General features: G+C 44.0%; 3 protein-coding genes, 7 long non-coding RNA genes and 1 pseudogene across 21 annotated transcripts; 4 read left to right on the top strand and 7 right to left on the bottom strand.

Annotated features, from left to right (window-relative positions):
- Window positions 1-14,275: 14,275 nt before the first annotated feature.
- Window positions 14,276-15,324, top strand: LOC130377018 (craniofacial development protein 2-like; annotated as a pseudogene).
- A 5,606-nt stretch (window positions 15,325-20,930) lies between these two features.
- LOC130377481 (uncharacterized) lies at window positions 20,931-23,060 on the top strand. The gene is made up of 3 exons (XR_008894198.1): window positions 20,931-21,243; window positions 21,581-21,747; window positions 22,798-23,060. It is a non-coding gene; the product is annotated as an uncharacterized LOC130377481 (long non-coding RNA).
- Window positions 23,061-34,221: 11,161 nt separating this feature from the next.
- LOC130377469 (uncharacterized) lies at window positions 34,222-35,723 on the bottom strand. The gene is made up of 3 exons (XR_008894183.1): window positions 35,338-35,723; window positions 35,154-35,232; window positions 34,222-35,002 (listed from the first exon to the last, which is right to left on the bottom strand). It is a non-coding gene; the product is annotated as an uncharacterized LOC130377469 (long non-coding RNA).
- Window positions 35,724-39,250: 3,527 nt separating this feature from the next.
- LOC130377478 (uncharacterized) lies at window positions 39,251-41,665 on the bottom strand. Of its 3 annotated transcripts, none has more exons than XR_008894193.1 (3): window positions 40,722-41,665; window positions 40,052-40,588; window positions 39,251-39,844 (listed from the first exon to the last, which is right to left on the bottom strand). It is a non-coding gene; the product is annotated as an uncharacterized LOC130377478 (long non-coding RNA). The 3 variants fall into 3 exon arrangements; XR_008894194.1 differs by having other exon boundaries at window positions 40,056-40,588; XR_008894195.1 differs by having other exon boundaries at window positions 40,060-40,588.
- A 1,965-nt stretch (window positions 41,666-43,630) lies between these two features.
- Window positions 43,631-59,457, bottom strand: LOC130377418 (NACHT, LRR and PYD domains-containing protein 3-like). The gene is made up of 13 exons (XM_056584539.1): window positions 59,420-59,457; window positions 59,232-59,345; window positions 59,040-59,154; window positions 58,778-58,847; window positions 56,825-57,053; window positions 54,640-56,470; window positions 54,245-54,418; window positions 51,782-51,955; window positions 48,481-48,654; window positions 48,029-48,202; window positions 46,058-46,231; window positions 45,834-45,880; window positions 43,631-45,330 (listed from the first exon to the last, which is right to left on the bottom strand). The coding sequence occupies exons 5-13, from the start codon at window positions 56,865-56,867 to the stop codon at window positions 44,708-44,710; spliced, it is 3,414 nt and encodes a 1,137-aa protein (XP_056440514.1). The 5' UTR covers window positions 56,868-57,053; window positions 58,778-58,847; window positions 59,040-59,154; window positions 59,232-59,345; window positions 59,420-59,457; the 3' UTR covers window positions 43,631-44,707.
- Window positions 59,458-59,461: 4 nt separating this feature from the next.
- Window positions 59,462-61,303, bottom strand: LOC130377465 (uncharacterized). Its single transcript, XR_008894179.1, has 3 exons — window positions 60,446-61,303; window positions 59,649-59,745; window positions 59,462-59,534 (listed from the first exon to the last, which is right to left on the bottom strand). It is a non-coding gene; the product is annotated as an uncharacterized LOC130377465 (long non-coding RNA).
- LOC130377471 (uncharacterized) lies at window positions 60,486-63,862 on the top strand. Its single transcript, XR_008894185.1, has 4 exons — window positions 60,486-61,064; window positions 62,932-63,098; window positions 63,386-63,465; window positions 63,649-63,862. It is a non-coding gene; the product is annotated as an uncharacterized LOC130377471 (long non-coding RNA).
- Window positions 63,863-65,133: 1,271 nt separating this feature from the next.
- Window positions 65,134-72,304, bottom strand: LOC130377464 (uncharacterized). 5 transcript variants are annotated; one of them, XR_008894178.1, is made up of 11 exons: window positions 72,220-72,292; window positions 71,392-71,438; window positions 71,221-71,249; window positions 67,920-67,997; window positions 67,580-67,681; window positions 67,088-67,254; window positions 66,874-66,954; window positions 66,710-66,788; window positions 66,525-66,603; window positions 66,083-66,203; window positions 65,134-65,897 (listed from the first exon to the last, which is right to left on the bottom strand). It is a non-coding gene; the product is annotated as an uncharacterized LOC130377464 (long non-coding RNA). The 5 variants fall into 5 exon arrangements; XR_008894176.1 differs by having other exon boundaries at window positions 65,135-65,897; window positions 67,540-67,681; window positions 67,920-71,249; window positions 72,220-72,304; XR_008894174.1 differs by having other exon boundaries at window positions 65,135-65,897; window positions 67,920-71,249; window positions 72,220-72,304.
- A 7,098-nt stretch (window positions 72,305-79,402) lies between these two features.
- LOC130377408 (NACHT, LRR and PYD domains-containing protein 12-like) lies at window positions 79,403-99,166 on the bottom strand. Of its 5 annotated transcripts, none has more exons than XM_056584523.1 (16): window positions 99,078-99,166; window positions 98,122-98,218; window positions 97,893-98,009; window positions 97,705-97,818; window positions 97,514-97,627; window positions 97,323-97,436; window positions 97,052-97,121; window positions 95,118-95,343; window positions 92,977-94,813; window positions 92,403-92,576; window positions 89,838-90,011; window positions 86,692-86,865; window positions 86,240-86,413; window positions 82,041-82,214; window positions 81,818-81,864; window positions 79,403-81,321 (listed from the first exon to the last, which is right to left on the bottom strand). In XM_056584523.1, exons 2-16 carry the CDS (start codon window positions 98,202-98,204, stop codon window positions 80,765-80,767), a joined length of 4,149 nt encoding a protein of 1,382 aa, XP_056440498.1. In that variant the 5' UTR covers window positions 98,205-98,218; window positions 99,078-99,166; the 3' UTR covers window positions 79,403-80,764. The 5 variants fall into 5 exon arrangements, with proteins under 5 accessions (XP_056440498.1, XP_056440499.1, XP_056440500.1 ...); XM_056584524.1 differs by lacking the exon at window positions 99,078-99,166 and adding an exon at window positions 98,540-99,071; XM_056584525.1 differs by lacking the exon at window positions 97,514-97,627 and having other exon boundaries at window positions 97,323-97,439.
- LOC130377407 (NACHT, LRR and PYD domains-containing protein 12-like) lies at window positions 99,103-138,945 on the bottom strand. Of its 2 annotated transcripts, XM_056584521.1 has the most exons (20): window positions 138,595-138,945; window positions 137,820-137,916; window positions 137,589-137,705; window positions 137,401-137,514; window positions 137,210-137,323; window positions 136,938-137,007; window positions 122,356-122,462; window positions 122,165-122,278; window positions 121,974-122,087; window positions 121,783-121,899; window positions 121,532-121,601; window positions 119,597-119,822; window positions 117,456-119,292; window positions 116,870-117,043; window positions 114,439-114,612; window positions 111,194-111,367; window positions 110,742-110,915; window positions 108,207-108,380; window positions 107,984-108,030; window positions 105,545-107,480 (listed from the first exon to the last, which is right to left on the bottom strand). In XM_056584521.1, exons 2-20 carry the CDS (start codon window positions 137,900-137,902, stop codon window positions 106,924-106,926), a joined length of 4,557 nt encoding a protein of 1,518 aa, XP_056440496.1. In that variant the 5' UTR covers window positions 137,903-137,916; window positions 138,595-138,945; the 3' UTR covers window positions 105,545-106,923. The 2 variants fall into 2 exon arrangements, with proteins under 2 accessions (XP_056440497.1, XP_056440496.1); XM_056584522.1 differs by lacking the exons at window positions 105,545-107,480; window positions 107,984-108,030; window positions 108,207-108,380 and adding an exon at window positions 99,103-99,235 and having other exon boundaries at window positions 138,595-138,936.
- LOC130377470 (uncharacterized) lies at window positions 138,529-143,049 on the top strand. The gene is made up of 4 exons (XR_008894184.1): window positions 138,529-139,172; window positions 142,240-142,405; window positions 142,699-142,799; window positions 142,981-143,049. It is a non-coding gene; the product is annotated as an uncharacterized LOC130377470 (long non-coding RNA).
- The last annotated feature ends 1,130 nt before the right edge of the window (window positions 143,050-144,179 follow it).

Raw genomic sequence — 144,179 nt, 5'->3', positions numbered from 1 at the left:
AAAAATAATTGATGATGATTTTTCGGGTTCAGTACCTCTTTTAGCAACAACAAATCTCGGAAGCATAGGGTACAATATAATAATTTTGCAGTACATAATATGATATTACTGCAGTTCATATTTGTATACTCTAGTCATACAGAAACCATTTGAAAATTCCACCAGAGGATAAACCTGCCTGATTACATTCACTAGCAGTCAAGCATTATTTGTAAGTCAAGCAAGTATTTGTTAAGTGACGTGTACTTTTCTGAGATAGAAGTGAAAGTGAAAGTGGTTTGGTGCAAGTGGAAGTTCGGTATATACTGTTTATCACATTGTTTACATGTAGTGACTTATGCAGTGCTATCACTATGACAATATGCTAAGGCAGCGGCTCTGCTCCTGTATTTCACGCCTGTGTGTAACTTTCCAACATTTTACACAATGACCAGAAACGCTTAGCTCTATTACTTGAAACTTTGAGGTTACACCTTTCCCCCACAGTTACATTTGCCTTTTCCAAAAAAGTGAATAAGAAGTGTTGGCTGTTCTAACATCCAACCACGGTTGTACCCTCTGACCTCCAGACACCCCGGTGGGCTGTGTGTTTGGGGGGAGCTGTGTGCTGCCTTGCCGCTTCCAGCCAAACAATGATACAACCCTCCACTGGAACAAGATTAATGGGAAGACCATTCAGGTCCACTCCTACTACGATGAACAGGACCAACTGGGACACCAGGACCCTCTCTACAAGGGAAGGACCTCGCTGTTCCATGACCAGATCTCAGGGGGCAACGCATCCCTTGGTCTGTCCAGGGTGAACCTCCAGGACCAGGGCAGGTACCTGTGTTACGCCAGCACACTACGCCAGAAGAACACCCAGGAGACCTTCGTCACCCTGACGGTGAGAGGTGAGCTCAAGTTCTATTTTTATTGGATGTCATTCAATAAATAAATATAAACGTATTGAGCAAACGTTAGCTCTTTGAGTTTGTTGTTTTAATGTGGTGCCGTATCGTCCTGATCCAGCTCCTGTTGCTAGATTGGATATTATGCTAGTGAACAACACTGTCATCTGTAAGTCTGGAGGAATCTACCCAAGACCACAGCTCACCTGGTCCGTCAGGCCTCGCCTAGCTACCGTCCTAAAGAACACAACCGAGGTCCATATCGATGACAAGGGACTCTATGACATCAGCGGCTCCTTAAGGACGGTTTACAGTGACACAGAATCGACCTACAGCTGCTCAGTCCGAAATGAACACAGTGGAAGGAAAGCAACACTGAGGTTACGCTGTAAGTCTTTGAAAATCAGATAGACAGTCAGTAGTAAAGCGTTGATTAGAACTGTTGCGATCCAATTGAGAGTCGTTTCCATTTCAGGGGAAACCACCACCTCTTAAATAGCTAACATAAGAGTACTGCTTCATATTTTTATCGAGAAAATATGTTTGTGTGCAACGTTTTCATTCATTTTCCGCTGAAAATCGGACCATTGACATCATGGGTCTGGGATATGCGTTCTCCATTGGTCAAAATAGGATAAAGGTTATCATGGTCCAAAATCTCTGCAGATTTCATAACATTCATTTCCATTCATTTTCAATTCAGCTCCAATGCAAAGTGCTCCCGGGAGTGAGGTGGTACTCCCTTGTAACGCCTCGGGGCTCGATGACATCACCTGGACCTTCAACCGCAACCAGACCATCCTCAGAAGACAAGCAGGACAAGAGGAGGTGGTGGAAACAGAGTGGCAGCAGCATGTAAGAGACCTGTCTGAATCAGGCAGCCTCCTGCTGTATGTGACCTCATCAGCCCAGAGTGAAGGGACGTACAGGTGTACTCTAAGGTACGCAGACGAAGAAGACGTAACCCACATTGAACTGAAGATACTGGAGGACCCTATTGCAGGTAGGCTCTTGGTGAAAATACAAAAGCAATCTGTGTGATGCTTAAACCATCTATGGTGTGAAAGGGACATCAGGCTTACAATACTGTGATGTCAATGTACATTGTTTTTTTTATTTTTTACAATTCTCATTACAGGCCGATTACTAAAGTCACGTTAGAAATTGGGTCGATATCATTGTTGACTATGTAGTGACTAACATTGAGCTACTTGAATGTATATTGCACCTCTTGCTGATATTTGTTATTATTAAACTAGCATTAATTATGAAAATAATTATAAAAAATCCAATTATTATTTTGGAAATTATAAGATAAATAATAATAAGAAATAATGATCTCAAGTGGGTGCTACATATTGGTGGTGGTTAGTGAGGTCCCCCCTTCACTTTAGGCGTCTTTGAGTGTTATTAATTATTATTATTCTTCATGTTTAACCTCTGTTTTCCTTGTTTTCCTTTTATTCCTAGTCTGTTTTACATAGTTTTGAATGATGACTATATGCTCTGTAAGGTGACCTTGGGTGTCTTGAAAGGCGCCTCTAAATTAAATGTATTATTATTATTATTATTATTATCTCCTCTTTCTCTGTTTCAGAGGGATCCATTAGAACTAGAGCTGTCAGTTAAACGCGTTATTAACGGCGTTAACGCAAACCAAATTTAACGGCGTTAACATTTTTATCGCGCGATTAACGTAATTGTTTTATTTAAAAAAAATAATAATAATAATAATTTTTTGGCTCAAAACAAAGAAGCAGTAGCCTGACTGCTATGTTCAAATGACATTTGTTCAAAGCAGTCGTTTAATTGCACTATAGGCTCTTTTTTTGTATCGTCCTGTTTTGATCAGTATATGCCAATGTTGTTATCAATAGAAAATCATTTGCACAAGGCAAGCCGATGCACTTCACCATGTTGATAAGAGAATTAAAATGAGAAGAATTATGGGACAAAAAAATCAAGGGATATTTAGCATAGAAAAATAATTTGCGATTAATAATAGTTAACTATGACATTAATGCGATTAATCACGATTAAATATTTTTATCGCTTGACAGCTCTAAGTAGAACACTATGGATCACATTAGGAGTCATCCTTGCAGTTATTCTTCCAGCTATCGTCATCAGCGTCATCATCTGGTAAATACTAATGTACACATTTCATTAAAGTTGATTTTGTCAAGAAAGTTGGTGAGGTTATTTCTCGGTCATTTATATTTTATGTGGGACTGATGTGTGGTTTTACAAATATGATTGAGAAGAAGCCTTTACTAATTTAACTCTTTTTAATCTTAGGAGAAAAAAACAATCCATCATATAACACCCGTCTGCATCTCAAGTGTACCAATGCTTCCCCAGAGACCATCTGGTCAGGTCCTTCTTTTGAGGGAGCACGGCTGGACAAGGCTGAGAGAGTTGTCTGTGTTAAGGGTTAAACCTCCTGACTTTATCACCTTACCCTCAGACATAGCAGGGTTTGACTCGTCATATGTTTATCTGTTTAGTCATTTAGAAGAGTTAAAGTAGGGCAGGCCTATTGAACTGCTGGCCCAAATTATTAGCAGAATGTAAACAATCAAAATACATTTCTTAGCAAGGAAGAGAGCTGTTTCAATTAAGTCCAAAAGGAAACTGTTTTATTGACCAAGCAGCTACATGTTTTTGCTGTAATAGTCTAACTTTATCTTCTCTATAACTGTCTTGGATCATCTGGCGATGTCCCCAGCTGATGGAGAAGGGACATCTGGTACCCGGTCTATACCTCTCCTCTCTACAGAGCTTGTACGTTCAGCCAATTATTGGTGGTCTCTTTGTATTTGCTAATACAATGCTTTGTCGTCATTGTGTATATATTATCTTATTATATCTTATAATATATATATATATATATATTATATATTGTTGAATGTTAGTTACATCTTGTATTAAATGAATGTATTAGGCAAATTATATAAAGTGTATTTGTACAGTGCTACTTTAAATGCAATAGAATGCCGAAGGACTTAATGCAGTGGTGTAACAATATTGTTGAACTGTATGTTTGAACACAGCCTGCAGGTCAAGCAACATCCAGCACCACATCCAGCCTTCTAGCACCCTCTAGTGAAACACAACCTGAAGGTCTAGAGACATTCATCCCTCCAGCTCCCTCTAGTGAAGCACAACCTGAAGGTCTAGAGACATCCAGCCCTCCAACCCTCTAGTGAAACTATCTCCATCAGGTGCTACTGCAGTGCTTAGGAGTTGACTGAGAGTGTTAGGGGCTTATTCTGACCTCTGAGTCCTCTGCTGGGATTAGAGTCTGCTGCTTTGTTGCCCGGTGTCTTCATCTGAGATGGACTGGGAGGATATTTTTATTCTACACCAGAGAAAGACTTTGAAAAGGTCAGACGGACAATGTCATGGGTACAACCGAGGCAACCTCAACATCACAACAACAACAAAATGGACGTCATTGGTGACACACCACAGTACACACAACCAAGAGTGCAGACACAAGAGTCTGGATTTATGGGAATGAAACGTTTTCTGACTAAATACACAACGATTTGTAGTTTGGTCAGTTGAAAAGCGGTGAGATTTTTGTCATCCTTATGATCCCACTATTTTCTTTTACATTGAGATTTGTAACAAGTCGTGAAACTTAAGTTCATCTTTAAGGCTATGATGAATTGTAACATGCATCCATTATCTTCGCGTACCGTCTGTGTCATTGTACTTCTACACAGATTTAAAAGAAAATAATCTCCAACGGAATACACCTATTGTTATTTGTTAATATTATTAATTTTATTTGTATTATGACGTTGTAATCCATCTTTTTCAAATACTTTTTGAAAAACGGTGTAATGTGTATATATGTATAGTCAGCTAAATGTAAATTATGGTTTTCCATTTTGTTTTGTTTTGTTGCAAACAGTCCTACACTTCATCTGCTGCTGTGCAGTTTAAACTATTAATGTGACGCCCAAATCAAATAAATAAATACATTAAAATAAATTCCTCTTTTTCCCTTAATTTCTCATCTCCCTGCTGTTTGCGTGTTATATTCCTCTGATGTCGTTTGTGTTTAAGTTACTTTTCCACCTGATCAATCCATCAAATCTGAATGACACATTTACATATAATAAGCCCATAAAGTGCAGAGAATTCTAATATCAGACTTAACCCAATATTATTATAAGACTAACAGATTTTACTATAATATTTTACAATAAATAATATAGTAAATGTTTCTTTACAATTAAAATTTCCCTTTACGCTCAATCAAACCTCTGAAGATCTCTGATATTATATGTTTTGAATTCAATATAACAAACCCCGAGCGCAACCACACTGCAGCAGAGGTACCAGGAGAGTAGCCTTGCTTTCCTCACAGAAACATGGCTGAATGACCTCACCCTGGATTTGCATGTGATACTGGATGGTTTTAAGTGAGAGTGGACAGGGGGCAGAATCCATCCTTTTTATCTCCCTAGAGAATTTTCACGTCATTGCCATTACCATGTACATCCCCCCCCTCTGCTGATGCTGCCTCTGCTTGCAAGCTTCTACTCACTGTTGAACCACAGTTGCAGACATCCAACTCCCAAGCGCTCCTTCTCATTTCTGGGGAGTTGAACCACGCCCCCTTGTCTTCCACTCTCCCCACATTCACCCAATATGTGATCGGTAAGACAATAGAAATTTGGATTTCTTTTACGCCATCATCAAAGATGCCTATAAATCAATAACCCTACCCCCATTGGGCCGTTCTCATCATAATCCGGTCTACTTGACACCTGGTTAAATACCCCTAGTAAATAGACAACCACCAACTAAGAAGTATACAAGGAAATGGTCTGATGAGGCAAGCATGGCTCTCAAGGACTGTTTCGACAGTACTGATGGGAAGTACTGTACAGTCCTCATGGGGAAGATGTAGATAGTATGACTACTTGTGTCACAGATTACATTAATTTCTGTGTGAATAACGCTGTACCTGTAAAGAGGGTACGATGTTTTCCAAATAATAAACCCTGGGTGACCCCTGACCTGAAAAACTTGCTGAATCCAAAAAAAAAGGGCTTTTGCATCTGGGGATAAAGAGTTGAGGAGAGTGCAAAAGGATGTGAAGAGGGACCTAAGAAGGGGACAGGACGACTACAGGAGGACATTGGAGCAGCGCCTTCAGGGTAACAATGTCAGGGAGGTCTGGAGGGGTTTGAAAACTATCTCAGGTCACAGCAAAGTAGGAGGGAGAGGACCTGAAGACGGTGGGCAAATAAGTTACATCAAATTTTTTAACCGATTTGATTCGGAGGCCCCCGCTACCACTCAAGACCCCGCCCACCAGAGCCCAGTCCCATCGGCACCACCAGTCTACGCCACCAGCCTGCCCCACTCCGGGGTTACCAGAGTGGAGTAACTCCACCCCCCCTTGTCCATCTCCAGTTCTTCACTTCACATAACCCCTCCCCCACTCACTCGGGCGTGTCTCCCCCGCCTGCGGGGGTCTCACCTCTCTCCCCAGCCCACCCAGAACTGCTGAAGATGAAGGTGAGGAAGGCTACGGGTCCTGACGGGATTAGCCCCAGACTGCCTAGGGACTGTGCTGATGACCTCTGTGGGGTCTTTCAGCACATTGTTGTTAACAACAAAAGAAAACCTTAATCTACTGGCATTTTTCTATTATATTGTATTGGTCTGTCTCGACTCGGATCGACTCAGGGTGGAAGCCCATTGCGGCTAAAACAGGTGACCAATCACCACAAGAACAGGTGTGGCAGGAATTGTATTGTTCTTTTTTCTTTTTGCCTCCCATAGCTAACATTCCTTGAATGGTTGTGCTGTACTGCAGCTGGCCGAGAGGCATTTAATAAACGTCTCTTATACGATTTGTTTGAGTACGATTTGTTTGACATAATAAATAAAATGTATATAGCGCTTAATATGGTACTCTAAGACGCTTAAACTTACATAACAGACATAGACATAACTTCATGTAAATAATAATAATGTAATTTGTAATGTAATGTAATAATGTATGGACGTAATAATGTAAAATCATTATTACGTCCACCCATTTGAATACACCTGATGGAAATGTGGCCTGACGAGATAAATCCTCCAATTTGAGAGACAACCTCTAAACAACTAGGTGTGACGTCACTGCAGTCCACCTGCACAGGTGAGGCAGGACTGGCACCGCAACATATTTCTCTCTCCTTGCCTCCTCCTCCTCCTCCTCCTCCTCCTCCCCATGAAGGGAATGCAGCTCGGGTCATATGATCGTTTCACTGACTGGATGAGCAGAGCTGCAGCCGACTGAGAGGCTCAAGAGTCAGAAAGGATCAACAAGATGAAGGTACTCAACAGAGTTCTGGTCCACACGGCCGTGTTTCTTATGCTGGAGGTCCTCGTTCAGGGAGGTAAGCTTGACTAAATGTATGAACTAATATGGAGAACGTTTCATCTCTTCTGATAATTATACAATCTAGGGGTAGAACCTAAACCCTTTCATCTTTTCCTAAAATCAATCCTGTGTTTATGCTAGTGTCTTCCAACCACTTAGTGTGTGTTCCACTCTGCTCCCGAATGCAGGTAGAGATATTTTTGTGACCTCAGTGTCTTTAGTATACTCTTCAACGTCCCGACGAAGGGACACCGGTGGTGAGGTGTGTGTGGGCGTGTGGGGCTCTGTCCGAGATGCGGTTGATGACTGCGACGAGAGAGGGTTAAACTCCTCAGACTCTTAGCAGGCTATAACGCCATGTTATGTGCCGCGTTTCATGACCAACGTCGCTCATTATAACGCTCATACACAATGAGGGTTACAATAAGGGACTATAAAGTCTTACAAAGTTCCTTTGGTCGTAACCATGGGGATGACACACCCCTCCTTTGGTTGGCTAATTGGTTGGCAGAGGCTTGCAAAACAGAGCATTTTTTCTAACAGTGATCAAATGGAATAGATTACTGTGTGGAAGATCATACACGACATATTGAGGCTTTGGAACGACAAAAAATAATTGATGATGATTTTTTGGGTTCAGTACCTCTTTTAGCAACACCAAATCTTGGAAGCATAGGGTACAATATAATAATTTTGCAGTACATTATATGATATTACTGCAGTTCATATTTTTATACTCTAGTCATACAGAAACCATTTGAAAATTCCACCAGAGGATAAACCTGCCTGATTACATTCACGAGCAGTCAAGCATTGTTTGTGAGTCAAGCAAGTATTTGTTTAGTGAGGTGTTCTGAGATAGAAGTGAAAGTGAAAGTGGTTTGGTGCGAGTGGAAGTTTGGTATATACTGTTTATCACATTGTTTAGATGTAGTGACTTATGCAGTGCTATCACTATAACAATATGCTAAGGCAGCGGCTCTGCTCCTGTATTTCACGCCCGTGTGTAACTTTCCAACATTTTACACAATCACCAGAAACGCTTAGCTCTATTACTTGAAACTTTGAGGTTACACCTTTACCTCACAGTTACATATGCCTTTTCCAAAAAAGTGAATAAGAAGTGTTGGCTGCTCTAACATCCAACCACGGCTGTACCCTCTGACCTCCAGACACCCCGGTGGGCTGTGTGTTTGGGGGGAGCTGTGTGCTGCCTTGCCGCTTCCAGCCAAACAGTGATACGATCCTCCACTGGGTCAAGAAGGATGGGGAGATCATTCAGGTCCACTCCTACTACGATGACCAGGACCAACTGGGACACCAGGACCCTCTCTACAAGGGAAGGACCTCCCTGTTCCATGACCAGATCTCAGGGGGCGACGCATCCCTTAGTCTGGCCAGGGTGAACCTCCAGGACCAGGGCAGGTACCTGTGTTACGCCAGCACTTCACAGAACAACCAGGAGACCTTCGTCACCCTGACAGTGAGAGGTGAGCTCAAGTCCTGATGTCATATCTTATTTAAAAAATATATGTATTTATAATGCAACCCACTAGTTTGAGCTCATAAATGCATTATGTTCATGTTTTAGCAAAATAAAATGTGACCTCTGCATAGGCTTTGGCCAATACCAGCTGTAAGTTGATGGAGAAAGTTGAGTTGTTACGTTTTGTCATTTTTCTACGAAAGAAATTGTGTATATGGCTATATAAGTACAGTAACAAAGGTCAATAACTCAGTCAATGGTCCACTTACAACTCACAAATTTTACTCTTCAGATGTAACCCTACAATCTGAGTCCTGAGTTTTGTTCAACAGCAAAATAAAATTGCAACGTTCCCATGTCAGTTCGGAGTGTTTTTTGGAATGTTTTCTGATGTGCGTTGCAGTGGTTTAGCCAGAAAGGTTAAAATGGACGAGCACAGAAAAATACGGGTGGACAAGCAAATTTGATGGAAGATAAAATAGGCCTAGATTAGCTGACAAATTACGCGGAAACATGGACCGCTGCATCGGCGCGTCAAATTTAACCCTTCAACGCTTTCGGTCACAGCTGACGATACTGGGTTAGGCTTAACATTTTAAACTTGCGCAAAACTGCAGGAACGTAGCTTCGGTATGTCATCAAATAGAAACTGATTGGCCATATACGACATGCCTACTGCAAAGATGAAAATAGATGAACACACACACAGAGAGACAGAGACAGAGAGAGACACAGAGACAGAGACACAGAGACAGTGACAGAGACAGAGACAGAGGGAGACTCCGCTCAATTGTATAGTGGGAGGGCTCTCACAGCAAAGTTCAGGAGGGGAGGCGGGGATGAGCTACCGGCTGGAGGCGATTGACTGATTCTGGAGCTCTCAGCGGAATAATGACTTGCGTGTCTTCTTTGGATGTTGAACGTAAACCAAGGAAAGCCATCTGATTGGAAGGGCAAGACTGAAAAGTTGACGAGCCTAGTCCCGCCCGTGGCTATGCCTCTTGTGGTTTGGTTAGCAATTATAACGAACTACGCCATTGATCTCAATGGCAATGCATATGTTGCAATGAAGTGAAATATGGTAACTATTAGTTTCTTGTTTTAATGTGGTTTCATGTCGTCGCAGCTCCTGTTGCTAGAGTGGACATTCGGCTAGTGAACAACACTGTCACCTGTCAGTCTGGGGGAATCTACCCAAGACCACAGCTCACCTGGTCCGTCAGTCCTCGCCCGGCTACTCTCCTCCAGAACACAACCGAGGTCCATGAAGACGACCAGGGACTCTGTGACATCAGTTGCTCCATAAGGACTATTAACAATGACACAGAATCGACATACAGCTGCTCAGTCCAAAATGAACACAGTGAAAGGAAAGCCACGATGAGGCAACACCGTAAGTCATTGAATATCAGCAGGGCAACAGTCAAAAAGAAAGTGTTGACTTTCAACGGTGGCAACTTAAAGGGGCCTGTCACGCTCGCTAGTGGATGATATAAGAGAGTACTGCTTCAGATGTGTGTTGTGAAAATATTTTGGACTGCAACATCTACCCCATTGCAGAATAGTCGGACCATTGACATTATTGGTCAGGAATTTGCATTCTCCATTGGTCAATTAGGGAAAATTGTGTCATGGTCCAATTTCTCTGCAGATTTGTTAACAATAACATATGTCTGTTTGTCCATTTGTGTGTCTGTCTTAATCAGCTCCAATGCAAAGTGCTCCCAGGAGTGAGGTGTTACTCCCTTGTGACGCCTCGGGGCTCGATGACATCACCTGGACCTTCAACCACAACCAGACCATCCTCAGAAGACAAGCAGGACAAGAGGTGGTGGTGGAAACAGAGTGGCAGCAGCATGTAAGAGACCTGTCTGAATCAGGCAGCCTTCTGCTGTATGTATCAACCCAGAGTGAAGGGACGTACAGGTGTACTCTCAGGTACGCAGACGAAGAAGACGTAAACCACATTGAACTGAAGATACTGGAGGACCCTGTTGAAGGTAGGCTCTTGCTAAAAATACAAAATCAATCTGTGTGATGCTAAACCATCCGTGGGGTGAAAACCTTATCAGGCTTACAATACGTCAATGATTTCAATCATCAAATGTAAAAGAAAAAAAATCTTTTACATTTTTTACTAGGCTAAAAGTCAATTTATACATTGTGTTGAAACATTGTTGACTAGGATATGAACCCGAATGTGCACCTCTTGTTAATATTTTGAACTATTTTTATAATTACTATTAATAATGAAAATAATAAATCATATTATTATTATTATTATGGAAGAAATAATCAACTTCTCTTTTTCTGTTTCAGAGAGATCCCATAGAACTCATTGGATCGCATTAGGAGTCTTCTCTACACTTATCGTCATCTGCATCATCATCTGGTAAATATTAATGTACACAATTTATTCATGGGGATTTTGTCAAGAAAATTGGTGAGGTTATTTCTGGGTCATTTATTGATGATTTGGGACTGTATGGTTTTACAAATATGATCCAGATGAAGCCATTACTAATATAACTCTTATTACTCTTAGGAGAATACAATTAAAACCAAAGAAAACAAGAAAAGGTAAGCAACAAAAGCCCTCAATCCAGTACTTCGACCATGTATTACACCCGTCTCCTGAAGTATAACAATACTTCCCCAGAGACCATCTGGTCAGGTAATCCCAGGTCCTTCTTGTGAGGGAGCACGGCTGGGCAAGACTGAGGAAGTTGTCTGTGTTAAGGGTTAAACCTCCTGACTTTATCACCGTACCCTCAGATATAGCAGGGTTTGACTTGTCATATGTGTAACGTATGTGTATGTGTTTCCCCAAGGAAATGTCTTAGTGAAGGTGGTCGAGGAGCATCTAAAAATATATATATATATAAACATGTTTTTTTATATACATTGGTAGTCAAGGCGGGGCCCTATTGTTGCTAAGGCTTTAACCATACAGTGCTGGGGGAAACACTGTGTTTATCTATTTAGTCATTTAGAAGAGTTGAAGTAGGGCAGTGCCTGTTGAACTGCTGGCCCATGGGCCACATCCAGCCCATCTATGATTTTGTTCCGGCCGGCAAATTATTACCAGACCTTAAACAATCAAAATGCATTTTTCCCAGAAAAAGCTGTTTCTTAGCAAGGATGAGCGCTGTTTCAATTTAGTCCAATAGGAAACTGTTTTATCCACCAAGAAGCTGCATGTTTTTGCTGTTAATAGTCTAACTTTATCGTCTCTATAACTGTCTTGGATCATCTGCCGATGTCCCCAGCTGATGAAGAAAGGACATCTGGTCTCCCATCTTCACCTCTCCTCTCTACGGAGCTTGTACGTTCAGCCAATTATTTGTGGTCTCTTTGTATTTGCTAATACACTGCTATGTTGTCATTGCATACAGTATATTATATATATTCTCCCCCCTTCCGTCTGGCAGAAGGTACCGGAGCATCCGTTCCGCCACAACCAGACTACAGTACAGCTTCTTCCCCCAGGCCATCCGACTCCTCAACTCCAAGGGACTGGGCCCAGTTTCCCAAAAGCATCGATAGCCTAAGTGGACCGCAGAGTGGGTCGTACGAGCATCGTACAGTTTTCACACCGTTTCCCGAAAGCATCGTTGGTAACGAACGTCTTGAAAACGCTCGTAGCTAACGAGTGCTCCAGGGTACTCGTAGGACGCTAAGAGCATCGTTAGCCTACTATAGAGTGAACTCATTATTGCATGCCGGTATCATCATTCATAAACAACATTCGGGAGTATGCAATAATACAAATTATTCTAAAGAGGTCAGAGACTCCGTGCACAGCCCCGCCTTCCCCAGTGAACCAAGAAACCCCGCATCGTGACGACCGGGGGATTTGACCCCCTCGGTTTTATTGCGTATTTCTTCAGGGAAAGTATTCGAATCCAAAGGAATAGCTTTAAAGAGACTTTATTTGTATAAAGTATTTTCGGTATGGTAAACTGATACTCTGAAGCAAAGAGAGATTGAAGATGTATTCTAAACACGTGCTGAGCGACTCCTAGCTGAACCATAGACCTAACCCCTATCCAAGAGCTACCGGGAGTTTCTGAAGACAATGTGGATCTGTAGGCTGTTATGATCTGACCAGCGCAGTCCGGAAGTAGTGGGGGGGAGCCGATGTGAGATAACCCTCGGGTTTCTCGCCTGGTCTGTGATGCTGCCTTCTGTGGCTAAAGTATTTATTACAGCCTTCAGTAAGGTCTTGCTCCCCTTGTGGCTATGTATGGTATTTACGGCTAATATGTTTGGTCCTGCATCATTGGGTCTATGTGTGGGTAGCTTAGATTCTTAAAATACGTAACAGTGGGTAGCTTAGATTCTTAAAATACGTAACAGTTTTACACAGGAAACCTGAGATAAGGTGAAATCGCCGGGCGTGCCAATAAGCTGCGACCGAACCGGCTCGGCAGTGTAGAAAGACCTATAGCCAGGGTTCGAGTTAGGTGGGAGGCAGTGGGAGCTGAGCTCCCATAGAGAGAGGTCTGGCTCCCATGAAAGCAGTAAACTCAAATATCTTTGGGGGTCTCGGAAAACAGCCACAGCTATTTTCCCTTCCACATGCAGAGTAATATTGACGTTAAGTGGGATAATAGAACGCCGGTCATTATCAGGAAAATAAGCCCAGACAGGGCGAACCGGACACCGACGCGAAACAGATGTGCCTCGACCTGAGGGGGCTTATTTTCGATTATGAGCGGCTACTTGCCAAACGAAAAAATAGCCTAACTTCGCAAGGTGTCTTTTTTCAATTTATTTGTTACCATACGTAGTGTGTTGATTAGCAGAGAAATAGTTAGCCAAAGACGTTGACGTCGCTTAGCAACCGAAGAAGCTGGCGTTGATGTGAAGGGCCCATAATAATAATAATAATAATACATTTAATTTAGAGGCGCCTTTCAAGACACCCAAGGTCACCTTACAGAGCATATAGTCATATAGCCATGCAAGTGAACGGAGCGTTCCACCACGGCCCTTGGTTTATGCACTATTGCACCTGTTTAATATTCATATTCATATTTATTATATTCATATTTCCCGCACTACTCAGACACATAGACATATTTATATTCCCGCACTACTAAATTCCACAAGTCACTGGTTTGCAGTTATATGTAGCATGTTGTTATGCACCTTATGTTCTTGGGAAACGCTATTTCATTTCACTGTATACTGTGTATATGGCTGAAATGACAATAAATTATCTTGAATCTTGAATCTTGAATTGTCTTATTTTATATTATTATATATATATAATATATATTGTTGAATGGGAAACATCCGGAAACCATCACCTTTTCGTGGTGGAGAGGTTTGTGTGCCCCTATGAACCTGAGGGCTGTGTTGTCTGGAGCCTAGTGCTCCTGGTAGGGTCTCCCAAGGCAGAGGTCTTAGGTGAGGGGTCCGACTAAGAATGGTTCATAGTACTTTAACAGCAGGTAGAGTTTAGCTGTGAGGAGTTGTGCCCCCCAGCCCTATATTATGCACATTGTAAAGTTCAACAGTCTGGAGAATCCAATCATTGCAAATCCTATACTTCCAGTGGCGGGAGTCCGCAGGGATCACGTGGCAGATGGAGGAGCTGATCCCTCCGATGGGGGGCAGTATGACGTCAGGACCCCAAACCTGAAAGGGAGGGTTCAGTCTGAACACAGTGACCCATCTAACGCACACCTGCGTTGTCGGAGACCACTTATAATGGGAAGTGAACCTTCAACGCAAACACAGCGAGAGAAGAAGCAAGGCTGGCAGAGCTAGCACACTTTGCAGAGGAAAGGGGAGCGGAAATCCTGGGAGTCCAGAAGCACAGGAGAGTACATGAACAGGACCAGATTGTGTACTGCAGAGTGGGGGGTTACTCGTTCATCACCTCATCAGCATGGCGAAACGAGGCCCAGGCTGCAAAGGGAGGTGTGGGGCTACTGCTAAGTCCTCGAGCACGGAAGGCTCTCCGTAGGGTGCACCAGCACACCGACAGGATCCTAATCGCAGACTCCGATGGCAACCCAGCTACAGCCATCATGGTAGTGTACTCACCTACCAATGTAGGGCCAATCAAGAAAGTCGAAGAGTTCTATGGGGACCATAGAACAGCAATCCGGGATGTTCTGGCTCACAACTTCCTAGCAATTCTGGGGGACCTCAACACGAGGCTCGGACCAGGGGATGCACCAATCACGTATCATGAAAGCAGTAACCGCAACGGTGAACAACTTGCTGCCCTGCTAACGGAACACGAGCTACGGGCTGTACACACCTTGTTCCGGAAGAGAATGGGCAAGAGATGGACCTTCCAGGACCGGACTTCTGGTATGCTACGTCAGCTGGACTACATACTGGTAAGGCGCAAGTGGAGGACTTCGATCCAGAACACAGAGCTGTACAGCTCGTTCGACTCCATTGGCTCAGACCACAGAGTGGTTTCCATGAGGGTGCGACTGAGCCTGAGGGTCCCCAAGCCTAGCCCAAAGATCTACCACGACTGGAAGACCTTTTCGGGAAGCCCCGACCGCCAAGCCAGATACAGTTGAAGTGAGGAACCGCTTCCAACTGCTGGATACGGCGGAAGGCCCTAGCACAGTGTATGAGCGGTTTATTGCCGCAAACGTGGAGGCAACCAGGGAGTGCGTACCGATGAAGGAGAGGATCAGAAACTCCCCAGGGTCTAGACATCCAGAGGTCATGCAGAGATCTGTGCAATGGTGCAGGAGGAGTGACAAAGCTTTGACCGTGAATGTGTATTGCTAAGATACATAACATTTTACATAATACATATTACATAATAATCCATCCATCTTCATAGAACATTTGGTTTCCAAACACACAGAACATCTCCGGTAGGCCTGCCTAGCAACGAGGTCCGGCGACCAGCCCAGGCCTTTCGACCTCGCATAGCGACCACACCTAGCAACCGACAGGCCAAAGAAAGACTCTTCAATGCCTACGAAAAGATCAGAGGGGAGGAGCTGATGGAGAAGGTACGGGGAGTGGAGGCAGCGCAGGGGGAACAACGGTATGGGGAGTCATGGAGGGTCATAAATGAGATGAGTGGGCGCAAGAGGTCGAAGGAGGGACAGGTAACAGGCTGCAGCCCAGAGGACAGAGTGACCACCTGGTTTACCCACTTCCGTGATCTCCTCGGCACCCACCCGAGAGTGGATGGAGCTGAGGAGGAAATATCGGCAGGCCTAAGAGATCTCAAAATTTACGATGGCCCCTTTACAATTAGCGAGCTTGCAGCAGTAAAATCCACCCTGAAGCAAGGGAAAAGTGCTGGGCCAGACGGCATTGCCCCAGAGGTCCTTAAAAACTGCAACCTGGACGACATCATCTTGGAGATCTGCAACCTAGCTCTGATGGAAAACATCAAGCCCGATATGTGGTCTCTTTCCAACATCATCCCCGTGCCTAAATCTGGAGATCTCTCAAAGCCTACCGAGGCATCAGTCTGACATGTATCATCGCAGAGATGTACAACCGAATGATACTGAATCATATACGGGGTGCCATCGACACTCAGCTGAGAGAGAACCAAAATGGCTTTAGAGAGGGGAGAGCTACCATATCCCAGATCCTAGCCTTAAGGAGGATCATCGAAGAGGTAAAAAAGAACAACCTGACAGCGGGCCTGTGTTTTATTGATTTCAAAAAAGCTTTTGACTCAATAAACTGAGAAGTAATGATGACAATTCTTAAGGCTTACGGTGTCGCTCCTAACCTACTTCGGGCAATAGGTACCATGTATGAGGGCACAAGAGCAAGGGTTAACCCCAGATCACAACTTTTCTGAGTGAGCGGGGAATCAGACACATACGCACAGCCTTCTACAACCCTAAGGCGAATGGGGGTGTGGAGCGCATGAATCAGACGCTGAAGAACGGCATCAGAGCTCAGATCAGAGGGATTTCAGGTCTCAGCAGCACTCCTGCGGACCCTGCTGCACTACCGGGCTACTCGACATACTACAACGGACAGCTCACCAGCACTCCTTAGGACGTGAGCCATCATTGCCCCTGGATCGCCTGCGTGTTCCGGCTCACCTGACATCACCTTTTACATAATTTTTCTTCTGTTTATTAAAAATGTAAAATCACTATAATAGCAAATGTATCCGTAACTCGTGTTATAAATACGAGTCCAAAGACAATAAAAACACAAAAGACAATAAAATGACAGAAACTGGCAGCTGTAATATTCAGAACACGGCAGTGTTCAGTGTTAATGATTACCATAAGCGTGCACGTACTGCTTACATCATTATGTTACTATCAGCGCCAACTGGATAATGATGATGTGATGTGTTGGGCGTGTGTGTTGGAATGTTGCAAGGCCATAAAGCAACAGTGCGAAGCTCCGCTTGATCATTTAGAAAACGATACTCATAAATATCACAGCAGGCATGAGGTCTAATCAGTCCAGTTAAAGATTGTCGTGTCCCGGTCCTGTCAGCAGACCAACAACAGGTACAGCTGAGAGAGGACGACACAGACAATGACAGCGCTGGGCAGTGTTGTGGTTCAGACGGTCGTGTTACTGACGGGGCTGGTCGTCGTTCAGGGAGGTAAGCTGGACCGGATCTAAACCGTCTCCGGCAAACCTAATATCAAGAGTTCTTCTTTGTTTGGTTTGTTATGCTTGATATTTGGACTAGCAGCAGAACTCTATCTATCATTTTATTCTTAGGTTTTACTTGGAATGTTGAAAATGAATAGTAATAGGTAATATAATTTTTTTTATTGTACATTGATTAAATCTGAAACCTTCACTTCCTACTAGAATTACTGGATTCTCGTATAATTTTTGACCTCATTGGAACTGTGCTTATACAGAAACCAAAGCTGTCTAAAGATTAACCCAGGTTCTAAGGTGGGTCAGGTTGTGTGAGAGAAGGCGAAATAAAAGCAGGCCAGGGAAGATAACATGTGTGCTGCTGAACAAAAAAATAATAGATTGCTGAGGTCTAAAGGTCATGTTTTATGAGTGATTCAAGATCAATTAGTAGTGATTTATTAGCCGTTATCACCATAAGAGTATTACTTATGGACCTGCTTCTAAAGTTAATGAAGAGTATGCCTCCAACACCCCCCTGTTCTCTGATCTCCGGAACCCCAAGTGGGCTGTGTGTTTGGGGGGAGCTGTGCGCTGCCTTGTAGCTCCAAGCCAAACAGTGATTTGATCCTCCACTGGATCAAGATAAGTGGGAAGAAGCTTCAGGTCCACTCCTACTTCTCTTCGTCGTGGTGGTGTAATGTATAGGAGCACTAACTACCCTGTGCAGTGCTGCTGAGCAGCAGATACTCGTCTGCCCCGTATTGAAGACTTTTTTAGAAATAATCAGGCGGATAAGTTCACTTAAAGATCTGGTCATGGGTGACCAAGTCCTAAACAGTTGCAGACCGATTGAGCAGTGTGTTTGTGTGGAAAATGTCAAAGGAATTAAAGTTCCTGCAAGCACAGTGCGGGACGTCCGAATCTGGACACTCCAGGCGGTGAGCTCCAGGCCCATCAGCCTGCTCTGGTCTGAGAAGACCACACCCACTCATTTGAATACACCTGATCGAAATGTGGCATTATGAGATAAATCCTACAATTTGATAGACAACCTCCAAACAACCAGGCATGACATCACTGCAGTCCACCTGCACAGGTGAGACAGGACTGGCACCGCAACATATTTCCCTCCCCATGAAGGGAACGCAGTTTGAGTCATATGTTCATTCCACTCTCTGGTTGAGCTGAGCTGCAGCCGACTGAGAGGCTCAAGAGTCAGAAAGGATCAACAAGATGAGAGAACTCAACAGAGTTCTGGTCCACACGGCCGTGTTTCTTATGCTGGAGGTCCTCGTTCAGGGAGGTAAGCTTAAAATCTTATCGCATCGCTAGCCAAGAAGGCTCAACAGCGCCTTTACTTTCTCAGGAAAACTGAGGAGGGCTAAAGCGCCGGCCCCCATCATGGGCACTTTTTATAGAGGCACTGTCGAGAGCATCCTAACCAGCCGCGTCACGGTGGGGTACGGGGCCTGCACCTCATCCTGCCGCAGGTCCCTCCAGCGCATCGTGAGAGCGGCCGAGGGGATCATTGGTGCCACTCTCCAAAAATAATTGAGGACGATTTTGGGTTCACTACCTCTTTTAGCAACAACAGATTACGGAAACAGGGTACAATATAATAGTTTTGCAGTAAATGATATGTTATATTACTACTAGATACTGCAGTTCATAATTTTGAGCTGTAGTCATACAGAAACGATTTGAAAATTCCAGCAGAGGATAAACCTTCCTGATTACATTCGCTGGCAGTCAAGCATTGTTTGTAAGTCAAGCAAGTAAGTCATTTGTTAATTACAGTAGGTGTACAGTTCTGAGATAGAAGTGAAAGTGGTTTGTTGCAAGTGGAAGTTTGGTATATACTGTTTATCACATTGTTTACATGTAGTGACTTATGCAGTGCTATCACTATGACAATATGCTAAGGCAGCGGCTCTGCTTGGACAGCGTGCAATCCTGTATTTCACACCCGTGGGTATCTTTCCAACATTTTACACAATCACCAGAAACGCTTAGCTCTATTGCTTGAAACTTTGAGGTTACACCTTTCCCTCACAGTTACATATGCCTTTTCCAAAAAGTGAAAAAGAACTGTGTGCTGTTCTAACATCCAACCACGGCTGTACCCTCTGATCTCCAGACACCCCGGTGGGCTGTGTGTTTGGGGGGAGCTGTGTGCTGCCTTGCCGCTTCAAGCCAAACAGTGATACGCTCCTCCACTGGAACAAGATGAATGGGAAGAACATTCAGGTCCACTCCTACTACGATGACCAGGACCAACTGGGATACCAGGACCCTCTCTACAAAGGAAGGACCGCCCTGTTCCATGACCAGATCTCAGGGGGCAACGCATCCCTTGGTCTGGCCAGGGTGAACCTCCAGGACCAGGGCAAGTACCTGTGTTACGTCAGCACTTCAAAGAACAACCAGGAGACCTTCGTCACTCTGACAGTGAATGGTGAGCTCAAGTCCTGATGTCACATCCTATTTTAAACAATTATTTTTATAATGCAACCCACTGACGGGTAGTTTGAGCCCATAAACAAATTATATTCAGGTTTTAGCAAAAGTATAATGGGACCTTTGCATGGGATTTAACCAATGTCAAAACAAGTCGATGCAGAAAGTTGTGTAGTTACGGAATTATGTAATTTTTCTATGCATCTAAAGCAAATGGGTAGTTGGCTATATATTTTCATAAAGTACAGTAACAAAGGTCAATAACTCAGTTAAGGGTCCACTTACACCTCACAAGCTTTACTTTTCAAATATTACCCTACAATCTGAGACCTGTGTTTTCTTCAACCACAGAATAAAATTGCAACGTTTCCATGTCAGTTGTGTGTGTATTTTGGTATATTTTCTGATGTAACGTTGCTGGTTTGGTGAGCAATAATGCCTTACAACTCCATTGATATCAGTAGCAATACAAATGCAGCAAACCAAATGAGGCATGGTACTTATTTGTTTTTTGTTTTAATGTGGTGCCATGTCGTTGCATATCCTGATCCAGCTGCTGTTGCTAAAGTGGACATTGGGCTAGTGAACAACACTGTCACCTGTAAGTCTGGAGGAATCTACCCAAAACCACAGCTCACCTGGTCCGTCAGTCCTCGCCCAGCCACTGTCCTCCAGAACACAACCGAGGTCCATGAAGATGACCAGGGACTCTATGAAATCAGTGGCTCCTTAAGGACTGTTAACAATGACATGCAATCGAACTACTGCTGCACAGTCCAAAATGAACACAGTGCAAGGAAAGCCACGATGAGGTTATACCGTAAGTCTTTGAGTATCATATAGACATCAGTCAGTAGTAAAGTGTTGATTAGAACAGTTTCAATCCAATTTAGAGTGGTTAAAAAATAAGGGGAAACCTTCCAACTCGCTTAAAGCTAACATAAGAGAGAACTACAAAGTCTATTCCGTTTCCGCTGAGAATTGGCAGAAAAGTTGGACCATTGACGTCATTGGTCTGGGATTTGCGTTCTCCATTGGTCAAATTAGGAACAATTTAATCATAGTCTAAAAGCTCTGCAGATTTCATAACAATATCATATGCCTGTCTGTCTGTCCCCTCGTGTGTCTATCTTCATCAGCTCGAATGCAAAGTACTCCCGGGAGTGAGGTGTTACTCCCTTGTAACGCCTCGGGGCTCGATGACATCACCTGGACCTTCAACCACCACCAGACCATCCTCAGAAGACAAGCAGGACAAGAGAAGGTGGTTGAAACAGAGTGGCAGCAGCATGTAAGAAACCTGTCTGAATCAGGCAGCCTCCTGCTGTATGTGACCTCATCAGCCCAGAGTGAAGGGACGTACAGGTGTACTCGAAGGAACGCAGACGAAGAAGACGTAGCCAACATTGAACTGAAGATACCGTACGACCCTGAGGCTCATGGTGAAAATACTAAATCAATCTGTGTGATGCTAAACCATCCGTGGTGTGAATGCGTTATTGGGCTTACAATATTTTGACGATGTCAATCATCAAATGTAAAAGAAAAAAAAAGAATTACACTTTCTTTTGGGCTGATAAATGATAAGTTGCTTTAGACATTGTGTTGAAAATATTATTGACTAGGTAATGAGCTACTTGAATGTATATTGCACCTCCTGTTAATATTTGTAATTATTATACTACTATTAAAAATGAAAATAATAATTTTAAATCTTAATATTATTATTATTGTAAGTAAATATTATTAGAATAATCAACTTTTCTTTCTCTGTTTCAGGGGGATCCAAAATAACACTATGGATCATAGTTGGAGTCTTCCTTGCAGTTATCCTTATAGCTAACATATGTTTTTTTTCAAGAAAGCTGCTGAAAAAAAACCCTTCTCCTTCTGATGGAGAAGGGACATCTGGTACCCAGTCTACACCTCTCCTCTCTACAGAGCTTGTACGTTCATCCAATTATTGGTGGTCTCTTTTTTTATTTGCTAATACACTGCTATGTCGTCATTGTGTATATATTATCTTATTATATATATATATATATTTATACAACGGGGGGCCTGAATCCAGCGATCTGATTGGTTCCTAACTGTTGTATAATGAGCGTATACATAACTGCTATGATGCCCAATCATTTTGTGAAAGTATCACTCCGCGCCTTGAAGTGGAAAGTGTAAAAGAATACAACCGTATTTTTACTAGTGTGTGTGTGTGAAGTCATTTTGCCATAATTTTAACAGTTGTCTAAAAGCAATAGCACAGTTCACTGAAGTCTAAAATCGGCGAGTGAACTGCTCCATAGGATAAATTGCCGGCGAACCGCTCTATCGGAGCCTTCTCTCGGAGGGACGCTAAAGTGTGTTGCATAGCGACCGTCGATGCATAGCGGCAGCCAGGAGGGACTACTTTTTGGTAGTCTTTAATAAAACGGCTACTTTGACTTTCTTGGTTTCTTTTTAAATGTAGTGTGTCTATGACTTTCGTTTCGCCGTAACAGTAACCGTTGTATAAAGGGGGTGAAGGGGGTCGCCGGCCCTCCGCTGCGCGTCGGGGCCGGACAACGCCCCTTAACAGTGGTATAATGAGCACATACCACAGCCTGGCGTGATCTATTGCTTAAATATATATATATATATATATATATATATATATATATTGTTGAATGTTAAAAAATTACATTTTGTGTTAGGCAAGGCAAGGCAAGGCAACTTTATTTATATAGCACTTTTCATACACAAGGCAGACTCAAAGTGCTTCACATATAAACATTGTTATACATTAAAATAAAATAATAGATAAGTAAAAGAAAACATATGCAAAGAAATGAGTAAAATAGAAAGTTAAAAAGGAAAATAAAGCTAAAGTATTTAAGATTTAGCAGAAAGCTAAAGCAAACATAAAAGTCTTGTTAAATGAATGTATTAGGCAAATTACATAAAGTGTGGACTTAATGCAGATGTTTAACAATATTGTTGAACTGTATGTTTGAATACAGCCTGCAGATCTACCAACATCCATCACTCCAGCTCCCTCCAGTGAAACACAGCCTGCAGATCTACCAACATCCATCACTCCAGCTCCCTCCAGTGAAACACAGCCTGCAGATCTACCAACATCCATCACTCCAGCTCCCTCCAGTGAAACACAGCCTGCAGATCTACCAACATCCATCACTCCAGCTCCCTCCAGTGAAACACAGCCTGCAGATCTACCAACATCCATCACTCCAGCTCCCTCCAGTGAAACACAGCCTGCAGATCTACCAACATCCATCACTCCAGCTCCCTCCAGTGAAACACAGCCTGCAGATCTACCAACATCCATCACTCCAGCTCCCTCCGGTGAAACACAGCCTGCAGATCTACCAACATCCATCATTCCAGCTCCCTCTATTGCAACACAGCCTGCAGGTCTAGAGACATCCATCCCTCCAGCTCCCTCTATTGCAACACAGCCTGCAGATCTACCAACATCCATCACTCCAGCTCCCTCCAGTGAAACACAGCCTGCAGCTCTACCAACATCCATCACTCCAGCTCCCTCCAGTGAAACACAGTCTGCAGATCTACCAACATCCATCACTCCAGCTCCCTCTATTGCAACACAGCCTGCAGATCTACCAACATCCATCACTCCAGCTACCTCCAGTGAAACACAGCCTGCAGATCTACCAACATCCATCACTCCAGCTACCTCCAGTGAAACACAGCCTGCAGATCTACCAACATCCATCACTCCAGCTCCCTCCAGTGAAACACAGTCTGCAGCTCTACCAACATCCATCACTCCAGCTCCCTCCAGTGAAACACAGTCTGCAGCAGGTGGGTGTTCATTATATGTTACAGCTGCAGTCAGGTAATTCATATTAATATATCCCAATGTTTCTAATCCCAATGGAAGGAAGAATTGTTTCATGGTCCATTCTCTCTGCAGATTTCATCTTGTAAGTCTGTCTCTTTCTGTCTATCTCCATCAGGTGCTACTGCGGTGCTTAGGAGTTGACTGGGAGTGGTAGGGGCTGATTCTGACCTCTGAGTCCTCTGCTGGGATTAGAGTCTGCTGCTATGTTGCCCGGTGTCTTCATCTGAGATGGACTGGGAGGATATTTTTATTCTGCACCAGAGAAAGACTTTGAAAAGGTCAGACGGACAATGTGATGGATACAACCGAGGCAACTTCAGCACCACAACAACAACAACAACAACGACAAAATGGACGACCTTGGTGACACACAACCAAGAGTGCAGACACATGAGTCTGGATTTATGGGAATGAAACATTTTCAGACTAAATACACAATGATTTGATGATCACTTGAAAAGAGGTGAGATTTTTGTAATCTTTATGATCCCACAAATTTCTTTTACATTGAGATTTGTAACAAGTCGTGAAACTTGTAACATGCATCCATTATCTTAGCGTACCGTCTGTGTCATTGGACTTCTACACAGATTTAAAAGAAAAGCATCTCCAACAGAATACTTGTTATTTATTAATATTGTTAATTTTATTAGTATTATGACGTTGTAATCAACCTTTTTCAAATACTTTTTGAAAAACAGTGTATTGTATATATATGTATATAGTCAGCTATATGTAAATTATGGTTTTCCATTCTTGTATTGTTTTGTTGCAAACAGTCCTACACTTCATCTGGTGCTGTGCACTTTAAACTATTATTTTAATGTGACGCCCAAATCAAGTAAATAAATACATTAAAATAAATTCCTCTTTTTTTTCCCTTCATTTCTCCCCTCCCTGCTGTTTGCGTGTTATATTCCTCTGATGTCGTTTGTGTTTAAGTTATCTTTTCCACCTGATCAATCCATCAAATATGAATGACACATTTACATATATTAAGCCCATACATTGCAGAGAATTCTAATATTAGACTTAACCCATTATTATTAACAAGACTTACGGATTTTACTATAATATTTTATAATAAATAATATAGTAAAAGTTTCTTTACCATTAAAATGTCTCTTTACACTCAACCAAACTTCAGATCTCTGATATATGTTTTGAATTAGATAAAACAAACTCTGAGCGCAACCAGACTGCAGCGGAGATACCGGGAGAGTAGCCTTGCTTTCCTCACAGAAACATGGCTGAATGATCTCACCCTGGATTCAGATGCCTCCCTCGTTTTCAGCCAATCACATGACTGCAGTGACTGGGTTTTTACATTGTCGGTGCCGTTTACTACTTTAAGGGCACCGACAATCCTAAAACCCAGTCGAAACTAGATAGAAAAAGTGTGAAGTTCAAAACGTGACGCAGCTTTTACTTCTTCGCCACCTAGAGATTGTTATGTACGATTATTAAAAGAAAACATGTTATTTCCCATAGACATTTGACCGAGGGAACCGGGAGGCTCGGAGGCTGGACTCAGAGGTCGGAAGTGCAGTCATGTGATTGGCTGAAAACGAGGGAGGCATCTGCTACAGAGAGTTCCTTGTTAAAAAAGAATGCATTTGTGAATCCAGCCACGTCTCGAGTCTCAAAAACGGTGTTTTATTATTCATCTGTCTCGGAGGTCCGAGGACGTTGCCTAACGACACGCATGAACACGCCCCTTTTCCTCGGACGGCGAACACGCCATCTCGGTTGAACTCAGTGGTGACCGAGTAAAATTCCGAGACAGAATTCAAGATGGCTGCGCTCATTGTGACTTGAAGTATGAACCGTTTTCATTGTGATTGGACCACTTTGGTGGTTTAAATGCCAATGTCAATCACTCGTATTACTGCAATACCTAACTGCTTCCGTATCTCTGCCTATGGCCTATAGCCTACTTATTTTGGAGCGCCTGGTCCTCTGCCAATGCTACCGCGACAACAGCATTCCTCTGGAGTCAGTTTCCTGCCATAATTCAAACCTGAAAAAAAAAGTTTCAAAGGCTTGTAAGTCTGGGTTTGAAAACTCAACACCTTGTAAAATAGGTTTTGCAACACTGAAAAAAGAGATTTTAACCTGAAAAAAACTAAAACTATAATTCAAACATCTGTAAACATGATTTTGTGTTCTATTTTATCTTCTTCATCATTTTCACCAACACATTTTCAAAGTTCAAACAATTTCACCAGCGCATTTGCAGAGTTTCAAATCTGGCACTGTTCTAACAGTGTATTTCATTGTTGCCCGGTTTTGAAACCTTGTAAATGGGATTCTGCAAACAGGTGTTCATACATTGAGAAATACGTTTTGAAAGGTTGAATATTTAGTTTTAAAAACTTGTAAAGGTGTACGTTTACGACATTGCAACGTATTTTTTCAGAAATGACTTTTCAGCACTGACTTTTCAGAGATTTTACCACACAGGCGCAAGCTTTGAGTCACGTGAATATTGGCAGTGTTCTGACGCCACTCATTTTGAAACTCCTGACAGTCGAATCTGAAAAAAAAAAGAACGTTCCTGGGGGCGGGACCATTTAGCTCTAAACCTATTGGTTGCTCTCGGCTGACGTACATTCCAATCACATGTGCCGTTCACCGGGCTGTGATTGACAGTGCTCTGCCGATGACACGAATAACAACCGACTTTCGCGGTTGATTTTGATTTCCATTTTCTGGAACCATGGCTGTCTCCCAAAGTGAAGGCTGCAGCCTTGCTAGGACGCGTGCTTGCTAGTCGCGTCCTATTGAGATGAGACTATGGTTCCAGAAAATGGAAATCAAAATCAACCGCGAAAGTCGCTTGTTATTCGTGTCATCGGCAGAGCACTGTCAATCACACTAGTCCCACCCCCACTAGTGGTTGTAGTCTTACGAGAATCATCCCCTCTTACACTTCCTATTTTCTTGTACGCAAAAATCGTCATATTGCGTCATTGAAAACAGGAAGTGTTGGAGATCGATACGGATCTCTCCAGTCTCTCCAGAAAATAAGGGAATGATGCTAGACCATTCAAAAATATGCGGGGGGTTCTAAAAATACAAAGCTTATGTGAAATGGGTGAAGTTGCCCTTTAAGGGTATCCTGGTAAAAGAAAACTTAGAACTGCAGGCGCAAAAATCCTCGCAAAGAACCACTCACAAATTGATTGAGCCCCAAAACTTACCAGTTATGAAGTGATTACCACAAATACGAGTGTTGGCGACAGGGATGGACTGGCCCAAAAATTTGGCCCGGGACTTTGGGATGGAGAGGCCTTTTATGAGACCGCGGGAATAGCGCGCGTAGAATTTTGCCACGGTGTAAAATAATAAAAACTAGTCCTTATCCGTGGATATGTGCATTGCAACGGCATGTCAATGTTGGGATGTGCATGTGTTTAGAATATTGTGAAGATCACTGGGAAATATTTTATAAGCAATCTTGTCCATGTACAAAATATTAGAAATTGCATGTGCCTAGAAAGGCTGAAAATGATCTAAATAGTGCAAGATACAATTATTTTAGTGGAAAAAAATTGTCATACACATACACAGGGTTTGGGAGATGGGGGCGGGCCGGGGTTTGTTGTGCGTTGCTGTGGTTACTGGTGTTGAAGTGTTCCAATGGATATTAGTGGTGGTATCTAATAAATCGCTCTCTAATCAATACTTCATTCACTGCCTCTTCCGTGGGCATTACAATATTATGAATTGTTCTCCGACGTCTCTGGTACTTCCATAATTAGTTTAAGTCATTTTTATATTGCCAAACATGCTCGCAAGTGCACCTGTCATAGCTATACTGCTGTGTCCTGTTCCCGCCGAACCATTGTTCTCGCTGACAGGGGCGTCGCCGTCAACCTTGGCTTTTCCACGGAAAAGGTCGGTTAATTTAGCACATTTGGCTGCGTCTTGCTCTAACATTTTTTTCCTTTTCAACCTCAACTTCTGAGCGCCACCCAATTATTTTGCCTCTTCACCACCTTTTTTCCTTTTTGACATTTTCGTATTTCTGTGTAACTTCAGTGAGATCAACGAGAAGTACCGGGTAAGTGACCCGGCCGTGTGTCAGGCTGAGCCAATCAGAAATGACAGACCGCGGAGCAGTCCAAGTTGGGAGGGGCCGTTCGGCTGCTCGCTTTGGCCGCTCGCTTTGCCCCCATACACTGTGGGGGTGCTCCCCCCTCTAAATTGACAGTAATACATCGGCCCCGTTTCACCGTCAGGCAAGAGCTCCGTTTCGCGCTGTGTAAGAATATCCGGCAGCAGGCCACCCCAAATCACGGCTTACTTAACTTTTTCATTTTTTTTTACATCTTTTACAACAAAAAAATATATATAAATTTATAATAAAAAATAAATAAAAAAAATCGAAAAGAATTACGGCCGGCCGGCTCGGCCTGAAATCGTCCGGCCGTTCGGGAAATCTCCCAAACCTCCCGATGGCCAGTCCGCCCCTGGTTGGCGATGTTATTTGTGCCATGTTGCCCCGGTAGATGTTCGAAATCCAAGTCGCTCCTCGGTCGAGTCCGCTCACCCTGAGTTGTGATCACTTTTGGAATCCTAAAAAACTGCAATTCCTATTCTCCCGTATGAAATTATACGCACAGCCGTGCACGGCACAACTGGTGGGCATTATTAGCCAAACAAAATAATGTAATAGCAAAAGAATTGAGGTTTGATACGCGCTTTGCGATTGAATGACCTCAACTCTAAGTGACTGAAACAAGTGTAGCGGGGCGCAATGTTGTGATTGCTTTCCTACCAAGATGGCCGACTTCCGGTTTGGTTACGAATTTTAATTAGCTGTGACGTCAGTTGCAAACGAAGAATGAATACAGTCCAGTTCACACACAAATGCAAACAAGTTCACAAATGAAAAGCGTCTTGTTAATTCAAGTTTAACAGTTTGTATAAATGTAACAACATCCAAATACATTTTTGATGAAAATTGCTAATATTTTTAAAATGAATATGATTATTGATTTATATTACATTTATTTAAAACAAGACACATTTGTGTGTGGATCAGAAATGTGTTTATTTTTGTTTATGGATTTATTTTACATTTATACATACCGATATCCATTTGTGTGTGCATTTAAATGTATTTGTGAGAAGAGAGTAATTTATACATAAATCACAAAATAAATGTGTGAATCCTTCTCTGTGCATTCATTATTAATGAGACTGCTCTGACCCCAAAAAGGAAAGCCACGATGAGGTTACACCATAAGTCTTTGAATATCAGACGGACAACAGTCAGTAGTAGAGCGTTGATCAGAACTGTTGCAATCCAATTTAGAGTGGTTCAAAGTTAAGGGGAAACTTTCTGGGCGGCGGTTCCGGGCGCTGGCCTTCAGCGAGGGGGACCGACCCTTCGCCTTCGCCCAGCAGCTGAGGGACCAGGCGGGGCGGTCCAGAGCGGGCACATGAGTCGTCGTCGTCGTGGTCGTCGTCCCCCCCCCACACTCCACAGACGGGCGCTCAGACGGCAGGGGAGGGGTGTTGGCGGTTTTTCTATTATAATATACTGGCCAAGCATGGCTGGTGTCTTCTCAATCCCAACAGGGCCACCTTGTTGTTGAAAGTGTGTCAACACACACTTATTGCTGCTCTTTTATTTTACAGTAGGCTATAGTCTTCCCTAAAACAGGGTTGATTAGTTTAAGAGACATTTAATACATCAAAGGTTGTTTGACATGCCTTTATGTGAAACAATTATTACGTTTTAATTAGGCTCCTGCCCATGATGAGGTCCGATAATGAACACGGGGGCTCATGTATAGGCTAGTGGATAATCCACTATGAGCCCCCTGTTCACGATCTGATTGCATTTATTGAGCCCGAAAGAATATACAGCGCTGTGTCGCCACACTGACTGCGCTCCTGGAGAAAATGTGGCAATAATGTAAGGGGAGACAGCAGCTTCCCTCTGCCAGATTCTGTCCAGCAAACAAAGTTACAATGAATCAATCGCCACAGTGACATCGACAGTGTCTAAATAAAGCTCCTCTTTATTATTATTAGAGCTATGAATGATGTAAACGGTGAATATTAAGCCTGTGATGGCATCTGTATACGCGCAGCTTGCAATTTATTTTCAGCACCAACTGCCGCTGCAGAAGAATAATAAAAAAACACAATAAATGTGTCGATTCATGCATATGGTCTGCCACGCCTAAACTGTAGGTTGGGTCTTTTACTGAGATCAAATAAAAACTCCTTGAAAATACACAAAGTAGGCCTAACGCTCCTAACCTTCTCCCCCACTCTCTCCTTTCGGCACGGCACCAGCTGTCTCTTCGGAGTCAAAGTCATATTTATTGTATTGTTTGTTTATATGTACTTAAGCCTACTTTAGACTGGATGCTGCTTGTTGCTGCCAAGAATGAATTCTTAAACTGTATATAATATTTCCTTTTTTTTGCCACGGCATGGGGCTTTTCCGCTCGCTTGTCACCGTTTGTAAAGAAAAATAGAAAAGGAAGACGGCGGGAAATCCCGCAGTCGACTCAGATTCTCTGAGTCGACTACATGTAATTATTCCAAACTTCCACTCACACCAAACCCCTTTCACTTTCAGTTTTATCTCAGAACAGTACAGTAAAGTACCGTACTGGAATTTTCAAATGGTTTCTGTATGACTACTGTTCAAAAATATGAACTGCATTATCTAGTAGTAGGCCTAATATAACATATAATGTAGCCTACTGTAAAACTATTATATTGTAGGCCTACCCTGTTTCCGTGATCTGTTGTTGCTATAACCCAAAATCGTCGTCAATTATTTATGTTGTTTCAAATATTCAATGTTCATATATAGAAAACTCATTTCTTAAAACTCCAAAAGACCTGCCCCGCACGGCCGCCAAATAGTGGAATCTCTGAACTGAAAAGGCGACTCATAAAATTCCGAGTCGGGGACAGCCCCACTCGGGTCATATGATCGTTTCACTGACTGGATGAGCTGAGATGCAGCCGACTGAGAGGCTCAAGAGTCAGAAGGATCAACAAGATGAGAGAACACAACAGAGTTTTGGTCCACACGGCCGTGTTTCTTATGCTGGAGGTCCTCGTTCAGGGAGGTAAGCTTAAAATCGTATCGCATCGCTAGCCAAGGAGGCTCAACAGCGCTTTTACTTTCTCAGGAAACTGAGGAGGGCTAAAGCCCCGGCCCCCATCATGTGCAGTTATATGAAGGGAACGCAGTTTGAGGCATATGTTAATTCCACTCTCTGGTTGAGCTGAGCTGCAGCCGACTGCTCAAGAGTCAGAAAGGATCAACAAGATGAGAGAACTCAACAGAGTTCTGGTCCACACTGCCGTGTTTCTTATGCTGGAGGTCCTCGTTCAGGGAGGTAAGCTTGACTAAATGTATGAATATGGAGAACGTTTCATTTCTTCTGATGATTTTAAATCTAGGGGTAGAACCTAAACCCTTTTATCTTATCCTAAAATCAATCCTATGTTTTAGTGCGCGTTCCACTCTTCTCCCGAATGCAGGTAGAGATATTTTTGTGACGTCAAAGTGTATTTAGTATACTCTTCAATTCAACGTGCCGACGAAGGGACACCGGTGGTGAGGTGTGTGTGGGCTGCTCTGTCCGAGCAGCGGTTGATGACCGCGACCGAGAGAGGGTTAGACTCCTCAGACTCTTAGTAGGCTATAACGCCACGTTGTGTGCCGCGTTTCATGACCAACATCGCTCATTATAACGCTCATACACAATGAGGGTAGACTACAAAGTCTTACAAAGTTCCTTGGGTCGTAACCATGGGGATGACACGGCCCTCCTTTGGTTGGCAAATTGGTTGGCAGAGGCTTGCAAAACAGAGCATTTTCTCTAACAGTGATGAAATGGAATAGATTACTGTGTTGAAGATCATAGACGACGTATTGCAGCTTTGAAACAACATAAATAATTGACGACGATTTTGGGTTATAGCAACAACAGATCACGGAAACAGGGTACAATATAATAGTTTTACAGTACATTATATGTTATGTTACTACTAGATAATGCAGTTCATATTTTTGAACAGTAGTCATACAGAAACCATTTGAAAATTCCAGTACGGTACTTTACTGTACTGTTCTGAGATAAAACTGAAAGTGAAAGGGGTGTATTTACACATGAAAGTGGAAGTTTGGAATATTTACATGTAGTGACTTATACATAGTTATCATTACGACAATATGCTGGCAGCAGCTCTGCTCAGACCCTTGAAACTTTGAGGTTTCACATTTCCCTCACAGTTTATGCCTTTTCCAAAAAGTGAATAAGAAGTGTGTGCTGTTCTAACACCAACAACGGCTGTACCCTCTGATCTCCAGACACCCAGGTGGGCTGTGTGTTTGGGGGGAGCTGTGAGCTGCCTTGCCACTTCCAACCAAACAGTGATACGATCCTCCACTGGGTCAAGAAGGATGGGGAGATCATTCAGGTCCACTCCTACTACGATGACCAGGACCAACTGGGACACCAGGACCCTCTCTACAAGGGAAGGACCTCCCTGTTCCATGACCAGATCTCAGGGGGCAACGCATCCCTTGGTCTGACCAGGGTGAACCTCCAGGACCAGGGCAGGTACCTGTGTTACGCCAGCACTTCACAGTACAACCAGGAGACCTTCGTCAACCTGACAGTGAGAGGTGAGCTCAAGTGCTGAACATTGGCTATATGTTTACATAAAGTACAGTAACAAAGGTCAATAACTCAGTTAATGGTCCACTAACACCTCACAAACTTTACTCTACTACCCTTAACTAACTTTACTTTAATCTGAGACCTGAGTTTGATCAACAACTAAATTAAATTGCAACGTTCCCATGTCAGTTCGCTGTGTATTTTGGTTTGTTTCTGATGTGGTTTGCAGTGGTGTAGCCAGAACGGTTCAAATGGACGGGCACAGAAAAGAACGGGTTGACAAGCCAATTTGATTGAACATAAAATAGGCCTAGATTAAATGTACCGCGCAAACATTATCAATAGCATGTTACATTTATGACATAAAGGTGGAATTTATTAAAGGCATTTGATCACAGCTGACAAATTACGCGAAATCATTTGAAACTTGTGCAAAACTGCATGAACCCATGCAGATATAATGGCTCTGCTCAATTGTATAGTGGGAGGGCTCTCACAGCAAAGTTCAGGAGGGGAGGGGGGGAGGTGAGCTACATGGCTGGTCGCGATTGACTGATTCTTGAGCTCTCAGCGGAATGCAGACTTACGTGTCTTTTTAAGATGGTGAACATAAACCCAAGGAAAGCCCTCTGATTGGAGGGGCATGACTGACAAGTAGGCAGGCCTAGGCCCTCCCCGTGGCTATGCCTGCCTCTGGTGGTTTGGTTAGCAACAATAGCAAACTACGCCATTTATATCAGGAGCAATGCATATGTAGCAATCAGGTGAAATATAGTAACCATTATTTGCTTGTTTTAATGTGGTACCATGTTGTTGCAGCTCCAGTTGTTGGAGTGGACATTCGGCTAGTGAACAACACTGTCACCTGTCAGTCTAGAGGAATCTACCCAAGACCACAGCTCACCTGGTCCGTCAGTCCTCGCCCGGCTACTGTCCTCCAGAACACAACCGAGGTCCATGAAGATGACCAGGGACTCTATGACATCAGTGGCTCCTTAAGGACTGTTTACAATGACACAGAATCGACCTACAGCTGCTCAGTCCACAATGAACACAGTGCAAGGAAAGCCACGATGAGGTTACACCGTAAGTCTTTGAATATCAGAGAAACAACAGTCAGAGAAATAGTCGATTAGATCTGGTGCGATACAATTTGTGATGGCTTTAACTTAAAGTGGAACCATAAGGCCGCTAATTGCTAACATAAGAGAGTACTGCTTCAAATGTGTGTTTGAGAAAATATTTCGGTCTTCTACATCTACTCCATTTTCGCAGAAAAATGGTAAAATGTTAGAGTTGATGTAATTGGTCTGGGATTTGCGTTCTCCATTGGTCAGATAAGGAAAAATCGTCTGACTCTCCGTCCACTCGTGTGTCTATCTGAATCAGCTCCAATGCAAAATGCTCCCAGGAGTGAGGTGTTACTCCCTTGTGACGCCTCGGGGCTCGATGACATCACCTGGACCTTCAACCACCACCAGACCATCCTCAGAAGACAAGCAGGACAATTGAAGGTGGTGGAAACAGAGTGGCAGCAGCATGTAGGAGATCTGTCTGAATCAGGCAGCCTCCTGCTGTATGTGACCTCATCAGCCCAGAGTGAAGGGACGTACAGGTGTACTCTCAGGTACGCAGACGAAGAAGACGTAACCCACATTGACCTGAAGATACTGGAGGACCCTATTGCAGGTAGGCTCTTGCAATAGCAATAGCAACAAAAGCAATCTGTGAGATGCTAAAACATACTTGGTGTAAAAAAGCGACATTGTGTTTTAACACTTGGCTCATGCTTGGGGGAGTAAGGCAAGGGTGTCCGTTGGCTTCTTTACTGAACCATGTTCACTGGGCCAGTAACTGACAAGCCATCTTCATTTTTTTTTTATCTAGGTCATGTTTATTATGAAGGTATTAGGATGTGTCTTGCTCTCATTGTTATTATTCTCATCCTTATTATAGAAATAATAATAATCATTTTCCCTTTCTGTTCCAGAGAGATCATTTAACAAACTTTGGATCATTCTTATTGCATTGGTAGTTGGGGTTCCAGTTATGATTTTAAGCCTCACCATCTCTTTACATATAAAAAGAAAGGTAAAAAAATAGTTTCACTTTCATTTATTATGTTTAATACACATTTGATCCAGCGTGCATTTGTTGAGAAAGTTGGTTATTTATGAGTGATGTGGGACTATATAATTTTACAAATCTGATTGGCATGGATCTATTATTAATATAACTTTGTTTTAACTCTTAGGCAAACAAAAGACAAGGAATAAGCTCAAACAACCTGAGTACTGAACTCTGTACTCTCCCCATGAAGGCCTTCCTCTGTCTGGGGCAGAGGGTTAAACCTCCTGACTTTGTGACCCGTGCCATCAGACACAGCAGGGTCAGACTGGGTCGTAGGGGCCAGGATTCAACGTTCACAAGTCATTTAGGGGAGCCTTGTTAGAGGGGCTGACCAGCTTCAGGGAAGAGGACAGTTGACAGACTGACGATTGGATGGCAATCAGGGAGGCAACTTCAGCACTACAACTTCAGCACTACAACTTCAGCACTACAGAAGGGACGTCCAAAGGGCACCCTTCCAGGAGTGCAGAGATGTGTATCTAGAAGGATAGAGATGAAGGACTTCTTCTGCTTCAACAAACAGATGTGGTGTTTTATAGCCTGTTGATCGGATGGAAAAGCAATTTGAGCTGCAATTTGCTGTTATGGTAAAGGTTGCTCCTATGGTGATTTATTATCATTGTTCGCTTTATTTGTATTATAATTTAAAAAATTATATATTTTAGGTAACTATCTGTAAATGATGTCTTACCATTTGTCTTGGTCTTCACTGCCTCACTGTGGATGGGTGTTAAAATGAGCTTCACCTCCAACACACGATGCCTCTGGTGCTGCACAGATTGTAATGTTGTACCCATTAAGTTAACGGTGACCACATCAAATTAAATGAATAAATATATATATATTTTAATCCTCTATTGCTTGTCATTTCAAACCTCGCTGCTGGTTTTGTGTAATTTTTTTCTGCGCAAAGATACTGTGGCGAGCAGCACGGGACGAACTAGACGATCCCAGGTCAAACGAGTCTTCAACCCTCGGGCCCCATACTCCTGCTCCGGGGTGAGCCCCTGTAGGGCGGCGTGGAGGGCCAGATCCTCCCGCGCAGCATGGGGGGGACCTCTGGGTACCCGTGTTGGGCGTAGAGCCTAGCGCCAGCGGCGTTAGCTTAGCCCCCAGGCTCTCCTCCTCCTGGCGGTGGCGACCAGCTGGCTGCTCCCTGCTCTGGTCACTGAAAGTCCGCTGCTCAAATCGCAGCAAGCAGGAACTGCGCCAGGTACGGCACCAGCAGCGGCGCCTCGTGGAACTGAGGCAGCTTGGCCGGTGTCCTGACCACCAGGGGGGGGGGGGGGGGGGGGGGGGTCGGCGGCTGACAGCGGTTCCCCGGTCGTGCAGGGCTCATTAGGGCGGGCTGCACCTGCCCCCTCCTCTGTGGGCTCAGCCTTCACCTGGCATATTTAGTAAAGAAAGACACACCTCTACATTACAATAGAACCGTTTTAACCTTTGGCCGAGTCCAACCCTGCTTTGTCTGATGGTACGATAATAAAGTCAGGAGGTTTATAACAAGAGAGGAAGCCAGAGACAATGACAGCGCTGGGCAGTGTTGTGGTTCAGACGGTCGTGTTACTGACGGGGCTGGTCGTCGTTCAGGGAGGTAAGCTGGACCGAATATAAACCGTCTCTGGCAAACCTGATATCAAGAGTTCTTCTTTGTTTGGTTTGTTATGCTCGATATTTAGACTACAACCAGGACTCAAACTCTTTTTTTTTCTAAAAATATAGCTCTTAGGTTTTACTTAGAATGTGGAAAATAATAAATGAAACACAAAATAAATAAATAAATGTATTTGACCTCATTTGAACTTTGCTCATACAGAAACCAAAGCTGTCTAAAGATTAACCCAGGTTCTCAGGTGGGTCAGGTGAGAGAAGGCGAGAGATAAGCAGACTGGGAAAGATAACATGCGTGTTGCTGAACAAAAAATAAAAAGCTAGAGAACATAAATCTGTCCTCTGGATTAGTTAAGAGGACACAGTTTGTCATTCAGTCTCTCAGATTGTAGAGGTCTATAGGTCATGTTTTATGAGCGATTTAAGATCTTTTTTAAATGGGCAGTCACTTATTAACAGTTATCACCATCATAGTATTACTTATGGACCTGCTTCTAAAGTATATGAAGAGTATGCCTCCAACACCACCCTGTTCTCTGACCTCCAGACACCCAGGTGGGCTGTGTGTTTGGGGGCAGCTGTGTGCTGCCTTGCCGCTTCCAGCCAAGCAGTGATACCATCCTCCACTGGAACAAGTTGAATGGGAAGAACGTTCAGGTCCACTCCTACTACGATGACCAGGACCAACTGGGACACCAGGACCCTCTCTACAAGGGAAGGACCTCCCTGTTCCATGACCAGATCTCAGGGGGCAACGCATCCCTTGGTCTGGCCAGGGTGAACCTCCAGGACCAGGGCAGGTACCTATGTTACGCCCGCACTTCACAGAACAACCAGGAGACCTTCGTCACCCTGACAGTGAGAGGTGAGCTAAAGTCCTGTTTAGGACTAAAATATTAAATATTTGAAAAAGAACAACTCTTTTGAGTTTCTCGTTTTGATGCACTACCATGTCGTTGCAGCTCCTGTTTCTAGAGTGGACATTGTACTAGTGAACAACACTGTCACCTGTAAGTCTGGAGGAATCTACCCAAGACCACAGCTCACCTGGTCCGTCAGTCCTCGCCCGGCTACTGTCCTCCAGAACACAACCGAGGTCCATGAAGATGACCAGGGACTCTATGACATAACTGGCTTCTTAACGACTGTTTACAGCCAAATTTATGTGTATGCTTTATTGTGCATTCAAACTTTTTCATAATGCTTTATCTAAATAAACGAAATACGTGGTTTATTATAGCTTTAAATAACTACCTGACTGCTATGCTGCTTATCCCCAAATGTCTAAAGTTCCATTCATACAAGTGAGGCAGACACACACACCCACACACACACACACACACACACACACACACACGTGCACAGATCTGACTGGGGATAGGATAGGTTAATACACTTGAGGTGGTAAACAGGTTGTTGTTTATTCTCTTGCCAGAAGGACTATGTCTATCTAGACTAGGCTACTTATAAATGTTTATGAATATTTGTATTTTATTTTTTTTATTTTTTTCCCAAAGATCATATTCGGGGCTAATTAAATAACATCCGAGGCTTTAGCCCCAAATAAAACAGCATAGGGACGCCACTGCCTTAAGCTAACCAATTTATCCACGATAGCAGACACTTAAATAATAGTTATAATTGCATGCAACTTATTTATCTCAACGAAATTTCAAATAGTATACTAGATACATACAAATATATATAAAGGACAATATACGAAAATGAAATGGCTAAAGTTAATGCAAAATTATGATGTAGTCGAGTACAAACAGTCTACTCTCATTGCAGTCTTTGGAAGTTAATTCTGACTGATATACTGTTATCTTCCACAGCATGACGTAACACATCTCAGGAAGTGGTGGCGCTCCACTGTGTTGGAGAATCTCCATACTGAAGGGTATAGTTCTTCTGAAGCAGATGTGCTGTGAATTCCAATATTAACACAACCGTAACAATGACCTACAACAACTATTTGTGTGTGTGTGTGTGTGTGTACATAATATTTGTCTTTTCTTTGTTTCTTTATTTTTTTATTGGTTTGTTTGAAGAGAAGAGCAGAAAATAAAATTGATAATAATGGATACCAATTCCAAGAAAAACATTATTTGAAACGAAATGAAATCATATATTGATGGTTATTAAGCACACAATATACACTGCAAGAAAATAAAAATGCAGACGTTTTTTGCAAAGCAAACAATTTCTGTTCCCTCTTTCTTCATTTGTCACGTGAAGTTGTTTCCCCATTTTGTTATACTTTTCCATCATTGCCAGTACATATTTTTTTTTATTAGATCAATATTAATTTAAACAAAAATAAATAAATATAAAGAGAAAAGTCGACTCTCTAACTTTCAATTCAATCTAAGTATTACAAAAAACATTTTAATAACTCGTATTTTAAATGACCAAAGTCAATCAAACATCCGTGGTGTAAAATGCAACATTGTGTTTTTACACTTGGGGGAGTAAGGAAAGGGTGTCCGTTGTCTTCTTTACTAAACCATGTTCATTGGGCCAGTAACTGATAAGCCATCTTCAAAAAAATGTAGGTCATGTTTATTGTGAAGGAATTAGGATGTGTCTTGCTGTCATTGTTATTATTCTCATCTTTATTAGAGAAAGAATCATAAATATTTTCTCTTTCTGTTCCAGAGAGATCATCTTCTAGCCCACTTTGGAGCATTTGGAGCACATTAGGAGTCCTAGGGGTTCTAATTATCATTTTAATCATGTTTTTTCCTTCCTCATACTGTTTCACCTTTTACCGGAAGGTGTTCAAAAAGGTACCAAAGCACGGTGGTGCACACCCACACCCACACCCACACCCACACACACACACACACACACACTTTGTGTCTCCTTCGCCTTATTCTTGTTGGCCAGAAGGTGAACTACATCGAGGTGGATTCACTGCCCCCTAGTGGCTCCACATGCAATAAGTAACAACACATGGCTTTGATTAACAGACAGATGCGCATTATTTCAACGCTACTTACAGTGAATACTGATATGAGATCAAGGAGCAGGTAAGGGATAGACAGTGAGTCCTGATATATGTGATTAAGGAGCAGGTAGGGGATAGACAGTGAATACTGATGTGATTAAGGAGCAGGTAGGGGATAGACAGTGAGTACTGATATATGTGATTAAGGAGCAGGTAGGGGATAGACAGTGAGTACTGATATATGTGATTAAGGAGCAGGTAGGGGATAGACAGTGAGTACTGATATATGTGATTAAGGAGCAGGTAGGGGATAGACAGTGAAAACTGACATATGCGACTACATGTGATACAGAAAAATTTGGATCCATCAAGATGGATTGTAACTTTATGGTTAATTAACAAATACAAATCATAAACAGATGCACATATCTTTAATAACTTGACGGAGAGATGAGCAACGTTTGCTACAGTCCACTGGGTAGGCTAGTAGACTGATCTATCCAGCACACATCTAGGTGGACACGCCCACCTGTGATGTCATAAGGGGCCGATTTCCGAAACGGCTTGTAACGGCTAATCACACCACACCTGATGGCATGCCATGGGACCTTTAGATCTCTGCGTTGTCCTCGCCCCAGGATCACCAACCCCGTAGCTGCCTGCCATCCACCCCGTGTGCTCCTCTGCCTGCCCAGCTGCCTGGAATCCAGCCTTGCCTGTCCATCTCCTGTTGTTGTTCCCTGCCTCCTGCAGGTCGTCCTGTCCACCAACATGGCAGAGACCAGCATCACCCTCAACGACGCGGTGTACGTCATCGACTCCTGCAAGTAAGAAACCCGGTCATGATGTTTCTGAATGTGTCTTTGCATTGAGTGTGTATATACTTTGGGTTTTGACCCAGTGTCTGAACACAGGCCACCTATATAAGGTGGCCTGTGTTCTATTATGTGCCTTTGGTTGCACCATGTACAGCACTTTGGCCAATGAAAACAGTTTTTAAATGTGCCTTATGAATGGATTTTACTTACTTACTTACTGTGGGGATTGTTGATGTTTCCTTGGGGTTGGTCCACCAGAAGTGGACGCTGTGGACAGCAACGACGAGCTGCCCTCTCTGGGACGCCCCGTGGCCCACCGTGGAGCCCCGCCTGGGCGAGATGATGGTCATGGGAGGCATCTTCCCATGATTGTAATAGTATCTTGCTTGTAGTAGCATAAACACACTGCTCGCCGTAGCCACGTGGAGCGGCGCCTCTTCCAATTCACTCCCATGTTAACCAACGTAGCCAGACGTACAGCTGCGCAGCCCTATCCGCTGCACCTCTTCGAATAGACTTCCAGTCTATTTTTCACGCTTCGCTCTGCGAACAGTGTGTAACGTTTGGAACACACTGCTCGCAGAGCGAAGCGCGGCACGCGGGGCAGCTCATAACGCGGCTGAAAATAGCCTGGAAGTCTATTCAATACGGTGCAGCTCCGCGCAGCTACAATGTTACCGTAGTCCTTGGTCGATGCCATGTTTGCAGAGAGCTTGTGCAGGCCATAGGTGGTGGTACAGCTCTCACCTGCAGAACAAGAGATAGAAGAGCAAACCGGGATTGAGGATGTGCTTGTTAATGATCGAAGGCAGACCTCTAGAACCAGTGTCACTCCAATCAACCTGCCCATGTGAACATCCTCCCAGACCTCAGCCCTCACCTGCAACATGCTGTAATGGGCACTCTGGAACAACAAGGCCACTAGATGGTTGCAAAGAACCTTGGCTGCTGTACAGCTGCATGTGGTTTCTTGAAGATTGGCGCCGTCAGCTTGGAAAACAATCTACAAATATTTAAGTTGTTAAAGTTAAACTAAAATAAACAGATTGTTGCAAATTATATAGAAATGTAAGGAAGAGCATTGCAAACCCTTACACCATTAACATGTTGGATTCAACAAACAGGATATTAAAGAATTTAAATGCAAAGTTACATTATCATGATATTGATATTTGCATACTGTACATATGTCACAAAGGTATAGTATGATGTAAACAGGCAACAGTGTAAGGGGTCAAACTTCTTGCCATTATGCCTTAGCTTCCTAAAATAACCTTCAAATAGTGGGGCTGTTCTCGCTTCTTCATCGACCTGTAACACCTAGACCTGACAGCCACCTCCCTATCAATGAAGTTGGACACTGGTAGAAAAAAAAAAAATCAATGCATGTACTGGGGATTGTTCATTCTAGCAAAGGGACACTTGTATGTTGCTGTTAGGTAGTTGACACTGACAAACGCTAACGTCAGAATAATTAAAATGAACTGTCTGAGCTGACGCCAAACTGACGTTAACATAAGCCAACCTACCTAGCGTAAGCTAGAGAGCAGACACTCACCTTCGTAGTCGTAGATATATTTCTCGAAAAATAAACTGTATCCCTTGTCCAGTTTGGAGCGGGCTGTAATGGAATGTTGTTCGGGAAGTCTGTGAACGTCAGAAAACGTGATTTTGGGTACATTTATCAGGGATGTAGTGAAAGTGAACTGCCGGTCCTCCATCATCGGTTCGCCAGAGTGATGAGATATTCACCGGATGTCACAGTGCACAAAGATCACCAAATGCGGAAGTAATACGTATCAGCGTGATAATCCCCCATTCTAGTCTTCTCTTCTGGTGTGCGTGCGCGCGCGCGTGCGTGCGTGCGTGCGTGCGTGCGTGCGTGCGTGCGTGCGTGCGTGCGTGCGTGTGTGTGTGAGCAGAAGCGCCTCAACACGTCCACCCTGAGGATGACCCTGGAGGCCAAGGTCCAGCTGGAGGACATCCTCACCATCTCTGGCTTCCCTGAAGGTGATTGGTTCACGTCCCCCCTTGCCCCGCCCACCGCAGTCTCTCCTAGGGTCTGGAATCAGCCGGGACGATGCGATATGAAAAGCCGTTGTGTGAATACTGAGATTCTGTAAATATTGTGGTACGGTCTTTCGATCTTTTTGGAAGGTTTACGTTGTGGTTTCTGTTCTACAGGTCCTCAATGCAAATGGACGATTGTCGAGTACGCATAACATTAAGCAATACTCTATTGAGCAATGTTGTCAGAGAGACACAAATCAGTACTTTCCTATGGAGCGCACTCTATAGGAAGGTACTGATTTGTGTCAATCTGACAACGTTGCTCAATCAAGTATCGCTTAATCAAAGAGTCCCGATTCTCCCATGAATGGATTCCTATTCCCCCAGCCCCTGCTTGCTCTGCCCTGAGTCAAACCCCTGCATCCACAGACATCGTAGCTCCGTTGCTTTTCTTGCATTTCATCGACATTTGGCCTCTGGATGGAGTTTTAGTCTTCAGGTAGTCGGTCTGAAATGTTGGTGATCGGTCATCGTATGACGTGTGTCTAACCTGAGAACCATTAGTGTGTTTACCAGAGGGTCTGATGAGCCGGGTGTTGAACGCGGAGGGGGCAGACAACGGTCTGGATGTGGGGGTCAGCCTGTTGACCTTTGGGCTCATACCCCAACGGGTGCGTCTACATGGAGAAGCGGGGGATCCTGACCCCGGAATGATGCGACGCCCTCATCCACAAGACCTCCGTCGACTGTCCTTCAGCAGCCAGGACATGACCTTCCCCTCGCCCTGCTTCGACTTCGGGGAGAAGGTCAGCAGATATTTGCGTTCTCAAAATGACAAAACATCTGCATTGTATATTAACAGAAAAAAAATTATCAAAATTGAAGAGATTGATAATCTGGGAAACTACAAAAATCACAGCACCTCATCGGTCCCAAAATGTATCAAGAAAAATATGAAAATGGTTTGATTTTGATTGACAAGGTGTGTGTGTGTGTGTGTGTGTGTGTGTGTGTGTGTGTGTGTGTGTGTGTGTGTGTGTGTGTGTGTGTGTGTGTGTGTGTGTGTGTGTGTGTGTGTGTGTGTGTGTGGTACTACCTGGAGGAGTGCATCCAGCTAGGGTGAGGAGGGAGGAGATGAGGACGTAAGGAAACCTTTGCACCATGTAACGTGAACTACCATCTAAGGGCCTGATGCATTACCACAGGCCTGCTGTCTCTGAACCAATCAGAGGGCCTGATGCATTACCACAGGCCTGCTGTCTCTGAACCAATCAGAGGGCCTGATGCATTACCACAGGCCTGCTGTCTCTGAACCAATCAGACAGCAGAGTCCGCCAGATAGGCTAGGCTCGCCAGAGCCAAGCTGGTTAGCTCGCCAGATAGGCTCGCCACCTTTTTACTTACTTTTTGTTTTTGTATATGCGTGTGTGGTTAAAAAAGTCAGACTCCACTGTTGTGTGTGTGGTAATAAACTCTCCACACACTGATGAAGGGGTGAATGGAGACTCCACTGTTGTGTGTGTGTGGTAATATCCTCCCTCCACACTGATGAAGGGGTGAATGGAGACTCCACTGTTGTGTGTGTGTGGTAATATCCTCCCTCCACACTGATGAAGGGGTGAATGGAGACTCCACTGTTGTGTGTGTGGTAATATCCTCCCTCCACACTGATGAAGGGGTGAATGGAGACCCCACTGTTGTGTTGGAGGAAACGACTCCAGAAGACTTGGAGGATTTCAACTGAACTACCGGGAAGAATCGTCTGAACACACGAGAACGTTCATTTGACGCACTGAGTAGTTTATTAACATTATGATTTATGAACAATTACAAATCATAAGGCATCTTTAATGACTGAACATGTTGACTTGTTCCCAAAAGAACACAAAGAAACGATCATCCGTTGAAAGTAATTTACAACATTGTTACCCTTTCCCATAGAACTCTTATCATCATTCATGATTATGTTGTTAAATCTGCTTTAAATCACGTTCCATGTCAGGCATGGCAAAATATAAACTGATTTTGGATTCCTTTAAAACGATGTTGAAAATATATAAAATAATGTAGTAAAATAACACTCAATAAACATTTAAAACATATTTTACATTAGAAAGTAAATCTTTGTACAAACTCCTTAACCCAAAGGAAGATCTTCCTTTCATGGTTTATGCTGAACCTTCCAGAAGCCCAATAAAATGGTGCATTTGGAGTTCAGTGGAGTATTTAAATCAATCACAAAGTGTTGTACTTCCACTGAACGGGTTGACCCCTCAGAGCACCAACAGCTGCTGCTCAACAACCCGATGCACTACAGGTACGTCCATGGGTCCACAGGTATTCAAACGTCCCCCTAACAGCTGGTCCTCAACAACGTGAGGACTGTGAGGACCCCCCAGACCCAAGCGGCCCCCTCTAATCTGACGCTCAGCAGCCCAGCTGAACACAGAGAGGGCTGAGAGATGAACCACGAGAGACACTGATGTTACCTGCTGCTTACCACCGGCACACAGACCTGATGTGGGTTTAGATCCATGAAGGATGTGTGTGTGTGAGTGCATGTCTGTGTAAATAATTCTGTGTACGTGTGTGTGTGTGTGTGTGTGTGTGTGTGTGTGTGTGTGTGTGTGTGTGTGTGTGTGTGTGTGTGTGTGTGTGTGTGTGTGTGTGTGTGTGTGTGTGTGTGTGTGTGTGTAAATAAGCCTGTGTACGTGTGTGTGTGTGTGTATTTATAGAGTGCGATGTGTTTGTTTGTGTGTGCTTGTGTGTGTTTATAGAGTCATGAACGATGTGTTTGTTTGTGTGTGCGTGTGTGTTAATTTCTATGTACATATGTGTTTGTTGGTTTGGGTGTGTTTATGACTGTTTACATGTGCGTGCTTTTCCATGTGTCTTTTTGTGTGCTTGTGTGTCTACAATGGACACTCCCAGAGACGCTGAGGAACCACTCTTAACTAACCTAAACCCAGGGAGGAGGACCTCCTGGGTGAAGGAGGCCTGGAAGGTGTGGAGGAGTGTCAGTGTGTCTGAGGACCCTCCTCCTCCTGGGGACACTCTGTAGAAGGACAGAGAGCCAGCGGGCCGGTCCAGATACACTCCTACTCTGTTAGAGTGAGGGGGGGGGAGACGTGTGTCTGTTCTACTACCGTTGTGAAGGGCAGTGTAGAGAGCAGCATCATCGTCATCACAAACAAGAACCCAGGACTTGTTGTTCAATCCAAGCACGCCGTCACTACCCACTCCTCTCCTTGTCATTCCTCTGTATGTCACTCCTATACCAACCCGTCCTCCCCACTCTACCTCCCAGTAGCAGCGGCCAGTCAGACCCTCTCTACACAACACCTGCCCCCAGGAGTTAAACCTCTCTGGGTGATCCGGATACGACTGGTCCTCTTCAACCAGCGTCACCTTCCTGCTGTCCTCAGACAGAGAGAGTCGTCCGTGGGCTGTGTTTGGGTCCAGTGTGAGTTCACAGGCATCTGACGGGAGAAACATGATTAGGCTGCTAAACCAATATTATTAATTATAATCATCATCATCATCATCATCGTCATCATTATTAAATAAACAGCATCACCAGCTCTAATTTAAATCTAAGATGAAACACATGCATCATTCAAAACATGTTAATATGATTATTATGTGCCATAGCTAATGTAATGACAGGAATTAAAACAATGTTATAATTATTATAATGGTGACAAGATGATAGTTTAATTTAATAGTTTTTGAATATAAAATAGACATGTAATTATGATTAACAGTATCCTGATTATTATGGTGTTATGTCCAATGTTGTAAAATCATCACTCCTGATATAATCACATCAATTATGTTAATGTTTATATATGTAAGATACATGATGTCAGTCATCAGCTTCATTCCCAGATATCTGAATGAACAGACGTCACCTCCTGCTGTGTGGATTGACTTTCCAGCTCAATAGTCAGTGTGCGTTGTGATGAATCAAACAGACACTTACACTTCTCTAGAGCTGGTTTCAGCCTCCACACTCCACCGTGCTCCACACTGGCGGGGGAAACAAAGTGAGAGCAGCATGTTGAAACATTCACCTTCATCATCTGCCGTCTCATCACTTTCTACACAACATAAGTTACAGCTGCCTTTTCAAACCACTTCATCTAGCAGAGGGTTGAATCCTTGTAGGAGGCATTTTCTCTGAATGGTGAGCTGTCCTCTCCATACCTGAGAGTGTCCAGTCTCCAGCGTGGATCCTCCAGTCCAGCAGAGAGCAGCGCAGCTCCTGAGTCTCCTGGGTGATTGTAGCTCAGGTCAAGCTCTCTCAGATGGGAAGGGTTGGAGCTCAGAGCGGAGGCCAGAGAAGCACAGCCTTCCTGTGTGACCAGGCAGCCAGACAACCTACACACACACACACACACACACACACACACACACACACACACACACACACACACACACACACACACACACACACACACACACACACACACACACACACACACACACACCTTTATTTATTCTATCTGGAAGAGAATATTTCTTACTGAAGTAAACAGATTAATAAAGTATTAATTCCATATGATGGACAACTTAAAGCTTTATGATTTAATTCAGATCACAGCCCGTCTAGAGCCACCATCACCGAGCCTCATGTCTACACTAATGGCAACTCCTCAGAGTTACATAACATATAACACATAACATCCATAACATACAGACAGCAACCCCTAAGCCTAACCTTCACATGAGCTGGTCAGAGTTACATCACATATAACATACATAACATTCTAGCAGTTAACAGTACAGCAACCCCTCACCCTCACATCAGCTGGCCAGTGTTCTGTCAGCTAGAATAACCTGTTAACTAATGACACACTAGCAGCTAACAAGACAGCAAAAATAAACAACCCTTAAAAAATAAAAATGATGTTCCTAGAATCCTCGTCCTCTAAAGTTCTGTTCCTCCTCTGGCCTCTTGGCCTCCCTCCTCCCATCTGTGCTCCACTGACATGTTGACCCCAGCCTACAAATGAATAATGATGCTGAATCTGGTGGGGATCTTAAGCCCAGTTCAGACCAAAGATTCCCCTCGCAACGAGGCTGTTTTGGAACGTTGCAGGGGAAGAGTTGCAGCAGCGTGACCCTAACCCTAACTTCAGGTCAACATTGGGGGATCGTAATTATTTCCTTCAAATGTGTTCAACCAAAAAGTGGCCATTTCAGTATTATTTATCTGTAATTTATTTGATTAAATCCAAATTTTGTTTGTGATGATGTATGAAATAACCCATTCCATCAATTGACGACTGCATTTTACAAGTGTGTTATGAGTGGCATGGCATGCACTCATTTAACATGCCCTGGGAATGTATAAATGTTCTTGAAACTTAAAACTGGACCATATATTCATTAGAGTTGGATTTCAACTCAATGCAGGACCACTATTGGAGTGGATTTGACGAACATTGGAATTAAATTAATTGTTTGGAGTGCTGCGGCAGAACGAATCAAGGAATGGGCGCAGTATCGGCCCAAAAGCAACAGGCCTACAATGCGCTTTACAAGGTAGGAAGGCGAGAATATAGCCTAGTCCCCCCCCATTTGCACACAAATTCTCGAAGGGGATCAATAAAAATAAACCAACAGTTTTTGCAAATAGAAATCTCTCTACAAAGTTAGAACTGCTCATGATGATATCGCTGCGTTGTCTCTGTGGAGACAGCGCAGCAACACCTCTGCCCAAGCCCCCGCCCCCCCCCCCAGAACCGCGGAGCCGTCGCATTTACATCAGAATGAAACCCAATAAACCGCCAATGTGTGTGTAGGGTCCGGGAGGCTAAATTGGGGTGCAAGCTCAAGCAACCTAATCGCAAACCTAAGTTAGGCTACTTTTTAGCGTGATTCTGATGCTCTCGGCTCTCAGCTGTGCCAGAGCGTTCACAGTTGCTAGGGAAACCACCTGACGTCGCCGCCCGGTGCAGCAGTTTGAACTGCCCCATTTTTAGAACGTCGCAGCCCGTCTCGTCGCAAGGAGTTGAAAGGAGTTGCGAGTTGCAAGTCGTTGCGAGGCTAATCTTTGGTCTGAACTGGGCTTTAGACACCTGTCGTCTGTTCTTTTAGATCACAGCCCACCTAGTCCTGGATCATCCCTTACTATTAAACAAACCCAAATACACATTTAACCCTAACCCTGACCTGAGAGTTTCCAGTGTACAGTGTGGACTCCCCAGTCCAGCAGAGAGCAGCTTCACTCCTGAATCCTGCAGATCGTTGGTACTCGGGTCCAGCTCTTTCAGACTAGAGGAGTTGGAGCTGAGAACTGAGGCCAGAGCTTCACAGCATCTCTCTGACAGATGACAGCCAGTCAGCCTTCACACACAAAATAAAAGACCATGTTACTGTGTTTATGTCTTTAACATTTTCCATATTTGAAAGAGAAGTTACGCCAATGTTAATTTTTTTTATGTTTAAATTCTAATAATAAGCTTTAAAAAAAAGCCTGACTACATGTGAATAGGTAGAATAATAATAATAAAAAATAGTAAACTGTACATTCTACATTAAATGTCTTTATTTAAGTTTTTTTGTTACTTTTTTTTTATAAAGACTCTTGTGCTGTAAAGGTTTGCACGTTGAGTAAAACTGACCTGAGAGTTTCCAGTGTACAGTGTGGACTCCCCAGTCCAGCAGAGAGCAGCTTCACTCCTGAATCCTGCAGATCATTGTAACTCAGGTCCAGCCCTCTCAGACTAGAGGATTTGGAGCTGAGAACTGAGGCCAGAGCTTCACAGCATAGCTCTGACAGATGACAGCCAATCAGCCTGCACACACAATAAACAGAACATGTTAGGAACCCTGATTTAATGTTTTAGACGACTTTTCTGATAGTTAGCTATCAGAAACTTTTCTTTTCTGATAGTTATATAAAAATGATGATACATTATTCTTCTGTTAATTATATTGTGGTGATCACGGCCGTGGTCACCGTGTCCGGGTGCCGCAAAGGATCCTGGGAGGCTCGGGGGGAAGCGGCACCGCCACCAAGGGAGTCGTGTGAGTATGAGAGTGTGTGTGTGTGTGTGTGTGTGTGTGTGTGTGTGTGTGTGTGTGTGTGTGTGTGTGTGTGTGTGTGTGTGTGTGTGTGTGTGTGTGTGTGTGTGTGTGTGTGTGTGTGTGTGTGTGTGTGTGTGTGTGTGTGTATTCGTGTGTGAGTATTCGTGTGTGTGTGTGAGTATTCGTGTGTGTGCGTGCGTGCGTGCGTGCGTGCAAGCGTGCGTGCGTGCGCGTGTGTCTGTGTGTGTGTGTGTGTGTCTGTGTCTGTGTGTGTAAAAAAAAAAGGCAACTCTCTGGGTCTTGCATTGTGTAACTGCTTTAAACCTGGGCCCCGTTTCCCGATAACGATGGATCGAAGCTCATATGATCATTCTCACGAAGGATCTTGCGAACCTTCGTAAATTTCTTTGGAGCGTTTCCTGAAACTCCTCTTAACATGAATGTGCGTGCATTGCTCTAACGACGTTTGTAGGCTTGCAACTGTCCACTGACACGGTGCTGGAATGGGCTCTATAGGAGGGGGAGACGCAGGATTGTCGATGGAAAATAGGGTTAAATAGGGTTCAAATATGTCCCCATCAAGGCTAACAACATAGTATCCTACGAAAAGAATAGACTACAATAATATGAATGCCGAAGATATAACAACACAATTGATTAGGCCTGGGCTGACATATGCTTTGTCAGTCCTAATCTTGAACGCACTGTGCGTATATTTTTTCGAGGCATTTTCCCCCCTGAAACAATTCCATATTACAAAAATCTAAAACAGCTTGTGTGACAACTACATTTATCTTAATGTGCTGATTCCTGAAACATGCATTGCTCAGCAAAGAGAGCAGACTTTATCTGATTCCTTATAAGGTTTCAGTGATGACACTTACTCTCTAGTCTAGAATCTTTGGTGTAAACATTAAAAATGCAACGTTCCATGCATTCATTATCATTCAAAGGCAGAGGCTGGGCATTGACACACGGCTATTGCTGACCCGATTAGAAGAGCTTGGTCTAGATCCTGCCCATATTGTTGGGCAAGATGATGCATAGGCCTCTTTACACTGCCAAGCTGGTTTGGTCACAGCTTGGCATGCCCGGCGACTTCACCGTCTTATCTTAAGTTTCCTGTGTAAACCCGAGGGGGTCAAATCCCCCGTTCGTCACGGCGCGGGCTTTCTTGGTTCACTGGAGAAGGCGGGGCTGCGCACAGAGTTTTGAACTCCTTAGAATAATTTGCACACTCCCGAATATTTTATTTTTTTTATGAATGAAGTCACCCGCATGTAAAAATGAGTTCACGTCAGTATAGGCTACAAACCCGATTAACTATTTTAAAGTGCAAAAACGCCGACATATTCTTTATTTTGCTGACTAAATTAACTAAATTGGGGTGCTAGCTCAAGCAGGCAATTTACCTCGGGTAGTGTTAACGCGTGGATCGTGCCGCGAAAAAGGCGTGCATAAGACGGCATATTTGGCAGTGTAAATACGCCTTATGATGGTGCTGGTAATGTAAGCGGGAAAGCGCGTGGCATTCAGGCACGCATCGTAGCACAGTTTCCCGCCGCAGCCTACGTTCACTGCAGAAACCACGCTCTCGATTGTGCACTCTACTATAAGGTCAGGCATGTTCGTAACTGTCTAGACACGGTCCAATTAATAATGAACTTCAACACAGCCTCACCGAAGCGCCTTCAGTGCTTTATGGCAAACAATCGCAATAAAAAACGCCTGCAGAAATTCTCCGAAACCCGCTGGTCTCAGCATGATTCATGTACAGTATGTCTTCTGTCATTGATCAATATGAGGACCAACCACGATGGTTGAATTAAAATCAGAGGGAGACAGCAAGTGCAGCTCGAAAGCGACCTCCCACACAAGACGAATGGAATCATTTGAATTTATTATATGCCTTGAGGGTTACCTTGGGACGTGGCGTTTGATCGGTACATTTCGGCTGCGCATTTATTTTTGGAATTTTAAATTGCTGCAATAAATTATGTTGTTGTTGACTCTGTCTCGGTCTTTGCTTTTTAAATCTTACAGTAGTCTATGAGTAATATATTGGCGGTAACCACTGTTTAGGAGGTATTGCGAAATGGTGCCAGCTGTACATTCCGTGGTATTGGATGTGTTTTAATAAAACACATCCAATACCACTGAATGTCCAGCAGGTGACGCCACTGAGGCTATAGTAACGATGCTCTTAGCACCCTGCGAGCACCCCTGGAGCCCTCCTTAGCCAAGATCCCTTGGTGGCGGTGACGCTCCCCCCGGGCCTCCCAGGATCCTTTGCGGCACCCGGACACGGTGACCACGGCCACGATCGCAAAAATATCATTTTCATTGGAACAACTCAAGAATTTATATTTTTTGTATGCGTATAAAGTTTTTGTTATGTTATACTTTTTTACACGTCAAACAATTTAAGACATATTAAAAATAAATAAAGGCAACTCTCGGGTCGTGTGGTGTATTGTGTAACTGCTTTAAACCGGGTCTCCCGTTGGGTCATTCCTGTGCTGCTCGCCAAAATATAATAATTCTAGGTAGACCTATAACCTTTGATTGATGCAAATACTGTGACTTCATTTGTTTAACTCCCACTCTCCCGTTAACAGGAGATTGTGGGAGGGCACTATTATTATATTTTGTGTATATAATTGAAAAGATGCAATGGCAACTCGGAACTTTTCAACTTTTCATTTTCGCACCGCACATACAACAAGGTGTAATATGTCCAATGGCACCACCCTGATAAACGTGGTCAGCAAGGGTACTGAGTCATTCGATTATATATTTAGACGACATTTAGGATTGATCCTTAAACCAGGGGCCAATAGTCGTCTTTTAATAGTCTCCTGATACGGAACTGTTTGCACGTTGAGTAAAACTGACCTGAGAGTTTCCAGTGTACAGTGTGGACTCCCCAGTCCAGCAGAGAGCAGCTTCACTCCTGAATCCTGCAGACCATTGGAACTCAGGTCGAGCTCTCTCAGACGAGAGGAGTTGGAGCTGAGAGCTGAGGCCAGAGCTTCACAGCATCCCTTTGACAGATCACAGGAATTCAGCCTGCACACACAATAAAAAGAACATGTTAGGAAGTGAGATTAAAAGTGCTTAAAGGATCCAACCAGCTCACAGGAGAAACATGGTGTAGCTAACGAACAGCACAGGGCTGCCATGGGGCCACACTGGAGGGGAGGACGTCCAGTGATGCTAGCGCCTCCGCTCTCCTCGCTGCTATCAGGGATCAGGGAGTGAGCTCAAGGAGATGACTGTGGACATTCAAACTTCCTCCAGCAGTCGCCTGATGGCCGTAGGGATCCTGAACTCTGTGTGAACAGAGTCAGACCTAACGAAGCAGAGGGCTGTGGAGCCAAGGAGGGCCTTCAGCGCTCTATCAGTCCCAATGCTTCCTTCTGTGAGACTATTGATTCATTAATTCAACCTTTTATTTTGATAAACCATCATAAATGTGCTTAAGCTCATTTACATAAACCTATAAAACTGAGGGCACTTGCCCTTCCTGACTTCAGACACTTATAGGGGGCTTCAAAACAAGGATGACTATGAAACCCCTCTGGGGCTTTGCTTCTCTACATATTCAAACCGCAATTCAATAACTGATGTTATTCTGTATCCCTACATATTAAATAGATACATATTGTTCTGTATTTCTACATATTCAATCGTTTTATGTTGCTCTGTATTTCTACATATTCAATCTTTTTATGTTTATGCATTCCTACATATTCAATCTTTTTATGTTTATGCATTCCTACATATTCAATCGTTTTATGATGCTTTGTATATCTACATTTTCAATTATGTTGTTCTGTATTACTACATAGTCAATAGTTTTATGTTCTGTATTTCAACATATTAATTTATGTTGTCCTGAATTTCTACATATTCAATTATGTTGCTCTATATTTCTACATGATCAATAGTTTTATGTTGTTCTGTATTTATTCATATTAAATGGTTTAATGTTGCTCTGTATTTCTGCATTTATTGTTCTGTATTTCTACATCTAAAATTGTTGGACCTTGTTCTGTATTTTATGTCTTCAATTGAAGTTCTGAAGATAAAATATATATAAAGTATATCTGTAAAAAATGATGACGTAACAAAGACCTTATAAAGTCATGGCAACAAAAAATAGAAATAGTTGAGTTTTTCCTATGAAAATTATACATTTCTGAACTTGAAATGAACTATACATTCATATAGCACTTTTCAAGTCCCCTTCCATTGACTTCATATAGGGCTTTACAGTGAAGGGGGGACCTCACTAACCACCATGAATGTGTAGCATCCACATGGGTGATGCACGGCAGCCAATCGGCGCCAGAACGCTCACCACACATGAATCGTGAATGTGTGATTGGAATGTCATATTTTACTTTGTTGACCCCATTGTCATGTACATTATCTTTACCACACAAACTTACATACACCTATATACATGCTTGCACCACCAAGGGACCACAATGGAAATAAGCCCATGGGCTTTTATGTGTTATCCTTTTGACCTGTTCATTTGTATGCTTACATTTGTGCATGTGTCAAAAAAGAATTTCAATCATTTCAATCAATCAATTACCCACCAGCTTGATTTAAACAGGGGGATGAATAGGGGGCCAGATTGAATGAGCCTGGTTGGTCAGTTTTAGCCGGGACCCGGGAATCTCCCACTCTTTCTGAGATAAGTGCCCTGGGATCTTTAATAACCTCAGTGAGTCAGGACCTCGGTTTTACGTCTCCTCTGAAGGACGGCACCTTCCACAGCCCAGTGTCCCCGTCACTGCACTGGGGCATCAGGATTTATGCTTTGGCCAGAGGGAAGAGTGCCACCTACTGGCCACCAACCGACACCACTTCCAGCAGCAGCTCAGTGTTACCAGTTGGTCTCCCATCCAGTACTAACCAAGCCCACCTGCTTAGCTTCAGAGGTTCAGCTAAGGCAGGGTCTACATTGGTCTGGCTGCTGGTTTATTTAGACCGATAAACTTTGATGGAGGCAAATACTGCGACTTCATTTGTTTAACTACCACTGACCTGTTAACAGGGGAATGTGGGAATGCACTTTTATCATATTTTGTGTTTATAATTGGTAAGTTGCAATGGTAACATTGGGATTACTTTTTAAACTTTTCATTTTCGCATCCCATTATACAACAAGGTGTAATATGTCCAATGGCACCACTCTAATACATGTGGTCATCAAAGGTACTGAGTTATTATCTGATATAGTTTGACTTCATTTAGGTGTGATTCTCAAACCAGGGGGCAGTAGGTAAAAGTCTTCTGAAACCGAACCTTGTGGTGTAACTGTTTGCACTTAGTAAAACTGACCTGAGAGTTTCCAGTGTACAGTGTGGACTCCCCAGTCCAGCAGAGAGCAGCTTCACTCCTGAATTCAACAGTTCATTGTTACTCAGGTCGAGCTCTCTCAGACTAGAGGAGTTGGAGCTGAGAACTGAGGCCAGAGCTTTACAGCATCTCTCTGACAGCTGACAGCCATTCAGACTTCACACAAAAAAACAGAACATGTTGAGAACCGTGATTAAATGTTTGATAAGACTTTTCTGATAGTTGAACAACTGATTATACATTAGATCTTGAATTAGTTTGCATTCGATACATGTTCTTAGTCCACCGTCAGAGATGTTTTGTAATTTACTATAACTTTTATGTTGTAGTATTATGTATAGTGCTGTATTCTTAATACATGTTATGAGTGAACCTACAGAGATGTTTTGGAGGCTTTGACCAATGGCAACAGCCCCAGAAGACCCTCGTCAGAAGCCGAGTATTTCTTCAGGTAAAACACGTCCAGCTGCTCTTCTGATGTCAGTACGATGAAGACCAGAGCTGACCACTGAGCAGAGGTTAGAGATTCTGTGGAGAGACTTCCTGATGACAGGTACTGTTGGATCTCCTCCACTAGAGAACTGTCATTCAGCTCATTCAGACAGTGGAACAGGTTGATTTTTCTCTCTTGAGAGAGATCTCCACCTATCTTCTCCTTGATGTAATGGACTATTTGGTTATTGATTTGTAACCTAGTTCCTGTCTGTCCCGGTGGATCTTTTTTAGTTAGATTGCCCAGTAATTTACTTCCTCTTGGTCCCAGCAGACCTTGTAGGAGCATCTGATTGGTCTCTAGAGAGAGGCCCAGGAGGAAGCGGAGGAACAAGTCCAGGTGTCCGTTCTCTCTCTGTAAGGCCTTGTCCACAGCACTCTGATAGAGGAGGAGGAGTTCAGCATCCCTGGAGGTTGGCTGTTCTTCTAAGAGCAGGTTGACACCAGTGTTGATGTAGGACAGAAAGACATAAAGGGCAGCCAGAAACTCCTGGATGCTCAGATGGACGAAGCAGAACATCCTGTCCTGGTGCAGTCCACACTCCTCTTTAAAGATCTGGGTGAACACTCCTGAGTACACTGAGGCTGCTCTGATATCGATGTCACACTCTGCCAAGTCTGCCTCGTAGAAGATCAGCTGGCCTTTCTCCAGCTGGTTAAAAGCCAGTTTCCCCAGAGAAACAATGATCTCCCTGCTCTCCGAACTCCAGAGTGGATCAGTTTCAGCTCGCCCATGATACTTCCTGTCCCCCTGTATGGACTGAACCCTCAGGAAGTGGCTGTACATCTGAGTCACGGTCTTGGGCACCTCTTCTCCTCTCTGGGATGTTTTGAAGAAGTCCACTAGAACTGTAGAAGTGATCCAACAGAAGACTGGGATGTGACACATGATGTGGAGGCTTCGAGATTTCTTGACGTGAGAGATGATTGTGGTGGCCATTGTCCCCTCTCTGAATCTCTTCCTGAAGTACTCCTCCTTCTGTGGGTCTGTGAACCCTCTCACCTCGGTCACCATGTCAACACACTCAGCAGGGATCTGATTGGCTGCGGCAGGGCGTGTGGTTATCCAGATGCGGGCAGAGGGAAGCAAGACTCCCCTGATGATGTTTGTCAGCAGCACGTCCACTGAGGTCGGTTCGGTGACATCAGTCCAGATCGGGTTGTTCTGGAAGTCCAGAGGAAGTCGACACTCATCCAGACCATCCAAGATGAAGACTACTTGGTCATGGTCGTATCTGTAGATTCCTGATTCTTTGGTTTCAACAGAAAACTGATGAAGAAGTTCCAGTAAGCTAAACTCTTTCCCTTTCAGTAAATTCAGCTCTCTGAAAGTGAGGAGAAATGCGAAGTCTATGTCTTGGTTGGCTTTGCCTTCTGCCCAGTCCAGAGTGAACTTGTGGGTTAAGAGAGTTTTACCAATGCCGGCCACTCCGGTTGTCATTATTGTTCTGATTGGTTTATCTTGTCCAGGTTTAAAGATGTCTTCACATCTGATTGGTGTTTCCTCATTGACTGTTTTCCTGGATGCCTTTTCAATCAGTCCGACCTCATGTTCCTTGTTGACCTCTCCACTGCCTCTCTCTGTGATGAAGAGCTCTGTGTAGATCTCATTCAGAGGTCTCTGCTCTCCTGCTCTAGCGATTCCCTCAAACACACAGTGGAACTTCTTCTTCAGATGAGCCTTGAGTTCATGTTGCCACTGGACCGCAACAGCTCCTAAATCCCAAACCAGAAGAAACATACCATTCATATTTCCAAGCAATATTACTGGTGTAAAGAAAAAAGTATTATAAAATTCTACTTTATATGGATCTTATAACTTTATTAGTAGTGCTGTCGTTGTTGAGTATCAGTGGTATCAGTGACTTGCTAACCTGATATAACAAGATAGTGGTGCATCTCTTCCACTGAGTTATTCTGCTGTTGATCTGCCGTTTAATGTTTAAAATTCTTTAAGCTGATACCCCCACAATAACCCTACATATCTGGATCAAACCATTCAACATGATACCCCCACAATGACCCTACATATCTGGATCAAACCATTTAACCTATATATGAGTATCTTACCACTGCCCAGCTTGTCGGCCAGTTCCTCCTGGTTCATCTCCATCAGGCAGAGCTTTGTGATGTCTACCACTCCCTCTATGGCGCGCCTCCTCTGCTCCTCGTTCTTATCATCCAGCTCCTCCTCCTTCTCCCTCTGACTCTCTGAGCATTGTGGGTAATTTGAGAAGAGATCCCTCCAGAGCTTCTTCAGCTCCTTGTCTAGAAAAGCGTGTGCGTTCTCCTCAGCCCTCTGGAACAGAACAAACATCAAGGAGAACTTTACTTTGAACTAACTGAGGACATCAGAAGCATCTGTCCTAGATTAACGTCTCCCTGGTCTATAGAGGGAAAACTGGAGCTCCACAAAATATGCTTTTATTGCCCATGTAGAGCCAGGGGCACCACTAGAGATTGTGGGCCTTATCAAATAATATATTGGGCCTCCAACCTAGACCACCCACCAGCCTAGAAAATCCATTTGACCACCCATAGATTGATAGACTAGCTCTAGTGTAGCCTACTGCTAATTACCTAATACTAAGCCTGCTGTCATTGACCATTGATGTATGAATGTAAGAGGTACATGAGTAAGGCTGGGACAATGCGTCGACGTCATCGATGACGTCGACGCATAAATTACGTCGACGCGAAAAATGCGCGTTGATTCGAAAAACCCAAAACGAAGATGGCGACGGAGCGTAGTAGCAACGCGAGTGGCTCCTCAGACTATCATAAGTGCAAGGCTCCACACACTCATTCCTCTACAGTATGGGAATTCTTTAATGTAAAAGGAAACGATTCCGTGATACGTCGTCTTTGCAAAATGGAGATGACTTTCCATTCTAGCACCACGGCAAATGCACCAGCACCTGAAGAGGTGCCACCCGGGAGCAGCTGCAGATGACTGAGCAACGTAGACTTCAAAGAATGCATTTCTTTGCACTTTTATTTTTGAATTTAAAGGCAATAAACATGCATTGCAATGTTAAGGAATTCATGTTTTTTTCATTCAGATATGTAAATCAACATGTATAAATTGCTATTAGTCAATTAATGGGGAGATAATCGATAATCGAATCGAACTGAAAAAATGAATCGTTAGATTAATCGATGCATCGAAAAAATAATCTCTAGATTAATCGTTTAAAAAATAATCGTTTATCCCAGCCCTATACATGAGTGGCATCTCTCATTGCTGTTGCTGTTCTGGCAAAAGGCTTTCCTCTTGAGAAATTCATGAAATTCAGTGGTGTTTTACATTTTGGTCAATTGGTTCCCAAAATTTGTCAGATTCCAGTAATGTTACACTGGCTCTAAACACCTCAGTAAAATGGGACAGAAAAGACACAGACTGTCTTCATACTCCGCTATTACTTTTCACCACTAGGGGTCAGTATTCACAGACCTACCCTGGCTGTATAGTTGATAAGTAGAAGAAAATGAGTGAAGGCCTAAATAAACAGACTTCCCGGGTCATCCACCTGTCTCCCTCATTTATTGATTCATATTTATGAATTTCATGTTTTATGAAGAACTATTTGATTGATAGGGAAGGAAGGTAAATAAATAAAAACCTTTGTTTGTATAAACTGTTGGCCCTTTTCCTCCCTCTCAGCTCTCTGTTTCTGATACCACGACTTCTACATCAACGACGACGTGTCAAACTACTGACAGTCTGTTCTCCGTCTGTTCTGCTTGTAAGCTGACCGAGTGGAAGACTCTGTGCTGAAAACTGGATCCACGCAAGACTGAACCATGCAATAAAGAGAGAGAGGTGGAATATATGGACTATACTGAACATTTAGCCAAACATGGAGGAACAAACCCCTTGTTTGTTTAAATTGCTACGTTTTTTAGATAACATTTTCACACTAAATATATTAACTTGATTATGATGAATTCCCCCCCCCCCCCCCTCCCTTTACGGCGCCCCTGTTTAGAGCTGAAGTCAAATGTCTTGTTTCATTTACACACCTTGATCAGCTCTGCTTGATGCTGCTGTACAGACTGAGCACTGGTAACCTTTGACCTCTCCTGTGGTCGCCTGTGGAGACAGCGTGCACACACACACACACACACACACACACACACACACACACACACACACACACACACACACACACACACACACACACACACACACACACACACACACACACACACACAGTATCTTTTTAATACAAACCTGATTGTAAATATCAGTCAGTAAAACTACTAGTTTGTTGGAAACTCCTACCTCTCCTCTCTGGAGGGGCGTCCATCTTTAAGGTCTAGGAGGATAATCCATAGACCAGTTGCTCTTCAAGGAGACACAGCTGGGTCCAGGGGAGTCCGCTCTCTCCTTCTGGACTCTTATAGAAAAACAAGAACCAGGATTTATGGATGTTTGATCGATGCTGTCGTTTTATAATCTTTGACAAATCCTTACCCTTCCTCTCTGGAGGAGCGTCCATCTTTAAGTCTAGGAGGATGACCCATAGAGCGGTCGCTCTTCAAGGAGACACAGCTGGGTCCAGGGGAGTCTGCTCTCTCCTGCTGGAATCTTATAGAAAAACAAGAACCAGGATTAAAGGATGTCTGATAGATATAGTTGTATAATATCTGATAAATCCTCACCTCTTCTCAATAGACTGATTTCCATCTCTAAAGTTAGAGGATATCCATAGACCAGTCACTCTTCAAGGAGACACAGCTGGGTCCAGGGGAGTCTGCTCTCTCCCGCTGCTCTGGGCTTCAACACAACACACACACACAGCTTTTACTAAGACTGATGATGGAGTCATGAGATATCAGTGCTGAGCTCTGAGAAGGACAACAGTCACAGACAGAGAGATCCTCTTCTTACCTCTTAGCTTTGTTCTGGCGGCCATGTTCCCCAGACAGGGTGGTTTTAGAGGTAGGAGCCCCCTCCTCTCTCTCCTCATCCATAGTAGACTGGAGACCTGGACACAAACACAATGCCATATTGTTTCTCTGGATTCTCTTTAAGTACCAAACATGAAATGACTTCAGTGAAGACTTCCTATCTTCCTTCTGTCTGACACACACACACTATCTGTCCCACAGTCTAGAACTACACACTCTATCTCAACCTATGTCAAGATCACAAACTCTATCACTCTCTCCGTCTAGAGCTACATTCTAATCATGCTCTGTCTTCTCGAATCTAGATCACATGCGCACACACACACACACACACACACACACACACACACACACACACACACACACACACACACACACACACACACACACACACACACACACACACACACACACACACACACACACACACACACACACAGCTTCTAACACGTTCATTTAATTATGGCCAATTATTTATTTACCTTTAGATCCGACACTTCCAAACCATCAATTCTTAACTGTTACCAATGAAACTCTGACCGTTCTGACCTCCCTACAGAATAAAAGTCCACAATACAAGGAAGGATCCGTATATAATCGGCCTCAACACGGTAAAACTAGTTACTGATGTCCTGACGCATACTCCTCCATTAAACCTATTTTACACCACAAACATGGATACAATCAGCTTGGACTGGAAACAGATTAATTTAGTAAGAATAAATTAATATAGTTTGAATACATCTGGTAAGAAAACAGGAATTCAGGAAACGGTACCTTATCTTTTCCGTGACGAAACGTGTGCTGCCCGTGTTGAATGGAAATATAGAATAACAAATGCAAGGAAAGGAGAGAATAAAGAGATTTAGGTGTTCACCAAATAACAGAGAAGTGTTTAGAAGCGAGACAGGACATTAACAAAGGTTCTGAGAGTAAAGATTGGGCTGCTTGGGTCCTTATGGCAGACAGATCAGAAAGAGGAAGAGCTTTGAATCACAGCTAACTGCGTCACATCGTTTATGTGAAATTCCAGTGAAACCAGAGAATGTCTAATATGAGACGGGCTCTGGCGAAACTAAAGTAATGGCGCGTTCACACCAAAAGCGAAGGGGCGGCGCAACTTCCATACAAAGTCAACGTATAGACGCGTTCCAGGCGACGGGCGCGTTCGACTCCATACAAAGTCAACGTATAGTAATGCTGTAGCCTACTTTATATCGTCTGTGGGGAAATCCTGGGACTCTCAGAGTATCAAACTACAACTGGAAAAAAAGAGAAGCTTAGGAAACACTTTTATTTTGAAAACTTCTGAGTTAAGGGACATAAAAGACAACAACCCCAAAAACACGCTGTCGGAAACACCTCGGATCAAACCAGGGACAGGACAGACCCGGAAGTAAGTTATTACCTCTGAGGCTAATTCAAGGCTAGTTGCTATTCAACTCGCATGTTGCATGGTAAGAACTTGGCTGGTAGTACCTGGGTTTTGAAAAATAGCGGGGGAGTTGTGCTGAGTGTGGCGCTGCGCCCCCAGGAGTAACAATACTCTGATTCCCTACATCTGTTTATTTACAGACGTATTATATTGGATTCATCTAATTGTTTCCTTCATTCCTCCTTCCGTCTTCAACCAATGAATGAATCCCAACGTTAGAGGTGTTTCGTTTCCATGCCGACTGTGTCATCTCTACACCCAATCAACACTAGATACACTGCCCTCTAGGGGTCGTACTTGGTTAAAGCACAAATAACCTTTTGTTGCGTACAGAACGGAACTTTGTTTAATCGATAAGAATAATTAAAGGCACCCAGTGCAACTTTCGAGGCTTAAAAATAAACATTAAATTTCTAGTCTTTTTTACACGTAGTAAGTTTCAATAACTCCATACCATTACATACCGACATTCAAGCAGCAAAGATGAGACGTCGTTGTGTGGTGAGAACTGATAGAAAATCGATAACAACAATGCCGCCATTTTCTTTATTTTTTGTAACCTACAATAAATAAAGCAGGCTTCCAGTCAATGGAAAAATGGCTTCTCCCCACCGGCGATTGTTGTTGTTTACGATTTTCTATCAGTTCTCACCACACAACGACGTCTCATCTTTGCTCCTTGAATGTCGATATGTAATGGTATGGAGTTATTGAAACTTACTACGTGTAAAAAAGACTAGAAATTGAATGTTTATTTTTCATTGAATGTTTACATAAAGTTGCACTGGGTGCCTTTAAACAAACAAAACTAAAGCAGAATTAATACATCAGGGGCGCTTGAGGGGTGGGGGGGGGCCTCACCATCCTGAACAGAGGTCAATCAGTCAGACGGTTTGAAGCAGCCCCTCTGCTGTGAGGGAGAGCCCCCCAGGACTAAAGAGAAGGCCCAGCGTTTAGGACCCTCTGCTGTGAGGGAGAGCCCCCCAGGACTAAAGAGAAGGCCCAGCGTTTAGGACCTTCTGCTGTGAGGGAGAGCCCCCCAGGACTAAAGAGAAGGCCCAGCGTTTAGGACCCTCTCAGGGGGTGAGGATCAGGGGAGCGGTGAGAATGAGGTTGCGGCCCGCTGCTCTGGGCTATCGTCTATCTACTGGACATGACTGCAGTGTGGAGGTCCGGCCAGCAGGGGCAGCACTGAGGAGGCCTCAGTCCTTTGTGTGTTCTGGAAGAATGGCAGAACGTCTCACTGGTGTCCCACTGGTGTCTCACTGGTGTTGAATCAATCCTCGCGGATGGTGTGCCCTCGCATAACTTGAACGCTGAATGATGATTTCGATAAGTTAAACTCATGTGCTGAAACACGTTGGAGGGTTAGCGGTAGAAGCTTCTCACTAACTCTGATGACAGTTATATTATCTATGTTTCATGAAGGAAGGAACTTCAGCGATTTCTAGATTAAATAAACATAATTGTAACTCGGTAATGTGCGCATGTTTATGTGTTTATTCTTTTTTTTAACCTTTATTTTTCCAGATAAAACATTAAGAACAGTTTCTTATTTACAATATTGATCTATTGTATGTGCGTATGTGAGTGTGTGTTTGTATATTTTTCCCCAGATTAGTTTTTTTGTGTGTGTGTGTGGTTAAAAAAGTCGGACTCCACTGTTGTGTGTGTGGTTATATCCTTTCCAAACACTGATGAAGGGGTGAATGGAGACTCCATTGTTGTTTGTGGGGTAATATCCTCCCTCCCCACTGATGAAGGGGTGAATGGAGACATACGAGAACGTTCAGTTGATCCACTGAGTTGTTTATTAACATTATGCTAGGAGGGAAGACATGCAGTAAAGGACCACCTGTCTGAATCAGGCAGCCTCCGGCTGTACGTGACCTCATCAGCCCAGAGTGAAGGGACGTACAGGTGTACTCTCAGGTACGCAGACGAAGAAGACGTAACCCACATTGAACCTGAAGATATTGGAAGACCCTATTGAAGGTAGGCTCTTGGTGTAAATACAAAAGCAATCTGTGTGATGCTAAAACACCTGTGGTGGGAAAAAGCGACATTCTGTTTACAACACATGGGGGGGTAAGGCAAAGGTCTCCATTGTCTTCTTTACTGAACCATGTTAACTGGACCAGTAACTGAGGAGCCACCTTAGACAATGTGATTGAAACATGTTTAATGTGAAGGTATTAGGATGTGGATTGCAGTCATTGTTATAATGAGTGTTATTATTATTATTATTGAAAGAATAAGCAACATTCTCTTTTTCTGTTCAGAGGGATCTTCTAGCACAGTTGGGATCATTTTAGGAGTCGTGGATCCCGTTATCATTTTATATATCATATAACCGATAAAGGTAAAACCACTACTTTTCATTCATTAATAACATGTTTACTACACATTTTTATTTTATAGAATTTCTTGAGAAAGGTGGGGAGGTTACTTCTGGGTTATTTATGAGTGATGTGGGACTGTGTAGTTTTACAAATAGGATTATGAAGCTATTATTAATATAATATAACATTTTTGTTACTCTTAGGCCAAAGAAGGACAAGGAAGGAGCTCAAACAACCCAAGTACTGAACCCTCTCCTCAGGAAGTCGTTCCTCTGTCTGAGATAAAGGGTTCAACCTCCTGACCTTATTACCGCACCATCAGACACAGCAGGGTAAGACTGTGGTCGCAGGAGCCAGGATCCTTGTTTACGTTGTAATTTAGGGGTGTAATAGTAGAATGGGGGGGGGGGGGGGTGCTTTGTAGGAGGGACTGACCAGCTTCAGGAGTGAGGCTGAGGTGTGTAAAAGGTGAGTAGGTGTGGTCTGTAGGGGCTGATTCTGACCTCTGAGTCCTCTGCTGGGATTAGAGTCTGCCGCTATGTTGCCCGGTGTCTTCATCTGAGATGGACTGGGAGGATATTTTTATTCTGCAACAGAGAAAGACTTTGAAAAGGTCAAACAGACAATGTGATGGGTACAACCGAGGCAACCTCAGCACCACAACAACAACAACATGGACGACCTTGGTGACCCACCACAGAGCACACGTCCAAGAGCAAAGAAACATGTATCTGGATTAATGGGAATGAAACGTTTGACTAAATACACGATTTCTGTTTGGTCACTTGAAAAGCGTTGACATTTGTCATCCTTATGATCCCACTATTTTCTTTTACTTTGACATTTATTAGAAGTCGTGAAACTTAAATTCATCTCTTTAAGGCAATGAATGGATGAGTTGTAACATGCGTCCATTATCTTACTGTACCGTCAGTGGAATTGTCTTCTACACAGATTTAAAATAAAACCATCTCCAACGGATTACACCAATTGTTATATATATTAATATTGATCATTTTATTTGTATTAGGCCTATAAAGTTGTAATCTGCCATTTTGAAAAACGATGTACTGTATATTCTGGCAACCCGCCTTCTCCAGTGAACCGCCTCCTCCCCAAACCGGACACAACTTTACTGGGCAAAAAGGCCTGTTTAATCCAAAAAGTCTCATACTGAAAATAACACGAGAAACCTGGGAGGAATCGACGGTCCTATCCCACGAGAACCTGTCTCTCCTTGCCCGAGCCACATGGCTGAAAGAGCCCTGATTGAGTGGAGAAGCAGGCTATTCAAGCCCTGCTTCTCCACCTGTTCCTCGGGTGCTCTGCATTTTGTTAATTGGCCCCCGCTCCAACGCCCGCAATGGCGCCATCTGGGGGTAGACTGCTTCCAGGGGTGCTGGGCCGGATCCGGGTTGCCACACTCCTCCACCCTTTGATGAAGCTTCGGGGCCTCGTGTTGGAGCGGCGGTCCTGCCTGAAGCGGAGCTGCTCCCGCTGCGTCGTCGCCCGCTGCGTCGTCGCCCGCTGCCTCGTCTCCGGCTGTGTCGAGGCTGCTTTGGAGGCTGGCGTTCACTCAAAAAATGGTCCGTAGCTTGGTCGAGTCCTCGGTCGATTCTCCGCCATATGTGGCGACCCGGCCCCAGGAATGTCTACCACTCAGGAAATCAACATTTGCGTTGTAGTAGCAGAGAATGGCCTGCGGGGCAGTATGTACATTGTTAAATACATGAATAGGCTTGGATTTAGTAGTAATATGGAGGTTTCATATTTTTACAAAATGGATTATGTGAACATTGCTGAATAACAATCATGTATATTAAATGTATTGCAGGAGTTTAGCTTGACACTAACCAAGTGAAAGGACAATCAAATGAACCGCACCAAACATGTAGAAGTCAATGTGGGATTTTAATATATAAACAAAAACACTTGACAGAAATGTAATACAATTTTATAAAGGAAAGCAGAGGAAAACATTTTACAAATTAATCTTTTCGAAATGTCACCACCATTCCGAAAGCAAGTGAAGAGGTTTGTGTAAAAGCAGTCCTCCCTGACCAGCTCTGTCCCTGACTCTAAGCCCTGACTCTCAACCCTAACGCTAAACCCTCTGAGGGCAGGAAGACGCGCCTTCAGTGTAAAGATTTGAACCAGAGAGAAGGAAGAAAAGAGGAAGCAGTAGAGAGTAGTGAAGTAGTGAGGTTAGTGACAGACGTGAGGGAAAGGCGTGTGGAAGCACACGGTTATATGTGGGGTCAAGAAGATCACTCCCACTGGAGGTCAGTGATCCATCAGCCTCAGACTGCTGAGCTCAGCAGGTCTTCTGGAGGACAAGGCTCAGATGAACTGAGGAGACGGGACCAGCAGGATGTCAGGATCAGGGCGGGTTTAGCTCAGGTGTGTCCACCCCCGACCAAACAGGATCAGGTGAGGTTCAGCTCAGGTGCGTCTGCCCGGACCAAACAAGGACATTGATTAGGTTCATTATTCAAAAGATGCAACATTATCTGAACCAAAGATAAGTCATTAAGGAGCAGGCAGGCTTTAGGGCGCCTTGCTCAAGGACACATCACTGTATTCTGAGGACTTGAATCCGGCACCATTGGTTTGAGAGTTGAAACCCCAACCCCCTACCTAGTCCACCATGTCCAGATAATGCAAACTTATGAGGAATCCTTGATGGTAGAGTGCTGGTGATCCTCAGGATTTTCCTTCCAGATGTACGGCTTCTCCATCAGTCCTCCAGATTCCTGGTCTGGTTAGAAACGCAATTTGTCTCTGATGTAAGGTAACAAACACAGTAGTACTTTGTAATGAAAGGTAACAAACACAGGAGTAGTTGGGCTCTAATATCAGGTAACAAACACAGTAGTAGATGGGCTCTAATGCAAGGTAACAAACACAGTAGTAGATGGGCTTTAATGTGAGGTCACAAACACAGGAGTAGCTGGGCTCTAATAACAAAGTAGCAGCTGTAGTTTGTCTGGTAAACAACCACAATAGTATGCCGGAACTTGTACTGGACAAACTAATCCTGCGTTACAACAAGTCCACTGTTTATTTTAGGCAAACTTACGAGGATCCTGGTTGGTGGAGCGATGTCTTCCTCCCGAGTCTTGGCTCCTCCATCAGCTCTCCACAGCCAGAGTCGTGGTCTGGAACAAACAGAGCGAGTCTGGCCCCAAAGTCTGGTAACGAACATGTAGTTGGTCTTATTTTTAAGCCCTTTATTCCCGGTTTGTTTGGTTAATACAAACTTACAATCCTTGTTTGTAGAGTGATGTTCATCCTCCAGATTCACGGCTCCCCTACCAGCTTGCCTCCTCTCCAGGAACACGTTCTAGTAAGAAAACACAGCGGTAGTTGGTTAACGCATAACAGCTGTATTTTGCCCTAGTCAACCATGTAACTAAAAACAAACTTACGAGGAATCCTTGTTGGTCGATTCCTAGTCGTCCTCCAGCGTCTCAGCTCCTCCAGCAGCTCTCCTCAGACAGACTCCTAGTCTGGAAAAACAGCGGAAGTCTTGCTTCAACATGTGGTAAAACAGATGTAGTCGTCTGGTATATATGGTACAAACGCCGGTAGTTTGTGGTAGCAGTGAGTGTGATGATCACTTCCGAGTCAAGCTCCATCTACCCCATGACAGACGTCCTTCACCAGGCAGGTCCTTCACCAGGCAGGGCCTCCACAAGGCAGGGCCTTCAGCACGACTCCTCCAACAGCTCCTTCAGCACGGGTCCTCCATCAGCTCGGCTCCTCCATCAGCTCCTTCAGCACGGCTCCTCCAGACATGGATTCCTGGTCTGGTTACAAACCCAGTTCATCTCAGCAGTAAATCACCTGGTGACGCAACACACCCCACCTCCTGCATCTGAGGTTCACTTGTAAAATGGAATACAAATTTAAACACTTAAATTAGACAATGTCTGCAGATTGTCGCATTCAGCAATTCATCCACTACGGTCGTAGGAGCACTAGTAACATTAATGGCTCATATGACTACTACATAACCCCCGTATGAATTAACTAAAATCACAGCTTGGCACAGATTTAAAGTCATAAGATGATCAAAACTAGACCTAAACTACCGTGGATTTTAGTGTTTCAGACGAGCTTGGTGATGGTTACCCTCTGGTCCGGTGCTGTGGGCCCCTGGTCTCCAGCCTCAGTCTCCGGTCCACCCTGGCACCACAAGCCTCTGGTCCCTAGCCTCTCAGCCTCGCCGTTCAGCTACAGCAGCAGGTTTATATCAGCATTTGCCCAACAATAAACTTAATTGACTCATCCGAAACAGTGTTGCACAATTAATTGAACTATTATTTTATAACTCAAGGCCAGAAAAGACTTGAGACCAGACATGAGCATCCCGTTTTCGGGAATGAAGACAGAGCTGTCCACAAGTTTAAGGAAGTGGTTCAGGCCATGCATTGAAACTGACCTGAGAAGACTACTCACACAGAGCACTGACCTGTTCTGGAGGACGGAGGTCTGTCTCTTGGTGAGGAGGTGGAGGTCTGGCTCTGGGTGAGGAGGTGGAGGTCTTGCTCTGGGTGAGGAGGCAGACAAACTACATGTTACCTTTTTAACCTTGTACAGTTCTAGACTAGAGTATCTTCTATTGTAACATGTGGGAATGACTGCCATTATTTTAGCTTTGATATTATGAAGTTGGTAACTGAACCAAAGTCGTTGTTTAACGTCATTCCATTGGGTAGCGTTTAACTTCTGTGGCAATTAATGACAGCAGATATTTAGAACGTACAAAAGTTGAAGTAACAAAGAACTCTAAGCAGTATCGATATTAAATCAAATATACTCAGCCATATTCAGGTGCTGGGTTCCGTTGAAGAAATGTCAAATTAGCTTCCACCTTGAAATGATTTTCAGCCTCCCCTGATGTCAAAAATGGGCCCGCAAGTAGAACGCCGTTTTGTACGCAGTGAGAGTCCCGTCACGTCATCGTGGTTAAAAGTACGGTGCAACCATCGGAATTTATCAACATATTGTACGACGTACGCATCAGTATGTATTTAATATCAGACTTAAGTTGTTTAAGATAGGGGCAACAATTCCCAATCGAAACCGACTGAAATAGAATAGGAAACGGCTCGAGGTTACGCAAATACAATCCAGAACGTTCCGCCAGATTCCCTCAGGGGACTCCAGTCCAACAAACTGCCAGGTGGTTTCTTATGGTTGTCAAGACTACAACGTTCTATGCTAACCATTGGGACTAAATCAAGTGACCGCACTCAGAACCTTCCACGGCGGGAAGCACAAACCGTCCGACTGGAATCCGAACATTCCGGCCGGAACCAACCAAAGAAAAAACAGAACCAGTGCCTCACCTTGAGCTGAACGGAGGAAGATCCTGAAGTCCAGCGATGGTCTTCATTAAAACACAGCCAACAGACTTACCTTGAGGAGATCTGTTTGTTGCTGTTGGTCATTACTATTCAGTGTACCTTTACATTATTATGCACCCAGTGTGTACAAGTTATATCACTCAAAACCATACGAAGAACCAAACTACCATGTACGTCCCACAACAACTTTAAAACTAAAATCATTCAATACAAAACCGTGTATACATTTTACAATTATCTAGATTATTCCGGGTATAAACCATACAGAGCAAATCTAAACGTTGAGCAGAGAGCCGACCATAGCCCTGCAACGTCACCCTGACCGCCTCATCACCAACAGCAAATCATGGGCATCATCGTGGGCATCCGAGTGAAAGGACTGCCCATAATAAAAAGAAGCCCAATTCCTGAACTATCCAACCATCTTCATGGTTTAAAGATTAACAGACTGGACATTCCATTGTGTTCTAATCACCTTAGTCTGCTCCCTCGTTACTTATAAAACTCTACATCTCCATCACTAGAGTGTTGCATCCTACTCATGGGGGTGTGGTCTGAGTGAGCAGAGATACATGCTGGGATACAGTGCTGTCTGAAGTCTTCAGTTCTATAGACACGCCCCTCAGGAGAAACCAAGTGTTTAAGAAACTGTCGTGACATCAGTTTCATGAGCTGGAATATCCTTCAAGATGGCACCAGGATTCTCATGAGAACGGTCAAGAGAAAGATGTGTGGGTTCTTCCCCTCAGCCAGTGGAACACAACAACGGTCTTCATCAGGGTACCATGGAATACCATTGAAACAGTCTCCTCTTTATACCTTGAAGCCCCAGTGAAGGTTTCCACAGGGCTCTCCATCAATCCGGCCAGGTAGGAAGAGCCGACTCATTACAGGTCTGATGGTCATCTTGAAAATCCATTTAGGTCCCTTTCCAACGTCAGACTCTCCTTGTGGAATTCCTTTTGGTGTCAATCCTCCATTGATCCTGATTGGTGTAGTCCTAATTTGAAGTCACTGATCTGAACACGCCGCTTGCATCCTTTTACACTCGAGTTGGATACTCTCCTTCCTGCCCAGTGTGTTGGATATCGCTCTGGAGCGTCGCTCAGGGCTCTTCATGTCTACTGGAGGCCCTTGAGTAAACGTGTGGCCGTCCATCAGGCATGATTTAGTTGACCATTCCAATATCCCAAGCCAATCACACAGACCCCCGTATGAACATTATCACGGTCAAAGCAAGCCGGACACACATAGAACCCAGGCCAGGCACGTAGAACCCCATGCCAGGTGAGAGTGGGAGACACACAGTAGAACCCTCAAAAATCTTCCATCTCATGTCAAACACACACACACACACACACACCACTGAGCCATAAAAGGCCAAACAATCATGCAGGGTAAACACCTCATGCCAAATAACATTCCATCATCCCCCCCCTCCCCTCCCCAGGCCTCCTGCCAGGGCACCCATACCAGAACAACCAATTTCTCCAGAGATGTAAATTATGCACAACATTCTTCAGTGGCGTCCCACATTGGTGATGGATTATGCTTTACGTCTCCAAAATATGTCCCAGGTTGATTCAACGTCTCTGAAGTCATGTCTTTGTAGTCAAGTGGTTTCCTGAATGAGGGGCCTTCACAGATGCAAACGGTGCAGCTTTAGTCAGCCTGAGGACAGGAAGGAGGTCATCTGTTCAGAAGACCACCCAGTGGAGGGGGGGTGGCTCTTGAGGAGCAGGATCCATATGGGGATGGCCCCAAATAAGACCTTGGAAATGAAACCTTTCTGAGGAGTGACGATGCCTGGAGGGGACTGTTGAATGTGTTCCATGGTTCTCTGTCAGACTGAAGTTGTGTTTTAGCCGTTGAGATGAGGAGCCCCCTCACCTCCCCCTGGTGTTTCTCCTTCTGAATCCCTGTCTCCATCTTTAAGAACATTCCAGTCCATGTAACTGACGTCACGACAGATTCTCAAACACTCCGTTTCCCCTGAGGGGGCGCGTCTACAGACCTGTAGACTTCAGACAGCTCTGTATCCCAGTATGCACCTCTGCTCACTCAGACCTCACCCTCATCAGTAAAGCAACACTCATGTGATGAAGATGCAGAGCTCAGGAGAGTAGAATGAAAGAAGACTGCAGATGTCAGAACCCAACCCATTGCTCCAGCTTACAACAATAACTTGGAGCCTGTAACCATTTTAACAAATCATTAAAACCAACATAAACCAAACACCCAAGTAACCCATGAACCAATAAAACATCCTTACTACGCAGATCAACCTTCAGGTAACAGGTTACCTCACCAGGAAGCCAAAATACATCAATGTGCCCAAGAGTAATGAGATATTAATGACTTACAGTTTGCAGTTCATCTTCATGGTTAAGTTGGGATACTCACAGAACTGCAGTTAAATATCCATGATAGACCTTTGAAGGAAGGAACAGTTTACTCATGGTCCAAATGAGAGTTAAACCACCACAATCCCCGATTCCCCTTCACACATTAGCAGTGACTTATATTCAACATACAAGTCACGTCAGTTGTGCTTTGCAACACAATTCTACTCACATCAGGTTCAGATGAGATGCTCCTCTTTACCTCAAAAAGTCTCTAACCTGTGAAACAGGAAGAGATGTTAAATAAGTCACAACAGACCTCAACAAAACAGTACACACACACGTTCTGGTTTCTGTGAACACAACAACATACGTTTGGGAGACGCTACACTGCCAAACAGTGGAAGACACCACTGTACCGTCCGGCTCCCTCTCAAGTGAAACGCACCAGATGCAACCAATTAACTAATTAAGAAAACCACTTGGCAGGCGAGCTGCGGCAGCCAATTAGTAAAACTCAATGCAGGTTCCGCGCCCTGTGGTCTTTTTGGTAACAGTGAGAGGCTATTTCAGCTCTGTGTTTGATCATAAATGACCTCCTTCATTTTAATTAAAGGGATGAGTCGGATTTAGATTCGTACTTCAAAACGAAAAAAAGTCCTTACTGTGCGACACACACACACAAACGTGAAGGTAATGTAACCTTCATACACCGGACTTTCAAACCCAAAGGATGGCAAGGCACACAGTTGCAAATAGGTTTTTAACAACATTCATTCCCCCACAGTGTCAGATAAGTGCCAAACATACAGAGGAGGCCAACCCCAAATATCTGAAAATAGTAAAAAAAAAAAATCAAAACCAATTCCAAAAACAAATAATTCAATCAAAATAATCAATTATTAAATATTCTCTATAATAAATCAAGTATATTCAAAATCAAAAACCGGTACTTCAAATAATGTCAATAAATCACATAATCCATTGACAAAATAAATGCAAATTAAACTCAATCACTGAGTATATTTAACCATAATTTACAACATGATGGAATAATCACCTCAGTAGATAATTAGCATCTCGTGGAGAGCTGAGCACCCTGCTCAACACAGACAACCTCTTCTGGCAACAGCATACAGCAGACTGTCAGAAGGACAGCAGCTCAGCCCTTTTATACCCCATGGCCCCTCCCACTAGACAGGCTCAATCAACAGGGGGATTATAATACTGTGGCATTTTGCAGGTCAACCATGAATAAACTCATCAAATATACAGCATGCATGTTAAAGTTCATTTCAACTTTTAGATCAGTGATTTTCACTAGTGCATTTAGGCTTGTCGCTCATCAATGTCCAATGTCAATGTTCAGTGTCCTCCTTTGACGCAAGGAAAAATGGTTTGGCCCAAATTGGGCCAATCAGTGGCAGCAGGTGTTTCCTGACACCATATTTAAACCCCTCAGCCCCACCGCAACTCTTTTAGTCTGCAGTACGGAGCCATGGTGAGAGGGAGAGATTGTTTGTGAGTGTGTGTGGCTTGAATAAAGAGCTTGTATGTATATTGTATGCTTGAAGGTTTGCTGTTCATGCACTATCCATCAATGCGCGCTATTGCCGGGCAGTTAACCAGACAGGGACAGTGGTCAAACTGTCACATACGCACACACCACAGATGCACACAATATTGATACACACAACATATAGATACAAACCATATGCACACACAAACGACAGATACAAACCATAGGTATACACCACAGAGATATACACACACCATAGTTACACACCAGTGTGTATAACACCCAGGTGACCTTGGGTGTTTTGAAAGGCGCCTCTAAATTAAATGTATTATTATTATTATTATATAGATACACACCATAAGGATAAACACACCAAATAGACACACACCAAAGATGAACTTAATATAGATACAAACTATATAGATACCCCCCCCCCCCACACACACACACACACACACACACACACACATACATTCTAGTCACTAAATACTACTCCCCCTTCTCTTTTCTCCTTCTCCCCTCTAATCCTTTTCTCCTCTCATTCCGTCTCTCTTCCACGCATATCGCATTTTTATTGCCTCTACTCAAGAGAATAGATTTGGGTGGAGATTTCTAGGATTCATAAACATCCGGGGCTTAGCCCAGAGTGAAAATGAAAATGCTGCGCGCCAAATGTATGTGTATGCTTTATTGTGCATGCAAACTTTTTCATAATGCTTTATCTAAATAAACGAAATATGCTGTTTATTATAGCTTTAAATAGCTACCTGACTGCTATGCTGCTTATCCCCAAATGTCTAAAGTTCCATTCAAGTTAGTTAAGCAAATTAATACAAGTGAGGCAGACCTTACACACACACACACACACACACACACACACACACACACACACACACACACACACACACACACACACACACACACACACACACACACACACACACACACACACCTGACTGGGGATAGGATAGGTTAATACACTTGAGGTGGTAAACAGGTTGTTGTTTATTCTCTTGCCAGAAGGACTATGTCTATCTAGACTAGGCTACTTATAAATGTTGATGAATATTTTTATTTTATCTTTTAAATTTTCATTTAAGATCATATTCGGGGCTAATTAAATAACATCCGAGGCTTTAGCCCCAAATAAAACAGCATAGGGACGCCACTGCCTTAAGCTAACCTATTTATCCACGATAGCAGACACTTAAATAATAGTTATAATTGCATGCAACTTATTTATCTCAACGAAATTTCAAATAGTGTACTAGATACATACAAATATATATAAAGGACAATATACAAAAATGAAATGGCTAAAGTTAATGCAAAATTATGATGCAGTCGAGTACAAACAGTCTACTCTCATTGCAGTCTTTGGAAGTTAATTCTGACTGATATACTGTTATCTTCCACAGCATGACGTAACAAATCTCAGGAAGTGGTGGCGCTCCACTGTGTTGGAGAATCTCCATACTGAAGGGTATAGTTCTTCTGAAGCAGATGTGCTGTGAATTCCAATATTAACACAACCGTAACAATGACCTCCTAGAACAACTATTTGTGTGTGTGTGTGTGTGTGTGTGTGTGTGTGTGTGTGTGTGTGTGTGTGTGTGTGTGTGTGTGTGTGTGTGTGTGTGTGTGTGTGTGTGTGTGTGTGTGTGTGTGTGTGTGTGTGTGTATAGTCATTGCAGACGGTTTGCTCATTTCACGGAGGAGGGCAGAGACATGGCAAGAGGAACTCTACCACCTATCTTCGGTATCCCGAGGAAGCGAAATGGAGGAGACATAATATTTGTCTTTTCTTTGTTTCTTTATTTTTTTATTGGTTTGTTTGAAGAGAAGAGCAGAAAATAAAATTGATAATAATGGATACCAATTCCAAGAAAAACATTATTTGAAACGAAATGAAATCATATAATGATGGTTATTAAGCACACAATATACACTGCAAGAAAAAAAAAATGCAGAGGTTTTTTGCAAAGCAAACAATTTCTGTTCCCTCTTTCTTCATTTGTCACGTGAAGTTGTTCCCCATTTTGTTATACTTTTCCATCATTGCCAGTACGTATTTTTTTTTATTAGATCAATATTAATTTAAACAAAAATAAATAAATATAAAGAGAAAAGTCGACTCTCTCTAACTTTCAATTCAATCTAAGCATTACAAAAAAAAAAATTATAACTCGTATTTTAAATGACCAAAGTCAATCAAACATCCGTGGTGTAAAATGCAACATTGTGTTTTTACACTTGGGGGAGTAAGGAAAGGGTGTCCGTTGTCTTCTTTACTAAACCATGTTCATTGGGCCAGTAACTGATAAGCCATCTTCAAAAAAATGTAGGTCATGTTTATTGTGAAGGAATTAGGATGTGTATTGCTGTCATTGTTATTATTCTCATCCTTATTAGAGAAAGAATAATAATTATTTTCTCTTTCTGTTCCAGAGAGATTATCTTCTAGCCCACTTTGGAGCATTTGGATCACATTAGGAGTCCTAGGGGTTCTAATTATCATTTTAATCATCACCATATTACTTTTTTAATACCTCCTGACTGTATGACCGGTACCATCAGACACAGCAGGGTCAGACTGGGTCGTAGGGGCCAGAATTCAACGTTCACATGTCATTTATGTTTCTTTATTAGGCCGGGCTATTTCCTCTATTATCTCTTTGTTAAATCATTAATCTTGTTGGGTTGGATTCTTCTCTTGTTTTTTCCTTCCTCATACTGTTTCACCTTTTACCGGAAGGTGTTCAGAAAGGTACCAAAGCAAGGTGGTGCACACCCACACCCACACCCACACACACACACACTTTGTGTCTCCTTCGCGTTATTCTTGTTGGCCAGAAGGTGAACTACATCGAGGTGGATTCACTGCCCCCTAGTGGCTCCACATGCAATAAGTAACAACACATGGCTTTGATTAACAGACAGATGCGCATTATTTCAACGCTACTTACAGTGAATACTGATATGAGATCAAGGAGCAGGTAAGGGATAGACAGTGAGTCCTGATATATGTGATTAAGGAGCAGGTAGGGGATAGACAGTGAATACTGATATATGTGATTAAGGAGCAGGTAGGGGATAGACAGTGAATACTGATGTGATTAAGGAGCAGGTAGGGGATAGACAGTGAATACTGATATATGTGATTAAGGAGCAGGTAGGGGATAGACAGTGAATACTGATATATGGGATTAAGGAGCAGGTAGGGGATAGACAGTGAATACTGATATATGGGATTAAGGAGCAGGTAGGGGATAGACAGTGAAAACTGACACATGCGACTACATGTGATACAGAAAAATTTGGATCCATCGAGATGGATAGTAACTTTATGGTTAATTAACAAATACAAATCATAAACAGATGCACGTATCTTTAATAACTTGACGGAGAGATGAGCAACGTTTGCTACAGTCCACTGGGTAGGCTAGTAGACTGATCTATCCAGCACACATCTAGGTGGACACGCCCACCTGTGATGTCATAAGGGGCCGATTTCCAAAACGGCTTGTAACGGCTAATCACACCACACCTGGTGGCATGTCATGGGACCTTTAACTCTCTGCGTTGTCCTCGCCCCAGGATCACCAACCCCGTAGCTGCCTGCCATCCACCCCGTGTGCTCCTCTACCTGCCCAGCTGCCTGGAATCCACCCTTGCCTGTCCATCTCCTGTTGTTGTTCCCTGCCTCCTGCAGGTCGTCCTGTCCACCAACATGGCAGAGACCAGCATCACCCTGAACGACGCGGTGTACGTCATCGACTCCTGCAAGTAAGAAACCCGGTCATGATGTTTCTGAATGTGTCTTTGTATTGACGGTGTATATACTTTTGGTTTTGACCCAGTGTCTGAAAGCAGGCCACCTATATAAGGTGGCCTGTGTTCTATTATGTGCCTTTGGTTGCACCATGTACAGCACTTTGGCCAATGAAAACAGTTTTTAAATGTGCCTTATGAATGGATTTTACTTACTTACTTACTGTGGGGATTGTTGATGTTTCCTTGGGGTTGGTCCACCAGAAGTGGACGCTGTGGACAGCAACGACGAGCTGCCCTCTCTGGGACGCCCCGTGGCCCACCGGGGAGCCCCGCCTGGGCGAGATGATGGTCATGGGAGGCATCTTCAAGGGAGCGTCCTGCTCCCACCATAACCGCTCGTTTACATATCATAGAGGAGGGAGGAGGGGAAGAGGAGGAGGGAGACAAGGAGGTGAAGAAGGAGGAGGAGGCGGTGGAGGTGGTGGTGGTGGAAGAGGAAGAGGGGGAGGGGGGAGGGGATGATGATCATGGGAGGCCTCTTCAAGTGAGCGTCCTGTTCCCCACCACCAGCGCTCATTCCCGTCTATTCTGTATCTATGTTTGAACACTGCGTCCAGTAGCCAAACTCATTTGAGTTACTAGTGCTTGTATTGAAGTTACTCGTCGCTTTTCCAACAGTTACCTGTTAGTATTTTAATCAGTGACTTTATATTGTTGATCCTTGCTTCGTTAGATGAGTACTAGGCCCTGTCCCATTCCTCTCCCCTTAACGAGAACACTTCCCTCCACAATAAAGAGTGAAGTGATAGTGAAGATCGTTCCCTATGAAATGTGACACTACTATAATTAATATTATGCAAATTAGCGTAGTGATCGTGCTCCCCTACGTCACGCGCAGCACCGACGTGTCAACACTACAGGAAGGAGCCTACTACTATTTTCGTTCACGTTTGAAAATGTCACCCTTGTGTCGAAAATAAGACAACCTACACATTCAGGTCGTACAGTTAAATCCAGTCTACGGATAAATAATTTAACATAATGTCTAACAGTTTGAGAAAAACATGGAAAAATAGCCGCTTGCTGAGTTCGCAACGTGTCCTGGGTCATACGTGATACTCCCTTGGCTGTAAGTGAGGTACCGAGCTGGCGAGCTGCCAAGGGACTTTAAGGGGAAATAGGCCCTCTCTCTTGCCCCTAAGTATTGGATCACCCTACCCCTCAGAGGGAACGCACAACTTCTAGGGCTAGGGCTCAAATCTAGGGCTAGGGGGAATAATAGGATGGGGCCCTAGTTACTATTGCAGCCCTTCTAGGCGCTATAAATGTTATACGATGTGGTTTGAATTAAACAACACATGACCAAACCAGCAATTTTAGAAATCAACTCCATTCTAGTCTTCACTTCTGGTGTGTGTGTGTGTGTGTGTGTGTGTGCGTGTGCGTGTGCGTGTGCGTGTGCGTGTGGGTGAGGAACTTCTGTGAGCAGAAGCGCCTCAACACGTCCACCCTGAGGATGACCCTGGAGGCCAAGGTCCAGCTGGAGGACATCCTCACCATCTCTGGCTTCCCTGAAGGTGATTGGTTCACGTCCCCCCTTGCCCCGCCCACCGCAGTCTCTTCTAGGGTCTGGAATCAGCCGGGACGATGCGATATGAAAAGCCGTTGTGTGAATACTGAGATTCTGTAAATATTGTGGTACGGTATTTCAATCTTTTTGGAAGGTTTATGTTGTGGTTTCTGTTCTACAGGTCCTCAATGCAAATGGACGATTGTCGAGTACGCATAACATTAAACGATACTCTATTGAGCAATGTTGTCAGAGAGACACAAATCAGTACTTTCCTATAGAGCGCACTCCATAGGAAGGTACTGACTTGTGTCTAACTGACAACGTTGCTCAATCAAGTATCGCTTAATCAAAGAGTCCCGATTCTCCCATGAATGGATTGCTATTCCCCCAGCCCCTGCTTGCTCTGCCCTGAGTCAAACCCCTGCATCCAGACATCGTGGCTCTGTTGCTTTTCTTGCATTTCATCGACATTTGGCCTCTGGATGGAGTTTTAGTCTTCAGGTAGTCGGTCTGAAATGTTGGTCATCGTATGACGTGTGTCTAACCTGAGAACCATGAGTGTGTTTATCAGAGGGTCTGATGAGCCGGGTGTTGAACGCGGAGGGGGCAGACAACGGTCTGGATGTGGGGGTCAGCCTGTTGACCTTTGGGCTCCTACCCCAACGGGAGCTTCTACATGGAGAAGCGGGGGATCCTGACCCCGGAATGAGGCGACACCCTCATCCACAAGACCTCCGTCGACTGTCCTTCAGCAGCCAGGACACGACCTTCCCCTCGCCCTGCTTCGACTTCGGGGAGAAGGTCAGCAGATATTTGCGTTCTCAAAATGACAAAACATCTGCATTGTATATTAACAGAAAAAAATTTATCAAAATTGAAGCGATCGATAATCTGGGAAACTACAAAAATCACAGCACCTCATTGGTCCCAAAATGGATCAAGAAAAATATGAAAATGGTTTGATTTTGATTGACAAGGGGTGTGTGTGTGTGTGTGTGTGTGTGTGTGTGTGTGTGTGTGTGTGTGTGTGTGTGTGTGTGTGTGTGTGTGTGTGTGTGTGTGTGTGTGTGTGTGTGTGTGTGTGTGTGTGTGTGTGTGTGTGTGGTACTACCTGGAGGAGTGCATTCAGCTAGGGTGAGGAGGGAGGAGATGAGGACGTAAGGAAACCTTTGCACCATGTAACGTGAACTACCATCTAAGGGCCTGGTGCATTACCACAGGCCTGCTGTCTCTGAACCAATCAGACAGCAGAGTTCGCCAGATAGGCGAACCTTTTTACTTACTTTTTTTTTTGTATATGCGTGTGTGGTTAAAAAAGTCAGACTCCACTGTTGTGTGTGTGGTAATAAACTCTCCACACACTGATGAAGGGGTGAATGGAGACTCCACTGTTGTGTGTGTGGTAATATCCTCCCTCCACACTGATGAAGGGGTGAATGGAGACTCCACTGTTGTGTGTGGTAATATCCTCCCTCCACACTGATGAAGGGGTGAATGGAGACCCCACTGTTGTGTTGGAGGTAACGTCTCCAGAAGACTTGGAGGATTTAAACTGAACTAACGGGAAGAATCGTCTGAACACACGAGAACGTTCATTTGACGCACTGAGTAGTTTATTAACATTATGATTTATGAACAATTACAAATCAGAAGACATCTTTAATGACTGAACATGTTGACTTGTTCCCAACAGAACACAAAGAAACGATCATCCGTTGAAAGTAATTTACAACATTGTTACCCTTTCCCATAGAACTCTTATCATCATTCATGATTATGTTGTTAAATCTGCTTTAAATCACGTTCCATGTCAGGCATGGCAAAATATAAACTGATTTTGGATTCCTTTAAAACGATGTTGAAAATATATAAAATAATGTAGTAAAATAACACTCAATAAACATTTAAAACATATTTTACATTAGAAAGTAAATCTTTGTACAACCTCCTTAACCCAAAGGAAGATCTTCCTTTCATGGTTTATGCTGAACCTTCCAGAAGCCCAATAAAATGCAGCATTTGGAGTTCAGTGGAGTATTTAAATCAATCACAAAGTGTTGTACTTCCACTGAACGGGTTGACCCCTCAGAGCACCAACAGCTGCTGCTCAACAACCCGATGCACTACAGGTACGTCCATGGGTCCACAGGTATTCAAACGTCCCCCTAACAGCTGGTCCTTAACAACGTCAGGACTGTGAGGACCTCCCAGACCCAAGCGGCCCCCTCTAATCTGACGCTCAGCAGCCCAGCTGAACACAGAGAGGGCTGAGAGATGAACCACGAGAGACACTGATGTTACCTGCTGCTTACCACCGGCACACAGACCTGATGTGGGTTTAGATCCATGAAGGATGTGTGTGTGTGAGTGCATGTCTGTGTAAATAAGTCTGTGTACGTGTGTGTGTGTGTGTGTGTGTGTGTGTGTGTGTGTGTGTGTGTGTGTGTGTGTGTGTGTGTGTGTGTGTGTGTGTGTGTGTGTGTGTGTGTGTGTGTGTGTGTGTGTGTGTGTAAATAAGCCTGTGTACGTGTGTGTGTGTGTATTTATAGAGTGCGATGTGTTTGTTTGTGTGTGCTTGTGTGTGTTTATAGAGTCATGAACGATGTGTTTGTTTGTGTGTGCGTGTGTGTTAATTTCTATGTACATATGTGTTTGTAGGTTTGGGTGTGTTTATGACTGTTTACATGTGCGTGCTTTTCCATGTGTCTTTTTGTGTGTTTGTGTGTCTACAATGGACACTCACAGAGACGCTGAGGAACCACTCTTATACAACATAAACCCAGGGAGGAGGACCTCCTGGGTGAAGGAGGCCTGGAAGGTGTGGATGAGTGCCAGTGTGTCTGAGGACCCTCCTCCACCTGGGGACACTCTGTAGAAGGACAGAGAGCCAGCGGGCCGGTCCAGATACACCCCTACTCTGTTAGAGTGAGGGGGGGGGAGACGTATGGTTGTTCTACTACCGTTGTGACGGGCAGTGTAGGGAGCAGCGTCATCGTCGTCATAACATTCAAGACTCCAGGACTTGTTGTTCAATCCAAGCCTGCTGTCAGTACTCACTCCTCTCCTTGTCATTCCTCTGTATACCACTCCTATAACAACCCGTCCTCCCCACTCTACCTCCCAGTAGCAGCGGCCAGGCAGACCCTCTCTACCCAACACCTGGGGGCAGGCGTCAAACCTCTCTGGGTGATCCGGATACGACTGGTCCTCTTTAACCCGCGTCACCTTCCTGCTGTCCTCAGACAGAGAGAGTACTCTGTGGGCTGTGTTTGGGTCCAGTGTGAGTTCACAGGCATCTGACGGGAGGAACATGATTAGGCTGCTAAACCAATATTATTAATTATAATTATCATCAACATCATCGTCATCATTATTAAATAAACAGCATCTCCAGCTCTAATTTAAATCTAAAATGAAACACATGCATCATTCAAAACATGTTAATATGATTATTATGTGCCATAGCTAATGTAATGACCGGAATTAAAACAAAATTATAATTATTATAATAGTGACAAGATGATAGTTTAATTTAATAGTTTTTTAATATAAAATAGACATGCAATTATGATTAACAGTATTCTGATTATTATGGTGTTATGTCCAATGTTGTAAAATCATCACTCATGATATAATCACATTATGTTAATGTTTATATATGTAAGATACATGATGTCAGTCATCAGCTTCATTCCCAGATATCTGAATGAACAGACGTCACCTCCTTCTGTGTGGATGGACTTTCCCTCTCAATAGTCAGTGTGCTTTGTGATGAATCAAACAGACACTTACACTTCTTTAGAGCTGGTTTCAGCCTCCACACTCCACCGTGCTCCACACTGGGGGGGAAACAAAGTGAGAGCAGCATGTTGAAACATACGCCTTCATCATCTGCTGTCTCATCGCTTTCTACACAACATAAATTACAGCTGCCTTTTCAAACCACTTCATCTAGCAGAGGGTTGAATCCTTGTAGGAGGCATTGTCTCTGAATGGTGAGCTGTCCTCTCCATACCTGAGAGTGTCCAGTCTCCAGCGTGGATCCTCCAGTCCAGCAGAGAGCAGCGCAGCTCCTGAGTCTCCTGGGTGATTGTAGCTCAGGTCCAGCTCTGTCAGATGGGAGGGGTTGGAGCTCAGAGCGGAGGCCAGAGAAGCACAGCCTTCCTGTGTGACCAGGCAGCCAGACAACCTACACACACACACACACACACACACACACACACACACACACACACACACACACACACACACACACACACACACACACACACACACACACACACACACACACACACAAACACACACCTTTGTTTATTCTATCTGGAAGAGAATATTTCTTACTGAAGTAAACAGATTAATAAAGTATTAATTCCATATGATGGACAACTTAAAGCTTTATGATTTAATTCAGATCACAGCCCGTCTAGAGCCACCATCACCGAGCCTCATGTCTACACTTATGGCAACTCCTCAGAGTTACATAACATATAACACATAACATCCATAACATACAGACAGCAACCCCTAACCCTAACCCTCACATGAGCTGGTCAGAGTTACATCACATATAACATACATAACATGCTAGCAGTTAACAGGACAGCAACCCCTCACCCTCACATCAGCTGGCCAGTGTTCTGTCAGCTAGAATAACCTGTTAACTAATGACACACTAGCAGCTAACAAGACAGCAAAAATAAACAACCCTTAAACTTCCTCTGTCTCATACACCAACCCTGCCCCCTGGTACACCCCTGAACTCCGCACCATGAAGCAGACGGGCCGCCAACTGGAACGACTCCTCAAAAAAACCTGCCTCACTGTCCACGCCGAAGCCTACAAGCAACACATCTCCTCCTACCGTGATGCTCTCCAAGCCGCCAAATCTGCCCACCTCTCCACCCTCATCAACAGCTCTCACCGGAACCCCCGCACCCTGTTCGCCACCGTCAACAAGCTGCTCCAGCCACTGGACACCACACCACCCTCCTCCCCTGACATCTGCAACTCTTTCCTTCTTGCCTTCAATGACAAAATCTCCAAAATCAACAGCTCCCTGACTGCCGTCGCCATCAACTCTATCACCCCCCCCACCCCTGACCCCCCCACTCTCCCTGACCACCCACCCTCCCCTCCCCTCACCGCCTTTTCCCCTGTTGACTCCTCTCACATCTTAGACATCATCACTGCCTCTAAAACCACCACCTGCTCTCTTGACCCCCTCCCAACGACCCTAACCAAGGCCTGCCTCCCTGCTCTCATCCCCCATCTCACCACCCTCTTCAATCAGTCTCTATCCCTTGGCCATGTTCCTTCCATTTACAAACTGGCCTCCATCACCCCCATCCTCAAAAAACCCACCCTCGACCCCGCCAACCTCTCCAATTACCGCCCCATCTCCCACCTGCCGTTCCTCTCCAAAACACTTGAACGCATTGTCGCCGCCCAACTCCACACCCACCTCCAGTCAAACAACCTCTACGAACCCCTCCAATCTGGTTTCCGTCCACTTCACAGCACTGAAACAGCCCTGGTCAAAGTACTCAATGATCTCCTCACCTCTGCAGACTCCGGTGCCCTCAACATCCTGTTACTACTAGACCTCAGCGCAGCCTTTGACACTATAAACCATTCCATCCTCCTACAAAGGCTGCGCCAACTGGGTGTTGAGGGCTCTGCACTTGACTGGCTCACATCATACCTCACAAACAGGCAACAGTTCATCTCCCTCTCCGGTCACTCATCCACCCTCTCCCCAGTTACGCAGGGGGTCCCCCAGGGATCAGTCCTCGGCCCCCTCCTCTTCATCTGCTACCTCTTCCCCCTTGGTCACATCCTCCGCCAACTCACCCTGGACTTCCACTGCTACGCCGATGACACCCAGATATACGTCACCACCAAATCCCCCTCACCCACATCGAAACTTGCATCTCCACAATAAAAACTTGGCTAACTCACAACTTCCTCAAACTGAACAGTGACAAAACTGAGCTCCTCCTCATTGGCACCAAATCCACTCTCAATAAAACTGGTCCCATTTCACTCACCATCGACTCCTCAACCATCACCCCCTCCACCCTGGTACGCAATCTCGGTGTCATCATGGACCCCACCCTTACCTTCACTCCCCATGTCAGCCACATCGTCAAGACCTCATATTTCCACCTCCCCCGCATCGCCAAAATCAGACACATCTCCTCTCGCCTTGACTACTGCAACTCCCTCCTTACTGGCATCTCCTCCCATTCCCTCCATAGACTCCAAATGGTCCAAAACTCTGCTGCCCGCCTCCTCACCCACACCCGGTCCCGTGAACACATCACTCCCGTTCTCCACTCTCTCCACTGGCTCCCCATCAAGCAGCGCATCAACTTCAAAATACTCCTCCTCACCTTCAAAGCTCTTCACCACCTAGCCCCCCCCTACCTGTCTGACCTCCTCCTCCCCCACCGCCCCTCCCGAGCCACCCGTTCCTCCTCCACTCTCACCCTGACTACACCAACATCCCGATTAAAAACCTTTGGCGACAGAGCATTCTCACGCACAGCACCCCGACTCTGGAATTCCCTCCCCCAATCTGTTAGCCACTCTCCCTCACTCACAACATTCAAGTCCCGCCTCAAAACATACCTCTTCACCCAAGCCTATGATCTTCCCTATCCCTAGCCACCATTACCCAACTGCCTACACTTCTACCCCCTGTTACATCTCAATAACTCTGTTTTTTTTTTTTTTTTCTGCCTGTGCTGTGTATGCTTGTGTTGTCCCCCCTGTCTGTAATACCCCCCCCCCTTCTTTGCCTGTAAATGTAAATGTGTCCTGCTTGTACTGTCCCCCTGCCTGTAATACCCCCCCCCCTCTATGACTTTGTAATCTGCGACTTTGGGTATCTGAAAAGCGCAATATAAAATAAAGATATTATTATTATTATTATTATTAAAAAATAAAAATGATGTTCCTAGAATCCTCGTCCTCTAAAGTTCTGTTCCTCCTCTGGCCTCTTGGCCACCCTCCTCCCATCTGTGCTCGGACATGTTGACCCCAGCCTACAAATGAATAATGATGCTGAATCTGGTGGGGATCTTAAGCCCAGTTCAGACCTAAGATTCGCCTCGCAACGAGGCTGTTTTGGAACGTCGCAGGGGAAGAGTTGCAGCAGCGTGACCTTAACCCTAACTTCAGGTCAACATTGGGGATCGTAATTATTTCCTTCAAATGTGTTCAACCAAAAAGTGGCCATTTCAGTATTATTTATCTGTAATTTATTTGATTAAATCCAAATTTTGTTTGTGATGATTTATGAAATAACCCATTCCATCAATTGACGACTGCATTTTACAAGTGTGTTATGAGTGGCGGGGCATGCACTCATTTAACATGCCCTGGGAATGTATAAATGTTCTTGAAACGTAAAACTGGACCATATATTCATTAGAGTTGGATTTCAACTCAATGCAGGACCACTATTGGAGTGGATTTGACGAACATTGGAATAAAATGTATTGTTTGGAGTGCTGCGGCAGAACGAATCAAGGAATGGGCGCAGTATTGGCCCAAAAGCAACAGGCCTACAATGCGCTTTACAAAGTAGGAAGGCGAGAATATAGCCTAGTCCCCCCCCTTTACACACAAATTCTCGAAGGGGATCAATAAAAATAAACCAACAGTTTTTGCAAATAGAAATCTCTCTACAAAGTTAGAACTGCTCATGATGATATCGCTGCGTTGTCTCTGTGGAGACAGCGCAGCAACACCTCTACCCAAGCCCCCGCACCCCCCGGAACCGCGGAGCCGTTGCATTTACATCAGAATGAAACCCAATAAACCGCCAATGTGTGTGTAGGGTCCGGGAGGGTAAATTGGGGTGCTAGCTCAAGCAACCTAATCGCAAACCTAAGTTAGGCTACTTTTTAGCGTGATGCTGATGCTGTTGCGGCTCTCAGCTGTGCCAGAGCGTTCACAGTTGCTAGGGAAACCACCTGACGTCGCCGCCCGTGCAGCAGTTTGAACTGCCCCATTTTTAGAACGTCGCAGCCCGTCTCGTCGCAAGGAGTTGGAAGGAGTTGCGAGTTGCAAGTCGTTGCGAGTCTAATCTTTGGTCTGAACTGGGCTTTAGACATGTGTCGTCTGTTCTTTTAGATCACAGCCCACCTAGTCTTGGATCATCCCTTACTATTAAACAAACCCAACGACACATTTAACCCTAACCCTGACCTGAGAGTTTCCAGTGTACAGTGTGGACTCCCCAGTCCAGCAGAGAGCAGCTTCACTCCTGAATCCTGCAGATCGTTGGTACTCAGGTCCAGCTCTTTCAGACTAGAGGAGTTGGAGCTGAGAACTGAGGCCAGAGCTTCACAGCATCTCTCTGACAGATGACAGCCAGTCAGCCTTCACACACAAAATAAAAAGACCACGTTACTGTGTTTATGTCTTTAACATTTTCCATAATTGAAAGAGAAGTTACGCCAATGTTAATTTTTTTTATGTTTAAATTCTAATAAGCTTTAAAAAAAAAAGCCTGACTACATGTGAATAGGTAGAATAATAATAATAAAAAATAGTAAACTGTACATTCTATATTAAATGTCTTTATTGAAGTTTTTTTGTTACTTTTTTTTTATATAGACTCTTGTGCTGTAAAGGTTTGCACATTGAGTAAAACTGACCTGAGAGTTTCCAGTGTACAGTGTGGACTCCCCAGTTCAGCAGAGAGCAGCTTCACTCCTGAATCCTGCAGATCATTGGTACTCAGGTCCAGCCCTCTCAGACCAGAGGATTTGGAGCTGAGAACTGAGGCCAGAGCTTCACAGCATCGCTCTGACAGATGACAGCCAATCAGCCTGCACACACAATAAACACAACATGTTAGGAACCCTGATTTAATGTTTTAGACGACTTTTCTGATAGTTAGCTATCAGAAACTTTTCTTTTCTGATAGTTATATAAAAATTATGATACATTATTCTTCTGTTTTTGTGGTGATCACGGCCGTGGTCACCGTGTCCGGGTGCCGCAAAGGATCCTGGGAGCCTCGGGGGGGAAGCGGCACCGCCACCAAGGGAGTCGTGTGTGTGAGTATGAGTGTGTGTGTGTGTGTGTGTGTGTGTGTGTGTGTGTGTGTGTGTGTGTGTGTGTGTGTGTGTGTGTGTGTGTGTGTGTGTGTGTGTGTGTGTGTGTGTGTGTGTGTGTGTGTGTGTAAAAAAAAAGGCAACTCTCTGGGTCTTGCGTGCATTGTGTAACTTCTTTAAACCTGGGGCCCGTTTCCCGATAACAATGGATCCAAGCTCATACGATGATTCTCACGAAGGATCTTGCGAACCTTCGTAAATTTCTTTGGAGCGTTTCCTGAAACTCCTCTTAACATGAACGCGCGTGCTCTGCTCTAACGACGTTTGTAGGCTTGTAACTGTCCACTGACACGGTGCTGAAAAGGGCTCTGCAGGAGGGGGAGACGCAGGAATGTCCCAGGAAAATAGGGTAAAAAAGGGTTCAAATATGTCCCCATCAAGGAATACAGCAGAGTATCCTACGAAAAGAATAGACTACAATAATACGTACACTGAAGATATTAAAACCCATTTGATTAGGCCTGGGCTGACATATGCTTTGTCAGTCCTAATCTTGAATGCGCTGTGTGTATATTTTTTTTAGGCATTTTCCCCCCTGAAACAATTCCATCTTATAAAAATCTAAAACAGCTTGTGTGACAACTACATTTATCATAATGTGCTAATTTCTTAGCACATAAAGAGCAGACTTTATCTGATTCCTTAAAAGGTTTCATGGATTGGCGCGCACTCTCTAGTCTAGAATCTTTGGTGTAAACATTAAAAATGCAACGTTCCATTCATTCATTATCATTCAAAGGCAGAGGCTGGGCATTGACACACAGCTATTGCTGACCGGATTAGAAGAGCTTGGTCTAGATCCTGCCCATATTGTTCGGCAGGATGATGTATAGGCCTCTTTACACTGCTCAAGTTTCCTGTGTAAAACTGAGGGGGTCAAATCCCCCGTTCGTCACAGCGCGGGCTTTCTTGGTTCACTGGAGAAGGCGGGGCTGCGCACAGAGTTTAGACCTCTTTAGAATAATTTGCATACTCCCGGATATTTTATTTTTTTTATGAATGAAGTCACCCGCATGTAAAAATGTATTCATGTCAGTGTAGGCTACAAACGCGATTAACTATTTACAAGTCCAAAAACGCCAACATATTCTTTATTTTTGCTGACTAAATTAACTAAATTGGGGTGCTAGCTCAAGCAGGCAATTTACCTCGGGTAGTGTTAACGCGTGGTTCGTGCCGCGAAAAAGGCGTACATAAGACGGCATATTTGGCAGTGTAAATACGCCTTGTGATGGTGCTGGTAATGTAAGCGGGAAAGCGTGTGGCATTCAGGCACGCATTGCAGCACAGTTTCCCGCAGCAGTCTACGTTCACTTCAGAAACCACGCTCTCGATTGTGCACTCTACTATAAGGTCAGGAATGTTCGTTACTGTCTAGACACGGTCCAATTAATAATGAACTTCAACACAGCCTCACCGAAGCGCCTACAGTGCTTTATGGCAAATAATCGCAATAAAAAACGCCTGCAGAGATTCTCCGACACCCGCTGGTATCAGCATGATTTGTTTACAGTATGTCTTCTGTCATTGATCAATACGAGGACCAACCACAAGATTAAATTAAAATCAGAGGGAGACAGCAAGTGCAGCTCGAAAGCGACCTCCCACACAAGACCAATGGAATCATTTGATTTTATTATATGCCATGTCAGAGGGTTGCCTTGGGACGTGGCGTTTGATCGGTGCATTTCGGCTGCTCATTTATTTTTGGAATTTTAAATTGCTGCAATAAATTATGTTGTTGTGGACTCTGTCTCGGTCTTTGCTTTTTAAATCTTACAGTAGTCTATGAGTAATATATTGGCGGTAACCACTGTTTTGGGGGTATTGCGAAATGGTGCCAGGTGGACATTCTGTGGTATTGGATGTGTTTTAATAAAACACATCCAATACCACTGAATGTCCAGCGGTATTGGATGTGTTTTAATGAAACACATCCAATACCACTGAATGTCCAGCAGGTGACTCCACTGAGGCTATAGTAACGATGCTCTTAGCACCCTACGAGCACCCCTGGAGCCCTCGTTAGCGTGAGAGTTGAGATTGATGCAAATAATGTGACTAAATTAGTTTAAAGGGGACATATTACACCACCAGGTGTGAGTGTGATTAGCCATAACAAACCATTTTGAAACTGTGCAGCTTCTGACATCACAGGTGGGCGTGTCCACCTAGATGTATGACGGATAGATGGCATAATATGTCCCCTTTAATTATATTTTGGCGAGCAGCACACGTGCGTGCGTGCGTGCTTGCGGTGTATTGTGTAACTGCTTTAAATCTGGTCTCCCGTCGGGTCATTCCTGTGCTGCTCGCCACATTATAATTAGTCTACGTAGACCTATAACCTTTGATTGATGCAAATACTGTGACTTCATTCGTTTAACTCGCACTCTCCCGTTAACAGGAGATTGTGGGAGGGAACTATTATTATACTTTGCGTATATAATTGAAAAGATGCAATGGCAACTCTTGGATAACTTTTCAACTTTTCATTTTCCCACATAAACAACAAGGTGTAATATGTCCAATGGCACCACCCTGATAAACGTGGTCAGCAAAGGTACTGAGTTATTCGATTATATATTTAGACGGCATTTAGGATGATCCTCAAACCAGGGGCAAGTAGTCGTTTTATAATAATCTCCTGATATGGAACTGTTTACACGTTAAGTAAAACTGACCTGAGAGTTTCCAGTGTACAGTGTGGACTCCCCAGTCCAGCAGAGAGCAGCTCCACTCCTGAATCCTGCAGACGATTGGAACTCAGGTCCAGCTCTCTCAGACTCGAGGAGTTGGAGCTGAGAGCTGAGGCCAGAGCTTCACAGCATCCCTTTGACAGATCACAGAAATTCAGCCTGCACACACAATAAAAAGAACATGTTAGGAAGTGAGATTAAAAGTGCTTAAAGGATCCAACTAGCTCACAGGAGAAACATGGTGTAGCTAACGAACAGCACAGGGCCGCCATGGGGCCACACTGGAGGGGAGGACGTCCAGTGATGCTAGCGCCTCCGCTCTCCTCGCTGCTATCAGGGATCAGGGAAGTGAGCTCAAGGAGATGAATGTGGACATTCAAACTTCCTCCAGCAGTCCCCTGACGGCCGTAGGGATCCTGAACTCTGTGTGAACAGAGTCAGACCTAACGAAGCAGAGGGCTGTGGAGCCAAGGAGGGCCTTCAGCGCTCTATCAGTCCCAATGCTTCCTTCTGTAAGACTATTGATTCATTAATTCAACCTTTTATTTTGATAAACCATCATAAATGTGCTTAAGCTCATTTACAAAAACCTAAAACACTAAGGGCACTTGCCCTCCCTGACTTCAGACACTTTTACCGGGCTTCAAAACAAGGACGACTATGAAACCCCCTCTGGGGCTTTGCTTCTCTACATATTCAAACGTTTGATGTTATTCTGTATTCCTACATATTCAATAGATTCATATTGTTCTGTATTTCTACATATTCAATCGTTTTATGTTGCTCTGTAATTCTACATATTCAATCTTTTTATGTTTATGCATTCCTACATATTCAATCTTTTTATGTTTATGTTTTCCTACATATTCAATCGTTTTATGATGCTTTGTATATATACATTTTCAATTATGCTGTTCTGTATTTCTACATAGTCAATAGTTTTATGTTGCTTTGCATTCCTACATATTCAATCGTTTTATGTTCTGTATTTCGACATATTAATTTATGTTGTCCTGTATTTCAACATATTCAATTATGTTGCTTTGTATTTCTACATATTCAATCGTTTTATTTTGTTCTATTTTTACATATTCAATCCTATTATGTTGCTCTATATTTTTACACAATCAATAGTTTTATGTTGTTCTGTATTTATTCATATTCAATTGTTTTATGTTGCTCTGTATTTCTACATATATTGTTCTGTATTTCTACATCTTAAATTGTTTGACCTTGTTCGGTTTTTTATGTCTTCTATTGAAGTTCTGAAGATAAAATATATATAAAGCATATCTGTAGAAAAATTATGACATAACAAAGACCTTATAAAGTCATGGCAACAAAAAATAGAAATAGTTGAGTTTTTCCTATGGAAATTATACATTTCTGAACTTGAAATGAACTATACATTCATATAGCGCTTTTCAAGTCACCTTCCATTGACTTCATATAGGGCTTTACAGTGAAGGGGGGACCTCACTAACCACCACGAATGTGTAGCATCCACATGGGTGATGCACGGCAGCCAATCGGCGCCAGAACGCTCACCACACATGAATCGTGAATGTGTGATTGGAATGTCATATTTTACTTTGTTGACCCCATTGTCATGTACATTACCTTTAACACACACACTTACATACACCTATATACATGCTTGCACCACCAAGGGACCACAATGGAAATAAGCTCATGGGCTTTTATGTGTTATCCTTTTGACCTGTTCATTTGTATGCTTACGTTTGTGCATGTGTCAATAAAGAATTTCAATCATTTCAATCAATCAATTACACACCAGCTTGAGGTGGAGAGTGAGGGGATGAATGAATCAGCTATTTAAACAGGGGGATTAATAGGGGGCCAGATGAATGAGCCTGATTGGGCAGCTTTAGCCAGGACCCCGGGGAATCCCCTACTCTTTTTGCGATAAGCGTCCTGGGATCTTTAATAACCTCAGTGAGTCAGGACCTCGGTTTTACGTCTCCTCTGAAGGACGGCACCTTCCACAGCCCAGTGTCCCCGTCACTGCACTGGGGCATCAGGATTTATGCTTTGGCCAGAGGGAAGAGTGCCACCTACTGGCCACCAACCGACACCACTTCCAGCAGCAGCTCAGTGTTCCCAGTTGGTCTCCCATCCAGTACTAACCAAGCTAAGGCAGGGTCTACATTGGTCTGGCTGCTGGTTTATTTAGACCGATAAACTTTAATGGATGCAAATACTGCAACTTCATTTGTTTAACTACCACTGACCCGTTAACAGGGGATTGTGGGAACGCACTTTTATTATATTTTGTGTTTATAATTGAAAAGTTGCAATGGTAACATTGGGATTACTTTTTCATCTTTTCATTTTCGCATCCCACATAAACAACAAGGTGTAATATGTCCAATGGCACCACTCTAATACATGTGGTCATCAAAGGTACTGAGTTATTATCTGATATAGTTTGACGTCATTTAGGTGTGATTCTCAAACCAGGGGGCAGTAGGTAAAAGTCTTCTGAAACCGAACCTTGTGGTGTAACTGTTTGCACTTAGTAAAACTGACCTGAGAGTTTCCAGTGTACAGTGTGGACTCCCCAGTCCAGCAGAGAGCAGCTTCACTCCTGAATCCTTCAGTTCATTGGAACTCAGGTCGAGCTCTCTCAGACTAGAGGAGTTGGAGCTGAGAACTGAGGCCAGAGCTTTACAGCATCTCTTTGACAGATGACAGCTGTTCAGCCTTCACACAAAAAAACAGAACATGTTGAGAACTGTGATTAAATGTTTGATAAGACTTTTCTGATAGTTGAACAAATGATTATACATTAGATCTTTGAATGGTAGTTACATATTAGGTGTACAATGTTGATACTAACAAAAATGCTATAACAGAAAACGGTATCATAATATTACTTTTATAGAATTATGTATATAGTGTGTATCGTAAAACATGTTATAAGAATGTATATATTGTATGTTATTGTAACTTTTGTATTCTAGTATTATATATATTGTATTGTGCGCATTGGAATACATGTTCTGAGTGCACCGTCAGAGATGTTTTTAAATTTACTATAACTTTTATATTGTAGTATTATGTATAGTGCTGTATTGTTAATACATGTTATGAGTGAACCTACAGAGATGTTTTGGAGGCTTTGACCAATGGCAGCAGCCCCAGAAGACCCTCGTCAGAAGCAGAGTATTTCCTCAGGTAAAACACGTCCAGCTGCTCTTCTGATGTCAGTACGATGAAGACCAGAGCCGACCACTGAGCAGAGGAGAGAGATTCAGTGGAGAGACTTCCTGATGACAGGTACTGTTGGATCTCCTCCACTAGAGAACTGTCATTCAGCTCATTCAGACAGTGGAACAGATTGATGCTTCTCTCTTGAGAGAGATCTCCACCTATTTTCTCCTTGATGTAATGGACTATTTGGTTATTGATTTGTGACCTCCTTCCTGTCTGCCCCGATTGAACGTTCTTTGTTAGATTGCCCAGTAATTTACTTCCTCTTGGTCCCAGCAGACCTTGTAGGAGCATCTGATTGGTCTCTAGAGAGAGGCCCAGGAGGAAGCGGAGGAACAAGTCCAGGTGTCCGTTCTCACTCTGTAAGGCCTTGTCCACAGCACTCTGGTAGAGGGGGAGGAGTTCAGCTTCCCTGGAGGTTGGATGTTCTTCTGAGAGCAGGTTGACACCAGTGTTGATGTAGGACAGAAAGACATAAAGGGCAGCCAGAAACTCCTGGATGCTCAGATGGACAAAGCAGAACATCCTGTCCTGGTGCAGTCCACACTCCTCTTTAAAGATCTGGGTGAACACTCCTGAGTAAACTGAGGCTGCTCTGATATCGATGTCACACTCTGCCAAGTCTGCCTCGTAGAAGATCAGCTGGCCTTTCTCCAGCTGGTTAAAAGCCAGTTTCCCCAGAGAAACAATGATCTCCCTGCTCTCCGAACTCCATTGTGGATCGGTTTCAGCTCGCCCATGATACTTCCTGTCCCCCTGTATGGACTGAACCCTCAGGAAGTGGCTGTACATCTGAGTCACGGTCTTGGGCACCTCTTCTCCTCTCTGGGATGTTTTGAAGAAGTCCACTAGAACTGTAGCAGTGATCCAACAGAAGACTGGGATGTGACACATGATGTGGAGGCTTCGAGATTTCTTGACGTGAGAGATGATTGTGGTGGCCATTGTCCCCTCTCTGAATCTCTTCCTGAAGTACTCCTCCTTCTGTGGGTCGGTGAACCCTCCCACCTCGGTCACCATGTCAACACACTCAGCAGGGATCTGGTTGGCTGCGGCAGGGCGTGTGGTTATCCAGATGCGGGCAGAGGGAAGCAGGACTCCCCTGATGATGTTTGTCAGCAGCACGTCCACTGAGGTTGGCACGGTGACATCAGTCCAGATCGGGTTGTTCTGGAAGTCCAGAGGAAGTCGACACTCATCCAGACCATCCAAGATGAAGACTACTTGGTCATGGTCGTATCTGTAGATTCCTGATTCTTTGGTTTCAACAGAAAACTGATGAAGAAGTTCCAGTAAGCTAAACTCTTTCCCTTTCAATAAATTCAGTTCTCTGAAAGTGAGGAGAAATGTGAAGTCTATGTCGTGGTTGGCTTTGCCTTCGGCCCAGTCCAGAGTGAACTTGTGTGTTAAGAGAGTTTTACCAATGCCGGCCACTCCGGTTGTCATTATTGTTCTGATTGGTTTATCTTGTCCAGGTAGAGGTTTAAAGATGTCTTCACATCTGATTGGTGTTTCCTCGTTGGCTTGCTTCCTGGATGCCTTTTCAATCAGTCTGACCTCATGTTCCATGTTGACCTCTCCACTGCCTCTCTCTGTGATGAAGAGCTCTGTGTAGATCTCATTCAGAGGTCTCTGCTCTCCTGCTCTAGCGATTCCCTCAAACACACAGTGGAACTTCTTCTTCAGATGAGCCTTGAGTTCATGTTGCCACTGGACCGCAACAGCTCCTAAATCCCAAACCAGAAGAAACATACCATTCATATTTCCAAGCAATATTACTGGTGTAAAGAAAAAAGTATTAAATTCTACTTTATATGGATCTTATAACTTTATTAGTAGTGCTGTCGTTGTTGAGTATCAGTGGTATCAGTGACTTGCTAACCTGATATAACAAGATAGTGGTGCATCTCTTCCACTGAGTTATTCTGCTGTTGATCTGCCGTTTAATGTTTAAAATTCTTTAAGCTGATACCCCCACAATAACCCTACATATATGGATCAACCCATTTAACCTATATATGAGTATCTTACCACTCCCCAGCTTGTCGGCCAGTTCCTCCTGGTTCATCTCCATCAGGCAGAGCTTTGTGATGTCTACCACTCCCTCTATGGCGCGCCTCCTCTGCTCCTCGTTCTTATCATCCTCCTCCTCCTTCTCCCTCTGACTCTCCGAGCATTGTGGGTAATCTGAGAAGAGATCCCTCCAGAGCTTCTTCAGCTCCTTGTCTAGAAAAGCGTGTGCGTTCTCCTCAGCCCTCTGGAACAGAACAAACATCAAGGAGAACTTTACTTTGAACTAACTGAGGACATCAGAAGCATCTGTCCTAGATTAACGTCTCCCTGGTCTAAAGAGGGAAAACTGGAGCCTATAAGCTCCACAAGAGATGCTTTTATTGCCCATGTAGAGCCAGGGGCACCACTAGAGATTGTGGGCCTTATCAAATAATATATTGGGCCTCCAACCTAGACCACCCACCAGCCTAGAAAATCCATTTTACCACCCATAGATTGATAGACTAGCTCTAGTGTAGCCTACTGCTAATTACCTAATACTAAGCCTGCTGTCATTGACCATTGATGTATGAATGTAAGAGGTACATGAGTAAGGCTGGGACAATGCGTCGACGTAATCGATGACGTCGACGCATAAATTACGTCGACGCGAAAAATGTGTGTCGATTCGAAAAACCCAAAACGAAGATGGCGGCGCCGGAGCGTAGTAGCAACGCGAGTGGCTCCTCAGACTATCATAAGTGCAAGGCTCCACACACTCATTCCTCTACAGTATGGGAATTCTTTAATGTAAAAGGAAACGATTCCGTGATACGTCGTCTTTGCAAAATGGAGATGACTTTCCATTCTAGCCCCACGGCAAATGCACCAGCACCTGAAGAGGCGCCACCCGGGAGCAGCTCCAGATGACCGAGCAACGTAGACTTCAAAGAATGCATTTCTTTGCACTTTTATTTTTGAATTTAAAGGCAATAAACATGCATTGCAATGTTAAGGAATTCATGTTTTTTTCATTCAGATATGTAAATCAACATGTATAAATTGCTATTAGTCAATTAATGGGGAGATAATCGATAATCGAATCGAACTGTGCATCGAAAAAATAATCTCTAGATTAATCGTTTAAAAAATAATATTTTATCCCAGCCCTATACATGAGTGGCATCTCTCATTGCTGTTGCTGTTCTGGCAAAAGGCTTTCCTCTTGAGAAATTCATGAAATTCAGTGGTGTTTTACATTTTGGTCAATTGGTTCCCAAAGTTTGTCAGATGCCAGCAATGTTACACTTGCTCTAAACACCTCAGTAAAATGGGACAGAAAAGACACAGACTGTCTTCATACTCCGCTATTACTTTTCACCACTAGGGGTCAGTATTCACAGACCTACCCTGGCTGTATAGTTGATAAGTAGAAGAAAATTTATGAAGGCCTAAATAAACAGACTTCCCGGGTCATCCACCTGTCTCCCTCATTTATTGATTCATATTTATGAATTTCATGTTTTATGAAGAACTATTTGATTGATAGGGAAGGAAGGTAAATAAATAAAAAACCTTTGTTTGTATAAACTGTTGGCCCTTTTCCTCCCTCTCAGCTCTCTGTTTCTGATACCACGACTTCTACATCAACGACGACGTGTCAAACTACTGACAGTCTGTTCTCCGTCTGTTCTGCTTGTAAGCTGACCGAGTGGAAGACTCTGTGCTGAAAACTGGATCCACGCAAGACTGAACCATGCAATAAAGAGAGAGAGGTGGAATATATAGACTATACTGAACATTTAGCCAAACATGGAGGAACAAACCCCTTGTTTGTTTAAATTGCTACGTTTTTTAGATAACATTTTCACACTAAATATATTAACTTGATTATGATGAATTCCCCCCCCCCCCCTCCCTTTACGGAGCCCCTGTTTAGAGCTGAAGTCAAATGTCTTGTTTCATTTACACACCTTGATCAGCTCTGCTTGATGCTGCTGTACAGACTGAGCACTGGTAACCTTTGACCTCTCCTGTGGTCGCCTGTGGAGACAGCGTGCACACACACACACACACACACACACACACACACACACACACACACACACACACACACACACACACACACACACACACACACACACACACACACACACACACACACACACAGTATCTTTTTAATACAAAAATTTCCTGATTGTAAATATCAGTCAGTAAAACTACTAGTTTGTTGGAAACTCCTACCTCTCCTCTCTGGAGGGGCGTCCATCTTTAAGTCTAGGAGGATGATCCATAGACCAGTTGCTCTTCAAGGAGACACAGCTGGGTCCAGGGGAGTCCGCTCTCTCCTTCTGGACTCTTATAGAAAAACAAGAACCAGGATTTATGGGTGTTTGATAGATGCTGTAGTTTTATAATCTTTGACAAATCCTTACCCTTCCTCTCTGGAGGGGCGTCTATCTTTAAGGTCAGGAGGATGACCCATAGAGCGGTCGCTCTTCAAGGAGACACAGCTGGGTCCAGGGGAGTCTGCTCTCTCCTTCTGGACTCTTATAGAAAAACAAGAACCAGGATTTATGGATGTTTGATCGATGCTGTCGTTTTATAATCTTTGACAAATCCATACCCTTCCTCTCTGGAGGAGCGTCTATCTTTAAGGTCAGGAGGATGACCCATAGAGCAGTCGCTCTTCAAGGAGACACAGCTGGGTCCAGGGGAGTCCCCTCTCTCCTTCTGGACTCTTATAGAAAAACAAGAACCAGGATTAAAGGATGTCTGATAGATATAGTTGAATAATATCTGATAAATCCTCACCTCTTGTCAATTGACTGATTTCCATCTCTAAAGTTAATAGGATCATCCATCGACCAGTCACTCTTCAAGGAGACACAGCTGGGTCCAGGGGAGTCTGCTCTCTCCCGCTGCTCTGGGCTTCAACACAACACACACACAGCTTGTACTAAGACTGATGATGGAGTCATGAGATATCAGTGCTGAGCTCTGAGAAGGACAACAGTCACAGACAGAGAGATCCTCTTCTTACCTCTTAGCTTTGCTCTGGCGGCCATGTTCCCCAGACAGAGTGGTTTTAGAGGTAGGAGCCCCCTCCTCTCTCTCCTCATCCATAGTAGACTGGAGACCTGGACACAAAAACAACTCTGTATTGTTTCTACGACAATTCAGCGTTGGTTTACTCTCTGTTTTTATGCAAGCTGCTTTTTGGGGGGCTGCTGTCTCTTTATTGTGGACGAGAGGCAGGGTGGTCTTTCCAAGAAGCAGTTCATAGACCCTCTCACTCTCAATAAGAGCAAATATGTGGAGATGCTGCCCAGATGTTTCCAATAACTATTTAATAATTATTAATTAATAACTTTAACAACTATTCATCATTCCACTCAGAAGGTCTCTAAGGGCTTCAAATGTGTCTGATCAAAATCAAGTTCACAATGCTGAAATCATACCAACTGTTCCCTGTGCTGGTTAAACCGCTCTGAAGGCAGCACCATATATGGACTTCCTCGTGTCATATGACATTACAACCAGAGCTGTGATAAAGGCCCACAGAGAACAAGAACCAGAACAAGATGATCTTTAAACACCTTCACTTACAAAGATGTATAATGCATACAACTGTATACAACCAATTACAACTGTATAATGTATTCTCCGCACCTCGTAATCATAATAATACTCATAATAATAATATTAACAACATAACAATGCATATATAACTGTATATTTTTAGAATCGGCTACATTTTCTAATAAGAAAATTAAAGTTTAATTCTTTCTGCCAACAGCAGTGTGACCGATTAACTTCATAACAGTGACGGACACTACAGTTTAAACATTTGTTCATTTACCTGACATATTTAATAATAATGTTTAGCAGTACATGTTTACATAAAAATAGCAATCTTCCTATTGATGATATATAAGTGATTAAGTGATAAGTGAATAGCATTTATGATGCATCAGGGATCAGAGTTGAGTACAGTACCTTAGTCTTCTTCCTGCTGTAATGAAGTGAGTCACAGCAAACCGTCCGACTCATAACAAGGTAATGTTGCTGTGAACCAACCAGTTGAACCACTGCCCCTCCCTGTTTGTACTCCTCTAAGACTAGCCTCCTATAGGCTGCTGTTCCATGACTCCACCCTGTAATGTGGAGTCAGACGGAGAGCTCAATATATGTTGTCAATATATTGACAATATATATTGACCCCTGATCATATAGTCTTTAGTCTTCATGTGGACTTTATAGGGACCACACGCACAGACACACACACACACACACACACACACACACACACACACACACACAGACACACACGCGCACACACAAAACACGCACAAACCCACAGAAACACCATACTTCCATACTTGTTGACATAAAAGTGCACAATTTGATTGCCATTCATTATTCAGAAGCAGACATGAACAACACGACAACGATTATAATGTGACCCAAATGGAAAATAGCATTAAAGGTTATAAACACCAGTAAAGGAGAGCAGACAGTGATGTAATGTAATCATTTATAATGGGTTATGTTTCTTTATTAGGCCGGGCTATTCCCTCTATTATCTCTTTGTTAAATCATTAATCTTGTTGGGTTGGATTCTTCTCTTGTTTTTTCCTTCCTCATACTGTTTCACCTTTTACCGGAAGGTGTTCAGAAAGGTACCAAGGCAAGGTGGTACGCACGCACGCACGCACGCACGCACACACACACACACACACACACACACACACACACACACACACACACACACACACACACACACACACACACACACACACACACACACACACACACACACACACACACACACACACACACACACACACACACACACACACACACACACACACACACACACACACACACACACACACACACACACACACACACACACACACACACACACACACACACACACACACACACACACTTTGTGTCTCCTTCGCGTTATTCTTGTTGGCCAGAAGGTGAACTACATCGAGGTGGATTCACTGCCCCCTAGTGGCTCCACATGCAATAAGTAACAACACATGGCTTTGATTAACAGACAGATGCGCATTATTTCAACGCTACTTACAGTGAATACTGATATGAGATCAAGGAGCAGGTAAGGGATAGACAGTGAGTCCTGATATATGTGATTAAGGAGCAGGTAGGGGATAGACAGTGAGTACTGATATATGTGATTAAGGAGCAGGTAGGGGATAGACAGTGAATACTGATATATGTGATTAAGGAGCAGGTAGGGGATAGACAGTGAATACTGATGTGATTAAGGAGCAGGTAGGGGATAGACAGTGAATACTGATATATGGGATTAAGGAGCAGGTAGGGGATAGACAGTGAATACTGATTTGATTAAGGAGCAGGTATGGGATAGACAGTGAAAACTGACACATGCGACTACATGTGATACAGAAAAATTTGGATCCATCGAGATGGATAGTAACTTTATGGTTAATTAACAAATACAAATCATAAACAGATGCACGTATCTTTAATAACTTGACGGAGAGATGAGCAACGTTTGCTACAGTCCACTGGGTAGGCTAGTAGACTGATCTATCCAGCACACATCTAGGTGGACACGCCCACCTGTGATGTCATAAGGGGCCGATTTCCAAAACGGCTTGTAACGGCTAATCACACCACACCTGGTGGCATGTCATGGGACCTTTAAATCTCCGCGTTCTCCTCACCCCAGGATCACCAACCCCATAGCTGCCTGCCATCCACCTCGTGTGCTCCTCTACCTGCCCAGCTGCCTGGAATCCACCCTTGCCTGTCCATCTCCTGTTGTTGTTCCCTGCCTCCTGCAGGTCGTCCTGTCCACCAACATGGCAGAGACCAGCATCACCCTGAACGACGCGGTGTACGTCATCGACTCCTGCAAGTAAGAAACCCGGTCATGATGTTTCTGAATGTGTCTTTGTATTGACGGTGTATATACTTTTGGTTTTGACCCAGTGTCTGAAAGCAGGCCACCTATATAAGGTGGCCTGTGTTCTATTATGTGCCTTTGGTTGCACCATGTACAGCACTTTGGCCAATGAAAACAGTTTTTAAATGTGCCTTATGAATGGATTTTACTTACTTACTTACTGTGGGGATTTTTGATGTTTCCTTGGGGTTGGTCCACCAGAAGTGGACGCTGTGGACAGCAACGACGAGCTGCCCTCTCTGGGACGCCCCGTGGCCCACCGGGGAGCCCCGCCTGGGCGAGATGATGGTCATGGGAGGCATCTTCAAGGGAGCGTCCTGCTCCCACCATAACCGCTCGTTTACATATCATAGAGGAGGGAGGAGGGGAAGAGGAGGAGGGAGACAAGGAGGTGAAGAAGGAGGAGGAGGCGGTGGAGGTGGTGGTGGTGGAAGAGGAAGAGGGGGAGGGGGGAGGGGATGATGATCATGGGAGGCCTCTTCAAGTGAGCGTCCTGTTCCCCACCACCAGCGCTCATTCCCGTCTATTCTGTATCTCTGTTTGAACACTGCGTCCAGAAGCCAAACTCATTTGAGTTACTAGTGCTTGTATTGAAGTTACTCGTCGCTTTTCCAACAGTTACCTGTTAGTATTTTAATCAGTGACTTAATATTGTTGATCCTTGCTTCGTTAGATGAGTACTAGGCCCTGTCCCATTCCTCTCCCCTTAACGAGAACACTTCCCTCCACAATAAAGAGTGAAGTGATAGTGAAGATCGCTCCCTATGAAATGTGACACCACTGTCATTAATATTATGCAAATTAGAGTAGTGATCGTGCTCCCCTACGTCACGCGCAGCACCGACGTGTCCACACTACGGGAAGGAGCCTACTACTATTTTCATTCACGTTTGAAGAAGTCACCCTTGTGTCGAAAATAAGACAACCTACGCATTCAGATCGTAGAGTTAAATCCAGTCTACGGATAAATAATTTAACATAATGTATAACAGTTTGAGAAACATGGAAAAATAGCCGCTTGCTGAGTTCTCAACGTGTCCTGGGTCATACGTGATACTCCCTTGGCTGTAAGTGAGGTACCGAGCTGGCGAGCTGCCAAGGGACATTAAGGGGAAATAGGCCCTCTCTCTTGCCCCTAAGTATTGGATCACCCTACCCCTCAGAGGGAACGCACAACTTCTAGGGCTAGGGCTCAAATCTAGGGCTAGGGGGAATAATAGGATGGGGTCCTAGATACTATTGCAGCCCTTCTAGGCGCTATAAATGTTATACGATGGGGTTTGAATTAAACAACACATGACCAAACCAGCAATTTTAGAAATCAACTCCATTCTAGTCTTCACTTCTGGTGTGTGTGTGTGTGTGTGTGTGTGTGTGTGTGTGTGTGTGTGTGTGTGTGTGTGTGTGTGTGTGTGTGTGTGTGTGTGTGTGTGTGTGTGTGTGTAACGGTGAGGAACTTCTGTGAGCAGAAGCGCCTCAACACGATGTGGCAACCCGCCACGTTGAGCGCACCAACTCCTCCCAAACAGGACACCATTTCGTTGGTGAAAGCCAAAAAAAGGCAGGTTTATTACAGAACATAAAGTCTCTCCAAACACAAATAACTTAAACCTCGGGAGGAATCAGCGGTCCCCCTTCTTCGTGGGTGGAAACCCGTCACCCACGAGGACCGGTCTCTCCTTGCAGGAGCTCCCGGGCTGGGAGAGCCCCGAATGAGTGGAGAAGCAGGCTATTTAAGCCCTGCTTCTCCACTTGTTCCTCAGGTGCTCTCAATATCCTTAATTGGCCTGGGCCGGGTTGCCACACTCCTCCACCCTTTGCTGAAGCCTCGGGTGGCCTTTCGGAGGTGGCAGCGGTCCGGCGTGCAGCATGGCTGCTTCTGCTGCCGGCGTGGCTCGTTTCGCGGCCTAGTCTCCCGCGACCTCGTCTCCCGCGACCTCGTCTCCCGCAGTCTCGTCTCAGCTGCCTCGTCTCCCGCGGCCTCATCTCCCGTGGCCTCGTCTCCCGCAGCCTCGTCTCGGGCTGCTGCGTCGTCTCTGGCGGCGTCGTCTCTGGCGGCGTGTCGTCTCTGGCGGCATCGTCTCTGGCGGCGTCGCCTCTGCTGCGTCGGCTCCGGCTGCGTCGGCCCCGGCTGCGTCGGCTCCGGTTTGGGGGTGGCTTGAGGTGGGCGCTCCCACCCAAAATGGCCCGTAGCTCGGTCGAGTTGCCTGCATTCTCCACCATATGTGGCAACCCGCCACGTTGAGCGCACCAACTCCTCCCAAACAGGACACCATTTCGTTGGTGAAAGCCAAAAAAAGGCAGGTTTATTACACAACATAAAGTCTCTCCAAACACAAATAACTTAAACCTCGGGAGGAATCAGCGGTCCCCCTTCTTCGTGGGTGGAAACCCGTCACCCACGAGGACCGGTCTCTCCTTGCAGGAGCTCCCGGGCTGGGAGAGCCCCGAATGAGTGGAGAAGCAGGCTATTTAAGCCCTGCTTCTCCACTTGTTCCTCAGGTGCTCTCAATATCCTTAATTGGCCTGGGCCGGGTTGCCACAACGTCCACCCTGAGGATGACCCTGGAGGCCAAGATCCAGCTGGAGGACATCCTCACCATCTCTGGCTTCCCTGAAGGTGATTGGTTCACATCCCCCCTTGCCCCGCCCACCGCAGTCTCTTCTAGGGTCTGGAATCAGCCGGGACGATGCGAAATGAAAAGCCGTTGTGTGAATACTGAGATTCTGTAAATATTGTGGTACGGTATTTCGATCTTTTTAAGTTTTTTCTGTTTACGTTGTGGTTTCTGTTCTACAGGTCCTCAATGCAAATGGACGATTGTCGAATACGCATAACATTAAGCAATACTCTATTGAGCAATGTTGTCAGAGAGACACAAATCAGTACTTTCCTATAGAGCGCACTCTATAGGAAAGTATTGATTTGTGTCAATCTGACAACGTTGCTCAATCAAGTATCGCTTAATCAAAGAGTCCCGATACTCCCATGAATGGATTCCTGTTCCCCCAGCCCCTGCTTGCTCTGCCCTGAGTCAAACCACTGCATCCACAGACATCGTAGCTCCGTTGCTTTTCTTGCATTTCATCGACATTTGGCCTCTGGATGGAGTTTTAGTCTTCAGGTAGTCGGTCTGAAATGTTGGTGATCGGTCATCGTATGACGTGTGTCTAACCTGAGAACCATTAGTGTGTTTATCAGAGGGTCTGATGAGCCGGGTGTTGAACGCGGAGGGGGCAGACAACGGTCTGGATGTGGGGGTCAGCCTGTTGACCTTTGGGCTCCTACCCCAACGGGTGCGTCTACATGGAGAAGCGGGGGATCCTGACCCCGGAATGATGCGACGCCCTCATCCACAAGACCTCCGTCGACTGTCCTTCAGCAGCCAGGACATGACCTTCCCCTCGCCCTGCTTCGACTTCGGGGAGAAGGTCAGCAGATATTTGCGTCCTCAAAATGACAAAACATCTGCATTGTATATTAACAGAAAAAAAATTATCAAAATTGATGAGATTGATAATCTGGAAAAATACAAAAATCACAGCACCTCATCGGTCCCAAAATGTATCAAGAAAAATATGAAAATGGTTTGATTTTGATTGACAAGGTGTGTGTGTGTGTGTGTGTGTGTGTGTGGTACTACCTGGAGGAGTGCATCCAGCTAGGGTGAGGAGGGAGGAGATGAGGACACAAGGAAACCTTTGCACCATGTAACGTGAACTACCATCTAAGGGCCTGATGCATTACCACAGGCCTGCTGTCTCTGAACCAATCAGAGGGCCTGATGCATTACCACAGGCCTGCTGTCTCTGAACCAATCAGAGGGCCTGATGCATTACCACAGGCCTGCTGTCTCTGAACCAATCAGACAGCAGAGTTCGCCAGATAGGCTAGGCTCGCCAGAGCCAAGCTGGTTAGCTCGCCAGATAGGCTCGCCACCTTTTTACTTACTTTTTGTTTTTGTATATGCGTGTGTGGTTAAAAAAGTCAGACTCCACTGTTGTGTGTATGGTAATAAACTCTCCACACACTGATGAAGGGGTGAATGGAGACTCCACTGTTGTGTGTGTGTGGTAATATCCTCCCTCCACACTGATGAAGGGGTGAATGGAGACTCCACTGTTGTGTGTGTGTGTGGTAATATCCTCCCTCCACACTGATGAAGGGGTGAATGGAGACTCCACTGTTGTGTGTGGTAATATCCTCCCTCCACACTGATGAAGGGGTGAATGGAGACTCCACTGTTGTGTGTGGTAATATCCTCCCTCCACACTGATGAAGGGGTGAATGGAGACTCCACTGTTGTGTGTGGTAATATCCTCCCTCCACACTGATGAAGGGGTGAATGGAGACTCCACTGTTGTGTGTGGTAATATCCTCCCTCCACACTGATGAAGGGGTGAACGGAGACCCCACTGTTGTGTTGGAGGAAACGACTCCAGAAGACTTGGAGGATTTCAACTGAACTAACGGGAAGAATCGTCTGAACACACGAGAACGTTCATTTGACGCACTGAGTAGTTTATTAACATTATGATTTATGAACAATTACAAATCATAAGGCATCTTTAATGACTGAACATGTTGACTTGTTCCCAAAAGAACACAAAGAAACGATCATCCGTTGAAAGTAATTTACAACATTGTTACCCTTTCCCATAGAACTCTTATCATCATTCATGATTATGTTGTTAAATCTGCTTTAAATCACGTTCCATGTCAGGCATGGCAAAATATAAACTGATTTTGGATTCCTTTAAAACGATGTTGAAAATATATAAAATAATGTAGTAAAATAACACTCAATAAACATTTAAAACATATTTTACATTAGAAAGTAAATCTTTGTACAAACTCCTTAACCCAAAGGAAGATCTTCCTTTCATGGTTTATGCTGAACCTTTCAGAAGCCCAATAAAATGCAGCATTTGGAGTTCAGTGGAGTATTTAAATCAATCACAAAGTGTTGTACTTCCACTGAACGGGTTGACCCCTCAGAGCACCAACAGCTGCTGCTCAACAACCCGATGCACTACAGGTACGTCCATGGGTCCACAGGTATTCAAACGTCCCCCTAACAGCTGGTCCTCAACAACGTCAGGACTGTGAGGACCCCCCAGACCCAAGCGGCCCCCTCTAATCTGACGCTCAGCAGCCCAGCTGAACACAGAGAGGGCTGAGAGATGAACCACGAGAGACACTGATGTTACCTGCTGCTTACCACCGGCACACAGACCTGATGTGGGTTTAGATCCATGAAGGATGTGTGTGTGTGAGTGCATGTCTGTGTAAATAATTCTGTGTACGTGTGTGTGTGTGTGTGTGTGTGTGTGTGTGTGTGTGTGTGTGTGTGTGTGTGTGTGTGTGTGTGTGTGTGTAAATAAGTCTGTGTAAGTGTGTGTGTGTGTGTTTATAGAGTGCGATGTGTTTGTTTGTGTGTGCTTGTGTGTGTGTTTGTTTATAGAGTCATGAACGATGTGTTTGTTTGTTTGTGTGTGCGCGCGTGTGTGTGTGTGTGTGTGTGTGTGTGTGTGTGTGTGTGTGTGTGTGTGTGTGTGTGTGTGTGTGTGTGTGTGTGTGTGTGTGTGTGTGTGTGTGTGTGTGTGTGTGTGTGTGTGTGTGTGTGTGTGTGTGTGTGTGTGTGTGTGTGTGTGTGTAAATAAGCCTGTGTACGTGTGTGTGTATTTATAGAGTGCGATGTGTTTGTTTGTGTGTGCTTGTGTGTGTTTATAGTCATGAACGATGTGTTTGTTTGTGTGTGCGTGTGTGTTAATTTCTATGTACATATGTGTTTGTTGGTTTGGGTGTGTTTATGACTGTCTACATGTGTGTGCTTTTCCATGGGTCTGTGTGTGTGTTTGTGTATCTACAATGGACACTCACAGAGACGCTGAGGAACCACTCTTATCTAACCTAAACCCAGGGAGGAGGACCTCCTGGGTGAAGGAGGCCTGGAAGGTGTGGATGTGTGTCAGTGTGTCTGAGGACCCCCCTCCACCTGGGGACACTCTGTAGAAGGACAGAGAGCCAGCGGGCCGGTCCAGATACACTCCTACTCTGTTAGAGAGAGGGGGGGGGAGACGTGTGGATGTTCTACTACCGTTGTGAAGGGCAGTGTAGACAGCAGCAGCAGCATCGTCATTAAATTCAAGACTCCAGGACTTGTTGTTCCATCCAAGCACGCCGTCATTACCCCCTCCTCTCCTTGTCATTCCTCTGTATGCCACTCCTATAACAACCCGTCCTCCCCACTCTACCTCCCAGTAGCAGCGGCCAGGCAGACCCTCTCTACACAACACCTGCTCCCAGTAGTCAAACCTCTCTGGGTGATCCGGATACGACTGGTTCTCTTTAACCCGCGTCACCTTCCTGCTGTCCTCAGACAGAGAGAGTTGTCTGTGGGCTGTGTTTGGGTCCAGTGTGAGTTCACAGGCATCTGACGGGAGAAACATGATTAGGCTGCTAAACCAATATTATTAATTATAATCATCATCATCATCATCATCGTCATCATTATTAAATAAACAGCATCACCAGCTCTAATTTAAATCTAAGGTGAAACACATGCATCATTCAAAACATGTTAATATGATTATTATGTGCCATAGCTAATGTAATGACAGGAATTAAAACGATATTATAATTATTATAATGGTGACAAGATGATAGTTTAATTTAATAGTTTTTGAATATAAAATAGACATGTAATTATGATTAACAGTATCCTGATTATTATGGTGTTATGTCCAATGTTGTAAAATCATCACTCATGATATAATCACAGCAATTATGTTAATGTTTATATATGTAAGATACATGATGTCAGTCATCAGCTTCATTCCCAGATATCTGAATGAACAGACGTCACCTCCTGCTGTGTGGATGGACTTTCCAGCTCAATAGTCAGTGTGCGTTGTGATGAATCAAACAGACACTTACACTTCTCTAGAGCTGGTTTCAGCCTCCACACTCCACCGTGCTCCACACTGGGGGGGAAACAAAGTGAGAGCAGCATGTTGAAACATACGCCTTCATCATCTGCTGTCTCATCGCTTTCTACACAACATAAGTTACAGCTGCCTTTTCAAACAACTTCATCTAGCAGAGGGTTGAATCCTTGTAGGAGGCATTTTCTCTGAATGGTGAGCTTTCCTCGCCATACCTGAGAGTGTCCAGTCTCCATTGTGGATCCTCCAGTCCAGCAGAGAGCAGCGCAGCTCCTGAGTCTCCTGGGTGATTGTAGCTCAGGTCAAGCTCTCTCAGATGGGAAGGGTTGGAGCTCAGAGCGGAGGCCAGAGAAGCACAGCCTTCCTGTGTGACCAGGCAGCCAGACAACCTACACACACACACACACACACACACACACACACACACACACACACACACACACACACACACACACACACACACACACACACACACACACACACACACACACACACACACACACACACACCTTTATTTATTATATCTGGAAGAGAATATTTCTTACTGAAGTAAACAGATTAATAAAGTATTAATTCCATATGATGGACAACTTAAAGCTTTATGATTTAATTCAGATCACAGCCCGTCTAGAGCCACCATCACCGAGCCTCATGTCTACACTAATGGCAACTCCTCAGAGTTACATAACATATAACACATAACATCCATAACATACAGACAGCAACCCCTAAGCCTAACCCTCACATGAGCTGGTCAGAGTTCCATCACATATAACATACATAACATTCTAGCAGTTAACAGGACAGCAACCCCTCACCCTCACATCAGCTGGCCAGTGTTCTGTCAGCTAGAATAACCTGTTAACTAATGACACACTAGCAGCTAACAAGACAGCAAAAATAAACAACCCTTCAAAAATAAAAATGATGTTCCTATGCCGCTTTTCCACCGCACATGTGGCTCGACTCGACACGACACGACTCGACACGACTCGACACGGTAGCAGCGCGGGTGCTTTTCCACCGCAAATAGTACCTCCGGGACGTGGGCGGGGTCGTCTGCGCGAAAGGGCCGTGACGTATTTTTGTACGCGACGCAAACAACACCTACGTAACCCACACATGGACAGAACCCACATAACAACAATGGAGAACATCGATGCGATGGTATTCGTGTTCGTATTATTAGCTGGCATGTTGAAGAAGTGGAATATGTTGGCTGCGGCGCTACTATGGCTGTTCTATCGTTACCAGCATGGTTGCCATGTCGCTCTCGTGACTTCGTCACACTCTCTGGCCAATCAGTGGCCGGCCGTCTGCCGACGTCACCTTTTAGCATCGGCTCAGCCGCTTGGAACCTAGAGCGAGGCGGTACTAGAAAAAGCAGCCACTTGAGGTACTAGATCGCGGTGGAAACGCAAAAAAGGCGAGCTGAGTCGAGTCGTGTCGAGCTGGGACCATGCAATGGAAAAGCGGCACTAGAATCCTCGTCCTCTAAAGTTCTGTTCCTCCTCTGGCCTCTTGGCCTCCCTCCTCCCATCTGTGCTCCACTGACATGTTGACTCCACCCTACAAATGAATAATGATGCTGAATCTGGTGGGGATCTTAATCCCAGTTCAGACCAAAGATTCGCCTCGCAACGAGGCTGTTTTGGAACGTCGCAGGGGAAGAGTTGCAGCAGCGTGACCCTAACCCTAACTTCAGGTCAACATTGGGGGATCGTAATTATTTCCTTCAAATGTGTTCAACCAAAAAGTGGCCATTTCAGTATTATTTATCTGTAATTTATTTGATTAAATCCAAATTTTGTTTGTGATGATGTATGAAATAACCCATTCCATCAATTGACGACTGCATTTTACAAGTGTGTTATGAGTGGCATGGCATGCACTCATTTAACATGCCCTGGGAATGTATAAATGTTCTTGAAACTTAAAACTGGACCATATATTCATTAGAGTTGGATTTCAACTCAATGCAGGACCACTATTGGAGTGGATTTGACGAACATTGGAATTAAATTAATTGTTTGGAGTGCTGCGGCAGAACGAATCAAGGAATGGGCGCAGTATCGGCCCAAAAGCAACAGGCCTACAATGCGCTTTACAAGGTAGGAAGGCGAGAATATAGCCTAGTCCCCCCCCATTTGCACACAAATTCTCGAAGGGGATCAATAAAAATAAACCAACAGTTTTTGCAAATAGAAATCTCTCTACAAAGTTATAACTGCTCATGATGATATCGCTGCGTTGTCTCTGTGGAGACAGCGCAGCAACACCTCTGCCCAAGCCCCCGCCCCCCCCCCCCCCCCCCAGAACCGCGGAGCCGTCGCATTTACATCAGAATGAAACCCAATAAACCGCCAATGTGTGTGTAGGGTCCGGGAGGCTAAATTGGGGTGCACGCTCAAGCAACCTAATCGCAAACCTAAGTTAGGCTACTTTTTAGCGTGATTCTGATGCTGTTGCGGCTCTCAGCTGTGCCAGAGCGTTCACAGTTGCTAGGGAAACCACCTGACGTCGCCGCCCGGTGCAGCAGTTTGAACTGCCCCATTTTTAGAACGTCGCAGCCCGTCTCGTCGCAAGGAGCTGAAAGGAGTTGCGAGTTGCAAGTCGTTGCGAGGCTAATCTTTGGTCTGAACTGGGCTTTAGACACGTGTCGTCTGTTCTTTTAGATCACAGCCCACCTAGTCCTGGATCATCCCTTACTATTAAACAAACCCAAATACACATTTAACCCTAACCCTGACCTGAGAGTTTCCAGTGTACAGTGTGGACTCCCCAGTCCAGCAGAGAGCAGCTTCACTCCTGAATCCTGCAGATCGTTGGTACTCAGGTCCAGCTCTTTCAGACTAGAGGAGTTGGAGCTGAGAACTGAGGCCAGAGCTTCACAGCATCTCTCTGACAGATGACAGCCGGTCAGCCTTCACACACAAAATAAAAGACCATGTTACTGTGTTTATGTCTTTAACATTTTCCATAATTGAAAGAGAAGTTACGCCAATGTTAATTTTTTTTATGTTTAAATTCTAATAATAAGCTTTAAAAAAAAGCCTGACTACATGCGAATAGGTAGAATAATAATAATAAAAAATAGTAAACTGTACATTCTACATTAAATGTCTTTATTGAAGTTTTTTTGTTACTTTTTTTTTATAAAGACTCTTGTGCTGTAAAGGTTTGCACATTGAGTACAACTGACCTGAGAGTTTCCAGTGTACAGTGTGGACTCCCCAGTCCAGCAGAGAGCAGCTTCACTCCTGAATCCTGCAGATCATTGTAACTCAGGTCCAGCCCTCTCCGACTAGAGGATTTGGAGCTGAGAACTGAGGCCAGAGCTTCACAGCATAGCTCTGACAGATGACAGCCAATCAGCCTGCACACACAATAAACAGAACATGTTAGGAACCCTGATTTAATGTTTTAGACGACTTTTCTGATAGTTAGCTATCAGAAACTTTTCTTTTCTGATAGTTATATAAAAATGATGATACATTATTCTTCTGTTAATTATATTGTGGTGATCACGGCCGTGGTTCACCGTGTCCGGGTGCCGCAAAGGATCCTGGGAGCCTCGGGGGGAAGCGGCACCGCCACCAAGGGAGTCGTGTGTGTGAGTATGAGAGTGTGTGTGTGTGTGTGTGTGTGTGTGTGTGTGTGTGTGTGTGTGTGAGTATTCGTGTGTGAGTATTCGTGTGTGTGTGTGAGTATTCGTGTGCGTGCGTGCGTGCGTGCGTGCGTGCGTGCGTGCGTGCGTGCGTGCGTGCGTGCGTGCGTGCGTGCGTGCGTGCGTGCGCGCGCTCGCTCGCGTGTGTCTGTGTGTGTGTGTCTGTGTGTGTAAAAAAAAAAGGCAACGTTTCCTGAAACTCTTCTTAACATGAACGCGCGTGCATTGCTCTAACGACGTTTGTAGGCTTGCAACTGTCCACTGACACGGTGCTGAAATGGGCTCTATAGGAGGGGGAGACGCAGGAATGTCGATGGAAAATTGGGTTAAATAGGGTTCAAATATGTCCCCATCAAGGCTAACAACAGAGTATCCTACGAAAAGAATAGACTACAATAATATGAATGCCGAAGATAACAACACAATGGATTAGGCCTGGGCTGACATATGCTTGGTCAGTCCTAATCTTGAACGCACTGTGCGTATATTTTTTCGAGGCATTTTCCCCCCTGAAACAATTCCATATTACAAAAATCTAAAACAGCTTGTGTGACAACTACATTTATCTTAATGTGCTGATTTCTGAAACATGCTTTGCTCAGTGAAGAGAGCAGACTTTATCTGATTCCTTAAAAGGTTTCATGGATTGGCGCGCACTCTCTAGTCTAGAATCTTTGGTGTAAACATTAAAAATGCAACGTTCCATACATTCATTATCAGTCAAAGGCAGAGGCTGGGCATTGCCACACGGCTATTGCTGACCCGATTAGAAGAGCTTGGTCTAGATCCTGCCCATATTGTTGGGCAGGATGATGTATAGGCCTCTTTACACTGCCAAGCCGGTTCGGTCGCAGCTTGGCATGCCCGGCGACTTCACCGTCTTATCTTAAGTTTCCTGTGTAAAACCGAAGGGGGTCAAATCCCCCGTTCGTCACGGCGCAGGCTTTCTTGGTTCACTGGAGAAGGCGGGGCTGCGCACAGAGTTTAGACCGCTTTAGAATAATTTGCATACTCCCGAATGTTTTATTTTTTTTATGAATGAAGTCACCCGCATGCAAAAATGAGTTCACGTCAGTGTAGGCTAGTGCAAAGTGCAAAAACGCCGACATATTCTTTATTTTGCTGACTAAATTAACTAAATTAGGATGCTAGCTCAAGCAGGCAATTTACCTCGGGTAGTGTTAACGCGTGGATCGTGCCGCGAAAAAAAAGGCGTGCATAAGACGGCATATTTGGCAGTGTAAATACGCCTTGTGATGGTGCTGGTAATGTAAGCGGGAAAGCGCGCAGCATTCAGGCACGCATCGCAGCACATTTTCCCGCAGAAGTCTACGTTCACTGCAGAAACCACGGTCTCGATTGTTCACTCCACTAAGGTCAGGGATGTTCGTTACTGTCTTGAGTCTAGACAGTAACGAATTGGACCGTGTCTAGACTCTAGACACGGTCCAATTAATAATGAACTTCAACACAGCCTCACCGAAGCGCCTTCAGTGCTTTATGGCAAACAATCGCAACAAAAAACGCCTGCAGAAATTCTCCGACACCCGCTGGTCTCAGCATGATTCATGTACAATATGTCTTCTGTCATTAATCAATATGAGGACCAACCACGCCTGCAGAGATTCTCTGACACCCGCTGGTCTCAGCCTGATTCATGTACAGTATGTCTTCTGTCATTGATCAATATGAGGACCAACCACGATGGTTGAATTAAAATCAGAGGGAGACAGCAAGTGCAGCTCGAAAGCAACGTCCCACACAAGACGAATGGAATCATTTGAATTTATTATATGCCTTGAGGGTTACCTTGGGACGTGGCGTTTGATCGGTACATTTCGGCTGCGCATTTATTTTTGGAATTTTAAATTGCTGCAATAAATTATGTTGTTGACTCTGTCTCGGTCTTTGCTTTTTAAATCTTACAGTAGTCTATGAGTAATATATTGGCGGTAACCACTGTTTAGGAGGTATTGCGAAATGGTGCCAGCTGTACATTCCGTGGTATTGGATGTGTTTTAATAAAACACATCCAATACCACTGAATGTCCAGCAGGTGACGCCACTGAGGCTATAGTAACGATGCTCTTAGCACCCTGCGAGCACCCCTGGAGCCCTCCTTAGCCAAGATCCCTTGGTGGCGGTGACGCTCCCCCCGGGCCTCCCAGGATCCTTTGCGGCACCCGGACACGGTGACCACGGCCGCGATCGCAAAAATATCATTTTCATTGGAACAACTCAAGAATTTATATTTTTTGTATGCGTATAAAGTTTTTGTTATGTTATACTTTTTTACACGTCAAACAATTTAAGACATATTAAAAATAAATAAAGGCAACTCTCGGGTCGTGTGGTGTATTGTGTAACTGCTTTAAACCGGGTCTCCCGTTGGGTCATTCCTGTGCTGCTCGCCAAAATATAATAATTCTAGGTAGACCTATAACCTTTGATTGATGCAAATACTGTGACTTCATTTGTTTAACTCCCACTCTCCCGTTAACAGGAGATTGTGGGAGGGCACTATTATTATATTTTGTGTATATAATTGAAAAGATGCAATGGCAACTCGGAACTTTTCAACTTTTCATTTTCGCACCGCACATACAACAAGGTGTAATATGTCCAATGGCACCACCCTGATAAACGTGGTCAGCAAGGGTACTGAGTCATTCGATTATATATTTAGACGACATTTAGGATTGATCCTTAAACCAGGGGCCAATAGTCGTCTTTTAATAGTCTCCTGATACGGAACTGTTTGCACGTTGAGTAAAACTGACCTGAGAGTTTCCAGTGTACAGTGTGGACTCCCCAGTCCAGCAGAGAGCAGCTTCACTCCTGAATCCTGCAGATCATTGGAACTCAGGTCGAGCTCTCTCAGACGAGAGGAGTTGGAGCTGAGAGCTGAGGCCAGAGCTGCACAGCATCCCTTTGACAGAACACAGGAATTCAGCCTGCACACAATAAAAAGAACATGTTAGGAAGTGAGATTAAAAGTGCTTAAAGGACCCAACTAGCTCACAGGAGAAACATGGTGTAGCTAACGAACAGCACAGGGCCGCCATGGGGCCACACTGGAGGGGAGGACGTCCAGTGATGCTAGCGCCTCGGCTCTCCTCGCTGCTATCAGGGATCAGGGAGTGAGCTCAAGGAGATGACTGTGGACATTCAAACTTCCTTCATCAGTCCCCTGATGGCCGTAGGGATCCTGAACTCTGTGTGAACAGAGTCAGACCTGACGAAGCAGAGGGCTGTGGAGCCAAGGAGGGCCTTCAGCGCTCTATCAGTCCCAATGCTTCCTTCTGTAAGACTATTGATTCATTAATTCAACCTTTTATTTTGATAAACCATCATAAATGTGCTTAAGCTCATTTACATAAACCTATAACACTGAGGGCACTTGCCCTTCCTGACTTCAGACACTTATAGGGGGCTTCAAAACAAGGACGACTATGAAACCCCTCTGGGGCTTTGCTTCTCTACATATTCAAACCTTTGATGTTATTCTGTATCCCTACATATTAAATAGATACATATTGTTCTGTATTTCTACATATTCAATCGTTTTATGTTGCTCTGTATTTCTACATATTCAATCTTTTTATGTTTATGCATTCCTACATATTCAATCTTTTTATGTTTATGCATTCCTACATATTCAATCGTTTTATGATGCTTTGTATATCTACATTTTCAATTATGTTGTTCTGTATTACTACATAGTCAATAGTTTTATGTTCTGTATTTCAACATATTAATTTATGTTGTCCTGAATTTCTACATATTCAATTCTATTATGTTGCTCTATATTTCTACATGATCAATAGTTTTATGTTGTTCTGTATTTATTCATATTAAATGGTTTAATGTTGCTCTGTATTTCTGCATTTAGAATTGTTGGACCTTGTTCTGTATTTTAAGTCTTCAATTGAAGTTCTGAAGATAAAATATATATAAAGTATATCTGTAAAAAATGATGACGTAACAAAGACCTTATAAAGTCATGGCAACAATAAAGAAATTGTTGAGTTTCTCCTATGAAAATTATACATTTATGAACTTGAAATGAACTATATATTCATATAGCGCTTTTCAAGTCAGCTTACATTGACTTCATATAGGGCTTTACAGTGAAGGGGGGACCTCACTAACCACCACGAATGTGTAGCATCCACATGGGTGATGCACAGCAGCCAATCGGCGCCAGAACGCTCACCACACATGAATTGTGAATGTGTGATTGGACTGTCATATTTTACTTTGTTGACCCCATTGTCATGTACATTACCTTTAACACACACACTTACATACACCTATATGCATGCTTACACTACCAAGGGACCACAATGGAAATAAGCCCATGTGCTTTTATGTGTTATCCTTTTGACCTGTTCATTTGTATGCTTACGTTTGTGCATGTGTCAATAAAGAATTTCAATCATTTCAATCAATCAATTACCCACCAGCTTGATTTAAACAGGGGGATGAATAGGGGGCCAGATTGAATGAGCCTGGTTGGTCAGTTTTAGCCGGGACCCGGGAATCTCCCACTCTTTCTGAGATAAGTGCCCTGGGATCTTTAATAACCTCAGTGAGTCAGGACCTCGGCTTTACGTCTCCTCTGAAGGACGGCACCTTCCACAGCCCAGTGTCCCCGTCACTGCACTGGGGCATCAGGATTTATGCTTTGGCCAGAGGGAAGAGTGCCACCTACTGGCCACCAACCGACACCACTTCCAGCAGCAGCTCAGTGTTCCCAGTTGGTCTCCCATCCAGTACTAACCAAGCCCACCTGCTTAGCTTCAGAGGTTCAGCTAAGGCAGGGTCTACATTGGTCTGGCTGCTGGTTTATTTAGACCGATAAACTTTGATGGAGGCAAATACTGCGACTTCATTTGTTTAACTACCACTGACCTGTTAACAGGGGAATGTGGGAATGCACTTTTATTATATTTTGTGTTTATAATTGATAAGTTGCAATGGTAACATTGGGATTACTTTTTAAACTTTTCATTTTCGCATCCCATTATACAACAAGGTGTAATATATCCAATGGCACCACTCTGATACATGTGGTCATCAAAGGTACTGAGTTATTATCTGATATAGTTTGACGTCATTTAGGTGTGATTCTCAGACCAGGGGGCAGAAGGTAAAAGTCTTCTGAAACCGAACCTTGTGGTGTAACTGTTTGCACTTAGTAAAACTGACCTGAGAGTTTCCAGTGTACAGTGTGGACTCCCCAGTCCAGCAGAGAGCAGCTTCACTCCTGAATTCAACAGTTCATTGTTACTCAGGTCGAGCTCTCTCAGACTAGAGGAGTTGGAGCTGAGAACTGAGGCCAGAGCTTTACAGCATCTCTTTGACAGCCTACAGCTGTTCAGCCTTCACACAAAAAAACAGAACATGTTGAGAACCGTGATTAAATGTTTGATAAGACTTTTCTGATAGTTGAACAAATGATTATACATTAGATCTTTAAATGGTAGTTACATATTAGGTGTACAATTTTGATACTAACAAAAATGCTATAACAGAAAACTGTATCATAATATTACTTTTATAGAATTATGTATATAGTGTGCATCGTAAAACATGTTATAAGTATGCCTACAGATATATGTTGTATGTTATTGTAACTTTTGTATTCTAGTATTATATACAGTATATTGTATTGTGTGCATTGCAATACATGTTCTAAGGCACCGTCAGAGATGTTTTGTAATTTACTATAACTTTTAAATTCTAGTATTATGTATAGTGCTGTATTGTTAATACATGTTATGAGTGAACCTACAGAGATGTTTTGGAGATTTTGACCAATGGCAGCAGCCCCAGAAGACCCTCCTCAGAAGCAGAGTATTTCTTCAGGTAAAACACGTCCAGCTGCTCTTCTGATGTCAGTACGATGAAGACCAGAGCTGACCACTGAGCAGAGGAGAGAGATTCAGTGGAGAGACTTCCTGATGACAGGTACTGTTGGATCTCCTCCACTAGAGAACTGTCATTCAGCTCATTCAGACAGTGGAACAGATTGATGCTTCTCTCTTGAGAGAGATCTCCACCTATCTTCTCCTTGATGTAATGGACTATTTGGTTATTGATTTGTGACCTCCTTCCTGTCTGCCCCGATTGAACGTTTTTTGTTAGATTGTCCAGTAATTTACTTCCTCTTGGTCCCAGCAGACCTTGTAGGAGCATCTGATTGGTCTCTAGAGAGAGGCCCAGGAGGAAGCGGAGGAACAAGTCCAGGTGTCCGTTCTCACTCTGTAAGGCCTTGTCCACCGCACTCTGGTAGAGGAGGAGGAGTTCAGCATCCCTGGAGGTTGGCTGTTCTTCTGAGAGCAGGTTGACACCAGTGTTGATGAAGGACAGAAAGACATAAAGGGCAGCCAGAAACTCCTGGATGCTCAGATGGATGAAGCAGAACATCCTGTCCTGGTGCAGTCCACACTCCTCTTTAAAGATCTGGGTGAACACTCCTGAGTACACTGAGGCTGCTCTGATATCGATGTCACACTCTGCCAAGTCTGCCTCGTAGAAGATCAGCTGGCCTTTCTCCAGCTGGTTAAAAGCCAGTTTCCCCAGAGAAACAATGATCTCCCTGCTCTCCGAACTCCATTGTGGATCGGTTTCAGCTCGCCCATGATACTTCCTGTCCCCCTGTATGGACTGAACCCTCAGGAAGTGGCTGTACATCTGAGTCACGGTCTTGGGCACCTCTTCTCCTCTCTGGGATGTTTTGAAGAAGTCCACTAGAACTGTAGCAGTGATCCAACAGAAGACTGGGATGTGACACATGATGTGGAGGCTTCGAGATTTCTTGACGTGAGAGATGATTGTGGTGGCCATTGTCCCCTCTCTGAATCTCTTCCTGAAGTACTCCTCCTTCTGTGGGTCGGTGAACCCTCTCACCTCGGTCACCATGTCAACACACTCAGCAGGGATCTGATTGGCTGCGGCAGGGCGTGTGGTTATCCAGATGCGGGCAGAGGGAAGCAGGACTCCCCTGATGATGTTTGTCAGCAGCACGTCCACTGAGGTCGGTTCGGTGACATCAGTCCAGATCGGGTTATTCTGGAAGTCCAGAGGAAGTCGACACTCATCCAGACCATCCAAGATGAAGACTACTTGGTCATGGTCGTATCTGTAGATTCCTGATTCTTCGGTTTCAACAGAAAACTGATGAAGAAGTTCCAGTAAGCTAAACTCTTTCCCTTTCAATAAATTCAGTTCTCTGAAAGTGAGGAGAAATGTGAAGTCTATGTCGTGGTTGGCTTTGCCTTCGGCCCAGTCCAGAGTGAACTTGTGTGTTAAGAGAGTTTTACCAATGCCGGCCACTCCGGTTGTCATTATTGTTCTGATTGGTTTATCTTGTCCAGGTAGAGGTTTAAAGATGTCTTCACATCTGATTGGTGTTTCCTCGTTGGCTTGCTTCCTGGATGCCTTTTCAATCAGTCTGACCTCATGTTCCATGTTGACCTCTCCACTGCCTCTCTCTGTGATGAAGAGCTCTGTGTAGATCTCATTCAGAGGTCTCTGCTCTCCTGCTCTAGCGATTCCCTCAAACACACAGTGGAACTTCTTCTTCAGATGAGCCTTGAGTTCATGTTGCCACTGGACCGCAACAGCTCCTAAATCCCAAACCAGAAGAAACATACCATTCATATTTCCAAGCAATATTACTGGTGTAAAGAAAAAAGTATTAAATTCTACTTTATATGGATCTTATAACTTTATTAGTAGTGCTGTCGTTGTTGAGTATCAGTGGTATCAGTGACTTGCTAACCTGATATAACAAGATAGTGGTGCATCTCTTCCACTGAGTTATTCTGCTGTTGATCTGCCGTTTAATGTTTAAAATTCTTTAAGCTGATACCCCCACAATAACCCTACATATATGGATCAACCCATTTAACCTATATATGAGTATCTTACCACTCCCCAGCTTGTCGGCCAGTTCCTCCTGGTTCATCTCCATCAGGCAGAGCTTTGTGATGTCTACCACTCCCTCTATGGCGCGCCTCCTCTGCTCCTCGTTCTTATCATCCTCCTCCTCCTTCTCCCTCTGACTCTCCGAGCATTGTGGGTAATCTGAGAAGAGATCCCTCCAGAGCTTCTTCAGCTCCTTGTCTAGAAAAGCGTGTGCGTTCTCCTCAGCCCTCTGGAACAGAACAAACATCAAGGAGAACTTTACTTTGAACTAACTGAGGACATCAGAAGCATCTGTCCTAGATTAACGTCTCCCTGGTCTAAAGAGGGAAAACTGGAGCCTATAAGCTCCACAAGAGATGCTTTTATTGCCCATGTAGAGCCAGGGGCACCACTAGAGATTGTGGGCCTTATCAAATAATATATTGGGCCTCCAACCTAGACCACCCACCAGCCTAGAAAATCCATTTTACCACCCATAGATTGATAGACTAGCTCTAGTGTAGCCTACTGCTAATTACCTAATACTAAGCCTGCTGTCATTGACCATTGATGTATGAATGTAAGAGGTACATGAGTAAGGCTGGGACAATGCGTCGACGTAATCGATGACGTCGACGCATAAATTACGTCGACGCGAAAAATGTGTGTCGATTCGAAAAACCCAAAACGAAGATGGCGGCGACGGAGCGTAGTAGCAACGCGAGTGGCTCCTCAGACTATCATAAGTGCAAGGCTCCACACACTCATTCCTCTACAGTATGGGAATTCTTTAATGTAAAAGGAAACGATTCCGTGATACGTCGTCTTTGCAAAATGGAGATGACTTTCCATTCTAGCCCCACGGCAAATGCACCAGCACCTGAAGAGGCGCCACCCGGGAGCAGCTCCAGATGACCGAGCAACGTAGACTTCAAAGAATGCATTTCTTTGCACTTTTATTTTTGAATTTAAAGGCAATAAACATGCATTGCAATGTTAAGGAATTCATGTTTTTTTCATTCAGATATGTAAATCAACATGTATAAATTGCTATTAGTCAATTAATGGGGAGATAATCGATAATCGAATCGAACTGTGCATCGAAAAAATAATCTCTAGATTAATCGTTTAAAAAATAATATTTTATCCCAGCCCTATACATGAGTGGCATCTCTCATTGCTGTTGCTGTTCTGGCAAAAGGCTTTCCTCTTGAGAAATTCATGAAATTCAGTGGTGTTTTACATTTTGGTCAATTGGTTCCCAAAGTTTGTCAGATGCCAGTAATGTTACACTTGCTCTAAACACCTCAGTAAAATGGGACAGAAAAGACACAGACTGTCTTCATACTCCGCTATTACTTTTCACCACTAGGGGTCAGTATTCACAGACCTACCCTGGCTGTATAGTTGATAAGTAGAAGAGAATTTGTGAAGGCCTAAATAAACAGACTTCCCGGGTCATCCACCTGTCTCCCTCATTTATTGATTCATATTTATGAATTTCATGTTTTATGAAGAACTATTTGATTGATAGGGAAGGAAGGTAAATAAATAAAAAACCTTTGTTTGTATAAACTGTTGGCCCTTTTCCTCCCTCTCAGCTCTCTGTTTCTGATACCACGACTTCTACATCAACGACGACGTGTCAAACTACTGACAGTCTGTTCTCCGTCTGTTCTGCTTGTAAGCTGACCGAGTGGAAGACTCTGTGCTGAAAACTGGATCCACGCAAGACTGAACCATGCAATAAAGAGAGAGAGGTGGAATATATAGACTATACTGAACATTTAGCCAAACATGGAGGAACAAACCCCTTGTTTGTTTAAATTGCTACGTTTTTTAGATAACATTTTCACACTAAATATATTAACTTGATTATGATGAATTCCCCCCCCCCCCCCTCCCTTTACGGAGCCCCTGTTTAGAGCTGAAGTCAAATGTCTTGTTTCATTTACACACCTTGATCAGCTCTGCTTGATGCTGCTGTACAGACTGAGCACTGGTAACCTTTGACCTCTCCTGTGGTCGCCTGTGGAGACAGCGTGCACACACACACACACACACACACACACACACACACACACACACACACACACACACACACACACACACACACACACACACACACACACACACTATCTTTTTAATACAAAAATTTCCTGATTGTAAATATCAGTCAGTAAAACTACTAGTTTGTTGGAAACTCCTACCTCTCCTCTCTGGAGGGGCGTCCATCTTTAAGTCTAGGAGGATGATCCATAGACCAGTTGCTCTTCAAGGAGACACAGCTGGGTCCAGGGGAGTCCGCTCTCTCCTTCTGGACTCTTATAGAAAAACAAGAACCAGGATTTATGGATGTTTGATCGATGCTGTCGTTTTATAATCTTTGACAAATCCATACCCTTCCTCTCTGGAGGAGCGTCTATCTTTAAGGTCAGGAGGATGACCCATAGAGCAGTCGCTCTTCAAGGAGACACAGCTGGGTCCAGGGGAGTCCGCTCTCTCCTTCTGGACTCTTATAGAAAAACAAGAACCAGGATTTATGGATGTTTGATCGATGCTGTCGTTTTATAATCTTTGACAAATCCATACCCTTCCTCTCTGGAGGAGCGTCTATCTTTAAGGTCAGGAGGATGACCCATAGAGCGGTCGCTCTTCAAGGAGACACAGCTGGGTCCAGGGGAGTCTGCTCTCTCCTTCTGGACTCTTATAGAAAAACAAGAACCAGGATTTATGGATGTTTGATCGATGCTGTCGTTTTATAATCTTTGACAAATCCATACCCTTCCTCTCTGGAGGAGCGTCTATCTTTAAGGTCAGGAGGATGACCCATAGAGCAGTCGCTCTTCAAGGAGACACAGCTGGGTCCAGGGGAGTCCGCTCTCTCCTTCTGGACTCTTATAGAAAAACAAGAACCAGGATTAAAGGATGTCTGATAGATATAGTTGAATAATATCTGATAAATCCTCACCTCTTGTCAATTGACTGATTTCCATCTCTAAAGTTAATAGGATCATCCATCGACCAGTCACTCTTCAAGGAGACACAGCTGGGTCCAGGGGAGTCTGCTCTCTCCCGCTGCTCTGGGCTTCAACACAACACACACACAGCTTGTACTAAGACTGATGATGGAGTCATGAGATATCAGTGCTGAGCTCTGAGAAGGACAACAGTCACAGACAGAGAGATCCTCTTCTTACCTCTTAGCTTTGCTCTGGTGGCCATGTTCCCCAGACAGAGTGGTTTTAGAGGTAGGAGCCCCCTCCTCTCTCTCCTCATCCATAGTAGACTGGAGACCTGGACACAAAAACAACTCTGTATTGTTTCTACGACAATTCAGCGTTGGTTTACTCTCTGTTTTTATGCAAGCTGCTTTTTGGGGGGCTGCTGTCTCTTTATTGTGGACGAGAGGCAGGGTGGTCTTTCCAAGAAGCAGTTCATAGACCCTCTCACTCTCAATAAGAGCAAATATGTGGAGATGCTGCCCAGATGTTTCCAATAACTATTTAATAATTATTAATTAATAACTTTAACAACTATTCATCATTCCACTCAGAAGGTCTCTAAGGGCTTCAAATGTGTCTGATCAAAATCAAGTTCACAATGCTGAAATCATACCAACTGTTCCCTGTGCTGGTTAAACCGCTCTGAAGGCAGCACCATATATGGACTTCCTCGTGTCATATGACATTACAACCAGAGCTGTGATAAAGGCCCACAGAGAACAAGAACCAGAACAAGATGATCTTTAAACACCTTCACTTACAAAGATGTATAATGCATCCAACTGTATACAACCAATTACAACTGTATAATGTATTCTCCGCACCTCGTAATCATAATAATACTCATAATAATAATATTAACAACATAACAATGCATATATAACTGTATATTTTTAGAATCGGCTACATTTTCTAATAAGAAAATTAAAGTTTAATTCTTTCTGCCAACAGCAGTGTGACCGATTAACTTCATAACAGTGACGGACACTACAGTTTAAACATTTGTTCATTTACCTGACATATTTAATAATAATGTTTAGCAGTACATGTTTACATAAAAATAGCAATCTTCCTATTGATGATATATAAGTGATTAAGTGATAAGTGAATAGCATTTATGATGCATCAGGGATCAGAGTTGAGTACAGTACCTTAGTCTTCTTCCTGCTGTAATGAAGTGAGTCACAGCAAACCGTCCGACTCATAACAAGGTAATGTTGCTGTGAACCAACCAGTTGAACCACTGCCCCTCCCTGTTTGTACTCCTCTAAGACTAGCCTCCTATAGGCTGCTGTTCCATGACTCCACCCTGTAATGTGGAGTCAGACGGAGAGCTCAATATATGTTGTCAATATATTGACAATATATATTGACCCCTGATCATATAGTCTTTAGTCTTCATGTGGACTTTATAGGGACCACACGCACAGACACACACACACACACACACACACACACACACAGACACACAGACACACACGCGCACACACAAAACACGCACAAACCCACAGAAACACCATACTTCCATACTTGTTGACATAAAAGTGCACAATTTGATTGCCATTCATTATTCAGAAGCAGACATGAACAACACGACAACGATTATAATGTGACCCAAATGGAAAATAGCATTAAAGGTTATAAACACCAGTAAAGGAGAGCAGACAGTGATGTAATGTAATCATTTATAATGGGTTATGTTTCTTTATTAGGCCGGGCTATTCCCTCTATTATCTCTTTGTTAAATCAATAATCTTGTTGGGTTGGATTCTTCTCTTGTTTTTTCCTTCCTCATACTGTTTCACCTTTTACCGGAAGGTGTTCAGAAAGGTACCAAGGCAAGGTGGTACGCACGCACGCACACACACACACACACACACACACACACACACACACACACACACACACACACACACACACACACACACACACACACACACACACACACACACACACACACACACACACACACACACACACACACACACACACCTTTATTTATTCTATCTGGAAGAGAATATTTCTTACTGAAGTAAACAGATTAATAAAGTATTAATTCCATATGATGGACAACTTAAAGCTTTATGATTTAATTCAGATCACAGCCCGTCTAGAGCCACCATCACCGAGCCTCATGTCTACACTAATGGCAACTCCTCAGAGTTACATAACATATAACACATAACATCCATAACATACAGACAGCAACCCCTAAGCCTAACCTTCACATGAGCTGGTCAGAGTTACATCACATATAACATACATAACATTCTAGCAGTTAACAGGACAGCAACCCCTCACCCTCACATCAGCTGGCCAGTGTTCTGTCAGCTAGAATAACCTGTTAACTAATGACACACTAGCAGCTAACAAGACAGCAAAAATAAACAACCCTTAAAAAATAAAAATGATGTTCCTAGAATCCTCGTCCTCTAAAGTTCTGTTCCTCCTCTGGCCTCTTGGCCTCCCTCCTCCCATCTGTGCTCCACTGACATGTTGACCCCAGCCTACAAATGAATAATGATGCTGAATCTGGTGGGGATCTTAAGCCCAGTTCAGACCAAAGATTCCCCTCGCAACGAGGCTGTTTTGGAACGTTGCAGGGGAAGAGTTGCAGCAGCGTGACCCTAACCCTAACTTCAGGTCAACATTGGGGGATCGTAATTATTTCCTTCAAATGTGTTCAACCAAAAAGTGGCCATTTCAGTATTATTTATCTGTAATTTATTTGATTAAATCCAAATTTTGTTTGTGATGATGTATGAAATAACCCATTCCATCAATTGACGACTGCATTTTACAAGTGTGTTATGAGTGGCATGGCATGCACTCATTTAACATGCCCTGGGAATGTATAAATGTTCTTGAAACTTAAAACTGGACCATATATTCATTAGAGTTGGATTTCAACTCAATGCAGGACCACTATTGGAGTGGATTTGACGAACATTGGAATTAAATTAATTGTTTGGAGTGCTGCGGCAGAACGAATCAAGGAATGGGCGCAGTATCGGCCCAAAAGCAACAGGCCTACAATGCGCTTTACAAGGTAGGAAGGCGAGAATATAGCCTAGTCCCCCCCCATTTGCACACAAATTCTCGAAGGGGATCAATAAAAATAAACCAACAGTTTTTGCAAATAGAAATCTCTCTACAAAGTTAGAACTGCTCATGATGATATCGCTGCGTTGTCTCTGTGGAGACAGCGCAGCAACACCTCTGCCCAAGCCCCCGCCCCCCCCCCCCCCCAGAACCGCGGAGCCGTCGCATTTACATCAGAATGAAACCCAATAAACCCGCCAATGTGTGTGTAGGGTCCGGGAGGCTAAATTGGGGTGCAAGCTCAAGCAACCTAATCGCAAACCTAAGTTAGGCTACTTTTTAGCGTGATTCTGATGCTCTCGGCTCTCAGCTGTGCCAGAGCGTTCACAGTTGCTAGGGAAACCACCTGACGTCGCCGCCCGGTGCAGCAGTTTGAACTGCCCCATTTTTAGAACGTCGCAGCCCGTCTCGTCGCAAGGAGTTGAAAGGAGTTGCGAGTTGCAAGTCGTTGCGAGGCTAATCTTTGGTCTGAACTGGGCTTTAGACACCTGTCGTCTGTTCTTTTAGATCACAGCCCACCTAGTCCTGGATCATCCCTTACTATTAAACAAACCCAAATACACATTTAACCCTAACCCTGACCTGAGAGTTTCCAGTGTACAGTGTGGACTCCCCAGTCCAGCAGAGAGCAGCTTCACTCCTGAATCCTGCAGATCGTTGGTACTCGGGTCCAGCTCTTTCAGACTAGAGGAGTTGGAGCTGAGAACTGAGGCCAGAGCTTCACAGCATCTCTCTGACAGACGACAGACATTCAGCCTTCACACACAAAATAAAAGACCATGTTACTGTGTTTATGTCTTTAACATTTTCCATAATTGAAAGAGAAGTTACGCCAATGTTAATTTTTTTTATGTTTAAATTCTAATAATAAGCTTTAAAAAAAAGCCTGACTACATGTGAATAGGTAGAATAATAATAATAAAAAATAGTAAACTGTACATTCTACATTAAATGTCTTTATTTAAGTTTTTTTGTTACTTTTTTTTTATAAAGACTCTTGTGCTGTAAAGGTTTGCACATTGAGTAAAACTGACCTGAGAGTTTCCAGTGTACAGTGTGGACTCCCCAGTCCAGCAGAGAGCAGCTTCACTCCTGAATCCTGCAGATCATTGTAACTCAGGTCCAGCCCTCTCAGACTAGAGGATTTGGAGCTGAGAACTGAGGCCAGAGCTTCACAGCATAGCTCTGACAGATGACAGCCAATCAGCCTGCACACACAATAAACAGAACATGTTAGGAACCCTGATTTAATGTTTTAGACGACTTTTCTGATAGTTAGCTATCAGAAACTTTTCTTTTCTGATAGTTATATAAAAATGATGATACATTATTCTTCTGTTAATTATATTGTGGTGATCACGGCCGTGGTCACCGTGTCCGGGTGCCGCAAAGGATCCTGGGAGGCTCGGGGGGAAGCGGCACCGCCACCAAGGGAGTCGTGCGAGTATGAGAGAGTGTGTGTGTGTGTGTGTGTGTGTGTGTGTGTGTGTGTGTGTGTGTGTGTGTGTGTGTGTGTGTGTGTGTGTGTGTGTGTGTGTGTGTGTGTGTGTGTGTGTGTGTGTGTGTGTGTGTGTGTGTGTATTCGTGTGTGAGTATTCGTGTGTGTGAGTATTCGTGTGTGTGCGTGCGTGCGTGCGCGTGTGTCTGTGTGTGTGTGTGTGTGTGTGTGTGTGTCTGTAAAAAAAAAAGGCAACTCTCTGGGTCTTGCATTGTGTAACTGCTTTAAACCTGGGCCCCGTTTCCCGATAACGATGGATCCAAGCTCATACGATCATTCTCACGAAGGATCTTGCGAACCTTCGTAAATTTCTTTGGAGCGTTTCCTGAAACTCCTCTTAACATGAATGTGCGTGCATTGCTCTAACGACGTTTGTAGGCTTGCAACTGTCCACTGACACGGTGCTGGAATGGGCTCTATAGGAGGGGGAGACGCAGGATTGTCGATGGAAAATAGGGTTAAATAGGGTTCAAATATGTCCCCATCAAGGCTAACAACAGAGTATCCTACGAAAAGAATAGACTACAATAATATGAATGCCGAAGATATAACAACACAATTGATTAGGCCTGGGCTGACATATGCTTTGTCAGTCCTAATCTTGAACGCACTGTGCGTATATTTTTTCGAGGCATTTTCCCCCCTGAAACAATTCCATATTACAAAAATCTAAAACAGCTTGTGTGACAACTACATTTATCTTAATGTGCTGATTCCTGAAACATGCATTGCTCAGCAAAGAGAGCAGACTTTATCTGATTCCTTATAAGGTTTCAGTGATGACACTTACTCTCTAGTCTAGAATCTTTGGTGTAAACATTAAAAATGCAACGTTCCATGCATTCATTATCATTCAAAGGCAGAGGCTGGGCATTGACACACGGCTATTGCTGACCCGATTAGAAGAGCTTGGTCTAGATCCTGCCCATATTGTTGGGCAGGATGATGTATAGGCCTCTTTACGCTGCCAAGCTGGTTCGGTCACAGCTTGGCATCCCCGGCGACTTCACCGTCTTATCTTAAGTTTCCTGTGTAAACCCGAGGGGGTCAAATCCCCCGTTCGTCACGGCGCGGGCTTTCTTGGTTCACTGGAGAAGGCGGGGCTGCGCACAGAGTTTTGAACTCCTTAGAATAATTTGCACACTCCCGAATATTTTATTTTTTTTATGAATGAAGTCACCCGCATGTAAAAATGAGTTCACGTCAGTGTAGGCTACAAACCCGATTAACTATTTTAAAGTGCAAAAACGCCGACATATTCTTTATTTTGCTGACTAAATTAACTAAATTGGGGTGCTAGCTCAAGCAGGCAATTTACCTCGGGTAGTGTTAACGCGTGGATCGTGCCGCGAAAAAGGCGTGCATAAGACGGCATATTTGGCAGTGTAAATACGCCTTGTGATGGTGCTGGTAATGTAAGCGGGAAAGCGCGTGGCATTCAGGCACGCATTGCAGCACAGTTTCCCGCAGCAGCCTACGTTCACTGCAGAAACCACGCTCTCGATTGTGCACTCTACTATAAGGTCAGGCATGTTCGTAACTGTCTAGACACGGTCCAATTAATAATGAACTTCAACACAGCCTCACCGAAGCGCCTTCAGTGCTTTATGGCAAACAATCGCAACAAAAAACGCCTGCAGAAATTCTCCGAAACCCGCTGGTCTCAGCATGATTCATGTACAGTATGTCTTCTGTCATTGATCAATATGAGGACCAACCACGATGGTTGAATTAAAATCAGAGGGAGACAGCAAGTGCAGCTCGAAAGCGACCTCCCACACAAGACGAATGGAATCATTTGAATTTATTATATGCCTTGAGGGTTACCTTGGGACGTGGCGTTTGATCGGAACATTTCGGCTGCGCATTTATTTTTGGAATTTTAAATTGCTGCAATAAATTATGTTGTTGTTGACTCTGTCTCGGTCTTTGCTTTTTAAATCTTACAGTAGTCTATGAGTAATATATTGGCGGTAACCACTGTTTAGGAGGTATTGCGAAATGGTGCCAGCTGTACATTCCGTGGTATTGGATGTGTTTTAATAAAACACATCCAATACCACTGAATGTCCAGCAGGTGACGCCACTGAGGCTATAGTAACGATGCTCTTAGCACCCTGCGAGCACCCCTGGAGCCCTCGTTAGCCAGGATCCCTTGGTGGCGGTGACGCTCCCCCCGGGCCTCCCAGGATCCTTTGCGGCACCCGGACACGGTGACCACGGCCGCGATCGCAAAAATATCATTTTCATTGGAACAACTCAAGAATTTATATTTTTTGTATGCGTATAAAGTTTTTGTTATGTTATACTTTTTTACACGTCAAACAATTTAAGACATATTAAAAATAAATAAAGGCAACTCTCGGGTCGTGTGGTGTATTGTGTAACTGCTTTAAACCGGGTCTCCCGTTGGGTCATTCCTGTGCTGCTCGCCAAAATATAATAATTCTAGGTAGACCTATAACCTTTGATTGATGCAAATACTGTGACTTCATTTGTTTAACTCCCACTCTCCCGTTAACAGGAGATTGTGGGAGGGCACTATTATTATATTTTGTGTATATAATTGAAAAGATGCAATGGCAACTCGGAACTTTTCAACTTTTCATTTTCGCACCGCACATACAACAAGGTGTAATATGTCCAATGGCACCACCCTGATAAACGTGGTCAGCAAGGGTACTGAGTCATTCGATTATATATTTAGACGACATTTAGGATTGATCCTTAAACCAGGGGCCAATAGTCGTCTTTTAATAGTCTCCTGATACGGAACTGTTTGCACGTTGAGTAAAACTGACCTGAGAGTTTCCAGTGTACAGTGTGGACTCCCCAGTCCAGCAGAGAGCAGCTTCACTCCTGAATCCTGCAGATCATTGGAACTCAGGTCGAGCTCTCTCAGACTCGAGGAGTTGGAGCTGAGAGCTGAGGCCAGAGCTTCACAGCATCCCTTTGACAGATCACAGGAATTCAGCCTGCACACAATAAAAAGAACATGTTAGGAAGTGAGATTAAAAGTGCTTAAAGGATCCAACTAGCTCACAGGAGAAACATGGTGTAGCTAACGAACAGCACAGGGCTGCCATGGGGCCACACTGGAGGGGAGGACGTCCAGTGATGCTAGCGCCTCCGCTCTCCTCGCTGCTATCAGGGATCAGGGAGTGAGCTCAAGGAGATGACTGTGGACATTCAAACTTCCTCCAGCAGTCGCCTGATGGCCGTAGGGATCCTGAACTCTGTGTGAACAGAGTCAGACCTAACGAAGCAGAGGGCTGTGGAGCCAAGGAGGGCCTTCAGCGCTCTATCAGTCCCAATGCTTCCTTCTGTGAGACTATTGATTCATTAATTCAACCTTTTATTTTGATAAACCATCATAAATGTGCTTAAGCTCATTTACATAAACCTATAAAACTGAGGGCACTTGCCCTTCCTGACTTAAGACACTTATAGGGGGCTTCAAAACAAGGATGACTATGAAACCCCTCTGGGGCTTTGCTTCTCTACATATTCAAACCGCAATTCAATAACTGATGTTATTCTGTATCCCTACATATTAAATAGATACATATTGTTCTGTATTTCTACATATTCAATCGTTTTATGTTGCTCTGTATTTCTACATATTCAATCTTTTTATGTTTATGCATTCCTACATATTCAATCTTTTTATGTTTATGCATTCCTACATATTCAATCGTTTTATGATGCTTTGTATATCTACATTTTCAATTATGTTGTTCTGTATTACTACATAGTCAATAGTTTTATGTTCTGTATTTCAACATATTAATTTATGTTGTCCTGAATTTCTACATATTCAATTATGTTGCTCTATATTTCTACATGATCAATAGTTTTATGTTGTTCTGTATTTATTCATATTAAATGGTTTAATGTTGCTCTGTATTTCTGCATTTATTGTTCTGTATTTCTACATCTAAAATTGTTGGACCTTGTTCTGTATTTTATGTCTTCAATTGAAGTTCTGAAGATAAAATATATATAAAGTATATCTGTAAAAAATGATGACGTAACAAAGACCTTATAAAGTCATGGCAACAAAAAATAGAAATAGTTGAGTTTTTCCTATGAAAATTATACATTTCTGAACTTGAAATGAACTATACATTCATATAGCACTTTTCAAGTCCCCTTCCATTGACTTCATATAGGGCTTTACAGTGAAGGGGGGACCTCACTAACCACCATGAATGTGTAGCATCCACATGGGTGATGCACGGCAGCCAATCGGCGCCAGAACGCTCACCACACATGAATCGTGAATGTGTGATTGGAATGTCATATTTTACTTTGTTGACCCCATTGTCATGTACATTATCTTTACCACACAAACTTACATACACCTATATACATGCTTGCACCACCAAGGGACCACAATGGAAATAAGCCCATGGGCTTTTATGTGTTATCCTTTTGACCTGTTCATTTGTATGCTTACATTTGTGCATGTGTCAAAAAAGAATTTCAATCATTTCAATCAATCAATTACCCACCAGCTTGATTTAAACAGGGGGATGAATAGGGGGCCAGATTGAATGAGCCTGGTTGGTCAGTTTTAGCCGGGACCCGGGAATCTCCCACTCTTTCTGAGATAAGTGCCCTGGGATCTTTAATAACCTCAGTGAGTCAGGACCTCGGTTTTACGTCTCCTCTGAAGGACGGCACCTTCCACAGCCCAGTGTCCCCGTCACTGCACTGGGGCATCAGGATTTATGCTTTGGCCAGAGGGAAGAGTGCCACCTACTGGCCACCAACCGACACCACTTCCAGCAGCAGCTCAGTGTTACCAGTTGGTCTCCCATCCAGTACTAACCAAGCCCACCTGCTTAGCTTCAGAGGTTCAGCTAAGGCAGGGTCTACATTGGTCTGGCTGCTGGTTTATTTAGACCGATAAACTTTGATGGAGGCAAATACTGCGACTTCATTTGTTTAACTACCACTGACCTGTTAACAGGGGAATGTGGGAATGCACTTTTATCATATTTTGTGTTTATAATTGGTAAGTTGCAATGGTAACATTGGGATTACTTTTTAAACTTTTCATTTTCGCATCCCATTATACAACAAGGTGTAATATGTCCAATGGCACCACTCTAATACATGTGGTCATCAAAGGTACTGAGTTATTATCTGATATAGTTTGACTTCATTTAGGTGTGATTCTCAAACCAGGGGGCAGTAGGTAAAAGTCTTCTGAAACCGAACCTTGTGGTGTAACTGTTTGCACTTAGTAAAACTGACCTGAGAGTTTCCAGTGTACAGTGTGGACTCCCCAGTCCAGCAGAGAGCAGCTTCACTCCTGAATTCAACAGTTCATTGTTACTCAGGTCGAGCTCTCTCAGACTAGAGGAGTTGGAGCTGAGAACTGAGGCCAGAGCTTTACAGCATCTCTCTGACAGCTGACAGCCATTCAGACTTCACACAAAAAAACAGAACATGTTGAGAACCGTGATTAAATGTTTGATAAGACTTTTCTGATAGTTGAACAACTGATTATACATTAGATCTTGAATTAGTTTGCATTCGATACATGTTCTTAGTCCACCGTCAGAGATGTTTTGTAATTTACTATAACTTTTATGTTGTAGTATTATGTATAGTGCTGTATTCTTAATACATGTTATGAGTGAACCTACAGAGATGTTTTGGAGGCTTTGACCAATGGCAACAGCCCCAGAAGACCCTCGTCAGAAGCCGAGTATTTCTTCAGGTAAAACACGTCCAGCTGCTCTTCTGATGTCAGTACGATGAAGACCAGAGCTGACCACTGAGCAGAGGTTAGAGATTCTGTGGAGAGACTTCCTGATGACAGGTACTGTTGGATCTCCTCCACTAGAGAACTGTCATTCAGCTCATTCAGACAGTGGAACAGGTTGATTTTTCTCTCTTGAGAGAGATCTCCACCTATCTTCTCCTTGATGTAATGGACTATTTGGTTATTGATTTGTAACCTAGTTCCTGTCTGTCCCGGTGGATCTTTTTTAGTTAGATTGCCCAGTAATTTACTTCCTCTTGGTCCCAGCAGACCTTGTAGGAGCATCTGATTGGTCTCTAGAGAGAGGCCCAGGAGGAAGCGGAGGAACAAGTCCAGGTGTCCGTTCTCTCTCTGTAAGGCCTTCTCCACAGCACTCTGATAGAGGAGGAGGAGTTCAGCATCCCTGGAGGTTGGCTGTTCTTCTAAGAGCAGGTTGACACCAGTGTTGATGTAGGACAGAAAGACATAAAGGGCAGCCAGAAACTCCTGGATGCTCAGATGGACGAAGCAGAACATCCTGTCCTGGTGCAGTCCACACTCCTCTTTAAAGATCTGGGTGAACACTCCTGAGTACACTGAGGCTGCTCTGATATCGATGTCACACTCTGCCAAGTCTGCCTCGTAGAAGATCAGCTGGCCTTTCTCCAGCTGGTTAAAAGCCAGTTTCCCCAGAGAAACAATGATCTCCCTGCTCTCCGAACTCCAGAGTGGATCAGTTTCAGCTCGCCCATGATACTTCCTGTCCCCCTGTATGGACTGAACCCTCAGGAAGTGGCTGTACATCTGAGTCACGGTCTTGGGCACCTCTTCTCCTCTCTGGGATGTTTTGAAGAAGTCCACTAGAACTGTAGAAGTGATCCAACAGAAGACTGGGATGTGACACATGATGTGGAGGCTTCGAGATTTCTTGACGTGAGAGATGATTGTGGTGGCCATTGTCCCCTCTCTGAATCTCTTCCTGAAGTACTCCTCCTTCTGTGGGTCTGTGAACCCTCTCACCTCGGTCACCATGTCAACACACTCAGCAGGGATCTGATTGGCTGCGGCAGGGCGTGTGGTTATCCAGATGCGGGCAGAGGGAAGCAAGACTCCCCTGATGATGTTTGTCAGCAGCACGTCCACTGAGGTCGGTTCGGTGACATCAGTCCAGATCGGGTTGTTCTGGAAGTCCAGAGGAAGTCGACACTCATCCAGACCATCCAAGATGAAGACTACTTGGTCATGGTCGTATCTGTAGATTCCTGATTCTTTGGTTTCAACAGAAAACTGATGAAGAAGTTCCAGTAAGCTAAACTCTTTCCCTTTCAGTAAATTCAGCTCTCTGAAAGTGAGGAGAAATGCGAAGTCTATGTCTTGGTTGGCTTTGCCTTCTGCCCAGTCCAGAGTGAACTTGTGGGTTAAGAGAGTTTTACCAATGCCGGCCACTCCGGTTGTCATTATTGTTCTGATTGGTTTATCTTGTCCAGGTTTAAAGATGTCTTCACATCTGATTGGTGTTTCCTCATTGACTGTTTTCCTGGATGCCTTTTCAATCAGTCCGACCTCATGTTCCTTGTTGACCTCTCCACTGCCTCTCTCTGTGATGAAGAGCTCTGTGTAGATCTCATTCAGAGGTCTCTGCTCTCCTGCTCTAGCGATTCCCTCAAACACACAGTGGAACTTCTTCTTCAGATGAGCCTTGAGTTCATGTTGCCACTGGACCGCAACAGCTCCTAAATCCCAAACCAGAAGAAACATACCATTCATATTTCCAAGCAATATTACTGGTGTAAAGAAAAAAGTATTATAAAATTCTACTTTATATGGATCTTATAACTTTATTAGTAGTGCTGTCGTTGTTGAGTATCAGTGGTATCAGTGACTTGCTAACCTGATATAACAAGATAGTGGTGCATCTCTTCCACTGAGTTATTCTGCTGTTGATCTGCCGTTTAATGTTTAAAATTCTTTAAGCTGATACCCCCACAATAACCCTACATATCTGGATCAAACCATTCAACATGATACCCCCACAATGACCCTACATATCTGGATCAAACCATTTAACCTATATATGAGTATCTTACCACTGCCCAGCTTGTCGGCCAGTTCCTCCTGGTTCATCTCCATCAGGCAGAGCTTTGTGATGTCTACCACTCCCTCTATGGCGCGCCTCCTCTGCTCCTCGTTCTTATCATCCAGCTCCTCCTCCTTCTCCCTCTGACTCTCTGAGCATTGTGGGTAATTTGAGAAGAGATCCCTCCAGAGCTTCTTCAGCTCCTTGTCTAGAAAAGCGTGTGCGTTCTCCTCAGCCCTCTGGAACAGAACAAACATCAAGGAGAACTTTACTTTGAACTAACTGAGGACATCAGAAGCATCTGTCCTAGATTAACGTCTCCCTGGTCTATAGAGGGAAAACTGGAGCTCCACAAAATATGCTTTTATTGCCCATGTAGAGCCAGGGGCACCACTAGAGATTGTGGGCCTTATCAAATAATATATTGGGCCTCCAACCTAGACCACCCACCAGCCTAGAAAATCCATTTGACCACCCATAGATTGATAGACTAGCTCTAGTGTAGCCTACTGCTAATTACCTAATACTAAGCCTGCTGTCATTGACCATTGATGTATGAATGTAAGAGGTACATGAGTAAGGCTGGGACAATGCGTCGACGTCATCGATGACGTCGACGCATAAATTACGTCGACGCGAAAAATGCGCGTCGATTCGAAAAACCCAAAACGAAGATGGCGGCGACGGAGCGTAGTAGCAACGCGAGTGGCTCCTCAGACTATCATAAGTGCAAGGCTCCACACACTCATTCCTCTACAGTATGGGAATTCTTTAATGTAAAAGGAAACGATTCCGTGATACGTCGTCTTTGCAAAATGGAGACGGCTTTCCATTCTAGCACCACGGCAAATGCACCAGCACCTGAAGAGGCGCCACCCGGGAGCAGCTGCAGATGCAACGTAGACTTCTAAGAATGCATTACTTTGCACTTTTATTTTTTAATTTAAAGGCAATAAACATGTATTGCAATGTTAAGGAATTCATGTTTTTTTCATTCAGATATGTAAATCAACATGTATAAATTGCTATTAGTCAATTAATGGAGAGATAATCGAATCGAACTGTGCATCGAAAAAATAATCTCTAGATTAATCGTTTAAAAAATAATATTTTATCCCAGCCCTATACATGAGTGGCATCTCTCATTGCTGTTGCTGTTCTGGCAAAAGGCTTTCCTCTTGAGAAATTCATGAAATTCAGGGGTGTTTTACATTTTGGTCAATTGGTTCCCAAAGATTGTCAGATTCCAGTAATGTTACACTGGCTCTAAACACCTCAGTAAAATGGGACAGAAAAGACACAGACTGTCTTCATACTCCGCTATTACTTTTCACCACTAGGGGTCAGTATTCACAGACCTACCCTGGCTGTATAGTTGATAAGTAGAAGAAAATGAGTGAAGGCCTAAATAAACAGACTTCCCGGGTCATCCACCTGTCTCCCTCATTTATTGATTCATATTTATGAATTTCATGTTTTATGAAGAACTATTTGATTGATAGGGAAGGAAGGTAAATAAATAAAAACCTTTGTTTGTATAAACTGTTGGCCCTTTTCCTCCCTCTCAGCTCTCTGTTTCTGATACCACGACTTCTACCTCAACGACGACGTGTCAAACTACTGACAGTCTGTTCTCCGTCTGTTCTGCTTGTAAGCTGACCGAGTGGAAGACTCTGTGCTGAAAACTGGATCCACGCAAGACTGAACCATGCAATAAAGAGAGAGAGGTGGAATATATGGACTATACTGAACATTTAGCCAAACATGGAGGAACAAACCCCTTGTTTGTTTAAATTGCTACGTTTTTTAGATAACATTTTCACACTAAATATATTAACTTGATTATGATGAATTCCCCCCCCCCCCCCCCTCCCTTTACGGCGCCCCTGTTTAGAGCTGAAGTCAAATGTCTTGTTTCATTTACACACCTTGATCAGCTCTGCTTGATGCTGCTGTACAGACTGAGCACTGGTAACCTTTGACCTCTCCTGTGGTCGCCTGTGGAGACAGCGTGCACACACACACACACACACACACACACACACACACACACACACACACACACACACACACACACACACACACACACACACACACACACACACACACACACACACACACACACACACAGTATCTTTTTAATACAAACCTGATTGTAAATATCAGTCAGTAAAACTACTAGTTTGTTGGAAACTCCTACCTCTCCTCTCTGGAGGGGCGTCCATCTTTAAGGTCAGGAGGATAATCCATAGACCAGTTGCTCTTCAAGGAGACACAGCTGGGTCCAGGGGAGTCCGCTCTCTCCTTCTGGACTCTTATAGAAAAACAAGAACCAGGATTTATGGATGTTTGATCGATGCTGTCGTTTTATAATCTTTGACAAATCCTTACCCTTCCTCTCTGGAGGAGCGTCCATCTTTAAGTCTAGGAGGATGACCCATAGAGCGGTCGCTCTTCAAGGAGACACAGCTGGGTCCAGGGGAGTCTGCTCTCTCCTGCTGGAATCTTATAGAAAAACAAGAACCAGGATTAAAAGATGTCTGATAGATATAGTTGTATAATATCTGATAAATCCTCACCTCTTCTCAATAGACTGATTTCCATCTCTAAAGTTAGAAGGATAATCCATAGACCGGTCACTCTTCAAGGAGACACAGCTGGGTCCAGGGGAGTCTGCTCTCTCCCGCTGCTCTGGGCTTCAACACAACACATACACACAGCTTTTATTAAGACTGATGATGGAGTCATGAGATATCAGTGCTGAGCTCTGAGAAGGACAACAGTCACAGACAGAGAGATCCTCTTCTTACCTCTTAGCTTTGTTCTGGCGGCCATGTTCCCCAGACAGGGTGGTTTTAGAGGTAGGAGCCCCCTCCTCTCTCTCCTCATCCATAGTAGACTGGAGACCTGGACACAAACACAATGCCATATTGTTTCTCTGGATTCTCTTTAAGTACCAAACATGAAATGACTTCAGTGAAGACTTCCTATCTTCCTTCTGTCTGACACACACACACTATCTGTCCCACAGTCTAGAACTACACACTCTATCTCAACCTATGTCAAGATCACAAACTCTATCACTCTCTCCGTCTAGAGCTACATTCTAATCATGCTCTGTCTTCTCGAATCTAGATCACACGCACACACACACACACACACACACACACACACACACACACACACACACACACACACACACACACACACACACACACACACACACACACACACACACACACACACAGCTTCTAACACGTTCATTTAATTATGGCCAATTATTTATTTACCTTTAGATCCGACACTTCCAAACCATCAATTCTTAACTGTTACCAATGAAACTCTGACCGTTCTGACCTCCCTACAGAATAAAAGTCCACAATACAAGGAAGGATCCGTATATAATCGCCCTCAACACGGTAAAACTAGTTACTGATGTCCTGACGCATACTCCTCCATTAAACCTATTTTACACCACAAACATGGATACAATCAGCTTGGACTGGAAACAGATTAATTTAGTAAGAATAAATTAATATAGTTAGAATACATCTGGTAAGAAAACAGGAATTCAGGAAACGGTACCTTATCTTTTCCGTGACGAAACGTGTGCTGCCCGTGTTGAATGGAAATATAGAATAACAAATGCAAGGAAAGGAGAGAATAAAGAGATTTAGGTGTTCACCAAATAACAGAGAAGTGTTTAGAAGCGAGACAGAACATTAACAAAGGTTCTGAAAGTAAAGATTGAGCTGCTTGGGTCCTTATGGCAGACAGATCAGAAAGAGGAAGAGCTTTGAATCACAGCTAACTGCGTCACATCGTTTATGTGAATAGTGAAACTAAAGTAATGGCGCGTTCACACCAAAAGCGAAGGGGCGGCGCAACTTCCATACAAAGTCAACGTATAGACGCGTTCCAGGCGACGGGCGCGTTCGACTCCATACAAAGTCAACGTATAGTAGTGCTGTAGCCTACTTTATATCGTCTGTGGGGAAATCCTGGGACTCTCAGAGTATCAAACTACAACTGGAAAAAAAGAGAAGCTTAGGAAACACTTTTATTTTGAAAACTTCTGAGTTAAGGGACATAAAAGGCAACAACCCCAAAAACACGCTGTCGGAAACACCTCGGATCAAACCAGGGACAGGACAGACCCGGAAGTAAGTTATTACCTCTGAGGCTAATTCAAGGCTAGTTGATATTCAACTCGCATGTTGCATGGTAAGAACTTGGCTGGTAGTACCTGGGTTTTGAAAAATAGCGGGGGAGTTCACTGAGTGCTGAGTGTGGCGCTGCGCCCCCAGGAGTAACAATACTCTGATTCCCTACATCTGTTTATTTACAGACGTATTATATTGGATTCATTTAATTGTTTCCTTCATTCCTCCTTCCGTCTTCAACCAATGAATGAATCCCAACGTTAGAGGTGTTTCGTTTCCATGCCGACTGTGTCATCTCTACACCCAATCAACACTAGATACACTGCCCTCTAGGGGTCGTACTTGGTTAAAGCACAAACAACCTTTTGTTGCGTACAGAACGGAACTTTGTTTAATCGATAAGAATAATTAAACAAACAAAACTAAAGCAGAATCAACAGCAGCCATTAGGAGCCCAGTTAGGGGCGCTTGAAGGGGGGGGGGGGGGGGGGCTCACCATCCTGAACAGAGGTCAATCAGTCAGACGGTTTGAAGCAGCCCCTCTGCTGTGAGGGAGAGCCCCCCAGGACTAAAGAGAAGCCCCAGCGTTTAGGAGTCCTCTGCTGTGAGGGAGAGCCCCCCAGGACTAAAGAGAAGGCCCAGCGTTTAGGAGCCCTCTGCTGTGAGGGAGAGCCCCCCAGGACTAAAGAGAAGGCCCAGCGTTTAGGACCCTCTCAGGGGGTGAGGATCAGGGGAGCGGTGAGGGTTGCCAACCGTCCCGTAAAATACGGAATCGTCCCTTATTTGGCAATTAAATGTTGCGTCCCGTATTGAACCAATACGGGACGTAATTTGTTCCGTATTTCCATAAATCTCCAATACACATGTCTGTCACACACACAAATACTAAATCTAACAATGATCAAAACAAAACACAGGGAATACGGTACTACGGTCAGCAAAATTGTCGCGGCGGGATCTACGCAAGACCCGCTCCGGTCATCTGTGTGTATGCGCATGCGTGTGGTGGTCACGGTTGCCTAGCGACAGACACCACACACCGGCGCTGCTCACAAAACCCGCGCCTTTTAAAAATGCCCACTACACCCGGTACTCCACCACGTCCTCAAAAGCGTAAACGCTTGCAGAAATACGGACGTGAGTGGGAAGACGCACATCCTTGGCTGGACAGCGTCAGTGGAGATGTTTACAAGGCAAGTTGTAAAATATGTCGGCGAGTGTTTTCAGTGGCGCACGGTGGTCTGTCTGACATCAGACAGCATGCAACAGGAGAGCAACACTGCAGACACGAAAGATCACAGAAGACCCAAGCGTCAGTGTCACAGTTCTTCATACCCCAATCATCTCCTGAGGTTGATACGGTATGAGACATTATGTTGTGATTGATTTCCTATCTGGTTGTGCTTTTGCCAGAACATCGCAGTGCATGGGCAGAGCCTATTTTAGTAAACTGTTGTGGTTTGATTGATGTTTAGGATGTTGAGTTTCAAAAGTTGAATGAACGACCATTTATTTAATATACAGAAGTATATAAATATTATATATGGCCACTTAAAGAACAAATCATACTAATGGATTAACAGTTAATAAATAAATAAATACATTTGTTAAAAGAAAACCTTTATTCTTTAATATACATACATTTCCTAGATCATCCCAGCATCCACTGGATGTGTGGAAAGGATCTTCTCCAGAATGGCCAACAAATGGAGTGAATGCAGGAACAGGTGCTCCACAGAGCTCATGAGAAGTGAGCTCCTGATCACTCTCAACTTTGAGCAGTCCTGTTCAGAGTTTTACAACAGCGTTTTGAAAGACAAAGAGTTACTCAGTGCTGCAAGGAGTAACAAGAAGTACACCTGGAAAAAGAAGTAACAGTTTTGAGGGGAGGAGTAATGTTGAGGGAAGGAGTAATGATTTGCACTTTCTTTTTTTACATAAGTTTATAAGTGTTTTTGTTGTTTATTTGTACTGGTTTTTTTTGTAAAATTTTTCAAAGAGAGTCCCTATAGTTATGCACTTAAAAAGTAACATGAAGTTCTCAGTTTATTTAGTTTATATTTTAAAAGTTCATTGCTGCACACGCCACACAAAGAGATTTCATTCAAGATTTAATTGACTGCACTTTATAAGAGAATGTTATGTGGTAATAAAGCATTTCAAGCTTTAAGTATGACTAATTGCTTTCTTGATCAACCCTTTACTAAAAACACCAGCACAAAATAAAACATGCCACTAATGCGGGCGCCCCGCCCCACAGGAGTCGGCCCGTGGTGGGCGTCCCTTATTTTAATTTCTGAAAGTTGGCAACCCTAGGTGAGAATGAGGTTGCGGCCCGCTGCTCTGGGCTATCGTCTATCTACTGGACATGACTGCAGTGTGGAGGTCCGGCCAGCAGGGGCAGCACTGAGGAGGCCTCAGTCCTTTATTCTGGAAGAATGGCAGAACATCTCACTGGTGTCTCACTGGTGTCTTACTGGTGTCCCACTGGTGTCTCACTGGTGTTGAATCAATCCTCGCGGATGGTGTGCCCTCGCATAACTTGAACTCTGAATGATGATTTAGATAAGTTAAACTCATGTCCTGAAACACGTTGGAGGGTTAGCGGTAGAAGCTTCTCACTAACTCTGATGACAGTTATATTATCTATGTTTCATGAAGGAAGGAACTTCAGCGATTTCTAGATTAAATAAATAAACATAATTGTAACTCGGTAATGTGCGCATGTTTATGTGTTTATTCTTTTTTTTAACCTTTATTTTTCCAGATAAAACATTAAGAACAGTTTCTTATTTACAATATTTATCTATTGTATGTGTGTATGTGAGTGTGTGTTTGTATATTTTTCCCCAGATTACTTATAGTTTTTTTGTGTGTGTGGTTAAAAAAGTCGGACTCCACTGTTGTGTGTGTGGTTATATCCTTTCCAAACACTGATGAAGGGGTGAATGGAGACTCCATTGTTGTTTGTGTGGTAATATCCTCCCTCCACACTGATGAAGGGGTGAATGGAGACATACGAGAACGTTCAGTTGATCCACTGAGTTGTTTATTAACATTATGCTAGGAGGGAAGACATGCAGTAAAGGACCACCTGTCTGAATCAGGCAGCCTCCGGCTGTACGTGACCTCATCAGCCCAGATTGAAGGGACGTACAGGTGTACTCTCAGGTACGCAGACGAAGAAGACGTAACCCACATTGAACTGAAGATATTGGAAGACCCTAATGAAGGTAGGCTCTTGGTATAAATACAAAAGCAATCTGTGTGATGCTAAAACACCTGTGGTGGGAAAAAGCGACATTCTGTTTACAACACATGGGGGGGTAAGGCAAAGGTCTCCATTGTCTGCTTTACTGAACCAGGTTAACTGGACCAGTAACTGAGGAGCCACCTTAGACAATGTGATTGAAACATGTTTAATGTGAAGGTATTAGGATGTGTATTGCAGTCATTGTTATAATGAGTGTTATTATTATTATTATTATTATTGAAAGAATAAGCAACATTCTCTTTTTCTGTTCAGAGGGATCTTCTAGCACAGTTGGGATCATTTTAGGAGTCGTGGATCCCGTTATCATTTTAATCATCGCCATCAACAGTTTATACATCATATAACCGATAAAGGTAAAACTACTACTTTCAGCATTCATTAATAACATGTTTACTACACATTTTAATTTTTATAGAATTTCTTGAGAAAGGTGGGGAGGTTACTTCTGGGTTATTTATGAGTGATGTGGGACTGTGTAGTTTTACAAATAGGATTATGAAGCTATTATTAATATAACATTTTTGTTACTCCTAGGCCAAAGAAGGACGAGGAAGGAGCTTAAACAACCAAAGTACTGAACCCTCTCCTCAGGAAGTCGTTCCTGAGGAGGGGTGAGATAACGAATTCAACCACACAGCAGGGTAAGACCGTGGTCGCTGGTGCCAGGAACCTTGTTTACGTTGTAATTTAGGGGTGTAACAGTAGAATGGGGGGGGGGGGGGGTGCTTTGTAGGAGGGACTGACCAGCTTCAGGAGTGAGGCTGAGGTGTGTAAAAGGTGAGTAGGTGTGGTCTGTAGGGGCTGATTCTGACCTCTGAGTCCTCTGCTGGGATTAGAGTCTGCTGCTATGTTGCCCGGTGTCTTCATCTGAGATGGACTGGGAGGATGTTTTTATTCTGCAACAGAGAAAGACTTTGAAAAGGTCAAACAGACAATGTGATGGGTACAACCGAGGCAACTTCAGCCCCACAACAACATGGACGACCTTGGTGACACACCACAGAGCACACGTCCAAGAGCAAAGAAACATGTATCTGGATTAATGGGAATGAAACGTTTTCTGACTAAATACACGATTTCTGTTTGGTCTCTTGAAAAGCGTTTACATTTGTCATCCTTATGATCCCACTATTTTCTTTTACTTTGACATTTATTAGAAGTCGTGAAACTTAAATTCATCTTTAAGGCAATGAATGGATGAGTTGTAACATGCGTCCATTATCTTACTGTACCGTCAGTGGAATTGTCTTCTACACAGATTTAAAAGAAAACCATCTCCAACGGATTACACCAATTGTTATGTATTAATATTGATCATTTTATTTGTATTAGGCCTATAAAGTTGTAATCAGCCATTTTCAAAGACTTTTTGAAAAACGATGTACTGTATATTCTGGCAACCCGCCTTCTCCAGTGAACCGCCTCCTCCCCAAACCGGACACAACTTTACTGGGCAAAAAGGCCTGTTTAATCCAAAAAGTCGAGAAACGAGAAACCTGGGAGGAATCGACGGTCCTATCCCACGAGGTCCAGTCTCTCCTTGCCCGAGCCACATGGCTGAGAGAGCCCTGATTGAGTGGAGAAGCAGGCTATTCAAGCCCTGCTTCTCCACCTGTTCCTCAGGTGCTCTGCATTTAGTTAATTGGCCCCCGCTCCAACGCCCTCAATGGCGGCATCTGGGGGTAGACTGCTTCCAGGGGCGCTGGGCCGGATCCGGGTTGCCACACTCCTCC

The sequence above is a fragment of the Gadus chalcogrammus genome, chromosome 23 (assembly GCF_026213295.1).
Source record: "Gadus chalcogrammus isolate NIFS_2021 chromosome 23, NIFS_Gcha_1.0, whole genome shotgun sequence".
In the NCBI taxonomy this organism is placed as follows: Eukaryota; Metazoa; Chordata; class Actinopteri; order Gadiformes; family Gadidae; genus Gadus; species Gadus chalcogrammus.
The sequence above is the reverse complement of the archived record's forward strand: the minus strand, read 5'-3'. Positions and strand labels throughout refer to the sequence as shown.

Coding starts and splice junctions, on each gene's coding strand:
- LOC130377407 (XM_056584521.1), bottom strand. CDS start 137,902: ATGGATGAGGAGAGAGAGGAGGGGGCTCCTACCTCTAAAACCACCCTG. Junction 122,279..122,355: donor CGCTCCTCCAGAGAGGAAGG/GTATGGATTTGT, acceptor TTTTTCTATAAG/AGTCCAGAAGGAGAGAGCAG. Junction 121,602..121,782: donor CGCCCCTCCAGAGAGGAGAG/GTAGGAGTTTCC, acceptor CTGTCTCCACAG/GCGACCACAGGAGAGGTCAA.
- LOC130377408 (XM_056584523.1), bottom strand. CDS start 98,204: ATGGATGAGGAGAGAGAGGAGGGGGCTCCTACCTCTAAAACCACTCTG. Junction 92,577..92,976: donor AAAGCCTCCAAAACATCTCT/GTAGGTTCACTC, acceptor TTTTGTGTGAAG/GCTGAACAGCTGTCATCTGT. Junction 82,215..86,239: donor TGTACACTGGAAACTCTCAG/GTCAGGGTTAGG, acceptor GTGTGTGTGTAG/GTTGTCTGGCTGCCTGGTCA.
- LOC130377418 (XM_056584539.1), bottom strand. CDS start 56,867: ATGGAGATGAACCAGGAGGAACTGGCCGACAAGCTGGGCAGTG. Junction 51,956..54,244: donor TGTACACTGGAAACTCTCAG/GTCAGTTTTACT, acceptor TTGTGTGTGCAG/GCTGAATTCCTGTGATCTGT. Junction 45,881..46,057: donor TGGAGACTGGACACTCTCAG/GTATGGAGAGGA, acceptor TTCCCCCGCCAG/TGTGGAGCACGGTGGAGTGT.